At 41.4% G+C, this 144,179-nt stretch overlaps 1 protein-coding gene across 1 annotated transcript; it reads left to right on the top strand.

Annotated features, from left to right (window-relative positions):
• The first annotated feature begins 32,579 nt into the window (after nucleotides 1-32,579).
• On the top strand, nucleotides 32,580-109,378 carry LOC124551132 (gamma-interferon-inducible lysosomal thiol reductase-like). The gene is made up of 6 exons (XM_047126093.1): nucleotides 32,580-32,700; nucleotides 48,361-48,564; nucleotides 71,104-71,277; nucleotides 82,943-83,089; nucleotides 94,291-94,353; nucleotides 109,062-109,378. The coding sequence occupies exons 1-6, from the start codon at nucleotides 32,644-32,646 to the stop codon at nucleotides 109,116-109,118; spliced, it is 702 nt and encodes a 233-aa protein (XP_046982049.1). The 5' UTR covers nucleotides 32,580-32,643; the 3' UTR covers nucleotides 109,119-109,378.
• Nucleotides 109,379-144,179: the final 34,801 nt, after the last annotated feature.

The raw sequence follows: 144,179 nt of genomic DNA, 5'->3' as shown, positions 1-144,179 counted from the left end.
GGGGTGGAACAGAGGTGATATCCGGCGTTCCCCAGGGAAATATTATGGGCATTCTGCTTTTGCCAATCTATATAAACGGTTTTGGGAGAAAATCTGAGCAGATTTTCTCAGATGATAATGTTATTTACTGTATAGTAAAGACATCAGTAGATAAAAACCAATTGCAAGATGATTTAGACAAAGTATGTGTGTGGTGTCAAAAGTGACTTTCGTCTGTGTATAAGGAAAAGTACAGGGTTATCCACAAGAGTACAAAAAGCAATAGTTTAAATTTCGGTCACACGACAAATGATACAAATTTAAAGGCTGTGAATTCAACTAAATACCTAGGTATGACAATCACGAATAACTTAAATTGGAGCGATCACGTAGATAATGTTGTGAGGAAGGCAAACCAAAGACTGCGTTCTATTGCCAGAACACTTGAAGATGCAAAAGATCTACTAAAGAGACTGCCTACACTACACTTGTCCGTCCTCCTGAAATACTGCTGCGCGGTGTGTGATGCTTACCAGATAGAACTGACGGAGGACATGGAAAAGGTTCCAAGAAGGGCAGCTCGTTTTGTATTATAGCGAAATGGGGGAGAGAGTGTCACGAGATGATAAGCGAGATGGGATGGCAGTCAATAAAACAAAGGCATTTTTCGTTGCTGCGAGATCTTTTCACGAAATTTCGGTCACTTCTGAAACGATCTTCGAAACAAAATCAGAGAAATCACAGCTCGTACAGAGAGTTTTAAGTGTTCATTTTTTTCTCACGCGTTCTTACAGAACGGAACGGTAGAGAAATATTCAGGAGATGGTTCGAAGGACTCTCTACCAGGCACTTAAGTGTGAATTGCAGAGGAATCATGTCGATGTAGATACAACGGGTTACAGTTTGCGTCAGCGAAACGGGAAGAGAATAAAAACTAAAAAATTGGGAGGCATTACTTTTTAGCACGCTCTCATAGTTTCGCAGGAGGTTCGTAAATGGATTGATACCATTAGGTAAGGGCATTTATTGTGCTTGTCAGCGAATCAACACGTTCTATGACAGAACGGCCTATCATTTTATATCATCACATCTCTCCTCGCTACGACATAACGCGATGGTGTTGTTGTAATGTAACGGCATTTTTCATTCTAACGGTTCCGTACCGCAGTTGGTAAAAAAGGAAGCCTCATACATTGTAGGAGCCCATTCTTGTCCGTCTATCTATCCGTTTGTTAAGACCCTTTATCTCATGAACATATAGAGGGATCAAGTTGAAATTTGTACCAAATGCCATGATCTCCGGTCCCTTGGCGACGTAAAAAATTTAAGTTTCTAAGTCAATGCAATCAAAAGCTAGATGAACTACCTACATACATAGTCAAGTTTGTAGGGCATCCTCAGAGTGCGAATCCTTCTGCGGCTTGCCCGGTTTCTACCGTTCATGTTTCTTTTGTTGTCGAATAGGCGTCCATTTGAACACGGTATACCTTTGCGACTATTTTTGCCTCTTCTCGAAACCAAGCGCTTGCATTTGTTCTAAACGGCAATAAGTCGGAAGCGCGCCCGACAACGCATCCGATTTCACTCAGAATACTTCTTAAATGTTTGGGCCACAACATTACTCCGTGATAACACTCTAAACCTATGGTGACTCACGGGCCTGATTCACATACATTCCAGCCGTCGGCACACGCGGAGAATTAGTTGGGATGACGTGACGCTGTACGAGTTTTGTGATGTCGCTTCCTGCTGTCTCACGTTGAGGAGTCATTTCGTCACGTGTAACGCAGAATACGTTCTGCGGTATTTCGGCAGCGTGTCACGTAAAATAGAAGCAATAGGAAAGCAAGAACACTACCTACGTCACAGGCAGAAACCAAGACGCTATACCATATTTATCGTGTTCAGTTGAAGCTCATACCTACATCTACATCTACAGACATACTCCGCAATTCACCATACGGTGCGTGGCGGAGGGTACCTCGTACCACAACTAGCATCTTCTCTCCCTGTTCCACTCCCAAACAGAACGAGGGAAAAATGACTGCCTATATGCCTCTGTACGATCCCTAATCTCTCTTATCGTATCTTTGTGGTCTTTTCGCGAAATGTAAGTTGGCGGCACTAAAATTGCACTGCAGTAAGCCTCAAATGCTGGTTCTCTAAATTTACTAAGTAGTGATACTCGAATAGAACGCCTCCTTTCCTCCACAGACCCACCCGAGTTCCTCAAGCATTTCCGTAAGACTCGCGTGATGATCAAACCCACCAGTAACAAATATAGCAGACCGCCTCTGAATTGCTTCTATGTCCTCCCTCAATCCGACCTGACAGGAATCCCAAACACTTGAACAGTACTCAAGAATAGGTCGTATTAGTGTTTTATAAGCGGTCTCATTTACAGATGAACCACATCTTCCCAAAATTCTACCAATGAACCGAAGACGACTATCCGCCTTCCCCACAACTGCCATTACACGCTTGTCCCACTTCATATCGCTCTGCAATGTTACACCCAAATATTTAATCGACGTGACTGTGTCAAGCGCTACACTACTAATGGAGTATTCAAACAGGATTCTTTTTCCTATTCATCTGCATTAATTTACATTTATCTATGTTTAGAGTTAGCTGCCATTCTTTACACCAATCACAAATCCTGTCCAAGTCATCTTGTATCCTCCTACAGTCACTCAACGACGACACCTTCCCGTACACCACAGCATCATCAGCAAACAGCCTCACATTGCTGTCCACCCTATCCAAAAGATAATTTATGTAGATACAAAACAAGAGCGGACCTACCACACTTCCCTGGGGCACTCCAGATGATACCCTCACCTCCAATGAACACTCATCATCGAGGACAACGTACTGGGTTCTATTAGTTAAGAAGTCTTCGAACAACTCACATACTTGGGAACAAATCCCATATGCTCGTACCTTAGTAAGGAGTCTGCAGTGGGGTACCGAGTCAAACGCTTTCCGGGTTTTATGTTGTACTTTACAGCCTAAGGATATATTCTGTTTTTAAGCAACAGGACATTGAATGTTTCGAGAGCGAATCGCTATTGGTTGTATTTGTTGTGATAAAATAACCGGAAACGTCATGTTGGTGGTTAAAGAATTTTCGTATTTAGTTATTTTCGCGTTATCTCAGATTCAAGAGACGTAAAAACTAGCTGACAAACAATATCTGAACGAAGAAAAAGCGAGCGTAAGGAGAGCAAGGAGAGAAGCACTCAGTGACTTTGAATGTAAGGCGTTGTCAACGGACTTGAGTAAAAACCACAAGAGCTTCGGTCGTATGTAAAATCCGTAAGTGGGTCAAAATCATCTATCCATTCTCTCAGCAACCACACCTTCTCCGAAACAGAAGATAACAGAGAGAAGGGCGAAATACTGAATTAGGTCCTCCGAAGCTGTTTCGCCGCGGAAGATGGTAACACTATCCCTCCTTGCAACCGTCGTACGAAAGTCGAAGTGGCTGATGTAGAGATAACCGATCGCGGAACTGAAAAGCAGCTACAATCGTTTAGTAGTGGAAAGGCGTCAGGACCAAAGAGATACCTATAAGATTCTATAAAGATTATGCGAAAGAACTTGCTCCCCTTCTAGCAGTAATTTATCGTAGACCGCTTGAGAAACGAAAGGTACCTAACGACTGGAAAACAGCGCAGGTTATTCCCGCTTTTAAGAGAGGCCGTAAGACATATCTACACAATTATAGACCTATATCGTTAACGTCTATCTGTTGTAGAATTATGGAACATGTTTTATGGTCAAGAATTATGACGTTTTTGGAAAACGAACATCTCCTCTAAAAAAATTGAACATGGATTTCCCAAATAGAGATCCTGCGAAACTCAGCTCGCTCTGTTCCTCCATGAGATCCACAGTGCAGTGGACAACGGCTCTCAGCTTGATGCCGTGTTCCTTGATTTCAGTGAGGCATCTGACACCGCCCCGCATGGCCGTTTAATGAAAAAAATACGAGCTTACGGAGTATCGGAGCAGACTTGGGACTGGATTGAAGACTTTCTTACAGACAGAACTCAACCCGTCGCTCGTAACGGAACAAAATCGACAGATGTGAAGATAATATCCGAAGTACCACAGGGAGCTGTGATAGGACCGTTACTGTTTACAATATATATAAATGACATAGTAGCAAGCGTCGGATGCCCTTTAAGGCTATTCACAGATGATGCAGTTGTCTATACCGGAATAGCAACGCCAGAAGATAGTAAGAATTTGCAGAACGACCTGCAGGGAACTGATGAATGGTGCAGGCTCTGGCAGTTGACCCTGAACGTAAATAAATGTAACATACTGCGCATACATACGAAAATGTACAGCTACACTATTGATGACAAACAGCTGGAGACAGCTGGCGTAACTATCCAGAGCGACCGTAAGTGGAATGACCATATAAAACAGTGGGAAAAACAGACATCGGACTCAAATTCATCGGAAGAATCTTAAGGAAATGTAGCTCATCCACGAAAAAAGTGGCTTATAAGGCGCTTATGCGCCCGATTCTTGAGTATTGTTCATCAATCTGGGATCCCTATCAGGTAGGACTGATAGAGGAAATAGAGAAGATGCAACGAAGAGCGGCGCGTTTCGTCACGAGAGTGTTTAGCTGGCGAGATGGCTCAAATGGCTCTGAGCACTATGGGACTTAACATCTGAGGTCATCAGTCCTGTACAACTTAGAACTACCTAAACCTAACTAACCTAAGGACGTCACACGCATCCATGCCCGAGGCAGGATTCGAACCTGCGACGTTGCGGTCGCGCGGTTCCAGACTGAAGCGCCTAGAACCGCCGGCCGGCCTAGCTGGCGAGAGAGCGTTACGGAGATGCTAAACAAACTCTACTGGCAGACGTTACAATAGATGCGTTGTGCATCACAGAGGAGTTACTATTGAAATTTCGGAACAACGCTTTTACTGAGGAGTCCGGCAACATATTACTTCCCCCCACATACATTTCGCGTGTTGACCACGAGGAGAAAATTCGAGAAATTAGAGCCAGTACAGCAGAGGCTTACCGACAATCATTCTTCCTACACACTATTCGCGGGTGGAACGGGGTTCAAGGGATCAGATAGTGGTACCGAAAGTACCCTTCGCCACACACCATTAGGTTGCTTGATGAGTATGATGTAGATGTAGATAACTATTATTTTATGAGAGTAAAGCGTTTTAAAGCAGCGACGCATTGAAGTTTCATGAAAACGTGCCCGTCGTGTTAGGATTTGTTATAATGAAATGTCAGTTAGTAACATTTCGGTGACTACAGTCTTAAAAAGATTGTAACTAAAATATGAGGTCATTAGTAACAGAGTTTCAGGGCACTGAGGGCGGATCGGTAGAGGGCTCGCATCTTGCCATAACCAACTTTTTTTTTTTGCCATCACGTTTTCTAAAAGGTTGTGGGACTTTCCCATTAACTCAATAGAAATAATTTTGGTAATATTTGATGTTACGTAAATATAGTAGCGCTCTCTGTCAAGAATGAGATTTTTAGATATGCTGACATTTATAAGTTGGTGTCCTCACTTACTGGACATGTGTCTTTTCTTTTTGTCCTGTTACACGTTGGTGGGTATTGAAGTTTTTATTTATGTATACCACAAACAGAACAACATGGCTGGCATGTGGTCGAGAGGGAAAACGTGAGTTTTAATGGAGCTAAGTTGGAATTATACGGGTTTCCATTTTTGTAAACAAACTGTGCTTTTTGTGAGCCAAATAAAACCGGCAACTGCCGCTGGGGAGCGCAGAATGTCGTTAGCCAGCTAGTCCCGTATATTAGTTTCATCATAGCGTTACACAGCCAACAGGTTGCAAATAACTGTTTGGTACATTGACCTAGGTCTCGACACCTCACAGGGCGTCTTCATCAGAATTAATTTTTGAGCAGTGCTATAAAATAATACACAGAAAATTAAGCATGGCAGAAGGCATTGAACAACATGATAACTGTTGTGACGTACAAAGGTTACTTAAGTAAAATAGGGAGAAAGCAATGGTCGGAATAAGAGCAGATGTGCTCGTGTTCCAGCCTTTGGCACATGCGCGTAGCTGGAAACAATGTCAGACTGATCGGCCCCGTGGCTTACATTGCTGCCACGAAAACAATACGATTTGCTTTTTAATAACAAAATGGATGGGAAGAGAGTTTAACGTATTTTTGAAAGTACACAGTAGTCAAGCAGAGTAAGTATAAGCAAGAGCCATCTATTAGGCTTTACAGAAATTACTATCACTTAAAGGTCAGAATAATATAGAAAAATCATACAAACAGTTGTACAGTCGAGAAAGTATCTCCATGAATATAACTTAAGTAGCACACATCTATGGGATTCGAAGAAAATGATGTTTCGGAACCTGAGGCAGGAAAATACAGTAAAAAATAGAGGAGCCAAAATTCCAGGAATAGTGGATTAAAACCATAGAAATAATTCCTGTTTCTTAGTTGTAACTGTTCATTGAGAATGAGGCCATCGTTCTTGGAAACGTGCTTGAAAATCTCCAGCTCTACGGGTACGTCGAGCTTTCTATTCCTTCTTTTCTCTGTGTAAAATGGAATTTTGTTCAGCGCTTTTCGCTTTGTGTCATTTTTAAATGTTGCGTGTAGTAGTTGTTTAATAAGAGAGTCACACATTTCCCTAATAATATTTTCGTACAATAACACTGGGGCTTGCACGTCACAGTCGGTTGTATTCACGCAGTTTTCTGTTACCAGTACAACGTCAAGAGCAAATTCAGTGACTAGAATCCTGTTTAATGAATTTCCTTTAGAATAGGCCTCCGTTTCCAAATGATTACTAATCACAGCATACGTTAACAAATGGGACTGTACAAACAGATCGATACACATAAAAGTGACACTCTTCTTTCACTATTTTCACCCAGTACTACATTAATTTTCAGTTCCTGAATGCTGTTATATGAAAGTCTTTCTGAATACTCATTATGTCTGGCTGCACTAATCCTGGTGCTCTCCTGCAATACTGTATTCTGCACTCAGGCCATGGTTTTGAAAGTGGAACACATGGTCTTTCTTTCTGTAGCTGAAGCTTCACGGAAAATGTCGCTAGCTTTGACACACCTGAAAAATGAGAAGTGAGGTAAATTTATACTCGAGCCAAGTGATCCGGCAGATAACAATATACCATACTCTAAAACGTGCATTACTAAATTAAATTCGAAACAAAACATACCACTGAACAATTGGTAACTGCGAGATGCTGCCTTGGTATTGAGTGGAGCAATTTCTGTCTTATTACACAGTCTTTAGGAAACTTGAACGCACGAATCTTGTTTCCTGGTGTTATAATTTCCATTAAGATTTGGCGCGTAAACACTTCGTAGTCGTAATCAAGATAAAGCTGCATAAACATATATTATGTTAAACTCATACATAATACTTCGTAACACACAATGTGATTTCTGTGTACTTAAATAACAATCTCGTAACAATCACGTAGAACAAAGACGTTTTGTGCCCAACACATTGTTGATACAGACAGCTGTTGACTTTCGCTGCTCCTCGCTACCATTACAACTTCCAATTCTCGCAGTTGTTCGGCCTTTCCATGTACGAGGTGTGGATCGTGCATGACATTCATTTCCCGACACACCATGCCCACCAGTTGCGCCTCAAAACAGCCGTTTCTGAGAGTATATTCACTTTATGATCACTCTGTAGAGGTTTCCATTTATCTACGGGTCGTGAATATTCTATCTTTACCTAGGACATTTTACAGTAGCTGCGTGAGAAACTGCCGTTGCAAAATTCTGTAACGTTGTTTGTAGCGAAACAATGTTCACGGCACATAAATAAATGTAAACATCTGTAGATGAGTTGCCGGGAACTTTGAAATGTCATGACGGAAAAATAAAAGCCAAAAAAAGCAACTGGTTTCAATTAGTTCACTATAAATTATCTTCAATTTCAACTGTTGCAGTGTTCTAATAAGTCTGCAACTCTTTTATTTGATTTTTGTAATGGTCTCCTATTCTTGACATTTGTGTATGTGTGTGTTTTGTCGTGAGAACGTTCTGTCAGTGGAGAAATTCAAGTTGTGTGCTTACGTAAACGCTACCAGATCAGAAGAGTCGCCATATCAATCTGAAATTGTGTAACTGTATTCGCATTAACTATTCGTAAACATAATAAGAAAACTTAAAACTGAATACTAAGGAAGCTATAATGTGAGGCTGTATTGTGCAGCAGTCACAGTGCTAGCTAGAATGCGTAACGTCCGGCTACAACTATGTACATAACGCATTCTGTTCGGCTCTGCTGTCGCACCGAAGGCACGCTAAGTGCTTCGTACGCGTTGCATCACGTTAACGTTACAAAAGTAATATACTTAAAAGAATTTGGGTGTTCGATCTGTTGCTACTCCGGGTATCTGCTATTAATATCGACCAATTGAAAATTCAGATATAAAGGAATATTAATAAATGGAAGTTGCCTATACCTCACTCCACCAGCTAGGCCTACGTCGGATCAGCTGTTATTAACCTTTCTAATTAACCTTTCTAATTACTAAGTGAGGCTTGGGAGTGAAGGCGATGGCTGTGACAGCCAGCAAACTCGACACACTCCTCCACAGTTCTGACGATGCTCTGACGGATGTATCAGCTGCTGCGATTGCGTGGCATACCGTAGACAGCCACGCTACACAAACGAGGATCATTCTTCAGACTCGTAAAATGCATTTCTCGCCGTGTTTATGCAAAAAACGACCAACTCTGTTGTAAATGTGTAACATCTCGGTTCAGTTTACAGTGATAAAAGCTATAGAAAGAATAATTTAAAATTAAGAATAGAATTTTTAGAGGGGAAAATAGTGTAGAATCAGAGTTCGGTAATTGCAGATCAAAATTATAGTATATCAGCAAGCAGTTTAACGTCTAAATACAGCAAAGCCACAGAAGGTCCGTCATGGGGAAGGCAGTGACGTTAAACTCTTGTGATGAAAAACCTATAAAAAGGCCTGATCATCATTATTGCCGCCTTTTTTCCTCGATTGTTTCGTTAAAGGGGCGGGGAACCCGTGTCAGTCAGCGAGACAATAATTAGATTGGACTTTATCGTGTTAAGATTCACGATAAACTGTTAGAATATTACGGAGATTAAAAGTGATTTAGTGTACGATCTCTGACTGTTGGTAGCGACAGAGTATTAAGGGGGTTTTAGGACTTAAGTGCTATATTGGAACTTTATGGACATATAGACGACAGAAACTCAAATTACCTGCTGATACGAGTGAATTCAGAGGTACCGGTATTCAGATATTAACGTGTGGACTTTTAAAAATGTCGTGTGCCGTTAGTTGCGAATGTGGACGTAGAGCGCGTGCATATCGGCATTTGCGGACTATTTAGATTCCTCCAGGCTAGGAACCTTTTAAATAGGACGTCACCATCTTAATCCTTGAATCTAGAGCGAAAGTGAAATACGAGAGTGTTGTACTTATTTCATTTACCTAGTACTAATCAGTGAAGGTTTTACGGAACCAAAGCTATTAAGCAGTAAGTCAGCACCATCTAGCGGAAAGCGTAGGCATTAACTAACACGCTAACTGAAGTGAACGTTTACGTATTTTACGGACTGCTTAATCTGAACTTTTGTGACTCTTTGACGTCCCCACTCCATCCGAAAGGTGGCGTAGGCTGTCTTAATTAAAAGGGGAGAGTCTTAGCCGGGCAAATTACTAAATAAAAGCGATATGTACAAGACTCGCAGTAATAGCAAAACACAAGGCCCGCACCTCATCGGAGAGTCGTCGCTGTCACGTCGGGAAGTAAAGCCGGAAAAACTACCGACGATACGTATCTACGAGCAGACGTCGACGTGGAGTACCTAAAAAGGGAACCACAAGAGAGTTGGGGCCCACCCTCACCTACCTTGGCCTCATCATTGACCCTCACCTCACCTGGATCACTCATCTCAACTCCATCCAATCCAAAACCCACAACAGCCTCCGACTCCTCTCTGGCCGGACATGGAGGTTGCACCGCTCTACCATCCTCCACACCTACAAATCCTTAATCCTTCCCATCCTCTCTTATGCCAGTCCTGCCTGGATATCTGCCCCCCCCCCTCCAAATTCTAGAAGTCCCTCCAGATCCTCGAGCGTCATGCACTCCACCTCGCCTTACGTATACGCGGATCCTCTATGACCTCATCCCTTTCCCCAATCTGCTCCTATTCCTCAAACATATCTGCATCCTCTGCACCTCCCGCCGCCTCGATCCCTCTCACCCCCTGGTTGCTCCTCTCCTCTCCCATCCCCACCCCTGCCACACCTTTACTGTTGTGTCCCCCCTACCCTCCATCTCTACACCCTTCATCTCCTTTCCCAAGGTGGATTCCATCAACTCCCCCTCCCGGATGATGCCCTCTCTCCCTCCATCTATCCCTCCTATTAACTCTGATCCCCCCCCCTTTCTTCTGCCCTTTCCCTGGGCTCCCTCTTCGCACCATTCCATCCTGTTTTCTCCCCACCAAACCTCTCCCTACCTCCCTTCTCAACCCCCCCCCCCCCAAGTCCTTTTGTATTCCCCTCCTCTGCCTTCCCCACTCCCTGTCGAGTCCGCCCAGCACCCCCCACCCCTCTTATGGGTCCTCATCCTCCATCAGCTCTTTTCCCGCCTCCACCCTTCGCTTTTCCTCTCCTTCCCCCCTTTTTTATTTTCCCATCATATGTCCAGTTTTCCCCCACCTGCTCTCGGCTGTGGTGTCACATTTGCCAACTTTTTAGTGCAGGGTTGCAGTGACTGTTCAGTGTTGTTCGTCTTTCTCGTGTTGCGAACAGAAACCATGCTGTCGCTAGGTGTGAATTTTATGTCTTTTGCGAAGAGAAAACAGACTGTCGCCGTGTTTTTTAATTGTCTGTCTATTGTTTTACCTGTCTGATTCGTATGTATTTTATCATCCCTCTGTTCTTTGTTTTAAGTTCCACGATTTTCTTTCGCCTTGTTACTCTTTAAGTCTCCCATTTTATCGCCTGTTTTTGTTATTTATTCTCTTCATATTTTTAACAAAGTCTGTAGGCTGAAGAGCGGCATACTAAGCTGCTGCCAGCCCGCCCCCTTCGGGGGGAATTTGCGCAACGCTACGCGCTGTTCACATCCAGCTGCCGCTGCCCAACACAACAATGGCAGACAACAATGCAAACTAGCCACAGACTGCACACAGCACAGCCAGTCATTTTTCATACAGAGCGCTACGTGGCGTTACCAATAAGAAAACCTAAACAGCCTACTTACAAATTGAAATTCAGTAAAGAAAAAAAAAAAGAGTTGGGGATGCTTCACCCGTATAAGGCGAAAGGCCATAGACATTACTTTGAGCTCTTTCCCGATTCGCAGTGTCTTGAAAATGACGTGCCGTTTGCGTCACGAAACATTGGCGCTTTTCGAACACTTCGACCGGCCATATTCTCGTAAGGCGTTGGAATGCTGTGTAGACTGGGAGAAACTGAAGTCTTACTATTAGTGTTTAGCTGTCTCTTTTCGACTGTAGATGTTTTGCAGCGGTACACGGGCTGGTGAGGCGAGTTCTTCGCCCACGCAGCTTAGACGCTGTGGTGGGAAAGCTGGCGCCTGCTCTGCGTTCCCAGAGGTTGGGCGGTGCAGCAGCCAGCCCGGAGGAGGCCGCTTCGTGGAAGGCAGGGCGGCCGGAAGCGGCGAGCGGCCAGCCAGGGTGTCGCGTTCTGCAAGAGAAGAGCCGACATCAGGCAGCGCACAACAGCTCCGATCCTCCGACCGCCCACCGCTTCCAGGAAAAACATCGAACAGCCGACTGCTGACAGCGGCTCGCGGATGTGTGAAGAATGCGCCCAGTTAAATCTGCGCCCACACAAAAACGGTGTGGAACTAACGTCCGCTAATCCTGGAAACTAGCCGTTCACTAGGTGACGGCCTACCTGCACCCCCAGGCTCCTTGCCCACCGGGAACACTCCGTATTCCCGCGGTGACGTGCTGTCCGAGCCGCGTCGATGCCACCACACAAATCACAGCAGCGTCAACACAACACCTGCTGCCGGCACACCAGTGCTACGACACAGCGTCCCACCACACTGTGTTGGTTCTAGCTGTTTCTGTGGTGTCACCGCCAGACACCACACTTGCTAGGTGGTAGCCTTTAAATCGGCCGCGGTCCATTAGTATACGCCGGACCCGCGTGTCGCCACTGTCAGTGATCGCAGACCGAGCGCCGCCGCACGGCAGGTCTAGAGAGACTCCCTAGCACTCGCCCCAGTTGTACAGCCGACTTTGCTAGCGATGGTTCACTGACAAATACACTCTCATTTGCCGAGACGATAGTTAGCATAACCTTCAGCTACGTCATTTGCTACGACCTAGCAAGGCGCCATTACCAGTGTATATAAAAATGGAGATTATATCTGTACAAGAGCGATGTACACCGATTACGGATTAAAGTTAAGTATTAAAAGATTTTCGTACATTATTGCAATTGTCAAGACGTTGTCCTGTTCCAGACATCGCGCCAGCCTGCGTGAGCTTAAGCGCGTGCCTTTCGGCTTCCTCTCCTTGTGACTTGGCTGTCTTGCTAAGTCACAACAGTTTCAACGTTTAAATTTTGCCTTTCCGTCTTTAATAGTAGTCATATTATGAAAAATCATCTTATGGAATGTCCGCCCTCGGTAGCTTAGTGAACGAAGGCACAGTAGCTCAGCGTGTTCGGTCAGAGGGTTAGCTGCCCTCTGTAATAAAAAAAAAAAAAACTGAGTTAATCGATCAACAACGAACTTAAACGGGTGTCTTACGACGTCCGCCCCGAGCAGGTGCAACGAACGAAAGCGAACAAAATGAGATTTTTTTTTTTTTAAGTGGTCAGTGCGACAGATGTTAATCGTAGGGCCCGGGTTCGATTCCCGGCTGGGTCGGAGATTTTTCTCCGGTGACGGACTGGGTGTTGTGTTGTCTTAATCATCATCATTTCCTCCCCATATACGCGCAAGTCGCCGAAGTGGCGTCAAATCGAAAGACTTGCACCAGCCGAACGCTCTATCCACCGGGAGGCCGTACTCGCACGACATTCATTTATTTATCTTATGCAATGTCACTAAAATTTTGTTTTTGTTGTTACATAACTTACACTGAAGTGACAAAAGTCGCAGCGATATTCACGGATAGAGGTGGCGGTAGTGTCGCGTACCGAGCTGGAAAAGGGCAGTGTTTTGGCGGAGCCGTCATTTGTACCCAGGTCGTTCCTGTGAAAAGGTTCCGAACGTGATTATGGCCGCACAACGGGGTTTAACAGACTTTGAACACGTTATTGTGGTTCGAGATAGCCGTATGGGACACTCCCTTTCGGAAATCGTTAAGGAATTCAATATCTCAACATCCACAGTGTCAAGGATGTGCCGACAATACCAAATTTCACACATTATCTGTACTGCGTGAAGAGTTTGACAGAGCACTGAAAGACCTGAGTCGAAACAAGGTCCCGGGACTAGACAACATTCCATTAGAACTACTGACGGCCTTGGGAGAGCCAGTCCTGACAAAACTCTACCATCTGGTGAGCAAGATGTATGAGACAGGCGAAATACCCTCAGACTTCAAGAAGAATATAATAATTCCAATCCCAAAGAAAGCAGGTGCTGACAGATGTGAAAATTACCGAACAATCAGTTTAATAAGTCACGGATGCAAAATACTAACGCGAATTCTTTACAGACGAATGGAAAACTGATAGAAGCCGACCTCGGGAAAGATCAGTTTGGATTCTGTAGAAATATTGGAACACGTGAGGCAATACTGACCCTACGATTTATCTTAGAAGCTAGATTAAGGAAAGGGAAACCTACGTTTCTAGCATTTGTAGACTTAGAGAAAGCTTTCGACAATGTTGACTGGAATACTCTCTTTGAAATTCGGAAGGTGGCAGGGGTAAAATACAGAGAAGGAAAGGCTATTTACAATGGCAGTTATAAGAGTCGAGGGACATGAAAGGGAAGCAGTGGTTGGGAAGGGAGTGAGACAGGGTTGTAGCCTCTCCCCGATGTTATTCTATCTGTATATTGAGCAAGTAGTGAAGGAAACAAGAGAAAAATTCGGAGTAGGTATTAAAATCCATGGAGAAGAAAAAAAAACTTTGAGGTTCGCCGATGACATTGCAATTCTGTCAGAGACAGCAAAGGACTTGGAAGAGCAGTTTAACGGAATGGACAGAGTCTTGAAAGGAGGATATAAGATGAACATCAACAAAAGCAAAACGAGGATAATGGAATGTGGTCGAATTAAGTCGGGTGATGCTGAGGGAATTCGACTAGGAAATGAGACACTTAAAGTAGTAAAGGAGTTTTGCTATTTGGGGAGCAAAATAACTGGTGGTCGAAGTAGAGAGGATATAAAATGTAGACTGGCAATGGCAAGGAAAGCGTTTCTCAAGAAAAGAAATTTGTTAACATCGAGTATAGATTTAAGTGTCAGGAAGTCGATTCTGAAAGTAATTGTATGGAGTGTAGCCATGTATGAAAGTGAAACATGGACGATAAATAGTTTGGATAAGAAGAGAATAGAAGCTTTCGAAATGTGGTGCTACAGAAGAATGCTGAAGATTAGATGGGTAGATCATATAACTAATGAGGAGGTATTGAATAGGACTGGGGAGATGAGAAGTTTGTGGCACAACTTGACTAGAAGAAGGGATCGGTTGGTAGGACATGTTGTGAGGCATCAAGGGATCACCAATTTAGTATTGGAGGGCAGCGTGGAGGGTAAAAATCGTAGAGGGAGACCAAGAGATGAATACACTAAACAGATTCAGAAGGATGTTGGTTGCAGTAGGTACTGGGAGATGAAGAAGCTTGCACAGGATAGAGCAGCATGGAGAGGTGCATCAAACCAGTCTCAGGACTGAAGACCACAACAACAACAACATCTCTCACCACGGAGAATGGAGTGGCCGGCGGCCTTCGTGTAACGGCCGAGAGCAGCGGCGTATTGTAGAGTTGTCAGTGCCAGCAGACAAGCAACCATGCGTGAGGTAACCGCGTAAATCAATGTGGGATGCACGACTAACTTATTGTTAGAACAGTGAGACGAAATATGGCGTTAGGGAGCAGAGGACCTCGCGAGTGCCTTTGCTAACAGCACGTCGCCAGCGCCTCTCCCGGGCTTGTCACGATATCGGATGGGTCCTAGAAGGCTGGAAAACAGTGGTCTCGACAGATGAGTCACGACTTTAGTTGGTTAGAGTTGCTGGTAGAATACGAGTGTGGCGCAGACCCCACGAAGACATGCACCCAAGTTGCCAACAAGGCACTGTGCAAGCTGACGGAGGCTCCATAATGGTGTGGGCTGTGTGTACAATGAATAGATTGGGCCATCTGGATGTACAGCTACTTGGAGACCATTTGCATCCATTCGCGGGAGTCGTGTTCCCGAAAAACGATGGAGTTTCTACGGATGACAGTTCGTCATGTCACTGGGCCACAGTTGCTCGCGATTTGTTTGAAGCAGATTCTGGACGATTAGAGCGAATGATTTGGCCTCACAGATCGCAAGACATAATCGAGAAGTCAGTTTGTGCTGGAAATCCTGCACCGGCAACACCTTCGCAATTATGGACGGCTATAGAGTCAGAATGGCTCAGTACTATACTCAACGAATCGGTGAGTCCCTACCGCATCCATTTGCTGCACTACACCAGGCAAAAAGAAGTCCGACGCGATATTAGGAGATATCCCACGTCTTTTGTCATCTCAATAAATAAGTGTAAAGAAAATTGTTTTCATGTTTTTAAGTCACACACAGAGGGCGCCCTCATGCAACACTACGAGTAGGAGGAAAAGCTATATGCCGCTTATGTCACCTTTATATTTGCTAAATTCTGGCATTTTAATTAGTATGACAACGCAGCATAGATACTAGCCTAAATTAAGTGTATCACATACTGATTCAGGCATGGAACTCCGGCGGATACGCCAACTTAGGACGACGTGGCGATTTCAATTTCTTATTCGTTTTTCGTCGTATTTTCTCCCAGTACTCTTTTCATCTGTTCCCCATGTTTTTTCTTGCTTCCTTCCGCCAATTTTGGCCAGTTTTCTTCACTCTCCTACCTCCAAATCCTTCCATAATCAATACTTTTTTCCTAAACACTTCTCTGTCAGTTATTTCTTCAGCTTTTCTATTTTTTTCGAAATTCTTTTTCATTTCGTGGATACAAATTGTTGTGGACTCCTTATCCCACGAATACTGGAAATCAGTTTTGGTTAATGTACTTTCGAGCATTCGATATAAATATCCAATCCTATTTTTCTCATTATTCCTGATATGTTCTTCATGTTTCGATGAATTTCGCCATTACAGAGTCATTTTCGACCTTCCATAGTGTCTCGTGGCCCAAATATTTTTTGATAATTCGCCTTTCTAGTTTTTCTAATTTGTCTGAATAATAGTTTAATGCTAGACATTTGGTTGCATATACACATTCTGTCTTCAGTACTATACTGTAATGCCTTATTTTTGAATTTTTAGACAAACATTTTTTTTGTTGTGGATGCCTTTAGTTATACCATGCACTCTTCCCATTTTGTCTATCCTTTCCTCTACATCAGTGTTTTTCCAAACCATTTTCTTGGATCACCTCTCCAAGAGATTTAAATTTTTTAACCTTCTCAATTTGGCCAATATCTGTTGTCAGAAATGTTGACACTTTTTTGAAGTTTGTAAAAAGTTTAATTTTTCTGCAGAAATTCTTAATCCGACCCTACTCTCTATTTATTCTAAAATATTGACTTGTTACAGCAGATCTCACATTTACAGAAATTGAAGCAAAATCATCTGCAAATGCGAGACAGTTTATTCCAATCTTTTTGTTTACTCTCCTGAACTTTACTGATAAAATCTTACATTTATTCAGTTTTTCGTTTCAATTTCTCACTTCTTTTTTTTCTAGAAGACTATCCAAGGTGCCACTCCAGGCGGGTGTAAAATGAATGTGCGCAACGGAAAATAATAAACGCTAAAATGAAGATTTGGCCCTGTCTCACTACCCCTGAAGCAGATCTTAGGATTTCTTAATGCTCTTTAACATAGGAATTTCAACCAAAACAGAAATGAATGATTAAGGGAACTAATTATACTAAATGATAAACGTTGTTGCTGCTTATACATTGATTGTACATTAAAAACAATCTTTATTACAAATGTTTATATTTCCTGACTGACATCGTCAATGTACCAAATGCAAGAAGACACTACTTTTAAAGATGATCTACGATGGAGTGGAAATAAATCCTACGTGATCACAGCTGTTTAGCCTTATAGCCCCTAATAAGCCAAAGCAATTAGCAATATCACCGTATGTACCGCATCCGGTGTGTCGGAGTGATGTTTCTCGTACACGTCTGCTACAATGGAAGAACTCCAGTCATAAAATAAAACTCTTTCGAACACTAGGACGGCAGAAGGCGGTCCTCTAATATGCGCTAATACTGTCTTCTCCTCTCTGTGTTCTACAGACGAGAAACGCGAACTTCCCGCCACAAAGACCTAGTTCAGAAACGTCTCAACGTAAGTATAGGCAGAGGAAGTGCTCTCAATCACTGAACGCTGCGTACTCAATGACGACTTCCAACCAGGAGGTGAAGTCCAGAATCGTATAAGTTCACAACAGTACAGTGCCTAACCGCTCTAGCTACAAAATCTCGTGAGAGAAAAGACAGCAAGTCCGGCCGTACCAACAAGAAGCTCATATCGAGCGACCGTCACACACGGGAGCTCAAAACGGAAGACTGCGTCTCTCCAGCACTGGCTTCCCACCAAGGCTTGGCCCCCCACCCTCGTAATTCCGAAAACGAATCATATTCCAGAAACCACGGAATATTCTCCCTCCCTACAGATTCTTCCAAACGCCGACCAACCATATTCTAGTCTTTTATCGCCCAGCGCGGGAAGTTTGAGAGGAAAAACCTATACTCGTACAATGGTATGCTTCTGGGTAAAACTCTTTGGAAATAACCCAGCCTGCGTGGTTTCCGAGGTGCTGCTTGCTGCTTCTTCGTTCCTCTCACCTGCGTCCAAGATTTTCAGCGTTTCCGAAATATAATCCTTCCGGTTCTGCTCCAACCGGCCGATCGCGACTCCATTGTGCACCAGCGCTTAGGTGCTAGGACGTCCGTCTTGCTATTTCCTGTGTTTACGCAGGACCAACACACCTGTGTGGGCCTCCCACCCAGGGCTTCAGTTCCACCAGCCGTTTCATTTCCACTGGCGTTCCAACCTCTACTAGTGTAGGCAATAATTCATTACGCCGTTTTTATAATAAAAACACTCCGTCACCTTTCATGCAATGAGCGTTAACATTTATTTGCAAGACGTACGTGATAATGTCAGTCTCCTTTATATATTCATATATACGATGTACAACCTGTCACATGATGGCTCTGAGCACTATGGGACTTAACAGGTGTGGTCATCAGTCCCCTAGAACTTAGAACTACTTAAACCTAACTAACCTAAGGACATCACACACATCCATGCCCGAGGCAGGATTCGAACCTGCGACCGTAGCAGTCGCGCGGTTCCGGACTGCGCGTCTAGAACCGGCGAGACCACCGCGGCCGGCTGTCACATGATACCTAATTGTTCTTAGATCACGGCAAAGTATGTGGATGAGTGCATGTAAGATGGGAAATTATAGCCACCTTACAACTATTAAAAAGTATTTGCGGCACGCCCTGACCTTGCCTTACATCTGTGTTTATTTAGAATGGTTAAGAGTTTTCTCTCACAAATTTCACCTTAGATACTCTGTCTGCAAGTATTTTACGTATTGTATTTGCTAGTTTAAAGTTTAGGCCGCGTCCTACGTAAGGGACAGAAGAGACCGACAGCGCGCGACAGCTTCAGGCGACAAAACACAACAGCAGGTACAGTTACGGAAGTGTCCTACGTGAGCGACATGTGTGTCGCTGCCTGTCTCCCGATGCAACTGGCGACGTTTGAATTCAAACGTGTTTGAACCTTGTCGCTGCAACTCGCGCGACGGAGAGCGACGGCCACGTGTCTCCTCGGCAAAGCAGTGGAGCGGACGCGACGGCAGCTATGAAATACTTATCATGCGATTTTAAGAAAAGTATTCGGTGAACAAATTTGACTCTTACGCATCTTATAGCTTGATATCTTTAAACGATACAGGTCTGAATTTATTTTCTTTATTCTTCATAGTTACTGTGCTGCACGAAATTGAATACATGGCTGCACGAAATTTTTAACAATTAGCAGAGATAACAATGACATTGCGTGGACTTTCCGTATAGTTCATTTAAGGCCATTCATTATTACGTATGAAATGTAACCAGTATATCTAAATTGTATATAAACTTGAGATCTGAATGATATCTCTTTTCATTCTTCAGATATTGGTTGTTATATCCGCTGACGAGTAGCTCGCGGCGCGTCCGTACCTTTCTTGCGCTTCGGGAATGGTCGTAAAACAAGACTCCCTGTAAATTACACTACGAGGTTTTGTCCGAAGTTTCATGGCCAAACAAAGAGAGAGAAACGGTTAACGTAAAGTGACCAACGTGAGATACAGTTTTGGATATGAAATGATTTCTATAAAAGAAATAAGCAGATCAGGGAAACGTTCCACGTTCCTTTGAATGATGCTCGAAATCATGAACAGAAAATGAAGTGCATCATACGATTCCCAAATAATTTTTTATTTCATACTTTTAGACAAATCATTACACAAAACGATTTCTTTTCAAAAATTTTGTATGAGTTAGTTTTAGAGACTGTTTAGATTAATTCAAACGCTGAAACTGCTGATGGATTACGTTCGCAACATCAAATATCTGTAAAATTTCATGGTTCATCGTAATTTATTAGGAATTATAAAGTGTGTGATATACTGGAATAGGTGTGTATACACTTAAAGGTCAAGTTCTTTGGCAAGAGCTTAAAAATATACTTAGAGATGCAGTGTAAACAATATACATAAAGCATAAGACGAACTTGACATCGAACCCAGGACCTTTTCGCAAAATACATAGATGGATGTAACGCTACCACTACACCACAGGAACGTATTCTCACACAATCTATATATCCTATAGTCATTCTTCCGCATTTATTGGCTGTTAAAAGTTCTTGATAATGTAAAAAACATTCATATTTAATGTATTGATGAGATAGTCGAATGCTCCTCTGCTCATTCACGTGTATTCAAAGAAATTGTCTGGTGATCTTCGTAGTTAATGATATTTACGAAATTCTCCGTGGAGATTCCTCCCTTTCTAAATTTCATGCACAGCATTCCTTTTCGCTTTATTTTCTTTAAAAAGTCTAATTTTGTAGCCTCACTCTCCAGCTACAATATTCTACAGTTAAGGGGCGCCGTTTTATAGAAACAACTGGTTGGCTCTAAGCAGCCATCTTGTAGCGCGACATGGCCGCTCGCACGCAGGACACTCGAGCTTTCCGCTTGATGCTGCTGCCCGTCGCTGGAGTGTCGCGTTTCCAGAAGTCGCTCGCTGTCGGTCGCTTCTGTCACTCACGACCTTATGCCAAATTTTTGGATTCCCTTATCTATAGTTTGCCTGTAGGCGGAATGAAAAGGCTCCCGAAATCAGCGCACCACTACAATATCTTTTCATTTCAGCAGTCAGCTGCCCTACAGAGGTAAATAAATAATAAAAGAGTAAAGAAAGGTCGATACGTCGGTTGCTTCAGGTCACCGAAGTTTATCATCGTCGCCAGTCCGTCCGGGTACGCAGCACGCCCTTGATAATGTTCCCGTTCCCGTCATGGAAGAGGGGAGAGTAGGGCTTGTGGCGTAACATACCTCAGCACCAGTCTTTGCACCAATGTCCTGATGTACGAGGTGCATTCAAGTTCTAAGGCCTCCGATTTTTTTTCTAATTAACTACTCACCCGAAATCGATGAAACTGGCGTTACTACTCGACGTAATCGCCCTGCAGACGTACACATTTTTCACAACGCTGACGCCATCATTCCATGGCAGCGGCGAAAGCTTCTTTAGGAGTCTGTTTTGACCACTGGAAAATCGCTGAGGCAATAGCAGCACGGCTGGTGAATGGGCGGCCACGGAGAGTGTCTTTCATAGTTGAAGAAAGCCAAAAGTTACTAGGAGCCAGGTCAGGTGAGTAGGGAGCATGAGGAATCACTTCAAAGTTGTTATCACGAAGAAACTGTTGCGTAACGTTAGCTCGATGTGCGGGTGCGTTGTCTTGGTGAAACAGCACACGTGCAGCCCTTCCCGGACGTTTTTGTTGCAGTGCAGGAAGGAATTTGTTCTTCAAAACATTTTCGTAGGATTCACCTGTTACCGCAGTGCCCTTTGGAACGCAATGGGTAAGAATTACGCCCTCGCTGTCCCAGAACATGGACACCATCATTTTTTCAGCACTGGCAGTTACCCAAAATTTTTTTGGTGGCGGTGAATCTGTGTGCTTCCATTGAGCTGACTGGCGCTTTGTTTCTGGATTGAAAAATGGCATCCACGTCTCATCCATTGTCACAACCGACGGAAAGAAAGTCCCATTCATGCTGTCGTTGCGTGTCAACATTGCTTGGCAACGTGCCACACGGGCAGCCATGTGGTCGTCCGTCAGCATTCGTGGCACCCACCTGGATGACACTTTTCGCATTTTCAGGTCGTCATGCAGGATTGTGTGCACAGAACCCACAGAAATGCCAACTCTGGACGCGATCTGGTGAACAGACATTCGGCGATCCCCCAAAACAATTTTCTCCACTTTCTCGATCATGTCGTCAGACCGGCTTGTGCGAGCCCGAGGTTGTTTCGGTTTGTTGTCACACGATGTTCTGCCTTCATTAAACTGTCGCACCCACGAACGCACTTTCAACACATCCATAACTCCATCACCACGTGTCTCCTTCAACTGTCGATTAATTTCAATTTGTTTCACACCATGCAAATTCAGAAAACGAATGATTGCACGCTGTTCAAGTAAGGAAAATGTCGCCATTTTAAGTATTTAAAACAGTTCTCATTCTCGCTGCTGGCGGTAATTTTCCATCTGCCGTACAGTGCTTCCATCTCTGGGGCGTATTGACAATGAACGCGGCCTCATTTTAAAACAATGCGCATGTTTCTATCTCTTTCGAGTCCGGAGAAAAAAAATCGGAGGCCTTAGAACTTGAATGCACCTCGTAAATCGCAAATCTCTCCGCAGTTTCCGTAAGGGGCATGCGCACTCTTGCCGTCGCATGGGGACGTTAATGTGCACTTCGACAGAGCATTATCAAGTGGTTCCGCGTGCCCACGTGAAATACCGTCAGTAATGCAGTGCGGTGTTATTCACTACGATGAGTATCCGTGGAGGTGGAAAACAAAGGAAGATGTCGTGAAAATGGTGATACCCTCGTTAAAAAGAGCTTATACTCAAGTTGTACAACTTTGCCAGGAAGAAAATCAGGGAAAGATACCTGTACAGAAAGCAATCTTGTGAATGATGAAAATGCAAGGAAATTGAAATACCACCCTGTTTAGTAAAGTCTCGGAAAATATTTTATATACAACTAGTAGGAAAAAAAAATTCTCTTTAGTTGTCACCTCATGTATATTGCCTTCCTTATGTAGAGGATGTATCAACGTAACCTTCAACTCTCCTGTGTTTCTTTCTGCTTTCCAAATGACTTCACGGATTAATTTTAGCTCATTTTTAGGTTTTTGATTCCGCTGTAATAGAGCCTTCTCGGATAGATTTAGTGTTTCTTTAGATTTTAATTAATTTTCAATTAGTAGCCACGATTTCTATAAGAGTTTCCTTATGGATTAGTTCTGAACAATTTTATTTTATACTAGTGTAAGCCACTGTTTCGCTCGCGAAGACTGCATCGTTTGCGCAGATTCTTTTTCTTTAATTGAATTTATATGTTGTTTACTAATTGCAACACACTCTAAACGTTTCACGCTAATTAATGACAAAGAAGCACGGTCTTTTCCGAATGTACTTCTGATCAAAAAGCAGTTTTGGGAGCTGCAGTCGAAGTATCCAGTTAATCATGCATTTTGCGTCCTTGTGGTGATTTTTCCACACGAACATCCCTCCCCTGACGCTTATTTCTGTATATATCTAACGCAGAAGTGAAATACCAATTTCCATAGATTTGACTTTAAAAAAATTTTAATATAACGAAATATTTTCTTAAAAGTTTTCGTCCCCTTTTCGACCCTCTTAGTGGTGCAATTTCCAAAAATGCTGAAACATGTACTTTTTTATTTCTGACAGAAACCAAATACCAGTTTTCGTAGTTCTGGCTTCAAAATTTCCTTAATGCCGACATATTTTCAAAAAGCCTTTCCTCCCCCCCGCACTCGCATTCGGGAGGACGACGGTTCAACCCCGCGTCCGGCCATCCTGATTTAGGTTTTCTGTGATTTCCCTAAAATCGCTCCAGGCAAATGCCGGGATCTACATCTACATCTACATCTATACTCCGCGAGCCACCTTACGGTGTGTGGCGGAGGGTACTTATTGTACCACTATCTGATCCCCCCTTCCCTGTTCCATTCACGAATTGTGCGTGGGAAGAACGACTGCTTGTAAGTCTCCGTATTTGCTCTAATTTCTCGGATCTTTTCGTTGTGATCATTACGCGAGATATATGTGGGCGGTAGTAATATGTTGCCCATCTCTTCCCGGAATGTGCTCTCTCGTAATTTCGATAATAAACCTCTCCGTATTGCGTAACGCCTTTCTTGAAGTGTCCGCCACTGGAGCTTGTTCAGCATCTCCGTAACGCTCTCGCGCTGACTAAATGTCCCCATGACGAATCCCGCTGCTTTTCGCTGGATCATGTCTATCTCTTCTATTAATCCAACCTGGTAAGGGTCCCATACTGATGAGCAATACTCAAGAATCGGACGAACAAGCGTTTTGTAAGCTACTTCTTTCGTCGATGAGTCACATTTTCTTAGAATTCTTCCTACGAATCTCAACCTGGCGCCTGCTTTTCCCACTATTTGTTTTATGTGATCATTCCACTTCAGATCGCTCCGGATAGTAACTCCTAAGTATTTTACGGTCGTTACCGCTTCCAATGATTTACCACCTATGGCATAATCGCACTGGAATGGATTTCTGCCCCTATGTATGCGCATTATATTACATTTATCTACGTTTAGGGAAAGCTGCCAGCTGTCGCACCATGCATTAATCCTCTGCAGGTCCTCCTGGAGTACGTACGAGTCTTCTGATGTTGCTACTTTCTTGTAGACAACCGTGTCATCTGCAAATAGCCTCACGGAGCTACCGATGTTGTCAACTAAGTCATTTATTTATATTGTAAACAATAAAGGTCCTATCACGCTTCCCTGCGGTACTCCCGAAATTACCTCTACATCTGTAGATTTTGAACCGTTAAGAATGACATGTTGTGTTCTTTCTTCTAGGAAATCCTGAATCCAATCACAAACCTGGTCCGATATTCCGTAAGCTCGTATTTTTTTCACTAAACGTAAGTGCGGAACCGTATCAAATGCCTTCCTGAAGTCCAGGAATACGGCATCAATCTGCTCGCCAGTGTCTACGGATAGTTCCTTTGAAAGGGCACGGCTGACTTCCTTCCCCGTCCTTCCCTAATCCTATGAGACCGATGGCCTCGCTGTTTGGTCTTCTCCCCCAAACAACCTAACCTAACCTAACCTCCCCCCCTCCCTGCACACCCCCCCTGCACCCCCCTCCCCCCGTCCCTTAGGAGTGGAATTTCGAACAGCCCCTTCTTAAAGGACACCTACAGAAAAAGATCCACATCCACTCCGCATTTCAAGTTTCTGTCCTTAGTGCACCTATTTTACCCCCTTAGGGGTTGAATTTCTAAAAACAGTGAGATACTTTTTTTAATTTCTAAACAAGAAACTAAACATCAATTTTCAAAGATTTACTTTTAAAAAAGCTGTCTAATGAAATATTTTCATAAAACATTTCACCCCTATCGCACCACCGAATGGGTTGAATTTCCAAAAGGAGTAACGTGCTTTTTTTTTTAATTTGTAGCCAAGAAGCCAAATTCATATCATAATAGATTTAACTTTAAAAATGCATTCATCCTGAAAAACTTCCACAAAATATTTCATCCCCTACTTCACGCCCTTATGGGTTGAATACCCAAAAACACTGAAACACGTGTTTTTAATTGTAACCGAGAAATGAAATAGCAATTTTCACAGATGTATCTTTAAAAATACATTAGTAGGTCTTTAATAATGATTTATTTTAAAAAAAAACTTTCGCCCACGATTTCACCCCCATAGAGGTTAAATTTCCTGAAACGATGAAACACACATTTTCTATTACTGACTGAGAAACCAAATACCAGTTTTCCTAGGTCTAGCTTCAAAATTGCCTTAATAGTGAGATATTTTCAAAAGACCTTTCAGCCCCTGTTTTACCCCTTCGTAGTGGAATTTCGAAGAGTCCCTTCTGAAAAAACGGTTCAAATGAGTCTGAGCACTATGGGACTTAACTTATGAGGTCATCAGTCACCTAGAACTTAGTACTACTTAAACCTAACTAGCCTAAGGACATCACACACATCCATTTCCGAGGCAGGATTCGAACCTGCGACCGTAGTAGTCATGCGGTTCCGGACGGAAGCGCCTAGAACCGCTCGGCCACCGTCGCCGGCTCCCTTCTTAAATCACGCCTTCAATATAAGATCAACACCCTCTCCCAATTTCAAGTTGGTACCGTCAGCGGTTTTGGTTTGTCATTGATGAGACATTGAGTCACTCAATCGGGACATTGCATCGTGTGTACAAAGATTTATTTTAAAGTATTCCAAATTCCATGTTCATCATTCTGTTTTTATGTTTTCCATTGTAGTTTCTTAGGATCCCGTCCTAAGTAAATGTGTTGCAATTCCATCTGACAGAAAACTAATAAAAATAATAATCACTTCCGGTTGTAAAAATTTTGGCATTACAGTTCTTGTTTGAGAGCCTCCAGTCCTCTTCAACAATACACCACGTGGGGACCTCGGTTCTGTCCCTGGGCGCAGTTTCACAGTACACCTGAGACTGTCTCCTCTCCGTAAAACGGCGTTACGCTAGCACTGCGACATTTTATTTTTATTTTGTGTGTATACAGTGCGCTTCAGGACCAGCAGTAAGTATTTTAGGAAGTGGTACTACAGACCAATTACAATAATAGGACATGTCAAATTTCAGTTCTTGGAAGGTTATCCAAACTCACACTCACCGAAGGTATTAAAAGAAGCCAAATGATTAAATTCATTGGTGATTTTCATAAATTCCACCTCCGACTTTAGGCACTTTCGGATTCGCTTACAACACCACCTGCAGTTCTCCCGGAGCCATCCTGACGTTCTTTTACGAGCGCAGCACTGTTCACAATCCCAGCGATCAGTTCGTTTCTTGTGTTTACTTTTTCCTTGTAGGCTTCGTGTTTCAGTTATCCCCATAGATGGAAATCTATAGGGGTAGGTTCCGGGAACCTTGGTGGCTAAGAAACGTCACTGTTTCAAAAATTACTTGCGATATGTGGCCTGTATTTTATATCGGACAAATCCGTGGAGCTTTTAACATAATATATAAGGAACACTTTCTAGGGAAGAAGAGTACTAATGTTCATAATTCTACTTTCGCGGAGGATTTATTAATATCGGACACAATCCAAAAGGATTAGATGGAGTGACGATTCTACATAGAGAGAGGGAAACGTGGGAACTTGATGTCGTGGAAGAACTTGAGGTCTTTAGATTTATAGTGAAGTAATGATGGCCTCATTTCAAACGAGCAAGTACAGGTTAGAAACAAAAACCTTTAAGCCATTGCTCGCGAATATTCATGTTTCCATCCAATTCCATTCCATAAACGTTGTTCCACGCTTTTCTTTGTGGAATTTGTATTTTCTTACTGAGCAATAAGACAGTCGGCACTGTATGCCATGATCTGTTTGCAGATTTGATGCAAAGCATATTTCGCCCGCATCTCGTGGTCGTGCGGTAGCGTTCTCGCTTCCCACGCCCGGGTTCCCGGGTTCGATTCCCGGCGGGGTCAGGGATTTTCTCTGCCTCGTGATGGCTGGGTGTTGTGTGCTGTCCTTAGGTTAGTTAGGTTTAAGTAGTTCTAAGTTCTAGGGGACTGATGACCATAGCTGTTAAGTCCCATAGTGCTCAGAGCCAATTAGCAATTAGCCAAAGCATATTTCCCCCTTTACTTCCCCCTGTTTGCTAATGGTAACACATTGATAAAATCTGCTACAGTACGTTCTTTATTATCATAACGTATTTGAAATTAACGACGTTATTCATTTTATACACTGTATTGTACTGTCACTTTTTTAAAAAAAATATTTTATTCCTTTTGTATCTTTCATACATGCTTTCTTTTCTACTACATACAATTTACTTTGTTTAAAACATCTGAATGTGTAAATGTGTTATTGTAACAATTGCGTGCTTCCACGATTAAGCGTTTATCACGCTTCTATTCCAAGTTAAGTGACGCGCTTTGCACCATGTTTAGCTGGCATCGCACGCTGCTGCCATACGTTCACTCCAGTGTCTGCTCTTTTAATAATTTTTGCTGTTTTCTTGGAGTACTTCCTTCCACATTTTCTACTGTTCTGCTTGAGCGCCTTCGCTCATCATGTAAGTTTACAATTTTAACGTCATTTAGATTATGTAAGTCCAGTTTTATTCCGCTTACTCCATTTCAATGTTGTAAAGTATAAAGTATTTTAGACGTTTATTTTATAATGTGTTTGTAATATTATGGGTGAGTTTTCTTATACAGATGATACCCTTTCTGGTACTGAACCTTAGTCAAGGTTTTTACAATAAACTGTATAATTTATATATTGAAAGAAAAAGACAAATGTTTATCTCAAAAAAAAATATTTTTCCGGTAAATGACAATATATTCTTCCAAAGCAAGTAATTAACTCACCAAACAACTAAACAAATTGTATAAAATGTGCTTTCTGTTCACACCACCTCAGCGTTTACCGAAATAGAATTATGTAAATAAGAAAGTAATTGTTCATGTATTTAAACGTAAATGTATAATGTACCACCAGTAGTCAACATTTTAACACCGATCAAAAACCCATATTTATTGCAACAAGTACAACAAAAATCGTATTTAAGCAAGTAAATACATGCAACTTCCAAGAAAAATTCGATTTTAGAAATATGCTATTTATTCGTCTCTCCTTGAATTAAGATACGTCATTCGTATCCAAGAACAGTTTGCAACACTACTCACGGTTCATGTATGACCGAAAAGCATGTAAATTAAATCACTCGAACCCGGATTCTGGGTGAAAACATTCATGCAGTATAACTGCAATAACTGTCAGAGACCTACGTCATTCTGATGTCTCACATTAAGTGGAATCACTCAAACCCGGACAGTGGGTGAAAATACTGTTAACAGCTGACGAAGCGTCAGAGACGTTTTTCAATCGACAGAAAAAAAAAGTCTGCACGAAGAAACAGTTGACTCCCCAGTTGATAGTTAAAACGAATGGGTTGTCTCATCTCTTGCCGACTGATTTCCGAGAATGTTGCCTGTCGATGCCGCAGATTCGATAGATATCGAACGTGAGATTCTAAATCGACCGCGACACTGTTGAGTCGGGAGTTGTGAGCAGCGCTTACAATGATCACTAAAGCGACGACGAAAGAACAACGTTGACTAAAATCGACATAAAAGTTTTCTGGCTTTGGTACCAAACCCAGAAAAATTTAATGTCGACTGACTCTGGCCGCGGAAGCCTACGCAGTTACGTTGACTAAAATACTTGTAATTACAAAGGAAATGACTTACGTAACTCGTCATTGACGTTGTCCTCACCAAAAAGTCCATTTGATGTGTGTGCCACGGAAGCATTGCGTTTTTTGCCGTAAAATGGGTAGACTCTGCCTACGTCACGTGAAAATATGGGCAGAGCGAAACATGCGTCAACTTTTCCTTGTAAGTCAGTTTCTGATGCTGTCGCGTGTGTACTCTCTAATCCAATTATGCTCGTCTGGATCGATATTTTTGAGCAGTCAAACCATGTATTTTTCCTGATAGTCGTTATTGCACCACTGTTTTCACAATGTTATTGTAAAGGCATTTCACTATCAGAACTCTTCTTACGAACTTTCATAAACTTCGCCCCCACCGTAAACTACACAATCTCTGCTTTCGCCATCCGGTATTAGTTCATATTTCCGGCAAAAATTGAGACAATTCTCTACATTACTTAAACTTGGAATTAGACGTCAGACAGTCGGCCGAAGAAACGTCTACGATAACACGCATGCCAGCTCACTACCAATATACACTGAGCAGACAAAGAAACTGATAAATCTGCCTAATGTGGTGTAGGCTCCCCCTCGAACGCGCAGAAGTGCCGTCACACGACATGGCATGGGCTCGACTGATGTCTGAGGTAGTGCTGGAAAGAATTGATTCCATGAATCCTGCAGGGCTGTCCGTAAGAATACGAGCGTGTTGAGATCTCCTTTGAACGGCACGTTCCAAGGCATCCCAAACATGCTTTGGGAGTTTGGTGGCCAGCGGAAGTGTTTCAACTCAGAAGAGTATTCCTGGACCCAATCTGTTGTACTTCTGTCACGTTCCACGATTCTCTTCACTCGCCGTTGGTCCCATTCTTGCAGCAATGTCGGAGATGTGATGTTTTACCCGAGTCCTGATATTCGCGGTACACTCGTGAGATGGTTGTACGGTAAAATCTCCACTTCACCACTACCTCAGAGATGCTGTGTCCCATCGCTCGTGCACCGACTATAACACTACGTTCAAACTCACTTAAATCTTGATAACGTGCCATTGTGGCAGGAGTAACCGATCTAACAACTGCGCCAGATACTTTTGTCGACCGCAGCGTCGTATTCTACCTGTGTACATATCTTTGTATCTGAATACGCGTACCCATACCAGTTTCTTTCGCGCGTCTGTATAAATCCTATGGGTTTCCGTAACAACGCACAGACAATTTATCATAACTCCCACCACCGCAGTTGCCTGATCGATTTACAATGGCACGTTCGATATCTATGGTTTGGGAGCTATAACGTCGCAGACTGGCTAACTAGCGGTAGAGCTGTATATATTGACGTTATATAAAAAATCCATTTGCCTGCGCTGAAATTCCACCGAGTGCGTATTATTTGTCTCGATCACGTCAAGCAATTAAGTGCTGCTCGGCGTATTTAAACACAGCTACACGTAGGGACACATCAGTTCCTATTCCGGTATTAATCATAGCTTCAGTACATACACAACACTAATATCTCCACTAAAGATTTTCAGTTTACTAGAGCCTAATAGTTCGTAACAGAGCGATAATTTGTTAACGCGGCAGAGAGTACTAATGTACGTCGCGTTCCTTGGACAATCAATGTCGTCGCACAGATAATTATTTATTGAATACACAATATTGAATGGACTGAAAGAAGTTATTAACGCAATAATAACATTGGGTGCTGGTTTATTGCACTATTTTCACATCCTAACATTGCCGTAAGGAAGTAGCTTTTCCTATCTAGGTGGAATTAATGACGTATACTTCAGTCCAAGGTATTATGCAATTTCCAGAGTCCATTAACTAATTTTACAAAAGTTAATTCTTTTCTCACAATTCAGTTTCAAAGTTTAGTCCCTATATTGGTCCATCATTAATTGTTTCTAACTTTTGGTAATGTCCAGTCTTTACTGAAAATATTCGATTTAAGACAATTTCGAATCTTTCACTGTCTGTATTCTACGTGATATCCTATTTGAAGTTACTGATTTACTTCTTGCAAGTTCAGTGCGTCGTTGTAGTTCGCAAATCTTTAGCGTTAAAAAAACAATCTCGTCGCGCTCACGCATACGAGCACACGCTGATGTACGACTTGCTCCGGCAAACTCTCGTAACACAGTAACAGTGCAGGGCTCTTTCTTAGGTATTACACACGATTCTCAAAGAGTAATCATAAGGAGTATTTTTAAAAATCGTTCGTCCTACTCCGTGATTTCTAATTATGGTACTTTCCGATCTACTATGATTTTATTTTGAAACTAATGGGATTCTATCTTTTTTATTTCATTCTTTCCTATCTACGTGCTATTATTCAAGCAACATTATTCCAAAAGGGGCTTTGTTTTTTTTCTTTTTTTTATGAAATTTGGAACTTGATTTTTGGGACTTTTGGGCTTTGGGTACTATTTTTATATTCTTCATTTTTCGTCCGAAGGAAGCGGCGTTATAGAGCGTGAGCTTCGCCCTATACACGTCTCACGTAATAACCATGTGGAGAAAATTCGAGAAATTAGAGCCAATAGCGAAGCTTTCCGGCAGTCTTTCTTCCAAACGTGCCATTCGTGAGTGGAACATAGTCGGAGCTCTCAGTTAGTGGCACAATAAGTACCCTCCACCACACACCAGTAGGTGGCGTGTGGAGTATGATGTAGATGTAGGCAAACATCCCTGGAAAGGACCAGTAGCTGAAATACCGCGGTAGCTGAGGCTACGGAAAAATCGCTCCTTTCGGAGTATAGCGTCCCCAGCGAAATAATACGAAAATATTAAAAAAAACAGTATTTATAAAGAAGAGACATTTAAAAATTGAATAATATGTATTTTTATCATTTCTCTGTGTAAGTTTCGAGGGCAAAGAAATATAACAAAATGATCTAAAGAGACGACAAGATACGCTCTTTTGTTAATTTTTCAGTCGTCTTCACTTCTTCTCTTGTCTTGATTGCGTGTAGACGGACATCTTGCGAGTGCTGGCAAATGTAAGTATATTTGTATGAATTAAGCAGATAATATATTGATTTAATATTATTGTGCACTTTTAATTTGTAAGAGGTGATCCCGATTTCATGCCCGCCTTCCTTGAATTAACCTGCATTCGAGTAATTTACAATTCAACAATCGCAGCGGCCGATGCAGCTAACGACGCCATTACGTGGCGATATTAACTTATAAAAATTTAGCGGAAGCGAAAAACTCGCCCACTATTAACATAATATTCATTTTTCTCCACAGCCGCCCGACGTTGCAGAAAATACGTAGCTTTAAGGTACTTATTTTCAGTACCACAGCCGAGAGCCAGAGCCAGGACTCCGACTACAATGCAATGGTTAACGGAGGTAAGAAAAAAAATTCTCGCGCATGTGTGGGCCGCAGTTGTAATTAATAACTAAAGATCTTTTGCTTTAAAGTGAGCTGACTAGCCGAGGAAATTAATATGAAAAGTTTATTACATTGTTCAGCTTATATGCTCATGTTTTAAGATTCAGTGAGTCTAACGTTCATTAACGTAACAAATAATTTGAGATTAATATTGTTAAAAAGGAGAACTTCGGGAAAACATTTAATCGTAAATCAAAATTGAATGAAATATCATTTTTATTAAGGCCCACCACGTAAGTCGGCAACAAACAAAATAATAATAACAATATATTAAATTACGACGGGCGACGGACGCGGGAGGAGCCAGTGCCGGCTGCTTGGCGTGTTATCGCAGGCCCGGGTCACTGAGGTGATGTAAACACACACAAGGCGGGGATCTGGACCGCACGCGCCGCGCCAGTGTCTTCTGCGGACGGACGGGCAGCAGAAGCCGGAGCCGCCATGTTGGCTCCCTGGCTGCTGGTTTCCGCGTGTCTGGTGCGGCTGCTCAGCGCCCAGGTAGGCCTCAGTTGCTTTGTCGCAGCTGCTGCTTCTGTCCCAGAGGGGAGGCGGCTGACCGGCTCTTTCCGCACCGTCACGTCCCACTAGGGAATCTAGCACAGTGCAACTCTGCGCCAGTGCTACAACTCTCCGATTTAATTCTTTGCACAGAAGCGTACGGAGAGTGGAAATGCTCTAAACGGCTTTCCAGTTCTGGATTTGCTCTAAAGGCGTAAAACCGTAGAGAAAAATGTTTCAAACATTCAATTCTAGCGTCCGATACCACCCTTCAGCTTTGACCACTGACGTCCTGTGTAACGTAATTTTCCGATGCGAAGGATGTAAGTGGCCTCTTATTAAATGCTATCTGTGGTTGTGTTAGTAACTGGCGGAAATTATGTTGTTTATTACAGATACGTCTCGTTATTTCAGTGACAGCGGTTAGGCACGAATCTGAGAGGACAGATAAATTTGCTCCGACCGTAACGATTAACAATCGTATTTATAATCTTCGTCCTAAAAAATATTTGGCTACTTACTTCCAAATGTGGCATAATTTTCGAAGGTGAAGTTGATAGGAACCTAAGAGAACAGCTTACATAGCTCCGAGAGCAACGATCTACAATCGTAATCTATGTTCCCACAAATATTTCTTTTTTCTTTTCGAATGTGGCACGAGTTCCAACGATGAGGTGGGATAGGAACCTAAGAAGACAGCTGTGTAGGTCGATTGTAGTTCTCCATCCCACGGTTCGTTATTTTTGGTGACTTTTCATTATGTGTGTATTCTTCTTACTTTGAGGACTGTACGAGGTGCATTCAAGTTCTAAGGCCTCCGATTTTTTTTCTAATTAACTACTCACCCGAAATCGATGAAGCTGGCGTTACTTCTCGACGTAATCGCCCTACAGACGTACACATTTTTCACAACGCTGACGCCATGAATCCATGGCAGCGGCGAAGGCTTCTTTAGGAGTCTGTTTTGACCACTGGAAAATCGCTGAGGCAATAGCAGCACGGCTGGTGAATGTGCGGCCATTGTTGGAAAAAGCCGAAAGTCACTAGGAGCCAGGTCAGGTGAGTAGGGAGCATGAGGAATCACTTCAAAGTTGTTATCACGAAGAAACTGTTGCGTAACATTAGCTCGATGTGCGGGTGCGTTGTCTTGGTGAAACAGCACATGCGCAGCCCTTCCCGGACGTTTTTGTTGCAGTGCAGGAAGGAATTTGTTCTTCAAAACATTTTTGTAGGATGCACCTGTTACCGTAGTGCCCTTTGGAACGCAATGGGTAAGTATTACGCCCTCGCTGTCCCAGAACATGGACACCATCATTTTTTCAGCACTGGCAGTTACCCGAAATTTTTTTGGTGGCGGTGAATCTGTGTGCTTCCATTGAGCTGACTGGCGCTTTGTTTCTGGATTGAAAAATGGCATCCACGTCTCATCCATTGTCACAACCGATGAAAAGAAAGTCCCATTCATGCTGTCGTTGCGCGTCAACATTGCTTGGCAACATGCCACACGGGCAGCCATGTGGTCATCCGTCAGCATTCGTGGCACCCACCTGGATGACACTTTTCGCATTTTCAGGTCGTCATGCAGGATTGTGTGCACAGAACCCACAGAAATGCCAACTCTGGAGGCGATCTTTTCAACAGTCATTCGGCGATCCCCCAAAACAATTCTCTCCACTTTCTCGATCGTGTCGTCAGACCGGCTTGTGTGAGCCCGAGGTTGTTTCAGTTTGTTGTCACACGATGTTCTGCCTTCATTAAACTGTCGCACCCGCGAACGCACTTTCGACACATCCATAACTCCATCACCACATGTCTCCTTCAACTGTCGATTAATTTCAATTGGTTTCACACCACGCAAATTCAGAAAACGAATGATTGCACGCTGTTCAAGTAAGGAAAACGTCGTCACTTTAAGTATTTAAAACAGTTCTCATTCTCGACGCTGGCGGTAAAATTCCATCTGCCGTACGGTGCTGCCATCTCTGGGACGTATTGACAATGAACGCGGCCTCATTTTAAAACAATGCGCATGTTTCTATCTCTTTCGAGTCCGGAGAAAAAAAATCGGAGGCATTAGAACTTGAATGCACCTCGTAGTTCCTTCTCTTAATTGTCGCACAGATGACAAAATGGTAGATGACAGAGGGACAGAAAAACAATTAAAATCGCTCAAAAGAGGAAAGGTCGCTGGACCTGATGGGACACCAGTTCGATTTTACACAGAGTACGCGAAGGAACTTGCCCCCCTTCTTGCAGTGGCGTACCGTAGGTCTCTAGAAGACCGTAGCGTTCCAAAAGATTGGAAAAGGGCACAGGTCATCCCCGTTTCTGAGAAGGAACGTCGAACAGATGTGCAGAACTACAGGCCTATATCTCTAACGTCGATCAGTTGTAGAATTTTGGAACACGTATTATTTCGAGCATAATGACTTTTCTGGGGACTAGAAATCTGCAGGAATCAGCATGGGTTTCGAAAAATACGATCGTGTGGAACCCAGCTCGCGCTATTCCTCCACGAGACTCAGAGGGCCGTAGACACGGGTTCCCAGGGAGATGCCGTGTTTCTTGACTTCCGCAAGGCGTTTGATACAGTTCCCCCACAGTCGTTTAATGTACAAAGTAAGAACATATGGACTGTCAGACCAATTGTGTGATAGGATTGAAGAGTTCCTAGATAACAGAACGCAGTATGATATTCTCAATGGAGAGAAGTCTTCCGAAGTAAGAGTGATTTCAGGTGTGCCGCATGGGAATGTCGTAGGACCGTTGCTATTCACAATATATATAAATGACCTAGTGGATGACATCGGGAGTTCACTGAGGCTTTTTGCGGGTGATGCTGTAGTATATCGAGAGGTTGTAACAATGGAAAATTGTACTGAAATGGAGGAGGATCTGCAACGAATTGACGCATGGTGCAGGGGATGGCAATTGAATCTCAGTGTAGACAAGTGTAATGTGCTGCGAATACGTAGAAAGAAAGATCCTTTATCATTTAGCTACAATATAGCAGCTCAGCAACTGGAAGCAGTTAATCCCATAAATTATCTGGGAGTAGGCATTAGGAGTGATTTAAAATGGAATGACCAAATAAAATTAATCGTTGGTAAAGCAGATGCCATACTGAGATTCATTGGAAGAATCCTAAGTAAATGCAGTCCCAAAACAAAGGAAGTAGGTTACAGTACACTTGTTCGCCCACTGATTGAATATTGCTCAGCAGTGTGGGATTATTACCAGATAGGGTTGATAGAAGAGATAGAGAAGATCCAACGGAGAGCAGCGCGCTTCGTTACAGGATCATTTATTAATCGGGAAAACGTTTCGGAGATGATAGATAAACTCCAGTGGAAGACTCTGCATGAGAGACGCTCAGTAGCTCGGTACGGGCTTTTGTTGAAGTTTCGAGAACATATCTTCACGGAGGAGTAATGCAGTACATTGCTCCCTCCTACGTATATCTCTCGAAGAGACCATGAGGATAAAATCAGAGAGATTAGAGCCCACACAGAGGCATACCGACAATCCTTCTTCCCGCGAACAATACGAGACTGGAATAGAAGGGAGAACCGATAGAGGCACTCAAGGTACCCTCCGTCACACACCGTTAGGTGGCTTGCGGAGTATGGATGTAGATGTAGATGTAGATTTTGTTGATTCTCGTCCCTGTACTTATGCTACATGAGTCATCTGTAGTTGTCGATTCCAACGTTTGTTATTTTCGCGTTTTTGGAGTAGCATAGAGAGTGATACGAAAGAGTTAAATCGCTAACGAAACAATTGAAAGCCAGTAAAAATCACCAGAAATAACGAAACGTGAAATCGACGGTTACATTGAGACGGTGCATGACAATACTTACAGAACGCACACTATGCACCAACTGACAAGGGAACCTCCCCATCGCACCCCCGTCAGATTTAGTTATAAGTTGGCACAGTGGGTAGGCCTTGAAAAACTGAACACAGATCAATCGAGAAAACAGGAAGAAGTTGTGTGGAACTGTGAAGAAAATTAGTAAAATATACAAACTGAGCAGTCCATGCGAAGGTAAGCAACATCAAGGTGGATGTTAGCTTCGGAGCGCCGTGGTCCCGTGGTTAGCGTGAGTAAATGCGGAACGAGAAGTCCTTGGTTCAAGTCTTCCCTCCGCTGAAAACTTTACTTTCTTTATTTTCGCAAAGTTATGATCTGTCCGTTTGTTCATTGATGTCTCTGTTCACTGTAATAAGTTTAGTGTCTGTGTTTTGCGACCGCACCGCAAAACCGTGCGATTAGTAGACGAAAGGACGTGCCTCTCCAATGGGAACCGAAAACATTTGATCGCAAGGTCATAGGTCAACCGATTCATCCACAGGAAAACACGTCTGATATATTCTATACGACACTGGTGACGGCATGTGCATCACATGACAGAAATATGTTGTCGACCCAGCTAACTTGTACACTTAGCGAATGGGTAAAAAGATTCTTCTACCTTGTCCGATTTAAGTTTTCTTGTGGATGTGATAATCACTCCCAAAAAAATGATGTAAACATAAGAGTTTGTCACATAAACTGAAAACAAAAAATTAAACTTTTCACTCGAGGGAAGACTTGAACCTAGGACCTCTCGTTCCGTAGCTGCTCTCGCTAACCACGGGACCACGGCACTCCTTGACACGCGTTCTCCTTGATGTTGCATATCTTCGCATGGACTACTCAGTTTGTATATTTTACTAATTTTTTTCATAGTTCCGTACAACTTCTTCCTGTTTTCTCGATTGATCTGTGTTCAGTTTTTCAAGGCCTATCCACTGTGCCAACTGATAACTAAATCTGAGGGGGGTGCGATGGGGAGGTTCCCTTGTGAGTAGTACAAAAAGTGGCACCAGGAATACAAATATTGTAACAAACCATTGCACACACCTACAGCCAAAACGTGAAAAACAATGGACCATGAAGTAGGTAACTGGAATTGATATATACAGGGTGCTGTAAAATTCCACTTCCAAGTTTGTAGGACGGGAACGAACCGTTTCCTTGCTGCAGCCGTTTGAAAACTTGTTTGCTAGTTAGGTATGCAACAGGGTTGCCTTGGTGGAGGGGTGCTTACATCAGATCGGCCGATGTCATTTGACGTCTGTCCTGCCTCTCTCGCCTGGTTCGAGCCTCACTGAGGTGTCTGAGTGTTAGAGCAACACGGTAGAGTACATGTTTGCAGAATACACCGACACGATACTTATGTATGGGCGAAGCTCGCGGTAATGGAATAGCTGCTCGTCGCCTTTATCAAGATCGTTATCCACAACGTTCGACTCCATCGCATACGCTTTTCGCCACAGTTACCCAACAGCTTCAAGAAAGGGGCTCCTTCGCCGTAACCATGCGTGGCCATGGTGCTCCAAAGAGACGCCGCACACCCGAATGGGAAGGGGCCGTACTGCCTCACGTTGAAGAGAACCCGTCAAGGGTACACGAGTGATTGCGCACCCAATGGATGTTGGTCCCAGCGCCGGCTAATATGTTCTGCAAGACCAGCAACTACATCCATACCGCCTCGAAAGGGTACAGTCACTGATGCCAGCCGATTATGCATCATTCGTTCTGTACGCAGTTTCTGCACCGCTGCATCAACGAGCCCCTAGCATTTCCGCGGCGCATTCTCTTCGCAGATGAATGTAAATTGACTAGCGATTGTATTCTCAATTCTCTAAACAACCATGTTTGGGCAGACGAAAACCCACATGCCACGCTTGGCTCTGAGCACTATGGGACCTAACATCTGAGGTCATCAGTCGCCTAGAACTTAAAACAACTTAACCTAACTAACCTAAGGACATCACACACTTCCATGCCCGAGGCAGGACTCGAACCTGCGACTGTAACAGTCGGGCGGTTCCGGACTGAAGCACCTAGAACCGCTCGGCCACCACAGACGCATGCCACGCTTGTCCATGGATACCAACACGGGTTTTGTATCAGTGTGTGGGCAGGTATTCTGGATGGTAATGTTATAGAATCACACACGCTTCCACCCAAGCTCTCGAGCCCCGTCTACTTAACATTCCTACAGCAAGTGTTTCTGTTTGCTGTGGCATTGAACATCCGTCAAGATATGTGATTTCAGCACGCCGGCGTATCCGCTCATTTTTCAGGCCATGTTTGGGAACATATGGACCAAAGATTCGGACACAGATGGATGGGCCGAAGTGGTCCAATCGTGTGGCCTCCGCGATCGCCGGATTTGACTACACTGGACTTTCTCCTCTGCGGCAGGATGCGGGATTTTGTTTCGAGACTCCTGTAGAGACAGAAGAAGATCTCGGGGCGCGAGTTGTGGTCGGTGCGGCACGCACTGCAGACGCACCGGGCGTGCCAGAGCGTGTGTACCACATCGTCATTTGTAGGTACAATTCGTGGCACCGAACTTGGTGGTAGCCGCATCGAACCTTACTTGTGGTAGGTCGCAATGCTCACCCTCCTTTGTAAAGCACAAAAACGTTTTAACTGGAAACAACAGTGTTTGTGGAAACCGATTAAGTTCCATTTTTGTTTCTTTGTTTGTTAATGAGTGCAATTGTAAAACAAGTGATGTACTAAGTCGCACCTAATAAATTACTTTTAAAAGTGGTTGCGTTACCAACATGTTTTCAAGTTGTTGTAGCACGGAAACGATACGTTTTTGGACATGGTTCCAGTTCAAAATATTATCTACTCACTGTCCTCTGCAAGTCCTAGAAGTTCGTAAGGGGCATTTTAGAGCACCATGTGTACTTAAATTCTAGTCATAGATTCCAGGGTCTGTTATTTGTCGCAATAGTACAGAAAGCTGCAGAGAAACAGAAATTATATTGAAAATAATTGCATATATCTACTGCAAAAACAGAAAATGTTTTTATTTCTCGAAGTAGTGCAGAGTGCAAAAGCAAAAACCAATACACAAACCTACTGTGCACTGTTTTGGAATTTTAATATGTGGTATCGTTCTGATTTTCATTTTCACGTAACTTCATTATGTTATGTTCATTAAGTTGTTAATTTCGTAATTGTATTGTAACGCTTCCTCTACTGCTGCAAAAATGTTGTAAATAATAAACCTTGGAACCAGTTCGAAGGTTTCTTGTTTATCGCTTTAGTGCAGAAAGCAAAACCAAAAATAGAAATCCTGTAACAAAGAACTGTACACAATACTGGAAAAAAAAGATAAAAATTATGAATTTTGGAATCGATAACTACAAATGACGTATAGAGCTCAATTTCAGTTACCGTGCCCAATATCTGGTATTTACTCGTGGACTTTCGATACTTGTGTAGCGCATTTTATTTCACGAATTCTGTGTTGCTTTTCCCTTATTTTCTGCTTATGTCTTTCTTATGTTTCCTTTCATTACTATTTATTTCATTTTGTTGTTACTGCGTCAAATTTTATTTCGTCCCCACCCAAAATCTTCACTTTCCCGCTTAGCCCCTTAGAATCAGTACTTATTACTAAGAATAAATGCAGTCCGTGGTATTTCGATTTTACTATGCGTGATATTGTAGTGCACTTTAAAGGTCGCTTGTGGTTCTTTCACTTACTCGCGTAAAATATGATAATTTATTTCAAGGATGTATGTTTCATTTTTTTCTGTTGTTACTTTCTTTTACGATACCTCAGTTTCATTGCGATATAACTCGGGGCTATGTAATCAATCGCGTGAACTGCGATGGTATTTTGTCGTATGTATGTGTACTACCTTCTTTTTGTGACAAATTCCATTGTTTACAAATAAGCCTCGTTGTCTTCAGACGTCGCCTCTATGTAGCAAGTTTGGCATAGGTATGAGGTCATTGCTCAAATCAGATGCTAGAATACATCTTCATTTTTTCCAGAAACACGTTTCCACTTCTAGACTTGTTCCACGTGTAAAATCGTAGAGAAAATATTTCAAACTTTCATTACTATTAGGTGCATGATCTTTGTGCCAAGCCTGGAGTTCCATCGTCTAAAGCTATGAACCCGTTTCATGTAATTCCAATGGATTCAAGTGATTTCTTTGATTTTTAAAGATGCTGCTGAAACATTGTTGTCAATGCAGGCTTGTAAGTTGTCCAAATGCAGTGTGATCACATACCCATTCATCTCAAATTCCTATTATAAATTCTCACTCTGACACACAGCTATGGAAAAAGTCAATGTATTCAACAGAGGAAAGATCGTGGCAGATGTATACCATGCCGTACTTCTGAAAGATCAGCCATGTTTATCAGTTGCAAAACGGCACACAGAGTCTTACAGTAAGGTTCGCAACGCCTGATACCGACAATGGAGTTACGTAAGAAACAGAAGACAATATTGAAAGATTTAATTTCGTTACTCTCCCATAAAAAATGTAAAAGAAATGAGACATACTTTTGTTGGCAAAGTTCTACTATAGTTAAAATATTTGTGCTGCGCTGGTATTTCCGTGCTTGTATTGCCAGAAAACATACTGCCTCTATTTTACTGACAGCCGTGACAAAAACTTTCTTATTGGCGTTTGGAGCCAGTGACTTACAACGTCCTGAATAAATTATTTATTTTCTAATTTGTCTCATTATATTTGGAGTGATGAGGTGTACAGCATAATTCTGTGCTATCTTCTCAATTTTTTTGGATGCAACTCAGTAATGTAGAAAAAGGCATGCATTGTGTTTTTTTTATTCTCCTGATAAATGTGAGATTTGACGCTCAGAACGTTTCTGACTGCCACTTTCCTTATCACGACAAGTAATGTGTTCTTCTCTACGTAATTGATCCTCTTACGTCATGTCTCGTTCAGGGTACTGCAGGATACGGGAAAAGTCAGTTGAGAAAAGTACAACCGCTGAATGTTCTTGGTCATAGTACGCTTAACCCTACATATTTTATGGTTAAATAACATGAAACAGAAATATGTATCAGTATGTAATATAAGCTGCACGTGACTTGACAGCTTGGTCCCGGCGGAGGTTCGAGTCCTCCCTCGGGCATGGGTGTGTGTGTTTGTCCATAGGATAATTTAGGTTAAGTAGTGTGTAAGCTTAGGGACTGATGGCCTTAGCAGTTAAGTCCCATAAGATTTCACACACATTTGAACATTTTAAAAAAAACTTGACAGCTGCATGACGCATCGACTTTGGTGACACCACGTTGGAAAACAATACACAGTCGCCTCTGACGAACGCACGCAGCTGTTTGCCACTGCTTTCTGTAGTGCGACAGGGAGCACTAGCAGTTAGACATGCATTTAATGAACAGGGTGCGGCAGCAAGCAGAAGACTGAACGTAAAGAGAAGAGTTTCGCAGCAGCCAGCATCCGAATGGGGAGAAATTCGACCGCACGTAGAGAGGCTGTGGAACGTTATTCAGTTTCTACATAATTGTGTTATGTAACTACACTGTGTTTATATCAATATATTTATTTACTTGTTTCATCTATTTGATATTCCGAGAATTTAATGACGACAGAAAATATTGACAAAGTCTTGCACCTACTTTGTAATCTGTCCGAAACCTCAGGAGCATAAGATAGTAAGTTTTTGTTGCGACAGAAAACTTAATTGCTGGGTAGAAGGTAAGGTGAATTACGTCTTTTTTATTGAGTATTATAAACTATGCGATTCAGTTTTATTACAGTTGCAATATGCGTTACTCAAATAATTCTTTTCATTGCTCTCTGAAAGTTTCAAGCTTTCACAGAAGAATATATGGATCACAGAGAGTAATCTCTGTAATTTCCTGTGAGTAGATACTTATTTGTTCTGAATTATAACTTCAAATTACAATAGGAATCATTTGTGTACAAAATAAACAGTGGATATTACTCTATGAAATACCCATGTTATCGTTTTGTACATACGTAGTCATTTTGCAAACTTTGGAGCTGTATAATTACCGGATGATAACCTAAGTCAGGAGAAAGGTAGGTAGCATTTCAAGTATTAATTTGATAACAACTTAGCGATATGTTTTACTGGCTGGGTGTGTACGTCGTAATGTACCTGATCCATGAGTCGGAGTTTCCGTTTAATTATTTCAGATTTAACAGTAAGCTACGTAAAATTTATGAAAATGCAACTTTTCATCTCTTAAATCAGTTCTTCGAAATTTGTAGGTAACATGTATCTCCAACTGATGTTGGAATATTTCTGCATCGGATCGTCTTATGTTCAGTAATGGGTGTATTAAACTACGTGAAGACTGGTCCTAAACTGAGTTTTCTAGACCACGCCTTCTTATTTCGAATGTGACGAAATAGACTGTGTGGGACTCTTTTGACGGTACAAAACGTTTCGGACTGCTGCCCAGTTTGGTCCACTCCCACGGCAATGTGGTACTTTCCGTCTCTTTGGTCACTGTGAGCAGAAACTTCCGAGACACCGACTCGTTTAAGCCACGGATAGCTGGCCAGTACTCTCGACAAAGAATTGTTCGCACAGTAGAGTTTGATGAGGTGGTGTTGCATCGTCTGGGAGAAGATTCGTCAGTAACCACCCGTCAGCTTGCCCGTGAAACGCTCGTCTGGAAGAAAAGTATGTGAAGAGTAATGCTGGAGTGAAGTCACACCCTGCCATACACAATGTCTGCTAGCACTGCAGACGAATGGTTTACAACGTGGAGTTCAGTTCTGCCAACACTGCACTGGCGCCTTGCCCGTTTGCTTAAATTTCGGCATCTTCGGACGACGTTCGTTTTATGATTTTCACGCCGTTTTGTAGGGCTCTCAATATTATTCGGAAGTTACCTGGACCTATAAGTGTGGCAAAAGCAGCGAGAACGCCTTTGGAATTCTGGAATTGCCTTACAGATGACGAAATTTCGTCTATTATAATTTTGTGTTCAAATCAGTATATTGAGAGCGTCAAACCTTCATTCCAACGTGAGAGAGACGTAAAACAAATAGGCATTATTAAATTGAAAGCCTGCATCGGTCTCTTATTTTTAGCTGGTGTAAACAAAAGTAACAGACGAAGCATCTGTGGGGAGCTGATGGGGACGCGTGGAGAAATTTCGCCTCGTAATGACCACAAACGTTTCAGATTCACTATGTGGTGATTTGACTATTGTGCAACTCGCGATGAAAGGAAACGATTACACAAGATAACAGCGATCCGGGAAATATTTTCTATATCTGTAGAGAACGGCCAGAAATCCTATACCCTCGGAGAAACTGTTACAGTAGATGAGAAACTGGAAGGATTCTGTGAAAGGTGCAGTTTTCGACAGTATATACCTAGTAAACCAAACAATTATGGGATTAAGATATATGCTCTTGTGGATTCCCAAGTATTTTACCCATATAATTTGGAAATATACGCTGGGTTGCAACCAGAAAGATTAAATCACGTAATCAATAAACCTTCCGATGTTTTTCTATTCAGTCAGATCGAAATGTGACTGCAGACAACTGGTTTACTAGTATTGGCTTGATAGAAGAGTTACAAAGGAAAAATGTTTCTTTTGTTGCAACTATGAAGAAAGACAAGCGTGAGGTTCCTCAGGAGTTTGCTACCTGTAAAAGCAGGGCTTCCAACAGTTCACGTTTTGGCTTCAAGAAAGGTTGTATTTTAAATTCCTATGTTCCTAGAAAGGGGAAGTGTGTGATCCTAGCATCAAGTTTACATGATAATTCAGTAGATTCTGACAATGGAGATAAACTAAAATCATCGATTGTAACATTCTATAATAGCATCAAAGGTGAAGTCGATACTACGGATAAGTTGACCTCTTCGTACAATGTTGCAAGAAGCGTGAGCCGTTGGCCCATGGTTATATTTTTTGCAGTGATCAATATGAGTGGAATCAGTGCACAAGTAATCTTTGTGGGAACAATGAGAATTGTATCAGAAGAAAAGTATTTCTGAAACGACTATCTCGTACATTAATTCTACCTCACTTGGTTCGAAGAAGTTAAGACATGACAAGGAGTTCACAGGAATCTTCAACTGAGGCTGCAACATTATAGGCCAACGTGTGAAGATGAAGCAGAGACGAAAGCAGAAAAGGAGAAAAAACAACTGAAAGCAAGAGTAATAGGTGTAATACCTGCACAGTAAATAAAAAACTGACAAAATATTGTTGCAAAATGTGTCAAAAGCCAATCTGTTTGATGCACATTGAACCATTTTGTTCTGACTGTGGTAAAATTCCTCATATCGTACCGCAGTCCAAAAGTGACGATGATACAACTGAATAAGTAATGTTACCATTGTTATTGTGCTATAATATCATCTTTGCGTTTCTGTAAAGATATTTGTCATTTATAATGAGTTTAATTAGTGAAATGTAATAAAGAAGCAAGTGAAAAAAAGGCGATGTTATCATTTGTTACCACAATCCAACACTGAGGAAAAGAAATCTGAATGAATGATATTTCTATTGCTGTTGTGCTCTTATGTCTTGTTTGTCTTTCTTTAAAGATATTTTTTAATTTATTGTAGGTTTTGTCAATGAAATTTAAAAAGTAATCACGTGAATAAGAGATATGATCAATTTGATACACCGCCCTCGATCTCTTTGAAAGTCGCCAGCTCTATCTTCTTATCTCGTGTTTTCTTTCTACTGAAAATCTCGTGCTTGTACTCTTGTTAGCTTTACTATTACAGAGATCGCCTAAACTTTTTTTTTTTTAATTGGTCCTGTGCGCAACAAATAACTTACTTGGTCTTTCTGCTGCCACTGCTTGCTCTGCTCCATTCCATTATTTAACAAAAACATACAAAAACCTATTATTCGTGCTGAGTGCAATGCATGTTGTGTATGGCGGCTCCTGCTGTTGCTGCGGCTGCTGCTGCTTACTACAACTACATGTAATTCAAGAGAAAGTGTTTGGTCAAATCTAAACCCGATAAATGATAACCCAAACAAGTAATTCCTTTTTTCAAAAACTATATTCTGAAAGCGATTATTTCTCATTCACTTAACAAAACGCTAGAAGCTCTTTGAGCAATCGCTTCGTATGTAAATCTGTGCCGGCCGAAGTGGCCGTGCGGTTAAAGGCGCTGCAGTCTGGAACCGCAAGACCGCTACGGTCGCAGGTTCGAATCCTGCCTCGGGCATGGATGTGTGTGATGTCCTTAGGTTAGTTAGGTTTAAGTAGTTCTAAGTTCTAGGGGACTAATGACCTCAGCAGTTGAGTCCCATAGTGCTCAGAGCCATTTGAACCATTTTTGTAAATCTGCCTCCAGTGGCATTAAAGCAATATTACAAATTAATCAAACTCTTGAGATTAATTGAAAAGTATTTCAGTCTAATACATAGTGAAACAATTGCCTGGCAATTACAAAAGAAATCAATGAAAAAAATCAATACTTAATCTATTCGCCTAACAATGGTTTCCCTTAAGAATTCAACTCCTATCATTATCAAAATTACCGTCTGCTGCTACGCACATACACAAACATTTTCTGTAAATTAATAAGCGCACTGCAGATTATAAAAAATAGCAACTGAATACCAAATCCTGTGTGGCTGCTGGCGGACACAGCAGTACGGCAGCTCGGCGACGACCCCTCGCCCAACACACGTGCGCACCACAGCAGGCGGGCTCCTACACTGGCCTCCAAACTGCCACTAGTTAATCCGTGCGCTGCGAAGCGCGACAACAATATCTTATATTCCAGAGCTTGTATATGCGCACTGTAGCCAACCTTTAAATCCTGAGAGTATTGCCAACTCTCATCTTTGCGAAAAACGTCGCGCCCGACAGAAGGTTAAAGAATGAAACTCCCCTGTAGAAAACAAATACGAACATGTTATTAGAGCTGTATTAATGTGTTAAGTATTTGACTTTAAGCGTGTAAGAGAGAAAAGATTTCAACTTCGTTCGAAATCGCTGAGTGATGTCATTACCAAATACTGGATGAGGAAAATCTACGCCTTGTTTTAAGCAAAAGCTAGTTTCTCACACTTCTCAGTATTTATGATGTCACATCTCCTCAATTGTGTGCCGTACAATGATGTAATTTTGCACATACACTCTGTGCTACATGCGCGCACTGTACGGGAAATGTCGCGAAGAGAGCTAGTAGCAAAGAAGTCATTAATTAAAATGTTATACCTTATGCGGTAGTTTTACTGCAAGAACAGCAAAAAACGTAGCAAGCGATAAACCTTTTAACTTTCTTCTTTTGCGGGTGATGTCAGCGAGAAGAAATTTCATAAAGGCTTGAAATTATGTATAAAATTTGTCGGAAGTTGCTGACAGTTGTCATTCTCAAATACTGGATGAGTATAGTTGGATATTTGCTCGCCGTCAGTTACGCCGCTTGAAGACATGTCACAGTTTCTAACTGTAATATGCGGCGTCTCAGAAGATACGGCGCAATTTTGTTATAGCGTCTAAACCAGTTAAGATACTCACATCATGTTTGGCTTGTACAAAATATATCTCAAAAAGTTTTTATGCCATTCAGTCAATTTCCACATATGCGCCTTTGGTGGCCCGCACGACATCCAGTTTGTGTTCGAGCTCTATCTAGACTCGGCGCACCATATCCGCATCAGCTGTGCCAATGCGAGCAACGATTCAGTTCATTAAAGTATTGATGTGATTGACAGCAGTTCGGTAACCTTTGTCCTTGACGTACCCCCTTAAAAATAAATCCATGGGTGTAACACCAGGCGATCTAGAAGGCCAGGGAATTATACCGCTCCTACCAATCCAGCGATCTGAAAACACCTGATCTAGAACATTTCACAGTCTTGAGTCCGATGTGGCAGTTCACCATCCTGGTGGAAGACGACAGTGTCTTGGCGGTCAGCCAGTTCTGGTAACACAAACAACACCAGCATATCAAGGTAACTGTTAGAATTAACTGTTTGTTTCCTGAGAAAAAAAAAAGTTCCCACAATGCGATCAGGCATCGAATACCACCAGACATTTACTTTCGTATGGTGCGTATGAGGTAGAGAGATTGTGTGGTCAATTTGGTGCATGAGATTTTATTCACATTTATTTGTTTTAATGAGTGTTACAGCATTGATAACCTTGCCATTGAGTACCCATAAAGTCCAACAACCCCCCCCCCCCCCCCACTCACACACACACACGCCCCATGCTTGTCTACGTGGAGGTGTCATTCAAACATGGAATGTATTTCTCTGTAAGAGCTGAGCAGTGAAGTTTCATGCAAACTTAAAAGTAATATTAATACTTGAAGTAACAGTATTCAGAGAAATAAAGTTTGCTGAAAACTGAAGTATTTGTCACTTTTGGGCATATATCAAATCATAGGTGCTGTATAGTGTTGTTATTATTATTATTACTGGTACTCTTGTAAATGGTACATTATCACATTTTTGTTCCTTTAGAGTCAGCTATGGGTGTCGAGAACCCATTCTGAAGCCTGTAAATAATCCTACAAATGTTTCTGTGAACATGAGGATATGTTTTGTAACGATATTACAAATAGTGTGCATTAAGACTAGTGAATTTACGTAATTCACGTTGTGTAATGCATCATTGAATATTTGATTGTCGGTTACATTAGCCTTTGGTTTGACAATACCAGTCAGTTCTTCAAAATAAACCTTTGGCTTACTTACGGTTTAGGTTAATTTGACAACTGCTGTCTGTATGACACGTACATTGTGATTGTCACTTGATACATAATGTGAATTGCTCACCTCTGGAGCTGTAAGCTTATAAGCCAATAAGAAATGATGTCATTTGTTTTAGGAACCTGAAAATCCTCAGCGAATCACAGAAAGTCATGAAAGTATTCTCCCTGTGGTGGCAAACTTCACCCCAGTGGATGTTGCTGTCTACTACGAAACTTTGTGCTCAGATTCACGTAACTTTATCATCCAGCAGCTACTTCCATCTTACTTAAATGGACCTCAGCTGCTCAACGTTACTCTGATTCCTTACGGAAAAGCACAGGTGAGTGACAGACCAAACTCAGAGAGAGAGAGAGAGAGAGAGAGAGAGAGAGAGAGAGAGAGAGAGAGAGAAGAAGTGTCAACAAAGTTAAAAGATCCAACTGAGCTGAGATAATTGGATTTTTGGCTTGCTGTTCTGATACGTAACAAGTTCAGTTGTGAGGACACATGGAGCTTTAGCAACACAGGAACTCATAAATGCACATATGGCAGCCTGCTACCAGTAGCAATGCACTACATAAACCATTATGGTCCTCATAGGCAATTAAATAACAAACTGTGAATTATTGATTAAATAAGTAAATAAATGGTTGTAACCGGTTTATTGGTACCAGATCTGTAATCTTCTTTAAGCGTTTCATTCTCCAAGAACACTAGCAATCACTAGCATATCTCTGCTGTTCTTCCATGGCTTTTCTGAACAGTGATTTAGTGCTCACTCCAAACCATAGATTCCAGTTCTTTAGCCAGGATAATGTTCTATGTTCTGGACTACATCTGCCATCAATCTTTCCTAGAAGTATTAATTGCAACAGGTGATTTTTGTTGTTGTGTATTATATAGCCAAAGTATTCAAGTTTTCTCTCCTGCTGGTATTGAGAATTTCTAAATCTTTGCTTGTAAGCCACTTTTGTGACTTCATCTGTCATGTTATCATTGATATACTTCAATTTGCCCACATTTCAGATGCCTCCATTTCTTACCTAATACTCATACCGTGGCATGTGTCCACGACTCAGTTTCGTAGAGTAGAATACTGAAAACATAGCATTTAAGTACTTAAGGGTGAAATATAATGGGAATTTGTTGAGAGAAGTTGCAGTCATAGTTGATTTGAAACCCCCAATATTTGTATGGTGGAATCCTTTGGATCTTATCATAACGAGTGCAAGAGTGGCCTGAATTTCATCTCTGTTCCTTTCTACAATCATCCGCTTTTGTCTTCTTGACATTTAAACCTAACCCCCCTGTCAGTGCTGTCATCAGTAACAGTGTTTAGTAGTTGTTACAGGGCTTCCAGCCTTGTGAAAGTAAGATGGTGTCATCAGCATATGAGTGTTATTCATGATAACTCCATTAATCATCACTCCTTGACACTTTTCATCGATACCATCTCAGAAAATGTTTTCAGGATAGATACTGAAAAGCAATGGGGAGATTAAGCAGCCCTGCAAACTCCTTTCACAGTTGATATTACTCACATTGCTGGTCTGAATTTAACAAGTGGAGCTGTGAGGACACATGGAGCATGTCAGCTGACTGTCAACATGCATCTGTCGGCAAGAAGAAGTAGAGATTGTACAGTAGTTGCACACTACAAAAACTACTCAAAACTATGGAGAAAGATTATTAAAAAATCAAGAAACGAACATATAATGTCAGAAATCAGTAATTCCAACAGCAGACATAAGGTTAGTGGAATGTAGTGAAACAAGAGGCAGGACGACCAGCCACAGAATATGACAGGGTTGACAACATATGGAAGTTTGGGTCTGGCTGTGAGTCGTGCACGGATAACCGAATGGTAAGGTGGCTGCTCGTGATGAGTGGGAAATCTGGGTTCGCATCCTCAACTGGCACAAATTTACAAATTTTGATTGTTGTCATTCCATTCTACAGCTAATAGTTGTCATTATTCGCAATTGCGAATACATCTAATGTAAGCCACAGAATAGGATAACATCTATTGAACTGAATGAAAGGGCTATAAATGATGAGTCACAGGTAACAAATTCATTTAATAATCATTTCATAAATATAGTAGAAAGCATAGAGAAAATAGGTTCAAGAGCAAAATCGCAGCAGTATGCTGAAAAACTGGCATAAAATTCAGTCATTTGAAGGTATCACTGACTTCTCCTTCTGGAATTAAGAAAATTATACATTCACTCAAAGATAAAAGCTCATCTGGTTTTGAAGGTGTTTCAATTAGTGTACTAAATATTTGTTCCCATATAATAAGTCCAGTCTTATCTGAAATATGTAATGCATTACGAATTCACAGAATTTTTCAGAGACACTGAAATATGCTTTGTTGCACCTCTCTTGTTTGTGGAGGTCTTTCAGCGCCATGATCAGCCTTGGGTAAAAACCGCTGTAGGGTGTGTTAACACTGAGCTGAACGGGATGCTCCAGACACCGGCAAAGTCTAACATGAGTGTTGTTCCAGTTGATGCTATTGGTAGGTGGGGTTACACTACACATGGCCTGCACCTTAATAGGAAGGGGAAAGATAAGTTAGCTTCTCTATTAGCAGATACTGTAAGGGGGGCCACAGTCACACAATAGGAGATACCTGTTGTTATTGGGACCAGGCAGACAGGCTTTTTTGTAGGTTAAAGACAAATTCCAGACAGACAACAACCAAGGAAAATAGAAGAAAAGAAACTTCATACACAGCAAATAGGGATAAAGCTAAGGGTGGTATCAACTTAGTTCACCAAAATATCAGGGGAATAAAAAATAAAGTAGATGAGCTGGTAATGTGTTTAGATGGTCTCAGAAATTAGAACGAGACTGATATACTTTGACTGTCTGAGCACCATGTAACTGTAGGGATGGAAAATGTCAGTATAAATGGGTATAATTTAGCATCTTACGCTTGTAGATCTAGAATGGATAAAGGAGGAGTTGCCGTTTTCATAAAACAAGGATATAAATACAGAACTGTTGAAGTAAGCATATTTTGTGTTGATAAGCACTTTGAGGTTTGTGCATGTGAACTTCAACTAGATAATGTTGTGTTGATATTAGCAACAGTGTATAGGTCACCACTAGGAGATTGGGAGCTATTCATAAAAAAGTTTGACTCCCTATTATGCTGCCTTTCAGACAAAAAGAAGTAGTTATTAATCTGTGATGATTTCAATGTTAACTTTCTAAGCAATTCTGATAGGAAAAGTGAACTAGAAGTCTTGTTAACAACATATAACTTAGAATCAGTGATCAATTTCCCTACATGTGTAGCTCAGCACAGTAGTACTCTAATAGATAATGTATTTGCACAGCAAGAGGATGTAGAACAGGCACATGCTTTCCCTGTGGTAAATGGATTATCTGACCATGATGCACACCTGATTAACTTACAAAACCTGACAGGGTGCACGCTTCAGAAACCATGAAGTAAAAGTGTGAGGGTGCTCAACCCGATATCTATAGATCACTTCAGAGAAAGTTTAGGAAACGTAAACTGGGAAGATGTATATAATGAGCCAAATGCTAATGATAAATTCAGCATATTTCTTGCTAAATTTATATCCCTTTTTGAACATAGTTTTCCAAAGAAAATTACCAAATGTAACATCACAAACTTTTCAAAGGAATCTTGGATTACTACAGGCATTAAAGTGTCTTCAGAAAGAAAAAGAAAACTGTATGAGACAGCAAGAACTAGTAAAGATCCAGAAGTAGTTTTACACTATAAAAATTATTGTAGCATGCTGAGAAAAGTTGTAAGGAAATCAAGAAATATATATGTTAGAGAAGAAACTAACAACTCCATCAATAAAATCAAATAAATATGGAATGTTGTTAGAAGGGAGAGAAGAAAAGTAACCACTGAGGTAGGTAGTATTACTGTTGAAGAGAATGAGACCATCTTAACTAACAGTACATAGGTAGCCAATGTATTTAACAATCACTTCTTAAGTGTAGGAGAAAAAAATGGTGATAATAGTTCAAAAGAAAAAGCCAGGCACTACATGGAAGAGTCTGTTTTGAAAAAATTTAGTCAGATTAAGTTTCATCTAACAATCTCTTGCGAAATAAGGAAAATTATTACATCTCTGAAAAATAAATGTTCTGTTGGAGTAGATGCCATATCTAACAAGTTATTAAAACAATGTGGAGCAATTACGGCTGATGTTTTGAGTCACATATGTAATGAATCCCTGACTCAGGGTATTTTTCCAGAAAGGTTAAAATATGCCATTGTCAGGCCTCTCTACAAAAAGGGGGAAACCTCAGATGTCAATTACCGGCCAGTATACTTGCTTACAGCATTTTCAAAAATTTTCGAGAAAGTAATGTACTCAAGAGTGGTTAGCCATCTCAACAGTAATGGGATACTTAGTAAATCACAGTTCGGATTTCAGAAACGCTGTTCCACTGAGACAGCAATATACAGTTTGACTGTTCACGTAATAGAGTCTTTAAATAGTAAAATGTCACCAGGAGTAATATTCTGTGACTTACTCAAAGCATTTGATTGTGTGAACCATGACATTATGTTAGAGAAATTACAATTCTATGGTATAAATGGAACAGCATATGAGTGGTTTAAGTCATATCTACAGAACAGGAAGCAAAAAGTCTCTCTATATGGTTCAAGTGATTCAAAGGAGTTTGCCACTTCATCTAACTGGGGTGAAATTACATTAGGTATTCCACAAGGTTCGATCATGGGTCCCCTCCTAAATAATATATCTCTTTTTTCCAACAAACAGCTCAGTTCATACATACAATACCAGGAACAAAAATGATCTGCACAAGTACTTAAAAGCTCTTACTTTAGTTCAAAAAGGGGTCCACTACTCAGGAACACTTATCTTCAATAATTTGCCAGCAAACATAAAAAATTTAGTTACAAATAAAGATCAGTTTAAAAGGAGCCTGAAAGACTTACTAGTGGCCAACTCTTTCTACTCCATTCATGAATTTTTTAATAGAAACAAATGATGTACTGTATATATTCATACTATTAGTACTATTATTTCAGCTTAAAAAAAAAAGAAAGGAAAAAAAAATTGATGTGTTCCAGATCTACGAGGATCTCATCAGCACGGATCTATGGAATGAAAAACTAATCTAATCTAATCTTGAGAGATGTGAATGACCTGCCTTCTTATGTGAAACAAGATGCTGAACTGACACTGTTTGCTGATGATACAAGCATAATTATTAATCCCGTAAGAGTAAGTCCGATAGGAAGTGATACAAATAAGGTCTTTTGGAAAGTTATTAATTGGTTTGCTGCAAATGGGGTTGCTCTGAACTTTGAAAAACGCAGTACATCCAATTTTCTGCTGGAAAAAGTACAATTCCTTCAATAAATATAACACATCAAAAGAAGTCAGTAGACAGGGTGGAGCATACTAAGTTTTTGGGTGTACATATAGATGAGAATCTTAATTGGAAAAGTCATATTTTGGATCTCCTAAAGCGACTAGGTTCAGCAACTTTTGCCATCAGAATAATTGCCAATTTTGAGGATGTAGAAATTAGTAAGCTAACATACTTTGCATACTTCCACACTCTGATGTCATACGGAGTAATATTATGGGGCAACTCTACACTTCAAAAGGTATTCACTGGTCAAAAGAAAGTAGTTGGAATAATGTGTGGGGTTCATAGTTGCACATCTTGTAGGCATCTGTTCAAAGGGTTAGGAATTCTTAAAACTGCTTCACAGTACATTTACTCAGTAATGAATTTTTTTCTCAACAACATGGACCAGTTTAAAATCAACAGCGACATTCATGATTACAATACCAGAAAAAAGAAAGACCTACACTATCCTTTACTTAACCTATCTTTCGCACAGAAAGGGGTAAAATATGCTGCTATAAAACTTTTTGATAAATTACCAGATGAAATAAAATGTCTGACAGAGATCAGTAATAGTTTCAAAAACAAATTGAAATCATACCTCCTTGACAACTCCTTCTATACCGTAGATGAATTCTTGAATATGAGTAAATAAATCTGGAGATATAATATATGCATTTTGTGCCATTTAAGAGAATGGAATAGATAATAGAAATATTTGGGTATAACACTACAATGAAAAAAAAAAAAAAAAACTAGTTTCCTGTGCGCATTTCTTGTGCATTTGACATGCTCCACATCATAACAGTTTTCCATGCTATTGATCAATGCAACATGAAACTAACTTTAAGAGGTGATCAGAGACATGTCAATAACTCCTGACCTGTTTCATTGCAGACATCATTTTTCAAAATTTTTGAGAAGGTAGCATATTCTGGAATAGTACCTCACATTAGCGACATTAACATCCTCAACAAATCATAGTTTGGGTTTCAGAAGGGGTGGCTCTACTGAGAATGCCGTTTATGTGTTCACTCACCAAATTTTACAAGCATTGTATAATAAAATAACACAAGCTGGAATTTTTTATGACCTCTCTAAGACATTTGACTGTGTGAATCACAGCATTCTCCTAGATGAATTGAACGTTTATACGATTGATGATATAGTCAACCAGTAGACAATGTCACATATAACCAAAAGAAAGCAGGAGGTTGTACTTAGAAATTCAACCAATATAGTCTTCCCCTTCTTCTTCTTCTTCTTCTTTCTGGAATGTTTGTGCCTGTGCAGGTCAATGCCTCTTCCAAGCTTCTCTTTCCTCCCACAGTCTAGAATTTAGCATCTCCTTCCTTTGCAGTCCTCTTTGATTCACATCATCCTGCATGTGGTATCTCTGTGCAGAACGACAGTGAGTTTGAGTGGTCGCGCTAAAAGTAGAGACGTCCATCGCAGTGGAGTAGGACTGCACACGGAACCCCTTTGGTTCCGTGATTATTCTTATTTTTTGTAATTGACCGCTTCATGTTGGTTTCTGGAATTATTTTATGAGTTTCCGTGTGATTGCTAATTTGATTGTGTTTTGTGGATGAAGTCAAACAATAAAAGCTAAGTAACATTCTCAAGAAGTTCTGCGATATTTCAGCAATATATACTAGTAACTTCAGTGGTGACCCCGATATTACGAACACGAAAATTAGGTCACAAGAAAAAGTGACCACAAGAATGGAAGGGACTCGATCACGTACAGAACTTGGACGGCAGGAAGCCGAAAGCAGCGGAGTTCAAGCAACTCCAATTGAAAATTAATCCGCGCCGTTTCGTAACAGCGGCGAATCTGATACAGGTTTAATCTCGCGGGTGGCTTTACGTTTACCGCCGATTTGGCCACTGGGCCCGAAAATTTGGTTTGCACAGGCAGAAGCGAATTCCGTGTGTAGTGGAATAACAAACGAGAAAACGAAGTTCGCCTATGTGGTAAACCAGTTGGACCAAAACTACACATCTATGGTGGAAGATGTAATTGTCAGCCCATCATCTGAAAACTGTTACCAACACCTGAAGTCAGCGTTAATACAACTGGTTTCCAAGTCGGTTGAGCAACAAATCCTACATTTATTGCATCATGAAGAGGTGGGAGTCAAGACGCCTTTGCAATTTCTCCGACACCTGAGAAGCCTCGAAGGCGGACACGGAAATGCCAGACTCTGTTCAAAATGGTTCAAATGGCTCTGAGCACTATGGGACTTAACATGTATGGTCATCAGTCCCCTAGAACTTAGAACTACTTAAACCTAACTAACCTAAGGACATCACACAACACCCAGTCATCACGAGGCAGAGAAAATCCCTGACCCCGCCGGGAATCCAGACTCTGTGCTGCGAGTGCTGTTGACAAGTCGCCTACCTGTATCAATGCAAACCATCGTACTTTCACGTGTGGAATTGAATTTAGATAAGCTGGCAGAGATGGCTGATCGAGTACAGGAAACAATTTCACTTCCGCTGCCACCAATCGCAGAGCCTCCACGACACTATACAGCAGCGTCAACAGAGATGGCCGCAGCAACACAGCGGAAGTACCATACAGATGTACAGGGCAGGTTTCAGCAGTGCAGCATGAGCAGACGGAAGTTGACGATAAAGAGAAAAATATTCAGAGGCATCGGAAAACGTTTTCTCAATCACTAGCTAGGAGCAACAGCCTGAGCCCACATCAACGTCAGTTTTGTTGGTATCACGAGCGTTTTGGTGAACGTGCAACACGATTCTCACCACCGTTCAATTACCCAGACTTCTCAGGCAGCAGGCAATAGGCGCAGCTGGCCGTGAGTTACTTACAGCTCCAACAAAACAATTCATTCTCGCACAGACTCTCTGTGGCAAACTTTTCGCGGTGCAAGTTCCTCATAGACAGAGGGTCGGATGCTTCCTTACACCCGCACAAGATGTTACGTGTTCGTGTGCAGCCTATGCCCTTACAGCTTTCTGCAGCAAACGATTCAGTGATTAAGACATTTGGTGAAATAACTCTGCCATTAGATTTCGGACTGGGGAAGAGAAATCTGTGGCAGTTTATTGCAGCTAATGTAGCAGAACCGATAATAGGAGCAGACTTCCTGGCGAATTTCAGCTTGCTGCCTGATGTCAGGAATGGCTGTCTAATCGCCAATACTTCTGGTTGCAATACAAGAGGCACCAAGGCACCTCATCCCATGAAACAAGTGCGAGAAGCATTCGTCACAAATGAGTTTACGCAGCTGTTTCAACACTTTTCCCACAATACGAGAAGAAAGACGTGAAACATAATACGCAACATTTCATCAAACCCGCACCAGTCCATGTGTCTGCACGGCCACAGATATTACCACCTGACTGCCTTGTAACAGCAAAACAAGAATTTTAGAAATTGTTGAAGGACAACATTATCCGTCCATCTGACAGCCTGTTGGCTTTGCCATTACATTTAGTTCCCAAGAAAGATTAAACGTGGAGACCTTTTGGCGATTTCCGGGCACTAAGTGCAAGGACAATACCAGATAAGTACCGGGTTCTGAGTTTACAGGAGTTTAACAATTTGCTAGCAGGATCACATGTGTTCAGTGTAGTGGATTGTGCGAGATCTTATATGCAAATTCCAGTGACGGCAGAAGACGTCCCAAAGACAGCTGTAACTCCCCCGTTTGGCCTTTTCGAACACGTGTATGCCTTTTGGACTTAAAAATGCCGCCCAGAAATGGCAAAGGCTTATCGACGAGGTTATGCGATGCCTTCATTTTTGTTTCGCTTACATTGACGACATTCTAGTATTTTCTAAAACTACAACCGAGAATAAGGATCACCTGACACAGGTTTTTCAGCGTCTCAGTGATTATGGTGTGACCATTAAAATCAAGAAGTGTGTCCTAAGACAAAACCAAGTGACTTTTTAGGGTATTTAATTAAGGCCGCAGGAATTACTCCAACGCCGGAGAAGGTGCAAGCGTTACAGCAAGTATTACCCCCGACCACATACCAAGAATTACAATGATTCCTTGCACTGGTAAATTTCTACAGGCACACTTACCAGGGACGGCGGAGAAACAGGAGCCGTTGACAGCAGCACTCGCATGTACCAAGGCTAAAGGTAAGCGCAGAATTCAGTGGTGTGTGGAAATGCAACGCTCGTTCGAGGCAGTGAAACCAAGTGTAGTTGACGCAATGCTTCTAGCACACCCTGATCCGACCGCACCTTTGGCAATTGTCGATGCAAGTCAGGCAACCATACGCACAGTCCTGCAACAATATCTTACTTTCGCATGGCAGCCTTTGCCACTTTTTTTCCAAAAAATTAAATGTGCGGCGAAGAAATTGGAGCGCATATGATCGTGAGTTGCTGGCGGTCTTTGAGGCAGTAAAATATTTCAGAACGTCAGTAGAGGCCAAAGACTTCACCGTTTTCATGGACCACAAACCCTTAAAGTTTATTTTCAAACAGCCAGGCAAACACAGTTCTCTGACGCAACACAGACAGGTTGAATTTGTAGCTCAATTCATAACCGACGTACAGCATATAGCAGGAGCAGGCAATTTTGCTGCAGATTATTTTTCCCTATTAAATTGCATATCCCAACCTTTCATGAGTTGGCAGTGGCACAAGAGAAGGATGCAGAGTTGCAGCATTTCCTCTTGAACGTGAATACGGGTGTCCATCTAGTGCAAATTAGATTACCGAGGTCGAGTCTCAAAGTTTGGTGCGACGTCTCTTCAGGTAGAAAGCGCCCATTTATGCCAACAAATTATAGCAGACGAGCATTTCATAGTGTTCACGATCTGGCCCATCGTGGCATCAGGAGCACGGTCTGCCTGGTGACAGAACGTTTCGTATGGCTTGGGATGAGCAAAGAATGCAGGAGAGGGGCGCAAGAAGGTTTGGCCTGCCAAAGAAGCAAAGTGGGTCGTCATGCCTATCCTCCGTTATGGACTTCTCTTGACAGTTGCGAAAGATTCGCTCATGTCCATTTTGACTTGATAGAACCATTACTGCCCTCAGATGGCTTCCGCTACCTTCTTAGGGTAATTGATCGATATACCTGTTGGGCGGAAGCCGTGCCGATAGCGGACACTTCAGCAGACATGACAGCAAAGACCTTCATGGGCATTTGGAAAGCGCGTTTTGGATGTCCTGTACATGTTAACACGGATAGAGGGGGACAGTTTGAGTCAACTTTGTTTCAACAGTTAGCCAAGCTGTGTGGAACAAACCACCACAAGACTACCAGTTATCATCCCAAGAGTAACGGTATGGTTGAAAGATGGCATTGGACTTTAAAAGCGGCTTTTATGTGTCGTGAAGATATATAGACACAGGCTCTGCCTATGGTATTACTTGGTTTGTGTTCTGCTTACAAGCCTGACAGGCATGTCTACCGCAGAAATGGAGTATGGCCAGAATATCCACGTCCCAGTGGACTTCATTGAAGACAGGAGTCCTATGGCAGGAGAATTTGATACATCACCTACATTCATAGCACAGCTATGACAACAAGTGTCGCGTCTGGGCACAATTCCAGGCACTAGGCATCGGCATCAACCAACTTTCGTGCACAAAGACTTGAGCAATTGTACCCACATTATGTTGAGATCAGACATCATAAAACCACCATTGCAACAACTGTATTCGGGGCCTTATGACGTTTTGCGCCGAAACACGCATACGATGGAAATCTCCTACAGTGGGAAGTCAACAGTGGTGTCAATAGAAATAGTCAAGCCAGCTTACATGCCTGCTAATGGTAACGAAGAACCTCACCCGGCAAACAAACTAGCACCGAGGATATTGGAGAAAACAATCTCTCTTGTGCCTCCACTGTCCAGACAGCAGACATCACCCAAGAAAGTACTGCATAGACATACACGAGCAGGTCAGTGGTTACGCTTCAAGTACCCATATGTCCCGGGTGCTTCACACTTACAGCAGGGAGGCTTTGGGGCGAACAACAGTGATTTTGAGTGGTTGCGCTGAAAGCAGAGACATCCAACGTAGACAAGTATGACTGCACATGGATCCCCTTTGGTTCCTCTATTATTTTTAGTTTTTGTATTTGACCACTTCATATTGGTTTCTGGAATTATTTTGTCAGTTTTTGTGTGATGGCTAATTTAATTGTGTTTTGTGGGTGCAGTCAAACAATAAAAGCCAAGTAACACTCTCAAGAAGTTCTGCATTATTTCAGCAATTTATTAGTAACTTCATCTCCACTTTGTTCATGGGAAATCTTTCTGGTCCCATTCTTTTAATGTGGCCAAACCATTTAAGCCTACTACCCCCCATAGTTTCTTAAGGTTCTTGACATTCAGTGTGTTTCATATTGCTTCATTCCTTATCCTGTTCCTTCTTGTCTTACTGAGGTTCCCTTGTAGAGAGTGTGTCTCTGTTGCTTGTACCCTGCTTGTACTCTGCTTGTACTCTGTTGCTTGTACTTCTTTGTCAAAGTCCAACAATCTGATTCATTGTCCAAAATTAGCGGATAATATGACATATACATATTCGTCTTTGCTTTGGTAGTTATTTTCCAATTTCTGAGTATGTCTAATACGTGATAATTAAATTTTGAGAAATTTTCTATTCTCTCAGAAATTTCATCCTTAATGTTTCTTTTCTTGGTTAATTTACTTGCTAGCAACTTGAAAGCATCTATTTCTTTGATAATTTTTCCTTTACAAGTTACATCCTTCATTTTTTAAAATTTTTCCTACTGATTTTCATTATTTCACTTTTTGTTAAGCTTGTTTCCATGCTTGTTTCTTCTATTATTCTCTGCAGGTGTTTAGTTGTCCTTCCAATTTCTGCTCATTTTCTTCACTAGTCATCACATCATTTTCATATCCTATGGTTTTTATATTGTCTGCTGTTGACCTTTCGTAAACTTTCCTTGTGACGTTGTCCTTGACTATATTAAAAAGCCCTGATGAGAGCACACTTCCCTGCTAGACCCCTCTGTCTGTTATAAACAATTCTGATTTTTTGCCTTCTATTATAATATAATTCAAACATTTTTGTAGGCTATATGTTTACTATTCTCAGCTGCATTCCTTTCCATGGTTCCAGTGTATTCAAATCTTGATATATCTCTTCCTTTCTAAGAGTGTCATTCATATCTATGAATGCAACTACAATGTCTTTCCCAAATTCCCATTTCTTTCCTGCAACTGTCTGACTGTAAATGTGGCATCTATAGTCGACCTTGCAAATTGAAATCCTTGTTGTTCCTCCCTTAGTTAATTAATTATATTTACTTAATTATCTTTTCATAAATATTAATGCAGTGGTGCAGTAGTGCTATTCCTCTGTAACTCTCACAGAGTGCCTTGACACTTTTCTTAAAGATAGGTCCAGTAATTGCCTTTGTCCAGTCACCAGGAATCTTTCCATATGTCCATACTGTCCTCATTATTCTGTACAGCCACTGAATTCCAATAGGACCTGTGGCTTTGATCATTTTCACTGTGACATCATCTATTCCAGGAGCTTTGCCATTTATCATTTCTAACACAGCTTTCTCCACATCCAACATCTGCAGGTCTTCTCTTTCTATTTCCACTGTAACGGTGATATCTTTCATCATGGGTATTTGTTTCATCCTGCCCTTCATGTAGTTTGTGGAAGTGTTCTTGCCATGCTTTCAAAACTTCTTTTAGCCCCATAGAGGTTTTCTGGCAATTACACATTAAAAACTGTGATTTCACTCCAACACACCACTAGTGTGAAATTACAAATGTTCGGGAAAAACAATACATGAATACTGAGTAATGCCTCCAAAGTCCTGAAACCACTCCTGAATCCAAATTGAGAGGCTCCAATGCTGTCTTCACAGTTACAGTATATTCTCAGATGCTATATTTTAAAGAACAATTTGAGGACACATTAAATGGCCATTCTGAAGCCACTGTAGCACTTTGCATTGGGCCCTTTGAGAAGTGGTACAAATGCTTATTAGAGACAGTCATATGGAATGATTCTGCTTTGATAGATATGTTAAAGTAAACAAGCAAGACAGAGATCATTCAACATTAAGCAGCTTTAGTACTGCAATGTGCATTTTGTCAGGACCTGGAGCCTTCTCACTCTTTGACACTGTTATGACATGCTCTGGTTGCTCTTGTCGTATCCAAACCATCACTTCTTTTGTCTCTGAAGTGATTTTCAACAAATTCCTCACTCAGTTTCTCTTCACTGGTGGGTCCTGCCTCCCTCATTTATGAGGAGCAGTGGCAGTAGCCATTTAAAAAGTTTTGTCCTGTTGCTTCTCTTTGGTGCTTCTGTATCAAGTACTAAATTCTACAGCTTTCTTAATGCATAACCCATGTCTGTATTAAATTTATCAATGCAGTTTATAATTTGCAAATCTTTCTTGATGTCTGAGCACCACCCAATAAAAAACACAATGAGGACCACTAACTGCAAATGTTGGCTAAATCCATTGCTCAAAGCACACCCATTAGCAACTGAACTTGAGACATACATGTAATACTTCCAAATTCATAACTGCACTGACCTGCATGTGGGACTGGTAGCGTATCATCTGTGACAAAATATTCTGGGAAAATGTGTAGAGTTCATAACCAGATGCCTTGCAAAAGCTTCTTTTGTGATATTAAATCTACATATCATTATATGTGCCTCCTAATGGTATTTAGGTTGGTAGTAAGAGTGAAGTCAGGATGAAGTACGAAATTCACAAAGACAATACTAAAGGTAGGAACAATTTCCGTGCAATCTGTGCCCATGTACGATTCAATAAGAATTTTTATATTCTGCTGCAAAATATTCAAAGCCAAAGTAAGATTACCAGTCCCTTATTACCCACCCCTAGTGCAGCTTATCAGAGTATCTGGGTTCAGGGATGTAAATTCCAATTAATACTAATGTTGACATTAAACAGTCTATAAATTACCAGCGCACAGACAACAGATTGTATTCTATGTAAAGTTACATTTATATTGAGTCAATGTGTAGCTTAATTCAGCTTTTACCATCCTATGGTTTTATTTTGTTAGTGTAAAGTACACTACATTATGTCACAATACAGTAAACAATAACAGGACTGACACACTGCTCAGTAATATGATCACAATCATCATTAGTGACTGCTTGCCAGTTTTCAGGTAGCAGTCCTATGCCTCTCCCGTGGAATTTTTACGGTTTTGAGTTGAAGAAATCTGTTAGCCATTTGCTGGAGGAGAGCTTCACCATGAAATACTTCTCCCTAAATGTTGCTAGAGAGAGACCAGAAAAGATAATGAGAAGGGACTAAGTCTGGTGAATATGGAAGTGGTTCCCAGCAAAGTTCAGCACTTGCATATGTGGTGATTCTTGCTGTATGCATTATCATAGACTGACAAGACTGTTCCACCAGGTGTTTTGTTTTCAATAGATACAAGGAATCATCTTAGCTGTTCAGTATATGCGGCAGCCATTGTCATTTCATTCCTGGGTATCCATGCATGGTGAAGAATGCCGGTTTGGTTCCACCAAAGAAACCACATGATTTTTTAAAGATTTTGCTTTTTTTGATGGGCTGAATCACACACACAACATTTCTTGTCACATTTAACAATGTTCCAAAGGAATGGCTTGTTCCTGGAACAAGCCTTTTCCATCCTGCTCTGCAAGTGTAGAAAACAGTTTACAATCATTTGGTTGGATGGCAGTGCAAATACTGGCAGAATGAAACGGGCGGTTCCTGAGGTCACTGACAGTAGAGTTCAGATAGTGAATGGATAACCTGAATGTGTCTAGAGTGTAGCAAAGTGGTCTCAAGCATATACAATGGTCCAAGGAATGATCCATATCACAAACATAAATCAGTTAAAAGTCTGTTATTCTATGAGGTGTAACTAAAAGCTTCAGAGACTATTGAGAGACTGGCTAGCCGAGCTGGGCCTCAGTATTTAGCAGCTCACACTCGTCAGATGGCGGCACCACCTAATGTGTTCACAGTGGTGGATGCTCCATGTGTGGGCACCATATGCAGCAGTAGGCTGGAGCCCGAGTATCTCTCATGTGTTTTGCACATCAGTTCTCAGGCAAGTGGGGAATCTGAATTGCTGCTGGATACTAAAAAGCCAAAAGTAATGGTCCAGCAAAGATGAGCACAAAGTAATTCACTGGCTTTTGTTAGTGTGACTTATCATGTGGTACCCATGTGCCCAATTTTAGCTTTTTATCCAGTGAACGCACAAGAGGAACAAAGGTAATGCGATGGCATTCCGTAATTTGTGCCAATTCTGATGATGTCTGTTGAGAGCTATTGTGAAACAATTGCTGTAGGGGAATTTCGTCAAAAAGAGAACATCTTCCAGAATGTGGTTCATCACACAACTTGAATTTTCCTTCTCATAAATGAGAAAACAATTTCTGTGCCATCCTTTCAGCAAATGCTTCCCTTTGGTATACACTAGCAATTCTGCTTGTAGCTGCTTCAGTGCTGGATTATTGAAACACTCAAAGAGTTACACAGCTTGGAGGAGTTCTACTTGAAATTCCTGACTTATTAGGTCTGTAAATGGCCAAATGAGCTGTTAACAAAATACAAGCTCCTGTTTGCAGCAGTCAAACTCCAAACTGAAGCAAAGCAGTTGAATATAAAAAAAAAATACATAGGCTTCACCATGCAGTGGTGCTACCCTTATGAAGAATAGCACAGACATATGCATTGACCCAGTACTTACTGTTGGTATGAGTTTAAAAAAAAGAGGTTCTGATACCATCCAGGGGATGTTTAGACTTCTTAAAACATCACTTTCACACTTTTCTGAGCCAAAAGTCTTTTATTACATGCAAGCAATGTCTTAAGTAACTTTGGACCAAGTGCGTGTGTCAACTATACAGGCTGAATTGATCAAAACAGTTCCTCCTGCAGTCTTGCACCGCCAGTTCCTTGCTCTCCTAGGCACCTACCATGCCTCGGAGGTTATCTGTACCGATGGCTCGATGGTTGATGGCCGTGTGGGGTACGCTTATGCTCATGCGGACTATGTCGACCAGCGCTCTTTGCCGGATGGCTGCAGTGTTTACACCGCCGAACTGACAGCCCTTTTTCGTGCCCTTGAGCATATTCATACCCGCACTGGAGAGTCCTTTGTCATTTGCAGTGACTCGCTCAGTAGTCTGCAGGCTCTTGACCAGTGCTACCCACGCCATCCCATTGTTGTTGCCATCCAGGAGTCCGTTCACGCTCTTGACCAGCGTGTACGTTCAGTGGTGTTCATATGGACCCCGGGACATGTTGGGATAGCGGGAAACGAACACGCCGACAAGTTAGCTAAAGAAGCCACCCGCAAACTGCCGTTGGAGATCGGCCTCCCGGCAACTGATCTCCGATCGGTGTTACGCCGTCGGGTCTTTGGGATGTGGGCAGACGAATGGCGCACTCTGTCTGTACCCAACAAGCTGCGGCGTGTAAAGGAGACCACGACCGTATGGGGTTCCTCCATGCGGGCCTCTCGCAGGGATTCTGTTATTCTCTGTAGGCTCCGCATTGGTCACTCTTGGCTGACCCATGGTCATCTGCTGCATCGAGAGGACCCCCCTCATTGTCGCTGTGGAGCAACCATGACGGTGGCCCATCTGTTGTTGGAATGCCCTCTTTTAACTGCTCTCAGGCGTGCTTTTAATCTCCAGGGTGATTTATCATCTCTTTTAGATGACAATGTCTCTATGGCAGATCGGGTTTTAAGTTTTATTCGCGCAACCGGCTTTTATAGGTCCATTTAATTTTATTACATCACCCTCTTTTGAGCTGTATCTTTTACTTAGTTTTGTGTTTTAATTCAACTTCCTCCTATTCTTTTAGGATGGAGGTTTTAACGTGTTGCAGAGTGGCTGGCTCATCCTATTATTTTCGTGATCAGCCAGCCACGATCCTCTGCTGTACAGTTTTAATTCTTTCTGCCTTTCTTCTCTTTGTTGTTTTTATTGCTGTGCTCCGTTTTCCATGTTTCTTTATTATTGACCTTGGGGATTTTCTTCCCCTAGAATTTTTATCTTGTGCTTCGAATGACTGATGGATGGTTTCACAGTGCTCTGTGTGTTTATGAAACAAGGGACCGATGACCTATGCAGTTTGGTCCCTTTAATTCTCAAACCAACCAACCAACCAGCGTCTTCCCCCTCTCAACATTCTCTTTTCAGTCACTCGTGAAAGGTTGTTTTAAAAGTCAGCAGGAGTAATTGGCAGTTCCTTAGTTCATCCAGAAAAAGTACAGTCTAGTCTCATACCAAGAGACTTAGTTTTACATGGCTTCAACCAAAGCAAAAGTTCTATCATGCTGCATCTCAAAATCTGCATTTCTGATGTGTATATCAGAGGTGATACCATTGTGAATGATCACAAATCAAACATTGTTACTGTGTAGTTGACATTTAGTTACATATATAATTAGTATATATTACATTTATAAAACTCCTTGTATGTATGTGCAATGTACAGTCCATGTCTCCTAAATCACTGAATCAATTTCAACCAATCTTGGTGTGGTATCACTTACTATCTGGAAGAATCACTGTGAGTGTAGGAACCAACTATCTTCCATAATGATGAGGGTTGAAGAGCAATAACATGGAAGAATAACTCGGGAATGCTTGGAGCAATTTCACCCAAACTTTATATTCACATGAATCATTATCTGCAAAAAAATACTGTGGGAGTGATACACTCCTACTATCCATAGTGGTAGGGATAGGAATGAGGAGAGTTGACGCGAAAAGCTTTAAAGTAACTTCTTGGTATTTCATTGCCGTCTTTAGTTGTCTTGGAATACTTTAAAAATATGAAGTACATTTTGTCTCTCATTCATGTTTGTCAATATGTCAACCAGATTGCAAAAATGAGCACAGCAGCATTTTCTCAGGGTTTCAGATTAAAAGCTCATAAGTGTGAGGTTTGTGTGACTTGTGTATGCAGGAGAACATGCAGACAAAAAGCTAGTACCTGTATTGACTGCAAAAATATCAACTGAGAAGTATAAGAGAAAGAGCAGTAATTTTTTCAAAGTAGCTATTTTTCTGTTCATTCATACTTCTGTACCCATACTAATATTATAAATGTGAAAGAGTGTTTGTCTGCTACTTTTTCATGACTAAACCACTGAACTGATTTTGATGAAGTTTGGTACTGAGATATACTTTAGAAAGTGTGTAGTACAAGATGTTTGTTGATTTTAACAATATTACATGAATTATAGAAAAATATTTACCCTCTTAAAAAGCTATTTACTGTTTGACTTTTGAAATTTATCATATGTGTTAAAATTCTTTTATTGGTTGATGTTTTACATAACGTTAAAATTATTAAATTTGTTGCATAGTGTACACACTGTACAATTTATGGCTACTCGAATAGTTTGACACACTGATGCACCCTCCTGCCAGCGTCCCTCCACACACACAGCTCGGCAGTGACACTGCACGAGCTGCCCTGTCGTGTGCTGGAGCAGTTGGGTGTGCGCAGGGGCACATCTCACTGTGTACTCACCCAGTCAGTCACACACGTGAGGACAGCTATGTTATCACATGTACAACAGCTTACTTCCTCACAATCAACTATCACAACAAAACTACTGCTATGTGAGCACAGCCATGTGTAACAGCTAGTATTCACTATAAAGTTATTTTCAAACTGTGCACATAGAGGTAAATTATAAGTGTCAGTTGATTAGCACATTATCTTATTTACATGTACAGTTACAATTACTTAATTCGTTAGACAATAATTAATTACTGCATCCTTTCAAATGCATTTCACAGTGTAGATCAGTGTTCTTTTAAGTAAACAGCAGTATTATGGTGTAACATGAAATGCTGCAAAACAGTTCAAATCCTACCTCTCAGAAAGGAAAGAATGGATGGCAGTAGGAAAGAGTCCCGTATTAAGCTATAGCATATCATTCAACATGTAACTAAGTACATGTCATGTCCCAAAAGGTTCCATCTTTGGGCCCTTACTTTTTCTTGTGTGTATGTGTGTGTCTGTGTGTGTCCATGACCTTTTGTGGGTAATGTTACAACATGCCAACTACTCCCCCCCCCCCTCTCCCCCGCACACACACTGGTATATACATTGCAATAAATCCATACGTATATAAGAATATGTGCAGTGAGGTGCGAGAAAAACTTGCCTCATCATGCATAGTGTTTAAATTTATTACTTCTGTGCTACTAACACCATTTGCAATAAATTTGACTGACAGTATCCACATATTTTGCTAAATGAACCTAAAAAATTACATTACAAGGTAAAATATAGTCAAGGAGATACGATGTCACAAACACTGTGATGCTTGAAGAGCTTCCGCATTGTGTATGACATCTAAATTTGTCATTTCTTTGCTACTAACTCTGTTCAATGGGATCAGTGTATTCACTATATAGTAAAGACTCTGAGTCGCTGACAGGCACAACAAAAAACTTGCTAAAGAAGTAAGCTTTCAGCCAAAAGACCTCTTTCCGAATTAGGAAAAACACACACACACACACACACACACACACACACACACACACACACACACACACACACACACACACACATAATTATATATATATAAAGTCTTTCCACTCCCGGGATTGGAATGACTCCTTACCCTCTCCCTTAGAACCCACATCCTTTCATCTTTCCCTCTCCTTCCCTCTTTCCTGATGAAGCAACCTTAGGTTGCAAAAGCTTGAAATTTTGTGTGTGTGTTTTTTTTTTTATTGTGTCTATCTACTAGTGCTTTCCCGTTTGGTAATTCATGGAATCTTTGTTTTTAATGTATATATATGTACATACCGGGTGATCAAAAAGCCAGTATAAATTTGAAAACTGAATAAATCACAGAATAATGTAGATAGAGAGGTACAAATTGACACACATGCTTGGAAAGACATGGGGTTTTATTAGAACCAAAAAAATAAAATGTTCAAATAATGTCTGACAGATGGCGCTTCATCTGATCAGAATAGCAATAATTAGCGTAACAAAGTAAGACAAAGCAAAGATGATGTTCTTTACGGGAAATGCTCAATATATCCACCATCATTCCTCAACAATAGCTGTGGTCAAGGAATAATGTTGTGAACAGCACTGTAAAGCATGTCCGGAGTTATGGTGAGGCATTGGCGTTGGATGTTGTCTTTCAGCATCCCTAGACATCTCGGTCGATCACGATACACTTGCGACTTCAGGTAACCCCAAAGCCAATAATCGCACAGACTGAGGTCTGAGGACCTGGGAGGCCAAGCATGATGAAAGTTGCGGCTGAGCACATGATCATCACCAAACGACGTGGGCAATAGATCTTTCACGTATCTACCAATATGGTTTTTTTTTGTTTTGTTTTAATAAAACCCCATGTCATTCCAAGCATGTGTGTCAATTTTTACCTCTCTATATACATTATTCCATGGTTTATTAAGTTTTCAAATTTCTACTGATTTTTTGATCACCCGGTATATATATATATATATATATATATATATATATATATATATATATATATATAAAAAACAAAGATGATGTGACTTACCAAATGAAAGTGCTGGCAGGTCAACAGACACACAAAATTCAAGCTTTCGCAACAAACTGTTGCCTCATCAGGAAAGAGGGAAGGAGAGGGAAAGATGAAAGGATGTGGGTTTTAAGGGAGAGGGTAAGGAGTCATTCCAAACCCGGGAGCGGAAAGGACGGGTATACACTCGCACACACACACATATCCATCCACACATATACAGACACAAGCAGACATATTATATTATATTATATTTATGTATTATTTATATATTATATTATATTATATTTATGTATTATATATTGGTCTTCCAATATGTCTGCTTGTGTCTGTATATGTGTGGATGGATATGTGTGTGTGTGCGAGTGTATACCCGTCCTTTTTCCCCCCTAAGGTAAGTCTTTCCGCTCCCGGGATTGGAATGACTCCTTACCCTCTCCCTTGAAACCCACATCCTTTCGTCTTTCCCTCTCCTTCCCTCTTTCCTGATGAGGCAACAGTTTGTTGCAAAAGCTTGAATTTTGTGTGTATGTTTGTGTTTGTTTGTGTGTCTGTCGACCTGTCAGCACTTTCATTTGGTAAGTCACATCATCTTTGTTTTTAGATATAGAAAATGAAGATGCTGTAACTTACCAAACGAGAAAGCGCTGGTAGATAGACACAAAAAAAACACACACACACACAAATTTCAAGCTTTCGCAACCTAAGGTTGCTTCATCAGGAAAGAGGGAAGGAGAGGGAAAAACGAAAGGATGTGGGTTTTAAGGGAGAGGGTAAGGAGTCATTCCAATCCCGGGAGTGGAAAGGCTCACCTTAGGGGGAAAAAAGGACAGGTATACACTCGCGCGCGCGCCCACACACACACACACACACACACACACACACACACACACACACACACACACACACACACACACACACACACATATATATATACAGACACAGGCAGACATATGTAAATTCAAAGATTCAAAGAGGTTGGGCAGAGATGCCAGTCGAGGCGGAAGTACAGAGGCAAAGATGTTGTTGAGTGACAAGTGATGTACGAGGGGTGGCAACTTGAAATTAGCGGAGGTTGAGGCCTGGTGGGTAACAGGAAGAGAGGATATATTGAAGGGCAAGTTACCATCTCCGGATTTCTGATAGGTTGGTGTCAATGGGAAGTATCCAGATAACCCGGACGGTGTAACACTGTGCCAAGATGTGCTGGCTGTGCACCAAGGCATGTTTAACCACAGGGTGATCCTCATTACCAACCAACACTGTCTGCCTGTGTCTGTTGATGTGAATGGACAGTTTGTTGCTGGTCATTCCTACATAGTAGGCTTCACAGTGTAGGCAGGTCAGTTGGTAAATCACGTGGGTGCTGTCACACGTGGCTCTGCCTTTGATCGTGTACACCTTCCAGGTTACAGGACTGGAGTAGGTGGTGGTGGGAGGGTGCATGGGACAGGTTTTACACCGGGGGCAGTTACAAGGGTAGGAGCCAGAGGGTAGGGAAGGTGGTTTGGGGATTTCATAGGGATGAACTAAGAGGTTATGAAGGTTAGGTGGACAGCGGAAAGACACTCTTAGTGGAGTGAGGAGGATTTCATGAAGTATGGATCTCATTTCAGGGCAGGATTTGAGGAAGTTGTGTACCTGCTGGAGAGCCACATTTAGAGTCTGATCCAGTCCCGGAAAGTATGCTGTCACAAGTGGGGCACTTTCGGGGTTCTTCTGAGGGAGGTTCTGGGTTTGAGGGAATGAGGAAGTGGCTCTGGTTATTTGCTTCTGTACCAGGTCTGAGTGCATTACTTTGTAGCTCAAGCCTATAATCCCTTTTTCAGAATAGAAATTTCTCTGATGCATCTTTATTCTTCCAAACAGATATTCTCATATCGTGCAGATCAGTCAGCCACAGTGTGGAATGGTGTCCCAAAATCTTGCTCCTCAACATTGTGATGTTTTCTTTTACTGTTTGCAGACTCGGCTGACACCATGGGGTTATGTGTTTACCTGCCAGCATGGACCGACTGAATGTCAAGGAAACAAGATCCATGCATGTGCAGCTGTGATAGTTCAGGACAAAGAGCAGCAGCTTAGGTTTGTGGAGTGTATGATCAGAAATGACACAGTTCCAGAGGCAGCTGGACAAGAAGTGAGTCAATACAAAGATCTTAAAACTCATGGAGGCTGATGTTATGCCTAAAAAGAAGTCACTTTCTGAATCAATAATACTATGAAAAGGAAAGTTGCCACTCACGATATAGTGGAGATGCTGAGACACAGATGGGCACAACAAAAAGACTGTCACAAAAGGGGCAGTCTTTTTGTTGTGCCTACCTTTTTTTGTGCCTGTCTGCAACTCAGCATTGCCACTATATGGTGAGTAGCAACTTTCCTTTTCATAATATTGTCACATTCCGCTCGACAGTACTACACATTTTGCCTCCTGAAGGACATTGACACTATGATATAAGTTCTGTCTCATATATTATTAGTTTTTGCAACTGAATTTTTCCATGATACACAATGTGATAATAAACTTTAAATGATCAGTGCATAGTATTATTGTTGAAAAGCAGTTTAACTTGTTACCCAGTTGAGTCACAAGGAAATTTTTAAATTCTTATTTCATTCAGCACTTTACTGTCTACTTCAGGTGCTTTTTCTGTTTGTTTGAAATTGCATGATATGTTTTTATGAGGTTAAGACTTAAACTGTTTGCTATAAAGCAGCCATATGTCTGTTCAGGTTTCATTTGGATTGTGTTATGTATGGTTGTTTTGACCCTCAATTAGTGTACTTGTCGTCAGCAAGTATTACATTTATTGAACAGTATGTTAAAGTGATTGAGATGTAATTATGTAGTCTGGGAACAGGAAGAGAGCCAGTATCAAATCTTGTGGAATTACATATCCTGAGTTTGAGTATTTTAACTCTTTGTAGTGTGCTGTCAGTGTGGCCTTTCGCTTACCGTTGTGTTCCATTCTGAGTCCATACAAGAGGAATCCCAGTAATACAATATCATTTTAGATACCCAAGTAGTCTTTGGCAGCATCCAAAATATAAAAATGATAGTTTTGGCTGTTTAGCGGTTGTATGACTATGTTTTCAAGCTGATGTGTGGTTGCTTTGAGGAGAATGTTTTATAAAAGCCAAACTGACAAACAGTTGAGCAGTGATGTTGTGGAAAATAAACCAGTGCTGTACAATGAATGAAAGAATCTCCTTAGCTGTATACTTTAACTTTCCTTGCTGCCAATTTCTGTGTTATGTGAGCTTGTATTCTCTGATCTTCTTTGTCTCTGTCTAACTGAGCACATTCACAACTTCTCTCTGATTAAACAATATCTACTGTTACCTCCAAAGATTTGAGGTCTTAGTTGAGTGACTTACCTGATCCATGAACATCCCTGAACAGTCCTGTTTTCCCCTGTGCCCCCCAATTTATTTTCTATTTCCACATGAAGGTACATCAGCTACCGAAATCAAGTATTTGCACAAATATTTTATCTGATTTTTGACTGCTGTCTGTTAGCAAGAAAATCTTCATAGTGAGTTTGATCTTTCCTGATGAACTTTCAGGGGCTAATCAGGGTTATTTGTCTATTGATCTGATTTGATTTTTATTTGGATTTATGGGGTACATTGTGCTCTGGGTATGCTCTAGGATTGAAGGATTGAAACAATAAACAAAAACAAAGATGGGACACCACTCTCGTATAGATGATTGCATAAACACACACACACACACACACACACACACACACACACACACACACACACCAATATTAGGACCACATTTGTTCTTTGTATAAATAAATGACTTCCCTGAAAATACTGATGTAAAGACATGTGCAAATGGTACAACTTCTCTTTTTCAGATCACTGTATCAAAGGACATTATAAACAATATGAATTTGGTGAAAGAGAGTCCAGTATCTTAGTTTGATGCAAATGGTTTGCTGTTAAACACGAAAAGACCTGTAATATATGGTTCAGTGTAGCAAAGATTGCCAATATGGACAAAGTAAATGTAAAATATTGTGGAACTATACATGATAAGAAACTAACTTCGAACTCTCAAGTTGGCAGAGTGAGATCTGCTGAAGAGACAGATGGCCTGTGAAACTTAACAAGGAATAATACAATATTAGGCATTTTTAAATTTGTTTAAAGTGTCGATTATTACACTGGGGGGAGGGGGGGGGGGGGGCAGAGAGCAAAAGAGTAGATGACATTTTTGTAATGCAGGAAAAGGTAAACAGAATAATGCCAGGGGTACATAAGACAACAAATTGCAAGCCTTTGTTCATTAAATATAGGAGCTTAACAGAAATAAATTTAAATGTTGTTGAGAGTATTAATCACATACTATCTGAACTACCTAATACAATCAAAGTAATACTAGAACTTGAAGAACATCTCTGGTATTATAATGTAACAAAGTAGAGGAAACTCATAATAGCCATGTTTATGGGGAAATCAAAGTGTATACCAAATGTTCTAAACACACTCAAAATGTGCCAGTCAAACTGCTTAAGAAAAAGCTGAATGACATACGATCAGTCAATGGAAGAATCCTTACAAATGCCCAATGTGAACATTACTCTGTAAAAATGTGTTTTTCTTTTTAGTTTCACATCGCAAGTAATTAAAAAGTATACTGATAAAGTCTATTGCTTGTACTGATGTCAAATGATGGGTAAAGAATCTGAATCATTTATGATCACAATGACATTTGCAAAGTCAGAAAATACAACTTGACATGTATATTTTTGAATATGAAATATCTTACATGTCCTTATATTCTGTGTGAAGTAGTTGGAATGTCAGTTTATAGCTTAATTACTGGTACAAAGAATCAATATTGTACGAAAAAATTATGTAAATGATTTAGGTCAGTAAGGCAGTTAAACGCCCTCGTGCCTCCTCAACCTGACACTTGGGCTGTGTGGCCCTACTTGTCCTCTGCTCAGCTAGTGGCAGGCCCCTCCTCTCACTGTGTTGAGCCAAAAACTAGGCTGATAGATTAGCTTATTGTGCACATTTTCACTGCCTGTTGTCATAAGGAATTATCATCTAGGGCAGGACACCTAAAGCACATCAAATATTTATTCAGTGGAAGTCAGCAAGAAGAAATTTTATGAAGTAGATTGTCATCTTGCAGAGATCTCTTTAATGGTCTCTGAATTCTTACTCAATTTCCTCTACCTTTTCGCCTTAATTGTTTTTGTTTCTGATAATAAAATTCAGTTCAGCTGAATTATTGTTTGTACAAGTGCAATGCAAGGTCCAAAAATAATGTTCAAAAAATATAGAATCTGTGATGGAAAAACACTATGAATGATGATATATTGCTACTCACCATGTAGCCACACATAAAAGTAGACAGGTGGATAAGCTGTTATACAAAGTTCCTCAGCAGATGGAGAAAAACCACACACACACACACACACACACACACACACACACACACACACACACACACACACACTTACAACCTCCTTCCTAGTCACTGTAACCAACTGTACCGTCACCCCTAATTACTTCTCTTTTGAAACCATCATCTACAAAAATATCTGTGGAACAGGCACAGGCACCCACATGGCACTAACAAGAATAAATAAATAAAACACTATGCTAGCCTATTTGTGGCATCCTTCCTAGCTGCCCAGGATCCCAAATCCTCACCTTGTTCAGATTCATTGATAACCTCTTCGTGGTCTGGATCAAGGTGAGTACACCCACCCTATCCACATTCCCCCAGAACCTCAACACCTTCTCTCACATTCACTTCAGCTGGTCCACCTCAGCCCAGCGAGCCACCTTCCTTGATGCCAACATCAACCTCACACATGGCTACATCTGAAGCCACTGTCCACATCAAACCTACCAACCACCCAAAATACCTCCACTTTGTCAGTTGCCCCCATTTCACACTGGAAAGTCCTCTAGCTACCTGTGGTCATCGCATCTTCAGGGACTAGCAGTCCCCTCTGAATCTGCCTTCACAGGCAGAAATTACCCTCCTCACCTTGTCCGGAAACTGATCTCCTGCGCCTGGTCTCCCCAGTCCCCTACCATCACCTACATATCCACTGACCCGTAACAAATCATTACCCCTTTCATGAGTCACTACCATCCAGGATTGTAGCAACAAAATCATGTTTCATGACAGAATTTTGACTACATCTCATTGTGCTTGAGGATGTGAGGAATATCCTACCCACTAACCTCCCCTCCTCCTCCCCACTGCCACTCCTATAGTTGTATTCTGCTGTCCACCCAACTTATACAATATCATTGTCTGTCCCTACTTCACTCTTCCCCATGGCTTATATCAATGTATTTGTTTAGCATATACCAATACAGATGAAATACAATCAAGAATACATAAAAGTACATAAATGGACATAAACACAGATAATACATTAAAAACAGATGTTCTATCCTAATCTCCAGTCTCCTTTCACAATCAAGGCTTGTTGGTGTTCACTATCAAAGATTTTGATGAAAAGTGTGTATCATACATCCCAGCACCATCACATACTACAGTCATCTCACAGGCATCTTCTACCCCATCAAAAGCAGAGCCACCTGCGTAAGCAGCCACGGGTCTACCGACTCAACAGTAACCACTGTGGAGCATCCTATGTAGGCATTACCACTGACATCTGTCTCTCCGCGTGAATGACCACAACCAAACTGTGACTGAGAGATAACTGCACCGTCCAGTTGCCAAGTATGCCACCTGAAATGGTATGATGACTTCTATGACTGCTTCACAGCCCATGCCATTAGGATTCTTCCTAGCAACACCAGATTTTCTGAATTATGCAAGTGGAATTTCTCCTTGCAACATATCCTTCATTCCCATAAGCCACCTTCCATCAGCCTCAACCTTTTCTAGTCCCCCTCCTCCATGTGTCTTCTACCCCTTCCCTACTACCACTCCACCCTCACACATGCTGGCTACCCTCTACCCCCCCCTCCCCCCCCCCCCCCTCCGCCCTCCTTTCTGCCACCAGTGCGCCTGCATAGTCCCTTCCACTTCTCTGCTTCCCTCCTCTCCCCCATTTCCACCCTCAGCACAGCCTCCCAACTCTGCACCTAACAGCCCATCATCCCTCTCCCACCACATCCCTGCACACTCCCGTGGGTACCACTCAGCATCTTCCCCCACCCCTAATGTGCTATCAATCCTCCCTCTCACTCTCTGTCTGACAACTCTCTGGTAGCACCATTACCTGCCTCAGCCCCCAGCAAAGAATGCTGCTTGCCCAAGCACCTGAAGACAACAATGGCTGCGTGTGTGTGTTTTTTCCTTCATCTGACAAAAGACCTTGATAGCTTATCCAGAAGTCTACTTTTTAATGTGGCTGTCCACTGCTCAAAAATAATGTTCTATAGACTTTACCTCATTATCTAGGATTCAGATTCCAGTTATGTCTTCACCCAAATTAATATACATGGTAAATCATCTAAAATTTGCACCACAGATATCATGGGAATGGAAGTTACTATTGATGTGCAGTTTTCACAGAATGGATTTGTAGTCAAGGGCTCGTATCGTTAGCCAATAAACAGATTGTAGAAATACTTTGCTTTTGTGCAGACATACAAAAGTAGGGTGGAACCGAACGATGAAAAATGCATGGTGGAATAATGGAAGTTTTATGAAAAGGATAAATTGCTACTTACCATAGTGCAGAGATGTTGAGTCACAGACAAGCACTACAGAAAGACTACTAAACATGTAAGCTTTTGGCCAAAATGCCTTCTTCTGAAATAGATAACATTCACACAAATGCAGCTCATGCGCATTTCAGCACGATCTCTGGCTACCAAGGCCATACTGTAAACAGCTGCACTTGGTGGGAGAACCAGTCTGATTGTGGGGCAAGGAGTGGGAGAGAGCAGAGTACAGGTGGGGGACATTAAAGTGCAGCTCTTTAGAGCATGTAGTGATGTTTGTGATAGCTAGATGCAGTTGGATAGTTAAACACTGGATTGTGGGAGGGTGGGGGGGGGGGGGGGGGGGATGAGAAAAGTAAAGAGGTGGGTGTAGGACAGTGACTAATGAAGGCTGAGGCCAGGAAGCATATGGGAACATAGGATGTATTGTGAGGAGAGTTCCCACCTGTGCTATTCAGAAAAGCTGACATTGATAGGAAGGATTCAGATGTCACACCCTGTTGTGAACCAGTCATTAAAATGAAGAATATTGTGTTGGACAGTGGGCTCAGCAACAGGGTGGTCCAGCTGTTTCTTGGGCACAGTTTGTCGGTGGCCATTCGTACAGACAGACAGCTTGTTGGTTGTCATGTTCACATGGAATGCAGCACAGTGGTTGCAGGTTAGCTTGAAGATCACATGGCTGGTTTCACAGGTAGCCCTGCCTTTGTTGGGATAGGTGATGCTTATGAGTGGAGTGTAGTAGGTGGTGGTGGTCGGAGGATGTGTGGAACAGGTGTTGCATCTAGGTCTATTACATGGATACAAGCCATGAGGTAAGGGATTGGAAGCAAGGGTAGTGAAGGAATGGAAAAGGATATTGTGAACATTTGGTGGGTGGTGGAATACCTCTGTGTGAGAGATGGGGAGGTTAATGTGTAGGGCATTCCTCACTTCGGGCCATGACAAGAGGCAGTCGAAACCCTGGCAGAGAATGTGATTCAGTTACTCTGGTCCTGGGTGGTACAGATTCATGAGGATGATGGTACTTTGGGAGGTAATGGGAGACTGAAGGGACAAGGAAGAGGAGGTCTGTTTCTGTACAAATTGAGAGTTTAATTATGGTCTACGAAGGCCTGTGTGAGACCCTTGGTATATTTCAAGAGGGCCTGCTCATTACTTCAGATGCAATGGCCGTGGCTGGCTATACTGTATGGAAGGGACTTCTTGGTGAGAAATGGGTGGCAGCTGTTGATGTGGAGGTATTGCTGGTGGTTGGTAGGTTTGATATGCATGGAGGTACTGATGTAGCCATCTTTGACGTGAATACCAACATTCAGAAAGGTGGCTTGTTAGGTTGAGGTGGTTCATGTGAAGCGAATGGAGGAGAAGGTATTGAGGTTCTGGAGGAATATTGGCGGATAGGGTGTACTCACCCTAAGTCCAGATCATGAAGATGTACTCAGTGAATCTGAACCAGGTGGGAGTTTGCAATTCTGGGTGGTTAGGAAGTATTACTCTACATGGCCTATGAATAGGTTGGCAAAGGATGGTGTCATGCTGGTGCCCATTGCCATACCCGAGATTTGTTTGTAGGTGATGACTTCAAAGGAGAAGTAATTGTGGGTAGTTTGTTGTGATGACCGAAGGTTGTAGGTTTGGAATCTGTTGGGCATTGGGAATGATAGTTTCCAACAGCAGCTAGGCCATGGGCAACAGGGATGTTTATATAAATGGAGGTGGCATCAATTGTGATGAGCAGGGCACCGTGTGGTAAAGGAACAGGAGTTGCAAAGAGTCAGTGGAGAAGACAGTGTATTTTATGAGGGTAATCCCAAAGGTAAGGTCTTCTATTTTTTATAAATACATAGACATGTTTATTTTTACAATGGTTTACATCAGTTTACAGGTTGAACATTTAGCTATTTTTCGACATAATCACTACTTCTGTCGATGCATTTTTGTAGACGCTGTGGCAGTTTTTGTATGCTCATGTCGTACCAGCTTGCCGTCATGCTGTTCAAAAAGATATGAACCTCTTCTTTCACCTCATCATCAGAGCTGAATCACTTTCTGGCCAAATGTTCTTTTAACCGAGGAAACTGGGTGCCAAGTCAGGGTTATAGGGTGCACCCACCCTATGTTCCACTGAAACTGTTTCAGGAGAGCAACTGTTTGCCAAGCGATGTGTGGCAAGGGTTGTCATGGAGAATGTGTACGCCCTTGCTCAACATTCCTCTTCTCTGGTTCTGAATTGCCTGTTTGAGTTTTTTGAGAGTTTCACAGTACCTGTCAGCATTAATTGTGGTCCCAGTGATTCAGCTCCGACGACGAGGTGAAAGAAGAGGTTCATAACTTTCTGAACAGCGTGGTGGTGAGCTGGTATTACATGGGCATACAAAAAATGCCACAGCGTCTACAAAAATGCATTGACAGAAATTGTGATTGTGTCGAAAAATAGCTAAGTGTTCAAGCTGTAAACTGGTGTAAACCATTGTAGAAATAAACAGGTCCATGTACTTATAAATAGGTGACCTTACTATTGGGATTACCCTTGTATGTAGGACAGTCTACGGGGGTAGAGATCCTTTCAGTAGGGACACAGTAACCAGGCACAATGGGGAATCCTGGGTGGTTGGGTTTATGGACTTTAGGAAGCATGTAGACGGTAGGAGAGCAAGGAGTGGTAGAGGTGAGGAGAGAGATAGTCTCTGGGGTGAGGTTCTGGTATGGATCTATGGATTTGAGGAGAGACTGGAGATCCTGCTGGATTTCTGGAATGGGGTCACTATGGCAGGATTTGTAGGTGGATGACCCTCACAGCTGGTGGAGTCCTTCTGCCAGGCAATCCTTGTGGTTCAAAACATCAGTGGTGATAATAAGCTCGGGATCAGAGTTTAGGTGGTGGATTGCGGTTCTTTCTGCAGATGTAAAATTACCTCGCACATTGAGGGATTTGGGGAATTATGGTGAGGCAAGGTTTGAGGTTAAGAAATCCTGGAAAGTTAAGTACAGTAGCGTAAATAGAGTGTTAGTGGTGTTTTCTGAAGGACTGTAGTGCAAGTCATTTATGAGATATTGTGTTTGGAAAAGTTCACACAGTGACACTTGTACAAAATCTGCAGTAGCTCACAGCAAAGAACTGCACAATTGCATCCCTTGGTTCTGTGAATTCTGACCAGAAACGAGACAATTCACCATCATAGGTTGTGTCCAAAACAACCATCGGCAGTGGCAACTCGTGCCGGTACAGAAAGACTGCTGCACACCCCGTAGCATTACGGCGTAGATGTCTGAGCAAGCTGCAGTAATACGTCATCGCACATCGTCGGGTGTAGTCGGCATGTCCTCGTAGACAGTGTCTTTCGACTTTTCCCACAGAAAAAAAGTCTACTGGCATTAAATCTGGTGAATGGGCTGGCCAAGGAGCAGGTCCTCTGTGTCCAATCCAACAATTTGGAAACAATTCGTGAAGACACTGCTAGTTCTTTGCTTTGTGTACTAGGTACCGGACGGCCGTCATGTTCGTACCACAGCTCCCTCCTAGTCTGCAGAGGAATGACTTCTAGCATCTGTGGAAAATGGTCCGTTAGGACACTGCGATACTTTTGTCAGTTCAGTGTTCCGTCTATGAAAAACAGGCCTGTGAGTTGATGGTACACTATCCCACACCAGACATTTAGACTCTGTGGGTGCTGACATTACACATGGCAAAGCCAACGGGTATTTTAAGCAGACTAATAGTGCATATTTTGGTGGTTTACCAGCCTGTAATTGATAAATGTGGCTTTCTCACTAACCAAAGCAAGTGATACATCTGGAGTATATGTCTTAATGCCAATGTGCAGAAGTTAACATGATTCTCATAATCCTTTCCATGCAGCTCTTTATGCAGAGAGATGTGGTAAGGCTGGACCCTATGTCGCTGGAGAATTCATAGGATCCTTGCCTGACTCATGCCACTTCCTTGTGCTATTGCACAGGAGCTAACATGTGGGTTAACTGCAACAGCAGGAAGAATAGTAATTTTTGCTTCTTCTATCACCACTTGTTTCCTTCTGTTATGTTGTCTAGGTGTTACACTACCATTTCTATCACATACCTGGTTGAAGAGATCAATAAATAATTGCTGAGATGGGTGATGTCTAGTGGTATATCTTGCCGCTTACATGTACGAGAATGAACTGAATTCTTCCTAGACTCTCCATACACTGTGAGTAAGTTGGCCTTATCTGCATCGGTAAATCCTGTTGTCCACTCGTGACGTACTGCTTGGACTGTCATACACTAACTGTCTGTTAAATCATAATCCACTCAAGGAACACACAAGCACACTGTAAGCAAACGTAACAACATTGAACCGAGCAAGTAGGTGCGTTGAATGGCACAAGCAAGTGTTGGTGTGAAAACTTTAAAAAAATAGGATATCTCGTTAATGAGTCACACTAGAATCCTCCAAAAAACACCACTGACATTTTAATTTACCGTACCTTTAGTTTTTTGTTAATGCCAACAGGCATTTTTCCATTTAAAAAATTGCAGAAAAAATACACTCTCTCAGTGTTATTAAAATCTGTTGATTTGTTAACAATATGAGTCCCTGACTACGAAACCGTTCTATAAAAACTGCACATCAATAGCTCTTTCCAATTCCACAATATCTGCAATGCAAGTTTTAGGTGATTCAGCCCATATACCCTGCATACCACCATGAAGTGCATGGCAGGGAGTACATCCTAAAGTACCAGTTAGTAGGGTTTCTTCCTGTTCCGTTCATGTATGGAGTGCAGGAAGAATGACTGTTTATATGTTTCTGTGCATGCTGTAGTGAATCTAATCTTGTCTTCATGATCCCTATGTGAGTGACATGTAGGAGATAGCAGTATTTCCTACAGTCATCGTTGAAAGCCACTACTTGAAACTTTGTAAGCAGGCCTTCTCAGGGCAGTTTACATCTATCTTCAAGGGTTACATACTCAGTGCAAATGTCTTCAACCAGTTCCCATCTAGCACAAAGCAAGATATTGCTGGCAGGAAAAAAAAGAAACTTCAGCAGCCACTACAGCACTACTACAAATTATCTTTTACATATATTTGCAGACTAAAATTATTGTTAACTACATGCAATGAAGCATTGTGCATTGCAAAACTTCATGATGACTTAGTTCTATTTTGTAAATAGGCCCCAGATGAAGGTTACACTTTTGTTTAAAAATGGCCAGTGTGTGTGTGTAAACGTTAAGGAAAATAACTGAGGAACCAGAAGTTTTTTCTTAGTAGCGGCTTTCATACTAATTTAATAGGCTACATTTAGCCAGCAAAATCATAAATAATATGAATTGGTGCAATGGCAGATTATTGTCAGTGTAATGAACAGATGAAGTTTATACAAGTTTCTTGTAATTTCTCAATGTTCATCTTGACTAGTTCCATATCTCTGAAGCCTCTTCATCTACATATGATCTATGGAACATCATGAATGAATGACCAAAGTTGACTTTCTGTTCCTAAATTAAGATGCTGGATATTTTGAAGGGGAAAAAGACCCATATGCCACTGACTATAGTTCAATTGTTCAACTACAAAATCTAAATTCTGGTTTACTTCTTCACGTCAAAATATTCGGCAAATGATTTTGATCACTCTCTGAACCTCCGTTGGCAAAGTTTTGTCTTCCCCTGTATATTTGGTTGCAGTCTATTTTTATTTTGAAATTATATTTTTCTAGGTACTAAACACCAAGAAAGTAGAAGTATGAAAAATTGTACAGTAAAACATCATAAAATAAATGTGTAAACCAAACACAACAAAACTAATGTTAAAGAAACTGGCACACCAAAGGAGACAAAGAAACTATAATGGTAATGCTAGAGTAATCAGCTGGAAAATATTTTACAGCTCGTCTTATTCAATGTTTGGACTTGATGTATGCTTCACTGTGTTGCAGAACTGACAGATGCATTTCCATGTCTCTGAAACCATGAAATGCTATGTCAAACATGGCAAATATTGCGGATGTTCAAATGTATCTCTTTTAAGTTTTTAAAGCAAGGTCTTTTGAATCTGTTTAGTTGCTAATTCTACTTTTCATGCTCAGATAATCTTCTCTCCTCACTGTGAGATTATATCGGTACTTGTTTCAGTGTGCCAGTAAGCTCAACATTACATGGAGACCAATCCTGCAGTGTTCTAGAGGACTGGAAGGAACAGGGCTGCTGAAAAGATGTGGAGATGCTACCCATTCATTGGATCCTAGTTTAACATTCGTACCAACAGTGACATTAAATGGGGTATGTATTTTAAGACTTAGATACATGAACACACTGTAAATATTACTATTATTTAAGATGAAATGCTGTAAACTCAGTTATGTTCACACAGCGAAAGATCAATTGGACACATTTTTGTGGGAGACAATCTTGCACTCAGTTTAGTTTTTACTTGAGCTGTATATTGTGACATATCACTTTGTTAAAGTGATGTGTTGCACAGTGTATTTAGCACTGATGAGTGATGGTCATTGACTGCTGAAGAAAATTTATTTAATGTAGATTGGAATGTGGAGAATGTGCATCGAGCATGGGGTTTCTCGGAATGTGCGCATTGATTGAATAGTAATGGAGACAATGTTGTTACTGAACAGGCCAATGCTGGCAGCAGCTAATGTTTGGTGATATTTGTTCTTAGTGTTTCCTTCAGCTAACGGGTCATCAGAGTTGCACTGGCCTCTGTGGAGGAAGATGGCTATGACATTGCATAAGGAAGTCACGGAACAAAAATAAGTTCGACATAAGAGGGTCTGCTGTGAATTGTGACCCTGTTTATTGTGAATGTATTTGAACTATACTTGTCAAACAGACAGGGTACTGTGTGAAGTTGTTTTCTGAGTGTAAAAAGTTTTTTATGTGGTTTACAAAAGAAGAGAAACATGTCATTTAGTAGCGTGCAGAGAAAGAGTATGTTGTCAGGTTTTCAGCAATCAGCAGCTTGCTGAAAAGCATAAGAAGTCAACGATTTGAGGCATGCATGGTATAGGTGGATACTGATTTGGGGAGAAAGAGAGAGGAAGAGAAATAGAGAGAGGAGGAGGGGGGGGGGGGGGGGGAGGGGAGAGAGAGAGAGAGAGAGAGAGAGAGAGAGAGAGAGAGAGAGAGAGAGAGAGATATAGATTTTCAACTTAAGACATAGGTAACAACAAAGAGGCATTTTGACATTAGCAGCTGAAGCATCCCCAACTCTCTTGTGGTTCCCTTTTTAGGTACTCCACGTCGACGTCTGCTCGTAGATACATATCATCAGTAGGTTTTCTGGCTTTACTTCCTGGCGTGACAGTGATGACTCTCCGATGAGGTGCGGGCCTTGTGTTTTGCTATTACTGTGAGTCTTGTAAATACCGCTTTTATTTAGTAATTTGCCCGGCCAAAACTCTCCCCTCTTATGATTAAGACAGCCTGTGCCACCTTTCAGAGGGAGTGGGGACGTCAGAGAGTCACAAAAGTTCATATTAAGCAGTCTGTAGAACACATAAATGTTCACTACAGTTAGTGTGTTAGTTAATGCCTGCGCTTTCCGCTAGATGGTGGTGACTTACTGCTGAATAGCTTTGGTTCCGTAAAACCTTCACTGATTAGTACTAGGTAAATGAAATAAGTACAACACTCTCGTATTTCACTTTCACTCTATATTCAAGGATTAAGATGGTGATGAATGATGGTCTATTTAAAAGGTTCCTAGCCTGGAGGAATCTAAATAGTCTGCAAATGCCAATATGCACGTGCTCTACGTCCAGATTCGCAACTAATGGCACACGACACTTTCACATGTTAATATCTGAATACCGGTACCTCTGAATTCACTTGTATCAGCAGATAATTTGAGTTTCTGTCATCTATATGTCCGTAAAGTTCCAATCTAGCACTAAAGTCCTAAAATCCCCTTAATACTCCGTTGCTACCAACAGTCAGAGATCGTACACTACATCACTTTTAATCTCCATAATATTCTAACAGTTTATCGTGAATCTTAACACGATAAAGTCCAATCTAATTATTGTCTCGCTGACTGACATGGGTTCCCCACCCTTTAATGAAACAATCAAGGAAAAAAGGCGGCAATAATGACGATCACGCCTTTTTATAGGTTTTTCGTCACAAGAGTTTAACGTCACTGCCTTCTCCATGACGGAGCTTCTGTGGCTTTGCTGTACTTAGATGTTAAACCACTTGCTGATATACTATAATTTTGATCTGCAATTACCAAACTCTGATTCTACACTATTTTCCCCTCTAAAAATTGTATTCTTAATTTTAAATTATTCTTTCTATAGCTTTTATCACTGTAAACTGAACCGAGGTGTTACATTCCTACCTTCCAGCTAATGTATTGCATTACTCGGCCAAAAACTGTCAAAGAGATATCCAGGAAACATTTCAGTTGGTGACTTATTACAGGGTTATTACAAATGATTGAAGCGATTTCACAGCTCTACAATAACTTTATTATTTGAGATATTTTCACAATGCTTTGCGCACACATACAAAAACTCAAAAAGTTTTTTTAGGCATTCACAAATGTTCGATATGTGCCCCTTTAGTGATTTGGCAGACATCAAGCCGATAATCAAGTTCCTCCCACACTCGGCGCAGCATGTCCCCATCAATGAGTTCGAAAGCATCGTTGATGCGAGCTCGCAGTTCTGGCACGTTTCTTGGTAGAGGAGGTTTAAACACTGAATCTTTCACATAACCCCACAGAAAGAAATCGCATGGGGTTAAGTTGGGAGAGCATGGAGGCCATGACATAAATTGCTGATCATGATCTCCACCACGACCGATCCATCGGTTTTCTAATCTCGTGTTTAAGAAATGCCGAACATCATGTTGAAAGATGAAGTCGGCGCTGTCGGTCTCCAGTTGTGGCATGAGCCAATTTTCCAGCATGTCCAGATACATGTGTCCTGTAAAAATTTTTATGCAGAAGAAAAAGGGGCCGTAAACTTTAAACCGTGAGATTACACAAAACACGTTAACTTTTGGTGAATTGCGAATTTGCTGCACGAATGCGTGAGGATTCTCTACCGCCCAGATTCGCACATTGTTTCTGTTCACTTCACCATTAAGAAAAAATGTTGCTTCATCACTGAAAACAAGTTTCTCACTGAATGCATCCTCTTCCATGAGCTGTTGTAACCACGCCGAAAATCCAAATCATTTGACTTTGTCATCGGGTGTCAGGGCTTCTAGCAATTGTAAACGGTAAGGCTTCTGCTTTAGCCTTTTCCATAAGATTTTCCAAACCGTCAGCTGTGGTACGTTTAGCTCCCTGCTTGCTTTATTCGTCAATTTCCGTGGGCTACGCGTGAAACTTGCCCGCACGCGTTCAACCGTTTCTTCGCTCACTGCAGGACGACCCGTTGATTTCCCCTTACAGAGGCATCCAGAAGCTTTAAACTGCCCATACCATCGCCGAATGGCATTAGCAGTTGGTGGATCTTTGTTGAACTTCATCCTGAAGTGTCGTTGCACTGTTATGACTGACTGATGTGATTGCATTTCAAGCACAACATACGCTTTCTCGACTCCTGTCTCCATTTTGTCTCACTGCACTCTCGAGCGCTCTGGCGACAGAAACCTGAAGTGCGGCTTCAGCCGAACAAAACTTTATGAGTTTTTCTACGTATCTGTAGTGTGTCGTGACCATATGTCAATGAATGGAGCTACAGTGAATTTATGAAATCGCTTCAATCATTTGTAATAGCCCTGTACATTAATTGGACTACTACTTCCATACTTTCAGCATATCACATTTTAAATTTTCCTTGGACTCTAGGCTTGTTATGCATCAATAAGAGAGATGATAAAACATACTTATAGCATTCTCCAAGGACCCTAATAGTTTTAGTGTGAACAATTTCATCAGTGGTTGCTAGAACTAATGCTTTCTTCCCAATGCACTGCAATTTGTTATGCAAACAGTGGAAAGTCCTGGATGGAAAAAGGCAATATTATTAAAATGGTAGATTGCTTCTCTTGGAACATGACAATAAAACATAAGGAAGAAGAAAAGGAATACTGTTTCATAGATCTGTAGTGATCACCAGTTACTGTTGGCTGCTGTGTTTATGTAAGCTGTTTAAGAGTTCTCACTCCAGCTGCCAGAGGTACTGGGTTTTGGTTTGTTCTCTGTGTGCAGCGCAGTGTTCCATGACTGTTACAAAGGACACTAGTTTCTTCGCTGTGGTAAACAGCTCCTGTCAGACTCTTCTATAACACTAACTAGTCTCAAATATTATCATGTACCTTCTGTGTTTATTGGTGAATAAGTTTTATTCATTCCTGGAATACTGGAGGATCATGTTTCATACAGCTGGGAGTATGTTGAACACAAAATTATAGTTGTTCAGACAGCTCGTACCTACTTGGACCAACATTGGTGACCCTGATGTGATCAACCTGCATGTTCAGTCTATGTAACCATAAGGAGCAAGACTAACTTTCAAAAACCAATACAGTATTTTCATGAAATGTAACACATACCAGCTGCTGAAGTACCCTCATTATTGTGACTCACTGTGGGACTGCCTCCATGCTGGCCTCGTAATCCTGCATTGTGGTTCAGATATGCAGAAGTGTGCTTTCAATTCACTGGAATAACTGGAATTTGCCTAAATTTGCCTTAGCGGTGATCCAGCTGGATTATCATTATGTGGCTAAAGTCGAATATGTAATAGCTGCACCTCCTGAGTGACATTCCTAAGACAAACTCAAGGCCGAATTACTTTGGAGTGGTTTCTGCCTAAGAAGAAGAGTGCATGCGGCATGTCATACCATGAGAAGATATATGTGACAGAAAAGCAGCACAATATCATAGGTACTTGCACAGAAAAGTCAATGCAGACACTGTAGCTGATACCATGCTGTGTACTGTGTGGTGTAGCCAACTTCCAGCCCACCTAAATGAACATTTGTACACATGCCGGTTGATATGAGTCTCCCTACTGGATTAATTTGTTACTGAGTTGTATTTATTTATTTTTTTAATAGAAATTTTAGGATCAGAAAAAGTGAAATTTAATACATTTTGTTAAGTGCACACATTAGGATCATGTTCATGAATATAGTAGAAAACATAACAGCAAACCTACATGTAATATCATCATTATTATTAATGAAATAATGCAATGGTGCTGAAAGTGTAATATTGGTTTACGTCTTTGCAAATTCCAAATTAATACCAATGCTCCGGATATTTACAGCAAATTTTAAAACTCCCCATTTCTCCAGAGGGACAGGAGCACTTAGTTTTCTTTCTATTTGACCATTGTTCATGTCATTCCATACTTTTTTGCAAAATTTCTAGCTGTAATGGATTTGACTTTATATCTTCAATAACTGTAGCAAAAGGTGGGTATTTAGGAGAGATGTCCATCACCTACTGCACTACGAGCAGACTGACAATGAAAATAAAGAAAGCACAGCAAGGCAGCAGTGGTTTTCGTAGCAGAATGAAATCGCACCATAACCATTGCAGCTGTTGTGCCTTGTCAGATGCCTTGTCATCTCCGTAATTGAATACTATTTCAGCTTGCGACGTGTTTCAGTGACTTGAAAAAAATATTTTTGTTGTAATATTTTGTTAGAATGGAAATCATGATTATAGAAATACTGTTATTTTATATTACAGCACAGCTTAAAAGGGCTAAGACACAAAGGAATTACAGATATTGGTTACAAGTGAGCACTGATTACATGGAAGGAGAAAGTTGAACAGGGCCGGAATTGAAACCATTGATTCAATCAGTACCTGGTCGCAGCCAATGTCTGTAATTCCTATGTGTCTTAATTCGTAGTGGCTGCTGCATCAAAACAATGTCTGTTCTTTTGGACATGTCAGAAAGTACAAACACCACATATATTTAAAAGGGTTAAATTGATAAAGGGCTTCTGGCGTAGGAAGTCTCCCTCATTCTGCCAACGGCCTCATCAAAGAGGGCGCGGGAGCAGACAGAGGTTCAGGTACTCTCTCATCTTTGGGGTGGGGAAACTGCCCCTAAAGATTGAAGAAACAACAATGATTAATGGCATGAGGATTCAGAAGGCAATGGAAAATACCCATAATGTGTATCCACAGTACATATGACCTGTAACTGAAAAAGTGACATGATGATCTCTCCATTGGCAAAAGAGTCAGAAATACTGCCCCATTTCTGGGAGATCTCTGGGAGGGGAGTGTCAAGGGGAGATGACCATAAGAAAAAGATTGAATAACCAATGAAAGTATAACATTCTATGGGTCGGGGCATGGCATGTCAGAAGTTTGAACGTGGTAGGGAAGCTAGAAAATCTGCAAAGGAAAACATAAAGCCTCATTCTAAAAATAGTAGGGGTCATTGAAGTGAAATGGAAAGAAGACATGGAAAGAAGATAAGGATTCCTGATCAAATGGTTATACCATAATATCAACAGCAGCAGAGAATTGTATAACAGGAGTAGGATTTGTTATGAATAGGAAGGTAGGACAGAGAGCGTGTTTTCGTGAGCTGTTCAGTGACAGGGGTTATTCTTATCAGAATTGACAGCAACCAACACAGACAATGATAGTTGAAATACATGTCAATGTAGCAAGCTGAAGATGAAGCGATAGAGCAAGTATATGAGGATATTGAAAGGGTTATACAGTATGTAAAGGGAGATGAAAACGAAATAGTCATGGGGGATGGAATGAAGTTGTAGGGAGAAAAGTAGAAGAAAAGGTATAGGAGAATATGGGCTTGGGACAAGGAAGGAGAGAGAAGAGAGACTGATTGAGTTCTCCAATAAATTTCAGGTAGTAATAGTGAATACCCTGTTCAAGAATCACGAGAGGAGGAGGTATACTTGAAAAAGGGTGGGTGATACAGGAATATTTCTGTTACATTACATCATGATCAGACAGAGATTCCGAAATCAGATACTGGATTGTAAAGCATACCCAGGAGCAGATATAGACTCAGATCATGATGTAGTAGTGATGAAGAGTAGACTGAAGTTTAAGAGATTAGTCGGGAAGAATCAATATGCAAAGAAGTGGGATACAGAAGTACTAAGGAATGATGAGGTATGCTTGAAGTTCTCTGTGGCTATATATTCAGCAATAAGGAACAGCACAGTAGGCAGTACAATTGAGGAGGGATGGACATCTCTAAGAATGACAACCATAGAAGTTGGAAAGAAAAACATGGGTACAGGGGAGGTAACTGGAAAGAAACCATTGGTAGCAAAAGAAATACGAAAGAAGGAAGTACAAAAATGATCAGGGACACTAAGGAATAGAGACATACAAGTCATTAAGCCGTGTTGAGTGGCTGTGCGGTTAGAGGCGTCACGTCACGAATTGCGCGGCCCCTCCTGCCGGAGGTTAGAGTCCTCCCTCGGGGATGGGTGTGTGTATTGTCCTTAGCATAAGTTAGTTTAAGTAGGGCCTGATGACCTTAGCAGTTTGGTGCCTTAGGAATTCACACACATTTGAACATTTGAACAAGTCATTTAGGAATGAAATAAACAGGAGGTGCATGGAAGCTAAAGTGAAATTGCTGCATGTAAAATGTGAACAAAATAAAAAGAAGTGATTGTCAGAAGGACAAGCAACGGTGGTAACATTAAGAGTGCAATGGGAATTCCACTGTTAAATGAAGTGGAGAGAGTGGATAGGTGGGAAGAGTACGTTGAAGGCCTCTATGAGGGGGAACATTTGTCTGATGTGATGGAAGAAGGAGGAGTCCGTTTAGAAGAGAAAGAGGATCAAGTATTAGAATCAGAATTTAAAAGAGCTTTATGGAGGACTTAAGATCAAATATGGCAGAAGGGATAGCTAACATTCCATCAGAATTTTTAAAATCATTGGGGAAAGTGGCAACAAAACTACTATTAATGTTGGTATGTAGAATGTATGAGTCTGGCAACATACCATCTGCTTTCAGAGAAAAATGTCATTCACACAGTTCCAATGGCTGCAAGAGCTGACAAGTGTAAGAATTATCACATGATGAGCTTAACAGCTCATGCGTCCAAGTTACTGAAAAGAATAATACACAGAAGAATGGAAAAGAAAACTGAGGATGTGTTAGATGTCGATCAGTTTGGCTTTAGGAAAGCTAAAGTCACCAGAGAGGGAATTCTGCCATTGCAATTGATAATAGAAGCAAGACTAAAGAAAAATCAGGACACCTTCATAGGATTTGTCCAACTGGAAAAAGCATTTGATAATGTAAAATGGTGCAAAATGTTTTAAATTCTGAGGAAAATAGTGGTAAGTTATAGGGAGAGATGGTTAATATTCAGTACTTAGAAGAGCCAAGAGGGAATAACAAGAGTGGACAACCAAGAATGAAGCCCTCAGATTAAAAATGGCTGTAAGACGGGGATGTAGTCTTTTACCCCTACTGTTCAATCTATACATTGAAGAAGCAATGATGGAAACAAAAGAAAGTTTCAGGAATGGGATTAAAATTCAAGGTGAAAGGATATCACTGATACAATTCACTGATGACATTGCTACCCTGTGTGAAAATGAAAAAGGATTATAAGATCTGCTGAATCAAATGAACAATCTAATGAGTACAGAATATGGATTGAGAGTAAAATGAAGAAAGACAAAAGTAGTGAGAAGTAGCAAAAATGAGAACAGCAAGGAACTTAACATTAGGATTGATGGTCACAAAGTAGACATAGTTAAGGAACTCTACTACCTAGGTTTCAAAATAACCAGTGACAGATGGAGCGAGGAGGATATCAAAAGCAGACTAGGAAAAAGGGCATGCCTGGTCGAGAAGTTTAGTAGTAACAAACATAGGCCTTAATTTGAGGAAGAAATTTCTGAGAATATATGTTTGGAGCACAGAATAGCATTGTATTGTAGTGAAACATGGACTGGGGAAATCAGAACAGAAGAGAATTGAAGCATTTGAGATGTGGTGCTACAGAAGAATGTTGAAAATTTGGTGAACTGATATGAGGAGTTTCCGCGCAGGATTGGAGAGAAACTGTGGAGGACAACAGAGTTTGGAATACATTCAGCAAATAATTGAAGATGTAGGTTGCAAGTGCTACTCTGAGATGAAAAGGTTGGCATAGGGGAGGGATTTGCAGCAGGCTGCATCAAACCAGTCAGAAGACTGATGAATCAAAAGAAAAAAAAAAGTTTAACACATTATTTCTTTTACTACTTCTGCTGTTGGCAACAACAACTCATAGATTGTTTCGCATACCCTTGTGAGGTCAACGTAGAAAGTTTATCAGTCGGCTAGAAGCCAGCAGAGATGTCTAGTAACTAATTACATTGGCATAAACACACACATTTAGAAAGTGTCCATAGTGATTGAATCGAGACCCCCAGATCAGCCTAGATGATTCTAAAGTAATGGAAAAGTTAAAATCTGCTTCATATGACCATCTGTGTTAACTGAAATTTACATACGTTAGATATATTCTGATATATTGTAATTGTAGCTAATTAAGCATGTGGATTATGTAACTTTCATAATAAGTACTCCAACTACCTTTGTTGTTCAAAAAATAATATTGAAACCCTCTTAGTAGTTTGTAAAAGAACTGAAAATGATCTATAAGAGAAGTATGAGTACAGAAATGCTCTTCCCTCACATCCTGATGATTTTGTGCACATATGGGTACCGAAGCTGTTATGTAAATAGGATAGTAAATTTTAGTGGTGTCAAGAGCTTTAAATATTTCTCTGTGGCAGTCAGTTTGCTCTCAGGATTTTTACCATTTGTGTATACAAAAAACTTAATATCTAAGTTACTGCTTGAGAGATGCCACATTTTAAGGTTATGACATACAGAATGAAGGTATCACTGTATCTTTAAAGCTAGTCAAACTGTGGAAAATCCATGATAAAATCACAGTATGAATGTTAGTGAAACTAATAAATATTTGAAATTATAATATAATTGGATAGACAGGAAATCGAGAGAAAACAGATATAAAAGATATAGAAATGCAAAAATCAAACGATGGAAACTCCAGGTAGCAATTTCCACAATATTAGGAAATGGATAGATTGCTACTTACTGTAAATATGAGACTTTCAGTTGCAGCTACACACAATGAAATGGCTTGAGCCACGTGACCAGCATCACTGCTGGTCATGTGGGTATGAGGCATGATTGTTTCTGTGAATGTGTGTGTGTGTGTGTGTGTGTGTGTGTGTGTGTGTGTGTGTGTGTGTGTGTGTTTTCTTTTCTAAAGAAGGTTTATGCCAAAAGTTAAATGTGTAACAATCTTTCCATTGTGCCTGTCTGCAACTGAACACATTGCCTATTATGAGGAGCAATCTGTCCTTTTCCTAATATAGTAGATATGGAAATGTGCTAGCCTCCAGAGTCAGTGGCTCCTTCTTCTCACCTAAGGGTTGAAGGGAAAGAAACAGGGATGAAAGCAAAGGACTGATGAGGTTTAGGAAATGGCGAGACTTACGGAAGAGTCACACAGCACCTCGGGCGACCAAAACTTACCAGATGGGATGAGATGGAAAGACATTGATACATGCACAACGTAAATGCACGCATGGCCACTGTGGTCGCACTGGGGGAGAGTAGTAACCGTGCTTGGGGTGGTTGTTGGGGTTACAGAAGAGGTGTGGAAGACAGGTAGGGGTGGAGGAAGGTAGTGCTGCCTGTCAGAATGTGGAGGGTCACTGCAGGGTGGGACGGTGATCTACTAGGTGCTGCGTCAGGAAGCTACGGTGGAGGTAAAGGGGAGAGGAGAGAAGCATTAGGGAGTGTGGAGGTGTGCTGGGGGGACAGGAGGCATGTGTGAGGCTGGAGTGGGAGCAGGGCAAATGATAGGATGGGGACTGGTGAAGGCTGAGGCTAGGAGGGTTGAGGGAATGAATCGCGTCATGCAGAACTGGTCTACATCTGACAGTAAATTTCACTTGTTAGCTCCGTGAGCAACACTGTTTGTCCACCATATGTCTGGGCCTGGTGACTAGCAGGTTTGGTAGGGGTCTGTTGCAGTACAGTGGAGAAGCCTCTCTAGCAGTATGTCCAGCAAGCTAGCAGGAGCATCTCTGCATCTAATAGCAAAAGTAAAAGGATCCCCAAAAAGCCCTGTAGCATTCCTCCTAATCATCCTTCAGGTTGAGGACACCTTTACCCTTTCACCTTACTGGAGAGTATCAACTGGCTTGGAAGCTGAGAGTAGTGAACAGTAACACACTGAGATATTAGTAAGGTAGTACACAGCTCATAGATAGTATGTGATAGTTATTTCATTTGACAATTTACAGAGCCTGATTATATATTATCCTTCCCTATATGCTCCCCCCCCCCCCCCCCCCTCATTTCCTGGCCCAAATCCTGTCCCCTCCCCCCATCCCCAGCTCCTTACGTGTGTGTGTGTGTGTGTGTGTGTGTGTGTGTGTGTGTGTGTGTGTGTGTATCTCCTTAAGTGTTGTTTCTTAAAGAAAAATGATGATATATGTTGTCTTCCAGAGCCAAGGTAACCAGACCGCCATACTTAATGATTTTTGGAGGGAAGTCTGTGGAATTTTTCCAGTAAGTATAATGTTTGTTGTTAATTATGTTTATTATAAAATCTTTTTTCATACTTTTGCCTTTACTCAGTGAAAGACAAACTATGTCAGAATTACAGCCTCACTGGAAACTAAGCTTTTAGGCATTTTACTGCAGATGAAAAGCATACAAGAGATTTAAAAAAAAAAAAAAAAACCTCACAACTCTTTCAAAAGATGTTGTTCATCTCACTCCTCTGCAGTTATATATTTATATATTACCAGCAGAAATTTGAAAACATGAAAGCACTTAAATAAAAAACATGATGTCCTTGTATATAATACAAGATATAAAGTGAAGAAATTTTGTACAGCCTGTATGGACATGAATATTTTAAAAAATGTGTACTACAACTTGTCCTATGGAGATATCCAAACCATCTACAAAAAATGTGATTTCTGCACCTTGATCATTTGTTAACAATATAAATTCATTCTAATTAGCTTATTACTTCTACTCAAACTCAGAATTTTAATAGCATTTAAAATACAAGCCACTCAGAAAGCATAAAGTTAAAAAAAACTACTACCACTGCAATTAGAGTGTAATATATTGTATTTTATTTATTTCTTTAGTTAAATATCAGTCATCAGTACTTTATTTCTCAGGTAACTTGAAGAGGGCTCTCTCTCTCTCTCTCTCTCTCTCTCTCTCTCTCTCTCTCTCTCTCTGTGTGTGTGTGTGTGTGTGTGTGTGTGTGTGTGTGTGTGTGTGTGTGGGTGCGCGCGTGCAGAATTTTTAAAGATATTTTGAGTGTTGTGCTGAAATACTTGACATAGAAGGATACAAATTGCTGGTGCTCATTTTCATTCAATCACCTCCAGAGATATGCATGAGTAGAGGTATGCATTAAAAAATTAAAACGCATCAAAAGAAAGCAAGTCACAGAAATCTAATCTGGACACAGTATTGTAAATGAACTACCACTACACTCACTGAATGTAACTTATTAAAATTACACTCCTGGAAATGGAAAAAAGAACACATTGACACCGGTGTGTCAGACCCACCATACTTGCTCCGGACACTGCGAGAGGGCTGTACAAGCAATGATCACACGCACGGCACAGCGGACACACCAGGAACCGCGGTGTTGGCCGTCGAATGGCGCTAGCTGCGCAGCATTTGTGCACCGCCGCCGTCAGTGTCAGCCAGTTTGCCGTGGCATACGGAGCTCCATCGCAGTCTTTAACACTGGTAGCATGCCGCGACAGCATGGACGTGAACCGTATGTGCAGTTGACGGACTTTGAGCGAGGGCGTATAGTGGGCATGCGGGAGGCCGGGTGGACGTACCGCCGAATTGCTCAACACGTGGGGTGTGAGGTCTCCACAGTACATCGATGTTGTCGCCTGTGGTCAGCGGAAGGTGCACATGCCCGTCGACCTGGGACCGGACCGCAGCGACGCACGGATGCACGCCAAGACCGTAGGATCCTACGCAGTGCTGTAGGGGACCGCACCGCCATTTCCCAGCAAATTAGGGACACTGTTGCTCCTGGGGTATCGGCGAGGACCATTCGCAACCGTCTCCATGAAGCTGGGCTACGGTCCCGCACACTGTTAGGCCGTCTTCCGCTCACGCCCCAACATCGTGCAGCCCGCCTCCAGTGGTGTCGCTACAGGCGTGAATGGAGGGACGAATGGAGACGTGTCGTCTTCAGCGATGAGAGTCGCTTCTGCCTTGGTGCCAATGATGGTCGTATGCGTGTTTGGTGCCGTGCAGGTGAGCGCCACAATCAGGACTGCATACGACCGAGGCACACAGGGCCAACACCCGGCATCATGGTGTGGGGAGCGATCTCCTACACTGGTCGTACACCACTGGTGATCGTCGAGGGGACACTGAATAGTGCACGGTACATCCAAACTGTCATCGAACTCATCGTTCTACCATTCCTAGACCGGCAAGGGAACTTGCTGTTCCAACAGGACAATGCACGTCCGCATGTATCCCGTGCCACCCAACGTGCTCTAGAAGGTGTAAGTCAACTACCCTGGCCAGCAAGATCTCCGGATCTGTCCCCCATTGAGCATGTTTGGGACTGGATGAAGCGTCGTCTCACGCGGTCTGCACGTCCAGCACGAACGCTGGTCCAACTGAGGCGCCAGGTTCAAATGGCATGGCAAGCCATTCCACAGGACTTCATCCAGCATCTCTACGATCGTCTCCATGGGAGAATAGCAGCCTGCATTGCTGCGAAAGGTGGATATACACTGTACTAGTGCCGACATTGTGCATGCTCTGTTGCCTGTGTCTATGTGCCTGTGGTTCTGTCAGTGTGATCATGTGATGTATCTGACCCCAGGAATGTGTCAATAAAGTTTCCCCTTCCTGGGACAATGAATTCACGGTGTTCTTATTTCAATTTCCAGGAGTGTAGTTGCACTTTACTATGACTGTAACCTACATTGAATGATACAAGTTAACTGTTACCAGTCACTGTTCATTTATTTTGACAATGTGTTTCAAAGGTTTGAAATGCCATCTTGAGGTGGTTTTACATTGATAGTAAAAGGAAATTTAGAGGGTGAGATGTGTTTTCTGCAGCGACACTTGCGCACGGACACTCTGTATGTGTTAAACAGTTGATGCAGGTGGTGTTTGATGAAGGTTGATGTAGAGCTGATTAGTGAGACATTTCATGTGGTATGGCAACATGTCTGCAAGACATCATTTCAGTGTGTGATCGTGGATGAGCAGTTGGATGGCTTGAAGCCAGTGAAGTTGTCACTACTATGGCCACAGTAAAGGATGTGTCTAAAAGTGTCATCTTGCAATTAAAAAATGCTGCAGAAGGTGGAAATACTATGTGAAAGCATATTGTTTGTCATAAATGGACCACCACACTGCAAGAGGATCAATAAGTAGCCCAAGTGGCAAAGAGAAACAGATATCTCACTTCTAGGCAGATCGCTGGAGACCTCGCATCTGCTACCAGTACATTTGTCTCTGCCAGAACTGTTTCAAAGTTATAAAATCAGGCTGCTTTTATGCTCAGAAGCCTGTTGAATTCATCCAACTTCAACCACATCATTGTCAAGAAAGAATTTATTGGCACAGAGACATGTTGGTTGGGGTCAGCAACAGTGGTCCAGAGTGACGTTCTCCAGTGAATGCCACCTCACTTTAGGGTAGGAAGGACAAAAAGAAATCAAGTTTTAAGAGAGGTTAGGATTGAAACAAACCTTCAGTTTGAGAAAAAAACAAAAAACACATAATTCTAGCTTATTACATCAGCAGAAACAGCTGTTGGTTAAGAATTTTAAAATCAGCAGAAATTTCAACTATACCCAATTTTAAAGCACTTATGTGAAATGTCAGCTATCATTATTGCATCAAAATATTCGAGGACTGACAAATAAAATTAATCAATTAATTATCTGCATAGATTAATTAGAATCCTCAAACCCAGCTGACATAATCTGCCTCTCTGAACCTCACGTGACCACTGGTATAGAACTTTTAAGTGTTACAGGACTTAGGTTGGCATCTCACTTTTGTAGAGCAGAAATAGAGAAGTTGCCACATTCATCAGGAACTGTCATAAATTTAAGAAGATAGACATTCATAAATTTTGCCTAGAACAGCATATGGAAGCATGTGCAACAAAAGTAGAATTTCACAAAAAATCCTTCATAATATTAAGTGTATATTGAGTACCTGCAGGTAACTTTAATCTGTTCATCAACCATGTTGAAGCTGTACTGGCCCATTTAACAACCAAAAACAAAAAAAATAGTAGTTGCTGATGACTTCAATGTAGATTTCCTTAAAGACTCTCCCAATAAGAACTTATTTGAGTTAGTAACACTATCACTCAACTTAATTCCCACTGTAAAGTTCCCCACTAGGATAGCCACTTGCTCACAAACAGCCATTGATAACATCTTATAGAAAAGTCCAATGAACAAAATTATATTACAAAATCAATAGTCAATGGCCTCTCAGACCATCACATGCAGTTCCTTCCGTTAAATGTTAATACTGAACAGGATATAAAATCTGTTAAATCTAAGCTCAAGAGGGTAATCAATAAGCCAAAAATTGATTATTTTAGGACACTCCTCCGAGAAATTCACTGGAGTGATGTTTACAGTGCTCATGGTATGAATGAAAAATATAACACTTTTGCCAATAAAGTGCTTACCTTATTTGACCACTGTTTGACCCTACAACTAACCAAGGTTACAGCAAAGTCTGCAATGAAACTATGGATTACTCAACGAATAGGGGTAACTTGTAAAACAAAAAGAAAACTGTATCTGTGAGTCCAAAACAGTTTTGGTGTTGATGCTATAGCACGTTACAAGAAATACTGCAAAATATTAAAGACTGGAATACGAACATCAAAGCAAATATATTACAAGGAAAGATAGTCATATCAGATAACAAAATAAAGACAATGTGGGATATAGTGAAGGAGGAGACCAGTAGAACCAGAAATCAAGAGGGGAAAATAGCATTAAGAGTAAATGATACATTGGTAACAGATGTATATAGTGTTGCAGAACTTTTTAACAAACATTTTATAACTGTTGCTGAAAAGATAGGATTGTCAGGTTCTGTAGATGCTGCTATGGAATACCTCAGACCAGACATTTCAAGTGACTTCAATAATATGAATTTGACCCTCACTACCCTAGCAGAAATATTGTCCATCATAAAATCTCTGGCCGCGCGGTTAGAGATGCCATGTCACTGACTGCACAGCCCGTCCTGCCACAGGTTTGAGTCGTCCCTCGGGCATGGGTGTGTGTGTGTATGTGTTGTTCTCAGTATAAGTTAGTTTAAATAATGTGTAAGTTTAGGGACCAATAATCTCAGCAGTTTGGTCCCTTAGAAATTCACACACATTTGAACATTTTGAACATAAAATCTTCAAAATCAAAAACATCTAGTGGGTATGATGAAATATCAACAAAGTCAATTAAAGAATGTGATTCTGAGTTAAGTAACATATTAAGCTATCTGTGTAACCAATCGTTTATTAGAGGAATATTTCCTGAATGGTTGAAATATGCTGAAGTTGGGCCACTGTTTAAGAAGGGAGATAAAGAAATAGTATCAAATTTCTGTCCAATTTCACTCTTGCCAGAATTCTCAAAAATTTTATGACAGGTAATGTACAGTCGGCTTTACAACCATCATATCACAAATAACATACTGTCAAAGTGGCAGTTCGAATTTCTAAAGGGTTCTGATATTGAGAAGGCTGTCTACACTTACAGTGAAAATTTACTTAACTCATTAGACAAAAAATTGCTGGCATCTGGCATATTTTGTGATCTGTCAAAGGTATTAGACTGTCCAAATCACAATAACTTTTTAAGTAAGTTAGAATATTATGGTGTAACAGGAAATGTTGCAAAATGGTTCAAATCTTATATCTCTGGCAGGAAACAAAGGGTGTTACTAGGAAAGAGACATGTATCAAGCTATCACGCATCATCCAACTGGGAACTAATAACTTGTGGGGCCCCACAACGTTCCATTTTGGCCCGCCCCTTACTTTTTCTCATGTTTATCAATGACCTTTCATCAGTAACATTACCAGATGCCCAGTTTGTTTTGTTTGTCAATGATACAAACATTGCAATAAATAGCAAATCAAGTGTAGTCTTAGAAAGATCTGTTAATAAAATATTTGTGGACATTAATAACTGATTCCTAGCCAATTCTTTGTCACTAAACTTTGGAAAAACATACTACGTGCAGTTCAGAACTTGTAAGGGGTGTCTCACGAGCAGTGTGCGATTTGCAGGGGGGGATGGGGGGGATTTCCCCCCCTCTGCATCAGACCATCCCCTCCTCTGTTTTTAGTTTATGCATCCCAACCTGGGATGTTTATTTCCCAAGCACTGGAGTAAAACTTTACATATAATTTAAAGTTGTGGATCCGAACACTGAAAGTTTTTAATACATCTTACTATTAACACTATTAATATGTTTGAGTTTTCCATCATCAAAATAAGTACAGCTTTCCACAAATGTGCCTCTACTTTTTGAATTCCCCTTGTATATCTGTATGTAGAGGATTTTGTAAATAAGCTTTACCTATAATGTACTTTTAAAGATATAACAAGTGATGGCTTTTCTGATAGTGCATACGCGTGAATAGTGAGTTTCGGCATTAACATCTATTTATAAATAGCTGTTTAACCATGCATAACGCCACGGTCCAAGCTAGTAACATATATAATTCTAATAACCCCGAAGACATCCCCCCCACTGGTAAAAGCACAAATCGCACCCTGCTCACAAGTATATGCCTAACATACCATGACAAGCAGATAGAAGAAGTGGACAGTGTTAAATTCTTGGGATTATAGCCTGATAATAAATTCAACTGGTAGGAGCACATCACAGAACTGCTGAAGCATCTTAACAAATCTCTATTTGCAATGCAAATTGTGTCAGACATAGGGGATATAAAAGTGAAAAAGCTGGTATACTATGCTTACTTTCATTCCTTAATGTCATAGGGGATTATTTTTTGGGGTAATTCATCAAGCCAAGCTAAAGTTTCCCAGGCACAAAAACATGCAATAAGAATTATATGTGGTGCAAATTCAAATACATCCTGCAGAAGCCTGTTTAGAGAACTAGGGATACTAACTACTACTTCCAATATATTTATTCCTTAATGAAATTTGTCATTAAAAATATATCACTTATTCAAACTAACAGCTCAATTCATGGAATCAGTACTAGAAATAAGAATAATCTTAAAGGATTTAAAGTCACTTACTCTAGTACAAAAAGATGTGCATTATTCAGCAACACACATTTTTAATAACTTGGCAGCAGCCATAAAAAGCTTAACACCCAATGAAATTCAGATGGAATCCGGGTACTGCTGTGCAAGACTCACAGTCCCCCCTTGGCTGTCGAACTTACTTGGAGTTGCTTATATATGTTGTTCTTGTTGTGGTCTTTAGTCCTGAGACTGGTTTGATGCAGCTCTCCATGCTACTCTATCCTGTGCAAGCTTCTTCATCTCCCAGTACTTACTGCAACCTACATCCTTCTGAATCTGCTTAGTGTATTCATCTCTTGGTCTCCCTTTAGTATTCACCTCTTGGTCTCCCTCTACGATTTTTACCCTCCACGCTGCCCTCCAGTACTAAATTGGTGATCCCTTGATGCCTCAGAACATGTCCTACCAACCGATCCCTTCTTCTGGTCAAGCTGTGCCACAAACTCCTCTTCTCCCCAATTCTATTCAATACCTCCTCATTAGTTATGTGATCTACCCATCTAATCTTTGGCATTCTTCTGTAGCACCACATTTCGAAAGCTTCTATTCTCTTCTTGTCCAAACTATTTATCGTCCATGTTCCATTTCCATAAATGGCTACACTCCATACAAAGACTTTCAGAAACGACTTCCTGACACTTAAATCTATACTCGATGTTAACAAATTTCTCTTCTTCAGAAACGCTTTCCTTGCCATTGCCAGTCTACATTTTGTATCCTCTCTACTTCGGCCATAATCAGTTATTTTGCTCCCCAAATAGCAAAACTCCTTTACTACTTTAAGTGTCTCATTTCCTAATCTAATTCCCTCAGCATCACCCACCTTAATTCGACTACATTCCGTTACCCTCATTTTGCTTTTGTTGATGTTCATCTTATATCCTTCTTTCAAGACACTGTCCATTCTGTTCAACTGCTCTTCCAAGTCCTTTGCTGTCTCTGACAGAATTACATTGTCATCGGTGAACCTCCCAAAGTTTTTATTTCTTCTCCATGGATTTTAATACCTACTCCAAATTTTTCTTTTGTTTCCTTTACTGCTTGCTAAATATACAGATTGAATAACATCAGGGAGAGACTACAACCCTGTCTCACTCCCTTCCCAACCACTGCTTCGCTTTCACGCCCCTCGATTCTTATGACTGCCATCTGGTTTCTGTACAAATTGTAAATAGCTATTCACTCCCTGTATTTTGCCCCTGCCACCTTCAGAATTTGAAAGAGAGTATTCTAGTCAACATTGTCAAAAGCTTTCTCTAAGTCTACAAACACTGGAAACGTAGGTTTGCCTTTCCTTAATCTATGTTCTAAGATAAGTCGTAGGGTCAGTATTGCCTCACGTGTTCCAATATTTCTACAGAATCCAAACTGATCTTCCCCGAGGTCAGCTTCTACCAGTTTTTCCATTAGTCTGTAAAGAATTTGCATTAGTATTTTGCAGCCATGACTTATTAAACTGATAGTTCAGTAATTTTCACATTTGTCAATGCCTGCTTTCTTTGGGATTGGAATTATATTCTTCTTGAAGTCTGAGGGTATTTTGCCTGTTTCATACGTCTTGCTCACCAGATGGTAGAGTTTTCAAACTCTTCACGCAGTATCATATCTCCCATTTTATCTTCATCTACATCCTCTTCCATTTCCATAATATTGTCCTCAAGTACATCGTCCTTTCATAAACCCTTTATATACTCCTTCCACCTTTCTGCTTTCACTTATTTGCTTAGAACTGGGTTTCCATCTGAGCTCTTGATATTCATACAAGTGTTTCTCTTTTCTCCAAAGGTCTCTTTAATTTTCCTGTAGGCAGTATCTATCTTACCCCTAGTGAGATAAACCTCTACATCCTTACATTTGTCCTCTAGCCATCCCTGTTTAACCATTTTGCACTTCCTGTCAATCTCATTCTTGAGACGTTTGTATTCCTTTTTGCCTGCTTCATTTACTGCATTTTTATATTTTCTCCTTTCATCAATTAAATTCAATATTTCTCCTGTTACCCAAGGATTTGTACTAGCCCTCGTCTTTTTACCTACTTGATCCTCTGCTGCCTTCACTACTTCATCCCTCAGAGCTAACCATTCTTCTTCTACTGTACTTCTTTCCCCCATTCCTGTCAATTGTTCCCTTATGCTCTCCCTGAAACTCTGTACAACCTTTGTTTCTTTCAGTTTATCCAGGTCCCATCTCCTTAAATTCCCACCTTTTTGCAGTTTCTTCAGTTTTAATCTACAGTTCATAACCAATAAATTGTGGTCAGAGTCCACATCTGCTCCTGGAAACGTCTTACAATTTAAAACCTGGTTCCTAAATCTTTGTCTTACCATTATATAATCTGTCTGAGATCTCACAGTATCTCCAGGCTTCTTCCATGTATACAACCTTCTTTCATGATTCTTGAACCAAGTGTTAGCTATGATTAAATTATGCTCTGAGCAAAACTCTACCAGGCGGCTACCTCTTTCATTTCTTAGCCCCACTCCATATTCACCTACTATGTTTCCTTCTCTCCCTTTTCCTACTCTCGAATTCCAGTCACCCATGACTATTAAATTTTTGTCTCCCTTCACTACCTGAATAATTTCTTTTTATCTCATCGTACATTTCATCAATTTCTTCATCATCTGCAGAGCTAGTTGGCATATAAACTTGGACTACTGTAGTAGGCATGGGCTTCGTGTCTATCTTGGCCACAACAATGTGTTCACTGCCATCTGTAGTAGCTTACCCGCACTCCTATTTTTTTTTATTCATTGTTAAACCTACTCCTGCATTACCCCTATTTAATTTTGTATTTATAACCCAGTATTCACCTGACCAAAAGTCTTGTTGCTCCTGCCACCGAACTTCATTAATTCCCACTATATCTAACTTTAACCTATCCATTTCCCTTTTTAAATTTTTCTAACCTACCTGCCCGATTAAGGGATCAGACATTCCACGCTCCGCTCCATAGAACGCCAGTTTTCATTCTCCTGATAACGACGTCCTCTTGACTAGAGCCTGCCCGGAGATCCACATGGGGGACTATTTTACCTCCGGAATATTTTACCCAAGAGGACACCATCATCATTTAACCATACAGTAAAGCTGCATGCCCTCGGGAAAAATTATGGCTGTAGTTTCCCCTTGCTTTCAACCATTCACAGTACCAGCACAGCAAGGCCGTTTTGGTTAGTTAGAAGGCCAGATCAGTCAATCATCCAGACTGTTGCCCCTGAAACTACTGAAAAGGCTGCTGCCCCTCTTCAGGAACCACACATTTCTCTGGCCTCTCAACAGATACCCCTCTGTTGCGGTTGCACCTATGGTATGGCCATCTGTATCGCTGAGGCACGCAAGCCTCCCCACCAACGGCAAGGTCCATGGTTCATGGGATGGAGGAATATACTACAACCTCCTAAATGTCACTCACACAGGGGTCATAAAGATCAGATGCACAGAGACATTCAGTCATTCTTCTCACACTCCATATGTGAATGAATTGGGAAGAAACCCTAATGACTGGTGCAATTAGTCATACCCTCTGCCAAGCCCTTCATGTTGGTTTGGTGAGCATTGATGTAGTTGTAGTTGTAGATGTGGACATAGATGTGGTTGTAGCTGTAGGTGGTATATGAGGCCTGTCTAAAAAATATCCAACCTTTGATTTTCCCATGCAAAATAGAGACGATAGCACAGCGCCACTGTACACAGTAAAGGAAGAGACCTTTATGTGCATATGTGAATTTTGTCCCCTCCTTCCAGCATGCCAGTCACTGCCTGTCAGTCTGAGTAAGGTGCTACACAACATGCTTGTCGGATTATTTATTCTCTCAAGATGACTGAATGTGTTGAGTGAAGATACTGCATCAAATTTTGTCAGCAGTTTGGCGATTCTCAGAGTGAAACAATTCATAAGATAACAGCAGATGTTTGGAGAAGACGCAATGTGTGTAACACAAATTACGAAGTGGTTCAACCAATTCAGAAATGGCCACTCATCAGTGGAGAGTGACCAGCATTCTGGCAGGCCCCAATATGCTCAGAGTGCAGCTGTTGTTGAGAGGGTGCAAAATTTGGTGACGGCAGATCGTCATTTGACTGTGTGGGAGATTGCCCAACAGGTTGGAGTGAGTAACGATTCTGCGCATTCAGTTTTGTGTGACGATTTGAACACGCACTGAGTGGCTGCGAAATTCGTGCCCGAGTTGTTGTCGCCGGAACAAAAAGACCTCTGTTTTGATGTTGCACAGGATCTTCTGGACACCACCGACACTGATCATGAGTTTCTGAACACCATGATAACTGGATATGAGTCATGGGTGTACAGGTATGACCCAGAAACAAAAAGACAGTCGTCGCAATGGAAGTATCCCTAGTCTCCAAGGCCAAAGAAAGTGTGACACGTGTGGAGCAAAGTCAAGATGGTGCTGACTGTCTTCTTTGATGTCCATGGAATTGTGCATCATGAATACACACTGGAAGGGCAAACAGTGACAAAGGAGTACTATCAAGATGTTCTCCGGTGACTCTGTGCTGCAGTTCGGTGCAAAAGATCAGACGTGGGGACAGCAAAAAACTGACAACTGCATCATGACAATGCCCCCACACATTCATCCCACTTGACCCAAAATTTCTAGGCCAAACATGGATATGCAGCCGTTCACCAACCTCCTTACTCACCAGACATGGCTCCTTGCAACTTCTGGTTGTTTAGGATCCTGTTTTGAGAGTAGAGAAGAGATAATGTGGAACAGGATGACAGAGCTGAACACCATGCCAAAATAAGGCTTCCAGAGGTGTTTCCAGCAGTGGAAGGACTGGTTGGCTAAGTTTTCGCAAGCACAAGGGGCATACTTTGAAGGGGATTAGGGTCCCAATCCTGTCAGATACTCAAAATATATTTTCTGGCCAAAGGTCAGATACTTTTTAGACAGGCCTCATATGTGATTTAACGGGATAAGGAAAGGATGCTGCGACTGCTGGAAACAGCACCACAGTTTACCCCACACCTCATAGCACAACACATGCACTCCATATTAATCCACATATATCCACGTGATGGAAGTTTAAACATTTAAAACGTATTGTGGAAATAAATAAGCTGTGACTGGCAACAGTAAACTTATTGTTTCTATAATGCATAACACTGGCTATTCTGTATTCACTTCTAGGTAACTTTATTCCTTTACCTGATTAAAAATCATTGTTTTTGAGTGGTAATGGTGATATTAGATTAGATTTAGTTTTCATTCCAGTTGATCCGTAGTGAAGAGATCTTCTAGGATGTAGTATGTATCCGAAAAACAAGAATAGGGAATAAATATTTTCAGTGAAAAACAAATGTGCTAATCCCACTCCCAGTGGGAATGGTCAGCATGGATTTCAAATGAATCCAAATAATTGTAACATATTTTCATTTTTGAAGTAATAAACACTAAATAGAAAAATCATTTTACAACACTTATTTACAACTGTCACATTACTGCACTGAATTTGTACAGAAGTAAGATTGTACCAATTGAGTAGAATGACTTGACCACCTATAAATCCTTTAGGCTCCACATAAACTGAACATTATTGCTAGTTAAACTTTTTATGGCTGATGGCAAATTATTGAAAATATGTGTTCCTGAGTAATGGACACCTTTTTGGATCAAAGTAAGGGACTTTAAATCTTTGTGAAGATCATCCTTCTTTGTAGTATTGATTCCATGAAGTGAGTCGTTGGTTTGGAAAAGAGATATATTTTATTGAGCATATTTCTACATCTGAAAGCTGACGTGTATTCATATTTCATGCCAGTCACATAAGAGTGGAACTAGTAGCACCACTATGAGGATGCAGATCAGGTTTGCTTCAAATACACACTGTAACGATTGTGAGCATTAGTTACCTTTGAGATTGGATGTGATGTGATGATGTTAGTAGAGAACTCCTTTAAGGTGACAAAGACTCCTTTATCAGCACTTCAAGGAGTTTGAACAATGTCGTGTAATAGGGCTACTCGAAGCTGGATGTTCCTTCTGTGATATTGCAGAAAAACTTGGCAGCAATTTAGGTCCTGTAGATGATTGCTGGAAGCAGTGGTCATGAGAATGTACGGTCACGAGAAGACCGGGCTCTGGACGGGCACACGGCAATAGCGAGAGAGATGACCGTCACGTTCGGCGTGGGGCTCTGGTGCACCGTACTGCATCTGCAGCAGCAATCTGAGCAGCACTTGGCATCACAGTGACACAGCAAACCGTTACAAATTGGTTACTTCGAGGACAGGTCTGAGCCAGATGCCCTGTAGTGTGAACTGCACTGAGGTCACACCACCAGCATTTGTGACTTCAGTGGTGTCGAGTGAGATCTTGTTGGTAGGCGGGGTGGAGGTCTGTCTGTGTTCTCTGATGAAAGCTGGTTTTCCCTCAGTTCCAGGGATGGTTGTATGTTGGTTGGAAGGAGGCCAGTTTGGGCCTGCAACCAACCTGTCTGTGTGCTAGACACACTGGACCTACACCGAGAGTGATGGCCCCAGGTGAGATTTCGTATGATAGGAGCAGCACATCTGTGGTTATCCCATGCACCCTGACTACAATTTCTGTGGATGCAACCTGTTGTGCTGCTGTTCATAAACAACATTCCACAGGGTGTTTTCCAACAGGATACTGATCAATATACACAGTGTACATAATCAGTGTGTATTGGGAAGCTGTAGTTAACATCCCTAGTTCTCTAAACACACTTCTGAAGGATGTTTTGAGTTCAAACCACAAATAATTCTTATTACACATTTGTGGACCCAGAAAATTTCAGCTCGGTTTGATGAATAACTCAAAAAAGTCCCACAAGACATTATGGAATGAAACGAAGCATAGTATGCCAGCTTTTTAATTTTTATCTCCTCTGTGTCTGACATCACCCACATTGAAAATAGAAATTTGTATAGGTGTGTCAGCAGTTCTGTGGTGTGCTCCTCCCAGATGCATTTATTATCAAATTGTGATCCCGAGAATTTAACGCTGTTTAATTTTCCACCCGTTTGTCATCATATTTTGGGGGTACACTGGTGTGAAACCTCTTAAATATTCTGAACTGCATGTAGTGTATTTTTCCAAAGTTTGTTGACAAAGAATTGGCTGGGAACCATTTGTTAATGTCCATGAAAATTTCGTTAACTCATCTTCCTACAAGAACAATTGATTTGCTATTTATTGCAATGTTTCTATCAGCTACAAACAAAACAAACTTTATATTTGGTAATGTTACTGATGAGAGGTCATAGAGATACACAAGAAAAGTAATGGCTCTAAGATGGAACCTTGGTACACCATATGTAATTAGTTCACAGTTGGATGATATCTGATAGTTTAATAAATATCTCTTTCCTAATGACAACATTTGTTTCCTGTCAGTGATACGGGATTTCAACCACTTTGCATTCATTTATTGTACATCACAGAGCCTATCAAAAAGAAGAACCCCCAGAGATGGAGAGCAAGTTAAGGTAACATTAACAAAGGAGAAGCTTATCTTAAAAACTTCCCCTGTTTCTTTTGGTAACAATAAACTTCACTATACTGCTTGAAACTATTTGTCCTTATGTTAGCTGAATAAATTTGTCGAGATGGATTAGTAGTTCTATTTCTCTGAACAATATTTTGACTTTCTGAATGATGTAGAGATCTTAGTCAAGCACTCTGGATGATTAGCTTAGAATTGCTTTCTCTCTCTCTCTCTCTCTCTCTCTCTCTCTCTCTCTCTCTCTCTCTCTCTCTCTCTCTCTCTCTCTCTCTTTATGTTCTACAGTCATTCTGGATAGACAAGAGTAGACTTTTCATTCCAGCTAGGCACCTGGAAGCATTAGTAGTTACTAATAAATTTTTTCCAAATAATATTATTCAGATTCCCTAACATTAAAATTTTCAGTTATCATTAGAAAATAATGTGTGCTTCACAGGAACCCAAGCCAACAGAGTGTACAAATGGAAGGGAGAGTACTGATGCAATGAGGTGAATAAGAAGCAACATGCAGTTAACTGACACGTGACACTGTATCGACACTCCAGTGGAAACAGAGAAGACCCATCTCTGCAGTCTGCAGTTTGCAGTGACAGCTGAGAGCATCGGGAACTGAGGTTTGAAATTGTAGACCTAAGTATTGTTCTGATGGACAGAAAAATGGAAAAATAAAAAGGTTTGTAAGATATAAAACCAGACCCACAAAGAGAACTATCTGATAATAAAATAATCAAAATATTATTTTCAATTGAAAAATTTGAGTTTTGCAGTGTGAGAGAAAATTTTGAAGGAAATATTGTAAGTTGCTGTTGCAGGTACAGGTATATTTTGAAATGCTGAAGCATTTACTAATAAATTGATGCAGAATTTCTGATCAGCACTTAACCTTTAGGACATAAAATGTGTAGTACTGCTGATAGAACTGCATCAGAGTAAAAATTGATGACATTGGCCTAGCCTTCACAACTAATAGTTCCTTCTTCAGTAAGGAGAGGGGTGTGGGTAGGGGCAGGTTAAAAAGGAGGCCAGGTCACTGAAAGCCCAGAGTTTGCCTCTGTATATGTCTGCTTGTGTCTGTATATGTGTGGATGGATATGTGTGTGTGTGTGCGAGTGTATACCCGTCCTTTTTTCCCCCTAAGGTAAGTCTTTCTGCTCCCGGGATTGGAATGACTCCTTACCCTCTCCCTTAAAACCCAAATCCTTTCGTCTTTCCCTCTCCTTCCCTCTTTCCTGATGAAGCAACCGTTGGTTGCGAAAGCTAGTATTTTGTGTATATGTTTGTGTTTGTTTGTGTGTCTATCGACGTGCCAGCGCTTTTGTTTGATTACAAGATATGATACATAATCACAATAAATTGTATTCATAATGTCATTTGTGTTCTAATTAAATAAAAAGCACACTGTTTCTTGTGCACTGACATAGTTCCATTACACATCACTGAGTGACATGTTACATTTCGGAGCTCTGTTGTGGCAGAGGGTTGGAAACTGCATCAGTGGGGCAGGAAAGTTAACCAATTAATGTGCATGACACGTAATACATCGACCAATATTGAGGATGGAATAAAAGATCCAGAGGTATTACTTTTAAGGATACCCTGATACAATTCCCAGCCACAGACTTCCTTATCAAGAACTTTCCACGAGTGAAAATTTCATTCTGGAAATTCCATATATCTTGTCTCCAACAACAACTGATTTTGTTCCCCATCCTGATTTATTGTAACTTCTGGTGCCTATCATGTGAATTAAACCTTACTGATTTTGTTCACTGTTTAACTGATTTGTCCCTTAAGTTAAATGTGTCGTATGACAATATTTCACTGGTGAAATTTCCCCCAGCCTGAAAAAGATCCCCTGAGTTACAGTGCGCATTGCCGAATGTCAGTATGAGCATGACAATCAAACTAAAAGTTTAACCCCTGGATTCCACAGTACCGTACCCTTCACCATTATTAGACCCACCGTGTGCAACGAACTGTGTCTGTTTTGTAAACAGCCCGCAACATGTGTCAGCAATGTGCAATGTCTGTCACTCCATGAGACAGTGACCTTGTGCTTGTGCTACTGTAACCCTCTAACTCTCGGGCTCACACTCCTCCAAAGAATCAGCCTGTCACCCTGATCATTAACCTTACAAATGCACTTCCACTTTTTCTCTCAGCCCCATCCCTCGCTTCTGAAGAGGTGGTACTGTCATGGGTACTCCCAAATCTGCATTCTTTGGAAATAAATGTTTTTGTACCACTTCTTTATTCTCAATAGCTGTAACACAGTCAGCTTTAGTGATAGCTTCCCGTGCATCCTCCATAATATCTACAGCAAAATTGCTGTCTGCAGTTCCAAACTCCATTAAACAAAACTCTTCAGCACTTGTAATTCTACGTGCATCTGGCCGAGGCTTGACAGTCCCTTAAAGGACACCTGCTATCAGCCAATAGGGTAGAAACTACTGCACTTAAACCACCTGTGTTGCTATATACATCCTTATTTTCTGTTTTCAGCACTACAGATAATTCAGACTTGCATTTTCACAAGATATTGGGGCTCATACATCCATGTTACTCTCCTTACCTTTTATAATGTTACTACTTTCTGCATCTGTGCAAGCACTATCCTTTTTTCTTCATTCCAACTTCTCCAGATTCATCACATTCCTTTCTCCTGGAAGTCTGTTTGTAACCCACCAATAGTAAAACCTTTTCTACCTTTTCTCCATGTATTCTAGAGTAACTCTTCTGTGGAAAGATCAGTTCCTTTCATCTGCCTTTATTTCCTGAACACACACACACTTTCAGTGCTTGCAACTGAGCTACTTCAGCTGCTGTAATTCACAACATTTCTGTCAGTGTAGCCCCCTGTGGCATTGACAGTGACACGATTAACTCTTTACCGACTACGCAAATGCAACAAATGATGAGAACAAAACAGAACAACAACAAGATCACTTAAATGTAGTAATACCTTAAAACAACAACTTAATTTTTCTCCTAAATGGCTGCTCATAATCACTACTAACATGCTCAAACATAATGAACCATATTCCTTGCTCAGAACAAAATACATCACCCAATTGAAATGGCACAAACTAATGCACATTTGCTACAAGTCTCAGACACTGGCGTGTCGCAACTCTTTTCAGTAAATACAACAAAACAGCAACTACAGAAAAGCAAAATCAAATGATGGCATGGAAACTTAAATGCAGGACTATCAGAATACTTGTCAATGAAACTCAGCTTCTCTTCCTGATTAACTATACGTGGTTAACACCTGACACACTTCTGGACAATGGCCCACAGCCCCTGTTTATGAGAAGATGTATTGCCTGTATTAAGCAGAAAAAACTAACATTTGCATTTACAAACCCCAGAACACTGAGTTATCGGTCATGTACTGAACCTACAAATACAACTTCACCTCTGGCAAAATCCTGGATGGAATGATGACAATGTTGTGAAAGGAAGTCAAACACAAAAAATAAGAGAAACAAAGGAGGATGGACACTGAATACAGTAATGCATTAGAAATAGTAACAGAGGAAAAAATGCACTGGGTTACAGGATGGAAGGGAAGCCTTTAGGCACACTCAAACAATGGATAATCTGGGATGAAATAATGACAGTATTACAGAAATGTTTTTTGTCATGAACTCCTTTAATAGTTGGTTATTTTATTTCACGTCAAACTGCATCACTCATAGCAATGCTCCATCATGGCAGTGCCCCATCAGTTGGTGCCAAAGATACTAGGTGCAGAGGGTTAACAATGCAAGCACATGGTGAGCAGCCTGCTGTGCCACCAGTGACCGGGCCGGAGTGCCGAGTGCAGAGTCTGCTGCAGTGCACGTGTCATACATCAACTTGAGATGGAGCCCACTTCCAGTTGCAGAAACCTGTCTAGATTCTTGTAGAGGACGTAGGCCCTCAGCAGAGGCCTACAGTATTGGTAACCCTGCATTGGCATAGGTGGTTGAGCAGCTGCACTGCCTGATCCTGAGAAGTTGCCCCTCGCGGCAGAAGACTGGCTGCAGCTGGAGTAAGCCCAAAGGTGGCCCACTGACTAGAAAGTGCTAAGTCCATACTGGTGGACTTCAAACCAGCAGTACACTCATCATTGGTGGGGTTAGAGTCTTGTGGTGTCTCCTTACAGAACCATTTTACCTAGCATAGACCTCACCCTGTAGATGGTGCTGCCAGACTGAAAAACCTTGGTGGTATTTATACACATTCATTGACTCCTTATTTTGATGAAGCATCAATTCCAACCATGTGCAACGAAACAAGCTGTAGTTTGGAGGTGTTTGCCAGTGCCACAGTCATCCTTTCCTTCTGCTGTATCAATATTATTGTGTTGCTGGCCTCTAGCTCAGCTCATTATGGGGAAACTGACCAGTGGCATTGTTGTATCAGACATAATGATGCTTCAGTCAGCTCTCCAGTCACAGGCTACCATGAACTTTTGCGACAATTGAGGCAGCATCACTGTTTAACTCGTATGGTGGATGCTTCTGTAATTGAGGTAGCCCAGGTGTCCGGTGTTTCAAGAGGCACCATACCAAAGATTTGTATCAGATGCGTGGAAAGTGCAAAACATCATCCGCTATGCCACTATGCAGACATAAGTGTTTGTTGAGTGACCAAGTAGTGATGGTGCTAGAATTAAGATATACCTGTTAAAATGCCTACCACACAAAATCATCCACATAAAGAGCATTAATGCCTTTAAATACGAACTCAGGAAAGTATTTAAAAAATACATTTTATTCCTTAACAGAATTTTTTGATTATTGGAAGATAAATCCAAAAGTACAGATTACGCAAAAACCTTAGGGAATTAATCATCAATTGTAAAGAAGAACTTAGTAAGCTGAAAAGGCATTTGTTTATTATGCTGAAATCTGTTCTAGATGTACACCAGGTGTTACAATACACCATGTAAAAATTGTAGAGTGAAAATGTCAATGCCTATAAGTAATGCTACAACATATATCAATAGCAATGTTTTAAATGTCTGAATAAATGAGTAACTTGAATTGTTCTATATTTCTGAATGATTTCCTTCATGATGAGACTTACAGAACATGATGAATGGCTGAGCCAATGAATGAATGAATAAATCATGCGGTCTTTCTCTGTTCATAGGATGTGACTCCATTCATCCAGGGGTGATGCCACAGTCTTTAATTTACACAGTGTAATTTTATAATCTAAACACTAACAGATCTTAGCATAATCAAAGAAAACTCTGGTGTGCTAAACTTTCTTCTTTAGTTCTGTAAGAACCTTGTTTCTGGTAACATATTTTTCTGCAGCTACAGAGAATCATCCAAGGAAAATAAATTGAGTAGTTGTTGAAAGATTATTGTACAAAAAGTGGCCCACTATTCTATTATAAGTAGACGTCACAAAATTACAAGCCCGTGTGTAGTATTCACCTGGTACCATTAATAAAACAGTTTTCAAGATCCTTCCCAAGTTTGTGAGAAGAAAAAGAGGAGTTACTGTGTCACTGAGTACTTTGAAGGAACAAGTGAATGGAAAGCGTATCAGAGCTGTAGAACAGTGAAATAAAAGGTATTTGAAAAGGTTGTGTTGTGGCAGACAGTGGGCAGTGAATTATTGAAGAGACAGATAGGGGCAAAGAGATAACAGAGAATTTTCTTCCATGGTTATCTTTAGCAGTCACAAAAAATAGTTCATGGCTCCACCAGAGATACTGTTCCATTAAATAGAAACAATTAACACAATAGAAAATGCTTTGCGTAAATAGGACAGGGAGTAATGAACTTATATTTGTTATGGAGGTTATTGAGTATTAACTATGCAAACAGAAACAAAATGACAAATCTGTAATGCCTCAGGATGTACCAACTAATTTCTTTCAGTGCAACCATTGTTTTGAATGTGGGGTGGTTATTATATTTCTATGACAGTAGTTTGACTGTGTTGAAATTTTGAAGCTTTCAGAGACAGTGGCTCTTTCTTCTGGCAGAAGGGTGGTAGGGAAAGGAAAACTGGTGAAGGTAAAGGTATGGTAAGGTTTAGGAAATGGGGGGAGTTCAGTAAAGTCACCCATAACCCCAGGTCAGGAGAGACTTATTGGACTGACCCGGGGTTTTGGGTAAGTTTTCTAAACCATCCTCATTTCCTAAACTTCACTAGTCCTTCCCTTTCATTCCTCTTCATTCACCTTCAACCCCTCTTCCAGAAGAAGGAGCCACTGGCTCCAACTGCTTTTAAACTTCAATACCTTTAATGTGTTTTCTCGTGCCACTGCTTCTGAATTTTTTTGACCCTCTTCTTATGTGTTTGGTGCTGTGTCAGAACACTCACATTTGATCTGTCACCCTATACATCATGTGTTAATTTATCTTTAATGTAACTCAGTTGCCATTAATTTCTTCTTTACGCAGATGTCCTGCAAAGCAGTGTCTCTGTAGAACTGTTTGTAGCTCTGGAAAGACTTGAATGCTTCTCCTTTGTAGCCACTATTGGTGGAAGAAAAAAACCATTTCTACTCTAATTATAAAATAACATTAAGATTTCACAATCAGTTGTCTTGTATTTGTTTCCATGAGTGTACACATCACAATTGCTTCACAACTTGGAGCTGATACAATTTAATTCAGACATAACACCTCCCTCAAAGGCTCAACATTTCATTTTAGAAGCTTCCTTTGTTCATTACTGTTTACATTCTTTGACATGGTGTCTGCTCCTTGACAGTCAAGATGCTGCCAAGCTGTGATGTCAAAACATGAAAGGCCCCACCTACAGCAGGTGAAGACATTTACTTGCCATTGCATCTTGCCAATTATTCAAACCACACCCCTCTCTGTTCAACTCTGCCCAAACTTGAAAAAAATCAACCATGCACAGTATGTGTTCCACAACATATTCCCTATTTAATAATACTTTATTCTTTTGTCATGATCATCTTTCCTTGTCATTGACAGGGAGTGGGAAATGTTCTTTGCCTAAATGCCATGTAACACTTCAGAGTCCCCCACTTAAAGAAAAGATTATGCTGGGTAACTCTTTACTCTGCTAGTTACAAATGAATTCTCATAACATAAAACTATAAACGACATCATTACTTCATACTTATTGAACTTTTATTAAGGAAAAAAAAAACTCAATCTTTAATAACAAGGCACTAGTCTTGTATAGTCCGATTCATTACCAGTTCTGAATGCTATTTTTAATTTTGTGCTTTCAGTTGTAACCTTTTAGGAAAATGATAAGTCTTTTTTGTAGTTAGAGGCAGATTCTGCTATGCAGTGTTACCTGATGAGTATTCATCTCATATACTTCACATTTTCTTTATCTAATGCAGTAAATTGTTATGTAATGAGCAGTCTTCCTACAAAGATTGATATATAATTTTAATATGATTTAAAAACAACAATTCTTAAAACTTTCTCATGTGGTTTCTGTATTTATACTGTTAGCTACTGTCTTGTCTTTAATCTACTACACGATTTAGATTTCTTTTCATTTATCTATTACTTGAGAATTGTATTCTTATTTTATTTGAAATAAGTATGTGTACATATATCAATATGTGAGTTTGAACATATTTTCCAACTCTCCCTTACACTGTTGTTACCTCAGGAGTGGCGTATCAGGTATGTGTCCATTATATGATCTCTAGAGTCAAATCTCCGTACATGCTCTTTGTCAACTTGTGTGGAACATCTCAGCTTGAAACCATCCTTTGTCTTGGGTATCAGGTAAGTCTATTCTATTTTATAAGTAATTTGGAGGAAACTTCCATACTGTGACCGTCAGTCACTATACAACTTCATACTTACGTATTAACTTTACTTACACTTGTTCTAAGGACAGACACTGTGTCAGACCGCTATACTCTTACAGATTTGGGTGTCCTTCTTTTTTCCGGGTTCACCTATCCTTACAGTTCTCCTTCCTACATAAATCGGTGTAGCTGTTCCTCTCACAGATTCACTTGACCAAGGAGTATGCCACTCCTCCTACGGATCCACGTATCCTTTTCTTTCAGACACCTATTTTGTGATTTTTGGGCCTGCCCCATCTTAACTTCATCAGTAAACACAGCTACTACACCTACTAGCCCTTTTCTACAGTCTTTGTTCACTTTAAATGAGGAATTTCTGCATAATCATTTTACACTGACTTTACCTGTTTACTCTACCTCAGCATTTTAGCTCCTCTTTTTTTCTTCTTTTCAATATACTAGGAAAATGTTAGCATGACCTTTTCTCATATCTTGTTCTGTAAAATCCTCCATTGTGATCATATATTACATTCTAATGCCTGTCCAACATAACATACTTCTTGTTGAGAATAAGTTAACATGCCATCTCAATAGCTTCTTGGCTCTTTAGCATACTCTCTCTTTTTCTGTTATGCATGTTAGCACGTCATCAATTTTCCTAGCCTTCTGTGTCCTCCATGGACTCTCATCCCCTACAACAGGTGGCATGACTAGCATGCATCATCTGATCGACACTCCACAAAATTCTGTCATCGTCATATGTGAAATACTCTCCAGTGGAATCCTACTGTTGTAGGTTGTGATGTCAGTTATGTGGATTGCAAAGGGAAGGGATCAGACAAGTATGTTACAACTGAAGGGAAAAAAAGACAGTACCCCATAGATAGATTCCCTTATGACCCACCACTCCAAGGATCCTATCTGCTAAGGTACTGCACCACAGTGTTTCAGGGAGGAGATGTTCAGCATTTCCTACAGAATGGCTTTGACATGCTTTCACCATCACAGAAAACCTGAAAATTGACTCCAATAAACTCCTGTGAAATACAATAGAAAAGGAATTATTTTCATATAAGATATCTTCAACATGTCGCTATAATCATTAAAGTTGGCCTGTTTGTCTTCAATACTCTACAGAGATGATATCTCACTACCCATGACTCATATTGCCTTAAAAAAAAACACATGTAAAACCAACCATACTTTTCTTCTGTATTCACTTTTATTCAGTTTTATAAAATGTTATTGTTGTTGTGCTCGTCAGTCCTGAGACTGGTTTGGTGCAGCTCTCCATGCTACCCTATCCTGTGCAAGTTTCTTCATCTCCCAGTACTTACTGCAATCCACATCCCTCTGAATGTGCTTAGTGTATTCATCTCTTGGTCTCCCTCTACAATTTTTACCCTCCACGCTGCCCTCCAATGCTAAATTTGTGATCCCTTGATGCCTCAGAACATGTCCTACTAACCGGTCTCTTCTATTTGTCAAGTTGTACCACATACTCCTCCCGAATTCTATTCAATACTTCATCATTAGTTATGTGATCTACCCACCTAATCTTCAGCATTCTTCTGTAGCACCACATTTCGAAAGCTTCTATTCTCTTCTTGTCCAAACTATTTATCATCCATGTTTCACTTCCATACATGGCTACACTCCTTACAAATAATTTCAGAAATGACACTTAAATCTATACTCAATGTTAACAAATTTCTCTTCTTCAGAAACGCTTTCCTTGCCATTGCCAGTCTACATTTTATATCCTATCTACTTCGACCATCATCAGTTATTTTGCTACCCAAATAGCAAAACTCCTTTACTACTTTAAGTGTCTCATTTCCTAATCTAATTCCCTCAGCATCACCCGACTTAATTCGACTACATTTCATTATACTCGTTTTGCTTTTGTTGATGTTCATTTTATATCCTACCTTCGAGACACTGTCCATTCCGTTCAACTGCTCTTCCAAGTCCTTTGCTGTCTCTGATAGAATTACAATGTCATCGGCGAACCTCAAAGTTTTTATTTCTTCTCCATGGATTTCAATACCTACTCCGAATTTTTCTTTTGTTTCCTTTACTGCTTGCTCAATATACAGATTGAATAACATCAGGGAGAGGCTACAATCCTGTCTCACTCCCTTCCCAACCACTGCTTCCCTGCCATCTGGTTTCTGTACAAATTGTAAATAGCCTTTCGCTCCCTGTATTTTACCCCTGCCACCTTTAGAATTTGAAAGAGAGTATTCCAGTCAACATTGTCAAAAGCATTCTCTAAGTCTACAAATGCTAGAAATGTAGGTTTTCCTTTCCTTAATCTTTCTTCTAAGATAAATCATAAGGTCTGTATTGCCTTACGTGTTCCAATATTTCTACAGAATCCAAACTGATCTTCCCTGAGGTCGGCATCTACCAGTTTTTCCATTTGTCTGTAAAAAATTCGCGTTAGTATTTTGCAGCTGTGACTTATTAAACTGATAGTTTGGTAATTTTCACATCTGTCAACACCTGCTTTCTTTGGGATTGGAATTATTATATTCTTCTTGAAGTCTGATGGTATTTCGCCTGTCTCATACATCTTGCTCACCAGATGGTAGAGTTTTGTCAGGACTGGCTCTCCCAAGGCCGTCAGTAGTTGTAATGGAATGTTGTCTACTCCCGGGGCCTTGTTTCGACTCAGGTCTTTCAGTGCTCTGTCAAACTCTTCACGCAGTATTGTATCTCCCATTTCATCTTCATCTACATCCTCTTCCATTTCCATTATATTTTCCTCAAGTACATCGTCCTTGTATAGACCCTCTATATACTCCTTCCACCTTTCTGCTTTCCCTTCTTTGCTTAGAACTGGGTTTCCATCTGAACTCTTGATATTCATACAAGTGGTTCTCTTTTCTCCAAAGGTCTCTTCAGTTTTCCAGTAGGCAGTATCTATCTTACCCCTAGTGAGATAAGCCTCTACATCCTTAAATTTGTCCTCTAGCCATCCCTGCTTAGCCATTTTGCACTTCCTGTCGATCTCATTTTTGAGACGTCTGTATTGCTTTTTGCCTGCTTCATTTACTGCAATTTTATATTTTCTCCTTTCATCAATTAAATTCAACATTTCTTCTGTTACCCAAGGAGTTCTACTAGCCCTCGTCTATTTACCTACTTGATCCTCTGCTGCTTTCACTACTTCATCCCTCAGAGCTACCCATTCTTCTTGTACTGTACTTCTTTCCCCCATTCCTGTCAATTGTTCCCTTATGCTCTGCCTGAAACTCTGTACAATGTCTGGTTCTTTCAGTTTCTCCAGATCCCATCTCCTTAAATTTCCACCTTTTTGCAGTTTCTTCAGTTTTAATCTACATTTCATAACCAACAGATTGTGGTCAGAGTCCACATCTGCCCCTGGAAATGTCTTACAATTTAAAACCTGGTTCCTAAATCTCTGTCTTACCATTATATAATCTATCTGATACCTTCTAGTATCTCCAGGATTCTTCCAGGTATACAACCTTCTTTCATGATTCTTGAACCAAGTGTTAGCTATGATTGTTATGCTCTGTGCAAAACTCTACCAGGCGGCTTCCTCTTCCATTTCTTAGCCCCAATCTATATTTCCTTCTCTCCGTTTTCCTACTCTCAAATTCCAGTCACCCATGATTATAAAATTTTCGCCTCCCTTCACTAACTGAATAATTTCTTTTTATCTCATAATACATTTCTTCAATTTCTTCATCATCTGCAGAGCTAGTTGGCATATAAACTTGTACTACTGTAGTAGGCATGGGCTTCATGTCTATCTTGGCCACTATAATACGTTCACTACGCTGTTTGTAGTAGCTTACTGCACTCCTACTTTTTTATTCATTATTAAGCCTACTCCTGCATTAGCGCTATTTGATGTTGTTTTTATAACCCTGTATTCACCTGACCAAAAGTCTTGTTCCTCCTGCCACCGAACTCCACTAATTCCCACTATATCTAACTTTAACATATCCATTTACCTTTTTAAATTTTCTAATCTACCTGCCTGGTTAAGGGATCTGACATTCCACGCTCCAATCCGTAGCACGCCAGTTTTCTTTTTCCTGATAACGACGTCCTCTAGAGTAGTCCCCGCCCGGAAATCTGAATGGGGGACTATTTTACCTCCGGAATATTTTACCCAAGAGGATGCCAGCATCATTTAACCACACAGTAAAGCTGCATGCCCTCGGGAAAAATTACGGCTGTAGTTTCCCCTTGCTTTCAACCATTCACAGTACCAGCACAGCAAGGCCGTTTTGGTTATTGTTGCAAGGCCAGATCAGTCAATCATCCAGACTGTTGCTCCTGCAACTACTGAGAAGGCTGCTGCCCCTCTTCAGGATCCACACGTTTGTCTGGCCTCTCAACAGATACCCCTCCGTTGTGGTTGCACCTATGGTATGGCCATCTGTATCGCTGAGGCACGCAAGCCTCCCCACCAACGGCAAGGTCCATGGTTCATGGGGAAGGTTATAAAATGTATAAAACTGATAATATTTTACCCATAATTCCGAATAGTCTTTTTACTACATTCATAATTCATTGAAAGCACATTTTCATTTCTATTTCATTTTTCTATACATTTTATAGTGCTATATATGCTTCCAACTGCTAATTCTATGAAATGAGAATAAATCTAAAATGTTTCTTATTCTTAGTTTTTTGTGTAACAAATATACATTGTAACATGCAACTAAATAAATGGCATGGAAAAATTAACTGTCATATATTCATGATAAATGAAATCTATTTTACAGTTAAGTTTATGGGCTAATTTATTGTCTATTATCTTAACACTGTGGTTCAATAGTCACAAAACAAGCATTAGATGCTACCTGTCCAGCTGTTGTTGATGCATCTGACTGTTTTTACATCAGGCTCAATCCCTTAACTGAAATAGCCGGTGGTCATCAATTCACCGAGTTCACAAAGGATGTGAACTCCCCTCAGGCCCTGAAACTTTTAAGTGTATCTATATTGTTCAGTATTTTATTTTTCCCTGTGTCAGGGTCTACTAAGTGTACTGCTTTTGGATGTGGTATGTGTCGCACTTTCAGCGGTCCCCTGTAATGAGGAAAAAATTTTATTTGTCTCCACCTTTAAGTCAGAACAATGACAAAAATCATGGACAAATACCAGATTGTGTATTTGGAAGCAAAGGACAGCTGTATTATTAAAGATTATTTCTGTGCCTGTGTATGCAGATTGTCCTACACCTTCTCTTGCAATTTTTCAAAGACACTCTCAGATGATAATGGCCAGGTAAACATTTTTAACAGGGCTTCTCTTAAAACTGTTTTATTCATTTATCTCTACCATAGCTAATCTCGTTGACATATGTGGTAGTTCATTTAGGATTAACTAAAATTCTGGAACTACTTGTGCCCAGGTATGTTTCATGGAACACAGTCCTACACAATCATCCTAATTCCTTATGTTGTTCTGCAACATCTTTCTTGAAATGAGTGCTAAAGTTAGTTAATTCTACTTTCTGTTGTGCTGCATGATTACAAATTTGTGTAACTATTCCTCAAAATTAGATAATACCTTGGGTGTCCTAATTATTCCTGCTGGTCTTTTTACATTTTTCTAATGCTGTAACATGTTATTTTGTCTCTGAGATATGATCCTTAACCTGTTTGAATTCTTCAACAGCAAACTGACCTACATTGTTCATCTTGCCATGTAATTCTGAAAACTGCTCTTTGACTTCCTCTCAAATTAAATAAATCTCATTGATTATCTGTTTCATCCTTCAACTCCTTCAGTAACTCAGTCAAAGTGTTTTCTGAATTCATTAATGTAGTTTCTATTTTATTAGTTAATTTCTCCTTTGTAGACTCTAACTTGGTGTTTTGGTCCTTAAGATGCTGCATCAAGGTTTGTAGCCTGTTGGGAGTCTCTGCAGCCATGGTCCTGTGAGTACTTGTGTATAACGTAAATATATTCTGTTCTTTTGTTCACCTTCTGCTAAGCTAAGTAATGTGTGACCTCACACATTTTACAAGAACACAATAACTCAAAAATAATGTCACAACATCTCCACAATATGCTTTACAGATTTGAATTTTAACAGCTCACCGTTTCTGTCAAACTACACCCTCGGGTTGCGCAGCCGATGCAACAGCATGTACAGATGCACTCACGGCATTGCTGAGCTACTACTGCATCATTGCCACTGTCAGGATTCGAAGTTTTCTTGTCTGGACTTGCCGAGAATTGTTTACATCGTAGTTTAAAAAATGGTTTTATACATGTGTCAACATTATTTTCAGAACATTTGAATTTTATTTCAGTTGATGTATTTGTTCGTCAACAGCTGTAGAACTGAGGATTGTCGTCAGATTTCTGTACTTATCCAGAATATATCAGTTCACTTTCTTCACACTGTTCCATAAGTAGCTTTCGGCAATATGGCGATACACGTCCACTTATATCTTCTTAGGCTGTTTCTTTCCTGTTGCTCTGGGCATCTCTTTAATATATCACTTATTAATCTTCAGACTCCAAGTTTAAACTTCACACCCTCCTCATCTTCTTCCTTCTCACCAATGTTCTGTGTCCTGTCACAGCTGCCAAAATGAGGTGTTTTTGACCCTCTTCTTATTGTGTTTAAAGCTGAGTCAGAACACTCGCTTTTGATCTGTCACCCAATGTCTCATGTGTTAATTTACCTTTAATTTGATGTAACTAAGTTGCCATTAATTATCTTCTTTATGTAGAGGTCCTGCAAAGCAGTATCTCTGTAGAAATGTGCATAGCCCTGGAAAGACATGAATTCTTCTCCTTCACAGCCATCATTGGTGGAAGGTAAAAACCAAATGTACTCTAACAATGAAGTGACATCAATGTTTCACCATTGAATATCTTGCATTTATTTCAGTGGGTTTACAGATCACAATAGCTTTGTAACTTGGAGCTGATAGAATTTAATACAAACATGACATCTACCTCGAAGGCTCGACAAGAAGGTGATTGTAAGTAAGTGATATTTTTTTTAGAGCTTCCCTTGTTTATTACTGTTTACATTCTTGGAGAGGGTATCTGCTCCTGATGGTCAGGACACCACCAAGCTGCAATGTTAAAACATAAGAGTCCAACCACAGCGGGTGAAGACGATTACTCGCTAGCGCGCTTTGCCGGTTACTTGAAACGCACCTCTATCTGTTCAACTGTGCACAAGTGTGAAGCAAAAGGACCTTGTACAGTATTTGTTTCATGACTTATTCCCTGCCTAATACTACTTTAATATTTTGTCATGATCATCTTTCCTTATCATAAATAGAGAGTAGGTGAACGTGATGTAACATTACATTTGTGGGGGTAGATTCTTTATCTATACAATTACAAATTATCATCGAAAATTGATTATTTGTTGATATACTCATAGTAGTTTGACTATGTACTTTTCATGTTGGTTCTTGTGAACTTCTTCACTGAGGCTATAATAATTACTTTAAGTTCAAAAATATAATGTCTTCTACACCACATTTTGTGAAAATATTGTCTGAACTCTTTGTGACTTAATATGTAATATATTTTCCTATACGTTAGCTACATTAAGACTTCATACTAATCAGATATGTTAATACTTCCATATACAAAATCAATATTTCACTCCAGTGGTCAAACAATGGAAACTCCTATGTCGGAATATCAACAATTTAGGACAAGATAGACTGCTACTTACCACAAAGATGACATGTTAAGTTGCAGACGGGCGCATTAAAAGGCATTTACACATAAGCTTTTGCCCACAACCAGTATGTGGTAAGTAGCTGAAGGATAGCGAAGGCACAAGTTGGCAACAAAGTGTAGGATGTACTCACCTCATCAACTTCGTTTTATTGCCTCACTTGTACATAGAGTAATACTTCTTCACCTTATAAATGTTCAAACAAGGTCTTTTGGCTTACAAATGTAGTTCCTTGTTTCTTACGGTTTTATAATTTCATCTGTGAACAACTAACGACAGCTTCCGATCGGTGTAAGTGCCCACTGTACTCGGCGGTAAAAGTGGCCGAGTTGTTTGCACCAGTGACAGTTCCTTACTTCCATGTATCTTGCACAATAGTACACATTGGATAGGCTTCTTAACCCCCTTTATACTGCACAAAGCTGTCATCCGCCATTCTATGTGACGATTTTAAATTGTAATATGTGATATTTAAAACCCTCTGTGTTCTGCTATGTTTGGCCTTATACAAAAATCTGACCGAAAATCTGCTGTATCCGTTTGGCATTGTTTTACATAATATGTCTTCAAGAGGCCTCGAAAGTATACTCGGAAATCAGAACAAAAAACGTGGGACCTTGTTGCGGTGGCAATGATCACATAACTCCCATAGGTAGGGAAAAATAGTTACTGTGTCAACTTCCAGAACAGTGTCTACAGTTCGGTGTGATACATGTAGAGTAAAAATGTTTAGGCGAGAAGCTTTTATGAATAACCATGTTTTGAAGAAAACTCATTGTCTCTTAGCGTGGTCGCTTTGCCCATCTGCCGCTACCTTCCCACGTAATACTTACTTCGATAGGCTCGAGTGCATTAGTGCAATCTTCGTAACTAATTGTTGTAAACTATGTGTTTTTGGCGACCGTTGGCTTCAGTAGCCTTTGGTATTACGCTGTGCACTTACAGTCTGATGGTTGTAGTAAGCTAATTAGGATAATTAACATGTAAATGAAAGAAATATATTAATCTTTCTAACTCTTTCCATTTCCTTGAGGAGCGTATCACCTAGAGCTGTGGAAGGAACGTTAGTGTATCAGTTCTTTTGTGGATTGTTATACGTATTTTTATATTTCTGCCGTGTTTCACATAGTTGCGGGTGTCATTGTAGGTCTACGGAATGATCACTGTACCCTATCTGCTCCAGGACGCTTGATGTAACTGCGCTCTGTCGCTGTAATTTAGAACGGGTAAATGACTTGAACACCTGTGTCCCGCTACCAGCTCGTCTGACAGCAAAAAACAACCGCAATTAAAAAATATATAAAACAGAAACAAAAAACCATGCTGCGCATTTCACATCTCGCTGACATCAGATCCGAATTGTCACGTGATTACAGCATAATGTTATTTGTTTATATCTTGCACTAACATTAAAACTTCAGTATTATATTTACTTGTCCTGTTTTCGTACATTTATTAGCAGGTATGAGCAGCGTTGAACAATTTTTGCTGCTACAAATGCAGAATTAAATATGTCAAAGGAGGAAATGTTACTGTTCGAAGATAAGTACCTGAACCACAATTGTGTTAAAGTTATCATGCTAGTGCAACACACTTTATGTGTTGAAAAATATAAAGACAGTGTAATAAAGAGCTAATATCTGAGGCCTAATGGATGTGACTGTTTTGCCACGAAATTACGGGACAAGTGCTACATAAATTCTTTAGTTGCTTCCAGTCAGTCGATTGATTATATACAGTTTTCTCCTGCAGATAAGACTCGTATATCGTAGAATGATTCATTATCTCCAGATTATAAAAAATCGAGCTTGTTTTAAAATGGTTCCAAAAAAAATGGTTCAAATGGCTCTGAGCACTATGCGACTTAACTTCTGAGGTCATCAGTCGCCTAGAACTTAGAACTAATTAAACCTAACTAACCTAAGTACATCACACACATCCATGCCCGAGGCAGGATTCGAACCTACGACCGTAGCGGTCACGCGGTTCCAGACTGAAGCGCCTTTAACCGCACGGCCACACCGGCCGGCAAAATGGTTCCAATAGCAAACAGTAGTTGCAGTACCTATCATGTGAGGAACGAATATGTGCGATTCTTTCTATCAAGACAAATGAAGAAGATGAAACGTACGGCTCCAAAAGACAAAAACGAGTGACCTTAGTTCCTAAATACAGGGTGATTATAATTAAAGTTAAGCTCTCAAACCACTGTAGAAACAACAACACCGGTCAGAATGATGTCAAATTGCAACGGAATATTATCAGAGAGGGGGAAAAAAGTATGCCAGAAGAAAAATAAATAGTTACAAAATGTAGCAATAGATGGTGCTGCAAGCATCATAATTTAATAGTGGTCGACTACAAATGACAAATGAATCATACAATGCCTAAGGTGTACGCTTTATGTCAAACAAAGTGTACTACTCAATGTGCATGGGTGTACAGGTGTGATGCTGTTAGTTACGTAAGCCCATCCACCACAGCAAAGTCATATCACATCGGATGGGAAAATCGGTTTTTAATTGTCTTGAGGCTAAAAACCACATAAAAAAGTAACAGTCACATCGGTTTTTAATTGAAGTGGATAAAAAGCATCAGTCAAAATCAAATCGGATTATTAATTTGCGTGTGACTGGCGCAAAACATGTTGAATATCCTGTCCACCGTTTTCTGCAACAAGTTGAAATCGAGAAACAGCATGTTCCACAACTGATCGAAGTGTTTCCCGGGTCACGTTCGGGAAGTGTTCGCAATGCGTGCCTGAAATGGGGCTTAGTTTGCAATCGAAACACCGAACACGACATCTTTCACCTAGCTGCACAGCCAGAAGTCACACGGATTAAGATCAGGTGAGCGGAACAGCCCGGCTGTAGGGAAATGGTGTCTGATAATTCTAGCATTTCCGAAATAACGCTTCAGCAGCTGTTTAACTGGATTTGCAATGTGCAGAGGTGCGCCATCTTGCATAAAAATGATCCCATTCACACACCCACGCTGTTGGAGAGCTGGAATGACGTGATGCGCAAAAGACACTCGTAGTGCTTACCAGTGACGATGCAGGTAACAGGACCGGAAGCACCTGTCTCTTCGAGAAAAAGGGGGCCTATAACAAATGATGCCGTAAACCTGCACCAGACAGTGACCTTTTCATGATGAAGTGGTCCTGGTTGATTTGCGTGTGGATTTTCCGTTGCCCATATTCGACAGTTCTGTGTATTGACATACCCTGTCAGATGAAAGTGGGCTTTGTCTGTCCACAAAATCTTCCACGGCCAATCACTGGCCACTTACATGCGAGCAAGAAATTGGTAACAGCAGTAAACAGAAACAAGACTAAAATGCACTTGCTGGCCATTCTAGGCATCACAGAGCAGTGCGACTCCAAACCATATACGTGGCCACCGGTAGTGTGTACGTGTTTGAAGTTACTTTGACATCTGACCGTGTCTTCTCGGTGCTTCACATTTTCTCAGGCGGTATATAGGTCTACAACTGCCTGCACATTAGGTTATTCCTTCTATTAAAATGGTAGTGCGTCTGTTCATTGACTGTGCAGTATAGCACACAATAACAAACTGACGTCAGCATTAGATGGTTCAAATGGCTCTGAGCACTATGGGACTCAACTGCTGAGGTCATTAGTCCCCTAGAACTTAGAACTAGTTAAACCTAACTAACCTAAGGACATCACAAACATCCATGCCCGAGGCAGGATTAGAACCCGCGACCGGAGCGGTCTTGCGGTTCCAGACTGCAGCGCCTTTAACCGCACGGCCACTTCGGCCGGCACGTCAGCATTAGACATTGCATCATAGCACAGCACGTATTGTAATGTTAATCAGTCTACACGTGGGAATAATAAAAGAAAGATTACGGTGTCTGGAGAAGTCTGGAAAGAGCTATTCCTGTTTTGCTCCGTACACGAATGAAATGCCCCGGAAAGCCACTAATTGGGTGTAAAGTACCCTCCGCCACTTACTGTACGCTGGGTTGCGGTATATATATGTAGTAGTACAGCTACGAAGACGTACGGTTTCACAAAATCGAGTAGTGTCAAAAGTTCGAGACAGGACGATTGTAGATGAACGGAGAAACGTTTTATTACTTCATCTCGTGATTTTATTTGTGTGAAAAGAACCCTGCTTCACTGGTGTTTGCAGAGATAGGATGCGCTGGACCATTAGGAAATGGTGAAAGTATTCTTCCTGCTAGATCACTAACGGTTAAGGAATCGCTTTCTTCTTCTCAATTAAGCACATTTCAGGTTTACAGAGATGTCCTGCGTTTCCTGTACGTGATGGTTACGTTTGTTGACGCAACTGGAACACGTGTTTCGCTTTCCTCCTAGACGCTGCCACGGTGCTATGCTGGACAATCGTCAGCACGACCTGTCCGCGCGATTCACGCGATAAACCCGATCTGAGCTTGCTTTATCTGGCAGACACTATCGCTATCGCTAATCCAAGCAGCTACTTGAAAATATTCGCAAGTCATGAGGCTTGGAAAGTAGTCGCTTTCAGATCGGATGTGGGATTTTGTAGTGGTTTTGCCTGCTTTCTCATGCTTGATCGTTGCTGATACCGAGATGGCGACCAAGTGCGGTGTATGTACTCGTACGTACACCACTACCACCATTATCACCACCACCGCACTCTAGAGAAGTGACTGAGGCAGCGTCGGTAGCAGCCACCCACATCTGAGTCAACGGTAGTACAGGGTGCTCCGTACAGATGGAGACATTCTTCTAAAACAAAAACAGGCGGATAAAGAAAAATTTAAACAGAATAGTTCTTGACCGTGTACGACACATTTTTAGACGATAGTCTACCAACCATTCGGACGGATACAGGCTACATATTTCTTAAACAATGCGCAAGTTTTCTATTAAAACGGACACTGCGAGAAAGAAAAGGCTGTGCTGTGCCGAGAAGATGTGCCGTCCCGTTGTCTTTCACCCAGTCGATTTTAACTACTATAGCAGGGCATTTAAGCCATCAGACAAAATGTTTTCGTATGCATATTCTTTCTCCGTATATATAATTTCAAACAAAAATTATGTAGGCATAATTGTGCTCTATTGCTTTCTTCCTCGCAGTCGATTTTAACAGAAAACCTACGTATTACAAAAGTTGTAATTATGGCTTATCGGATATTGATTAGAATACTATTATATAAAATGAGTGGTTTGATACTTTGTAATTCTACGCGTTCGCAGTTTAAAAATGTGCGCCGTAATACTTACAGGTCCAGGTGTCAGCAGTGTAAAAATATCCTACGTAATGTCATTGAAGCCATAATATTTACAGGTCCAGCAGCTAGCGAGTTCTGTTACACGGGGTATACTAACGATCCCAACCTACTTACCCATTCAATTAAAGAAAGTAAGTTTCCTTTGCCGTAACAGTAAAGGAAAGGTCACGGTAGGACATTCAAATATACTGGAATTTATTTAAGATCATAGTGATTTTACCATGGTCAGCTATATGCGCCCTTTCACTGGTAGTTTAGGAAACCATTTCACACGCATACCACACAGTACCTAAAAAACGAAAAATGTTGTACATTCTGGAATTTCGTAATTTTGTTGTGTACAAACAATTAAAAAAGACATTAAATACGAGGGTTCCAGAAAGAAATGCACCGCATTGTTTTCTTCAACAAATCGTTATTGAACATAATCAGAATTACACACACGAAAGAATGGTGTTTTATCTACACACCCTCTTTTTCCACGTCATGTCCATCCCGTTCTATGACCTTCCTCCGGCGCGAAACAAGAGCGTTTGTGCCCTGTCGGTACCATCCTTGTCCTGGTGGCGGAGCCAGTGCTTCACAGGGCGAATCACCTCCTCATCGTCCTCAAAATGTCTTCCACGAATGGCATTCTTTAATGGCGAATGACAACATCAGCTCGCTGCAACATGCCAGGAGTGACAGCCGTGGTCTCCCCGACCGCTCCAAATCGTGGAGCTCCACCGAACCGCCTTCTGATGACCTCATCCTCCGTGCCCAGCGACTAACTGTACATCTGTCGTCAGCAGATGTTCCATAGACTTTGCACAAGCGTTTCTGAATGTTCCCCGCAGTTTCTTTCTCTGCAGTGAGAAATTCAGTATCGGCACTTTGCTTGCAACGAGTATCACCTACAGAAACCATTTTGCAACTGTCCTCCAGCTACGCTATCTGTAGGAAGCGACGGAAACTTGGGGCTCTCATTCAGAAGGCTTCAAATAATTCATACGTAACGTTCGCGTTCGTACCATTGTCTTCGGCTGAGAAAAAAAATGCGGTGCATTACTTTCTTGGCAACTCTCTTACAATATAAATCAAAATCGAAAACAAAATGGTCTCTTTCATTCACATTCTGTGTGATTTATCATAATTTCAAGTTCCATTCTTTCAAATTAGGCAAAGTCGCAACGAGGAGCCAAAAGCCGGCCGGTGTAGCCAAGCCGTTCTAGTCGCTAGTCTGGAACCGCACTTCCGCTACGGTCTGAGATTCGAATCCTGCCTCGGGCATGGATGTGTGTGATATCCTTAGGTTAGTTAGGTTTAAGTAGTTCTAAGTTCTAGGGGACTGATGACCTCAGAAGTTGAGTCCCATAGTGCTCAGAGCCATTTGAACCATTTGAAGGAGTCGAAATCTGCGTCTTTAAGCAATTCCCAGGGGTACCCCACATTCGGAAGTATTTCCAGATCTCATACATTGCAACTGCAAAGCATTTTCGGGTTCGTTAATAAAATACAAATGACAATAGTTACAGGCGCATATCAAGGAATATCTTTTGCATAATAATATAAAAATTCGGAGTAGGTATTAAAATCCATGGAGAAGAAATAAAAACTTTGAGGTTCGCCGATGACATTGTAATTCTGTCAGCGACAGCAAAGGACTTGGAAGAGCAGTTGAACGGAATGGACAGTGTCATGAAAGGTGGGTATAAGATGAACATCAACAAAAGCAAAACGAGGACAATGGAATGTAGTCGAATTAAGTCAGGTGATGCTGAGGGAATTAGATTAGGAAATGAGACACTTAAAGTAGTAAAGGAGTTTTGCTATTTGCGGAGCAAAATAACTGATGATGGTCGAAGTAGAGAGGATATAAAATGTAGACTGGCAATGGCAAGGAAAGCGTTCCTGAAGAAGAGAAATTTGTTAACATCGAGTATAGATATAAGTGTCAGGAAGTCGTTTCTGAAAGTATTTGTATGGAGCGTATGGAAGTGAAACATGGACGATAACTAGTTTGGACAAGAAGAGGATAGAAGCTTTCGAAATGTGGTGCTACAGAAGAATGCTGAAGATTAAATGGGTAGATAATATAACTAATGAAGAGGTATTGAATAGGATTGGGGAGAAGAGAAGTTTGTGGCACAACTTGACTTGAAGAAGGGATCGGTTGGCAGGGCATGTTTTGAGGCATCAAGGGATCACCAATTTAGTATTGGAGAGCAGCGTGGAGGGTAAAAGCCGTAGAGGGAGACCAAGAGATGAATACGCTAAACAGATTCAGAAGGATGTAGGTTGCAGTAGGCACTGCGAGATGAAGAAGCTTGCACAGGATTGAGTAGCATGGAGAGATGCATCAAACCAGTCTCAGGACTGAAGACCACAACAACATCACTCCACACGTTGCTGTCAGAAAATTTTTGAAAGGATCCTTCACGGCTCGTGCAGGACATGTTACTGCAACACGAGCAACGGCCTGCCTTTCCGCACCACAGTCACAAGACGGTGATGGAGATTCCTCCCCATGTCTGGAGAACGTCTGCACGTCTTCCACGACCTGTTCGGACGCGGTTGAGGGTAGTCTAAATTGCTCGAGGATGGTCAAAACCAGGGGCTTAATCCTGGATGCTGGGCAGTTTCAGGCACTGTGGAGGAGATTTTTGGGCCAACGGCGTTTCCAATCATCGATGGCACTTAAGTCCATGTTTAGCAAAAATCCTGGCCGTGGTAATAGCGGGACTCATGATCTAAGGCTTTTCCGCTCGACAGAGAATACTTCATTCAATGTTCTTGTGGTATTCTCGCAGTAGCGTACTTTTGTGTCTGATATCCGGAGGTGGAAGGTCGCCCAAGATGGGTATCTAGTAGGCTGGAATAGATCTTGTTGACCCGCTAACAGTGTGCATGGATTCTTTAAATATTAATACCTGTCTTTTTCATATATGGACTACTTAGCTAGTACTCTGCTGTTGAAGACAGTAATGCAAGTGCCGATACTCGAAGAGTGTCTGCTGATAATCCCAAGCTGGTGTCAAAGAGCTTATGAAAGATGTTTTGAGATTAGCAGCTGAGGCCGCAGGTGCGTAGCGCACTGGAGCGCATCAGCTGGCACCGAGCGAGGTGGCGCAGTGGTTAGACACTGGACTCGCATTCGGGAGGATGACGGTTCAATCCCGCGTCCGGCCATCCTGATTTAGGTTTTCCGTGATTTCCCTAAATCACTCCAGGCAAATGCCGGGATGGTTCCTCTGAAAGGGCACGGCCGACTTCTTTCCCCATCCTTCCCTACTCCGATGAGACCGATGACCACGCTGTCTGGTCTCCTTCCCCAAACAACCAACCAACCATCAGCTGACGCTGGAAAGCTGGAAGACAACGCCACGTCACGCCTGGTTTTCCACTCGCCGATTTCCACCAATCACAAGCAGTAAGGCAAACACCAATCAAAACGTCGGATTTCCATCAACGAAAAGAAATACTAAAAACACCAATAAAGAACTTATCACACCTCTCCCCTTCATCCTGAACAGCTTGGCAGAATTAGATACCCGCCATGTCTGCAGGTATACATGGTGGTCTATTGACCGTGACCGGGCCAAATATCTCACGAAATAAGCATCAAACGAAAAAGCTACAGACAACGAAACTTGTCTAGCTTGAAGGGGGAAACCAGATGGCGCTATGGTTGGCCCGCTAGATGGCGCTGCCATAGGTCAAACGGATGTCAAATGCGTTTTTTTAAAAATAGGAACCCCCTTTTTTATTACATATTCTTGTAGTACGTAAAGAATCTGAGTGTTTTAGTTGGACCACTTTTTTCGCTTTGTGATAGATGGCGCTGTAATAGTCACAAACGTATAAGTACGTGGTATTACGTAACATTCCGCCAGTGCGGACGGTATTTGCTTCGTGATACATTACCCGTGTTAAAATGGACCGTTTCCCATTTGCGGAAAAGGTCGATACCGTGTTGATGTATGGGTATTGTGATCAAAATGCCCAACGGGCGTGTGCTATGTATGCTGCTCGGTATCCTGGACGACATCATCCAAGTGTCGGAACCGTTCGCCGGATAGTTACGTTATTTAAGGAAACAGAAAGTGTTCAGCAACATGTGAAACGTCAACCACGACCTGCAACAAATGATGATGCCCAAGTAGGTGTTTTAGCTGCTGTCGCCGACCGGAGTGGCCGTGCGGTTCTAGGCGCTGCAGTCTGGAGCCGAGCGACCGCTACGGTCGCAGGTTCGAATCCTGCCTCGGGCATGGATGCGTGTGATGTCCTTAGGTTAGTTAGGTTTTATTAGTTCTAAGTTCCAGGCGATTGATGACCTCAGATTACGTCGCATAGTGCTCAGAGCCATAAAGAACCATTTTTTTTAGCTGCTGTCGCGGCTAATCCGCACATCAGTAGCAGACAAACTGCGCGAGAATCGGGAATCTCAAAAACGTCGGTGTTGAGAATGCTACAGCAACATCGATTGCACCCGTACCATATTTCTATGCACCAGGAATTGCATGGCGACGACTTTGAACGTCGTGTACAGTTCTGCCACTGGGCACAAGAGAAATTACGGGACGATGACAGATTTTTTGCACGCGTACTATTTAGCGACGAAGCGTCATTCACCAACAGCGGTAACGTAAACCGGCATAATATGCACTATTGGCCAACGGAAAATCCACGGTAGCTGAGACAAGTGGAACATCAGCGACCTTGGCGAGTTAATGTATGGTGCGGCATTATGGGAGGAAGGATAATTGGCCCCCATTTTATCGATGGCAATCTAAATGGTGCAATGTATGCTGATTTCCTGCGTTATGTTCTACTGATGTTATTAGAAGATGTTTCACTGCATGACAGAATGGCGATGTACTTCCAACATGGTGGATGTCCGGCACATAGCTCGCGTGCGGTTGAAGCGATATTGAATAGCATATTTCATGACAGGTGGATTGGTCGTCGAAGCACCATACCACGGCCCTCACGTTCACCGGATCTGACGTCCCCGGATTTCTTTCTGTGGGGAAAGTTGAAGGATGTTTCCTATCGTGATCCACCGGCAACGCCCGACAACATGCGTCAGCGCGTTGTCCACGCATGTGGGAACATAACGGAAGGCGAACTACTCGCTGTTGAGAGGAATGTCGTCACACGTATTGCCAAATGCATTGAGGTTGACGGTCATCATTTTGAGCATTTATTGCATTAATGTGGTATTTACAGGTAATCACGCTGTAACAGCATGCGTTGTCAGAAATGATAAGTTCACAAAGGTACATGTATCACATTGGAACAACCGAAATAAAATGTTCAAACATACCTACGTTCTGTATTTTAATTTAAAAAACCTACCTGTTACCAACTGTTCGTCTAACATTGTGAGTCATACGTTTCTGACTATTACAGCGTCATCTATCACAAAGGAAAAAAAGTGGTCCAACTAAGACATTCGTATTTCTTTACGTACTAAACGAATATGTAACAAAAATGGAGGTTCCTATTTTTTTAAAAAACGCAGTTGATATCCGTTTGATGTATGGCACCGCCATCTAGCGGGCGAACCATAGCACCATCTGGTTTCCCCTTCAAGTTAGACGAGTTTCGTTCTTTGTAGTTTTTTCGTTTGACGCTTATTTCGTGAGATATGTAGCCCGGTCACGATCAATGGACCACCCTGTATAAGAAATAAAGTTTTCTCATTCAGCAGTAAACTAAAACACCCTGAAGAAGGTCTCTTGCAACAGGGAACGAAACGTCGGTAGTTTTACATATCGACAATGTGGTCTCAAACACACAAAAATTTTACTGACTGTGACAATGGGCGCGGAAGCCTACGTTTGTGTAGAGTACAGTCCAGGTATTTGGGGACTGTGAGTTACGTTGTCATATACAGTTTCCAAGTGTAGTGATTGTCTTACTGTGTGAAGCTCGAACGTCCAATTAATTGGTGGATTATGACAGCATTTAATTTTTTAAATTCCGTCATTATTTATGTGAAATACTGAAAATCGAATTCTTGTTGCGTCTGGACGCCATTAGACAGGCAACCTGCAGCTAGAACAGGTTAACCGTTCAGTGGAGCAGAAGTTGTTGTGCCCAGCAATAAATCGTTTAGGCTCCTTCTACATTGTATTTAATTAGTAGATAAAGTTTCGATGATTTGGAGCTATCTATCGAAGTTGTGTGACTCTTTTGTGGACCACAGCGAGTCTTAATGAAATCCATTCTGATTCCAGGAACTGAGCTGTTAGTTTGAGATAGAGACAGTTTACCTGTGAAATTTTTTTTTTGAGGAATAAACATACTGGGAAGCAATGGCTGGCATTGGCAGTCCCCTGTCCAGTGAACCGGAGTGCGCACACCAGCTGTCGATCTTCAGCACCGATCATCTGCCAGCTGGGGCGTTGGCCACGGTGCAAGTGACGCGTATGCCTACACAGTGGACGCCCGCAAACTCCTAGTGATGAAATTTCCTCAGTACAAGACGGAACATCAGCCAAGATTTCTGTTTCCTCATTAGCCAGCAACAGAAATTCGACTCAAGTGTTTTCCACTAAAGAAGCACTTCAGTGCCTGGTAAACTCCACTGAGAGCTAGAGAATCGTCGCTAGAGTAAACAGAATACCAACTCTGTCAAGAAGAAACGACTTCACACTTCCCGTGTGTCGAAAGCAACAGATTCTCGACTGTCGTTCTTGCCAGCGGAGTTTCTAGCTCGATCCCTGGAGGGAACGGTCCTCAATCTGTACCCACAGGGATGTGTCTCAATCGAGTTTTGGAGGGTAATTCTTTCTCACATCCTATTCCGAGGGAAATCCTTCCTCAAGCCGTGCCCCATTCCTACCTAAATGGGCGGCATGTATATTTGCGCTCGAGTAACGAAATCCAGCGGTCATTACCAAAATATTACCTCCCACCATATGGATCACGAATCTGCCTGCCAGCGACCTGAAGCTCATACTCCATTCAGAAAATTTTCTGGAAGGTTTGAAACGTCCCCTTAGAAAAATTTATGAATGAATGTGCTGATAAACCTCTTACATTATTTGCTTTTCAAACAGCTGAGCAAAACTGAACGTACTCAGACATTACCCTCTTTACTTATTCTGATCAACACTAAACTGACACACAATATTTTTAGCGCAACGCAATCTGACTTTTAATAATCCCTACAAAAGAATGGCCTTGACTAACAATAACCTATACCTTTCGTGAATCCCTTACCTCACAAAAATCTTCGTTATCCAAACTACTGCAATACAGCGAGCGCCAATACTGCCAGCTAAATAATAGATTCTAACTACTGAAGCCACTAACTACTGATAGGCATAGTTAGCAAATGAAAGATTTTGATAAAGAACAAACAATGTATTTACCTCAACAGTGTTCAAAAGTCATAATATATATAGCAGTTCATGGCATCCAGTCTTACAAATTTACTGTCTCCAGTGGACACACGTCCAGATCATCCGCTCTCAAAACTTTGCCATGTCTGTCCCCACATCCACCACTGCTGGCGGCTCACCTCCAACTTCGCAACGCTACGCGCTGTTCACATCCAACTGCCCAACACTACAATAGCGAATATTCCAACAATGCTAACCGGCCACAGACTGTACACAGCACAGCCAATGATTTTCATACAGAGCGCTACGTGGCGTTACCAATATAAAAACCTAAACAGCCTACTTACAGGTTCCATTTCTCCTCCTACATCCTTAGCACTCTGCTAATCAGAAACACGTCTCAGCTTTGTCAGTGGGATCCGCACCCTGCCACCTGCCGTCAGAAAATTCCTTCGAAGTCAGCTCACGAAGCGGTCTGAGGCGCTGCAGTCATGGACTGTGCGGCTGGTCCCGGCGGAGGTTCGAGTCCTCCCTCGGGCATGGTTGTGTGTGTTTGTCCGTAGGATAATTTAGGTTAAGTAGTGTGTAAGCTTAGGGACTGATGACCTTAGCAGTTAAGTCCCATAAGATTTCACACACATTTGAACATTTTCAGCTCGCGACCACCGTTTGTGAGTCCGCGCCTTCTGCCACCCTGACGCTCTGTCTCCAGGTACGCTACTCCGAAATTTTTTTTTTTCGTCCCACCAGAGAGGAACCTCCTAGTCTCTCTGTTCGCGCCTACAGGTATCATGCCGCCTGCAGCATAGTAAACCGCTGGCACCACAATCTGCTCCCTCTCAGGACAATAAATGTCTACCCCTGCAGCACACGACAAGCCTCTTCGCGGCTCCTCCTCAGCCCATAATGTTCTCTGAGGAACACGTGTCTCACTTAGCCTCTTCTGTCTGTGTTCATCCCTAATTCACTCCCAGACATGCAATAGTACAGAAACTGTCAGTAACTGGTGCTAGACAGTATCAGCCAATGAAATGGTTAATAATCCGGTTGCACATAGTAAACAGTGATCTAATGTTAATGTAAATATATGTCTATAAGAAAATTACACTGAAGCGCGAAAGAAATTCGTATAGGCATGCGTATTCAAGTACAGAAGAGATATGTAAACAGACAGAATACGGGGCTGCCTACATAAGACAAGTGTCTAGGCACTGCAGTCTGGAACCGAGCGACCGCTACGGTCGCAGGTCCGAATCCTGCCTCGGGCATGGATGTGTGTGATGTCCTTAGGTTAGTTAGGTTTAAAGTAGTTCCAAGTCCTAGGCGACTGATTACCTCAGAAGTTAAGTCGCATAGTGCTCAGAGCCATTTGAACCAACAAGTGTCTGGCACAGTTGTTAGATCGGTCACTGCTGATACAATGGCAGGTTATCAAGATTTAAGTGAGTTTGAACATGGTATTATAGTCGGCGGACGAGCAACGGGACACAGCATCTCCGAGGTAGCGATGAACTGGGAAATTTTCCGTACGGCCATCTCACGAGTGTGCCGTGAATATCAAAAAAATGTTCAAATGTGTGTGAAATCTTATGGGACTTAACTGCTAAGGTCATCAGTCCCTAAGCTTACACACTACTTAACCTAAATTATCCTAAGGACAAACACACACACCCATGCCCGAGGGAGGACTCGAACCTCCGCCGGGACCAGCCGTACAGTCTATGACTGCAGCGCCTAAGACCGCTCGGCTAGCCGTGAATATCAGTAATCCGGTAAAACATCAGATTTCCGACATCGCTGCGGCCGAAAAAAGATCTCGCAAAACGGGACCAACGACGACTGACGAGAATCGTTAAACGTAACAGAAGTGCACCCCTTCCGCAATTTGCTGCAGATTTCAATGCTGGGCCATCAACAAATGTCAGCATGCGAACCGTTCAACGAGATATCATTGACATGGGCTTTCGGAACGGAAGGTCCATTCGTGCGCCTTGATGACTGCACGACACCAAGCTTTACGCCTCACCTGGGGCCGTTGTGACGGTACGTCACATAAATGGACATTTGGAGAAAGGCAAATTAAGTTTTTGTTATGAGACGTGTGTATTATAAATTATTTCAAAACTATGTACGTATGCGCGATGTATAACAAATAGTAAAGAACGTAAGTTATTATTATCAAAACACAAATATCGATGTAATTAACAAAACACAGTTTTCTTTTTGGTATAATCTCTGTGTAACATAGGCCACGAAGATCAGAGACAATGCTTCGATTAAACTATCTGTCCTGTTTTGTTTCGTCTAGCGGTAGGCCGCCATTGTTGTGCTGTCTGATAATTAACGTAAAGTTTTATCTGTATTTTGAAAAATATAATAGAAATTGTTATTAGAAACTGTGTATTATTGACTTAGTTGTCACCTCTCATGATCGCAACCATTAATTATAATTAACCAAGTTTTTACAGGACTTCGTACCGCAGGGAACTCATCTCGCCTACCAGGATTTAGTCAGCCATTTCGCTGATGATTTATTTTATTAAATCTAAATGCGAGAGATTTCTCAATTTTGCTCTTTCATTAATTTCGAAGTTATAATTAATTTCAGTTACCAAAATTCATAGCACTGAATGAGTTCAGTATGTTTCATTTTGGCCGCCCAACGGCAGACGAGATTCTCTCCAGTTTTGCCTTGCAAAAAAATGGTTCAAATGGCTCTGAGCACTATGGGACTTGACATCTTAGGTCATCAGTCCCCTAGAACTTAGAACTACTTAAACCTAACTAACCTAAGGACATCACACACATCCATGCCCGAGGCAGGATTCGAACCCGCGACCGTAGCGGTCCTGCGGTTCCAGACTGCAGCGCCTTTAACCGCACGGCCACTTCGGCCGGCGAGCAGGTGCTGAATAGGATTGGGGAGAAGAGAAATTTGTGGCAGAACTTGACTAGAAGAAGGGATCGGTTGGTAGGACATGTTCTGAGGCATCAGGGGGTCACCAATTTAGTATTGGAGGGCAGCGTAGAGGGTAAAAATCGTAGAGGGAGACCAAGAGATGAACACACCAAGCAGATTCAGAAGGATGTAGGTTGCAGTAGGTACTGGGAGATGAAGAAGCTTGTACAGGATAGAGTAGCATGGAGAGCTGCATCAAACCAGTCTCAGGACTGAAGACCACAACAACAACAACAACAACAACAACAAGTACCGTGATACCGTTAAACCCGCATTGCACTGTTGATGACTGGAAACATATTGCCTAGTCGGACGAGTCTCGTTTCAAATTATATCGTGCGGATGGACGCCTACAAGTATGGGGACAACCTCATCAATCCATGAACTCTGCATGTCAGCAGGCCATTGTTCGAGCTGGTGGAGGGACTGTGTTGGTATGTGGTGTATGCAGTTGGAGTGGTATGGGACCGCTGATACGTCTAGATACGGCTCTGACACGTGACACGAACGTAAGCGTCCTGTCTGGCCACATGCATCCGTTCGTGTCCATTGTGCAATCCGACGGATTTGGGCACTTCCAGCAGGACAACGCGCCAACCCACACGTCCAGAATTGCTACAGAGTGGTTCCGGGAACACTCTTCTGATTTTAAACAGTTCCGCTGACCAGCAAACTGCCCAGACTTGAACATTATTGAGGATATGTGGGATGCCTTGAAACGCGCTGTTCACAAGAGGTCTGCACCCCCTCGCACTCTTACGGGTTTATGAACAGCCCTGCAGGATTCAAGGTGTCAGTTCCGTCCAGCACTACTTCAGACATTAGTCGAGTCCATGCCACGTCGGTACTTCTGCGTGCTCGCGCGGGCACAACACGATATTACGCAGGTGTAACACTTTCTTTGGCGTTTCTCTGTATTACGAAACACTATTTTGGTTGGTTCTTTTCCCAACGATTACTCGTAAAATCTACGGAGCCGGCCTGAACTGACTTTTTTCTGTTTCGTGCAGATCGTTGGAGAGAAGTGTGCTTTTCTCTGGGAGCGTGATAATCTTCGAGTTCCGAGTACGCCTTTGGACCCTGTGGTGTAGATACTGGTCGTACCTGTGGCCGCTCTGCTCTGCTTTCCCTATCTACACGCGTTGGAGTGGCACTCGACAGGTGAGAGGGACAAGGCTGGCCTGCCGGGTCACCGTGACGGTGACAAAGCAGCCATCTTTACAACGGGGGGCCTCTAACTTCACGTACCGATTTAGCTGCTATCAGTTATCGCTGTCTGGTGTTGACAACAACCTTTGAATTCTATCTCAGCACGTGGTAAGCTGGAAATTCACACTTGTCCGCGACTCTCATCAGTCTCGAATTTAAAAATGCTGAGTGGTTAGAAACTGTTGCACAATTTTTGGATCCACATCTTCAGTATTACTGTTTCAATGTGCAAGACTCTTATATGGACTCTTATATGTTTGCCGTGTTACTGCCAGAGAGGTGCATTGAACACGTAAAGTTTTCTGTAATCAAAGTGATTAGGTGCTCTGAAAGATTTGAAGCTAGTATTTGAGTGCAGTAAAGTTAATTGTTCGAAAAGAGAATGTTGGAATCGCTCCGTTAAGTCTGTACTCTGCAAGTACCAGCGGCTCCATCTCAGTGTCACAGCGGTGTTAGTGCACGATGTAGTCGAATCTTGCCAGTTGAAATATTTACAAAAACGAATTTCCTGATAAATCGAAGAAATCCTGTAGGTTGTGGTACAATCGAAATCGAAGCGGTTCTCGTGGCATAACGCACCGCATATTATAATTGCAAGTCAGGGGCCATTTAATGCTCGATAATTGGAATTTCCAGAATGAGATTTTCACTCTGCAGCGGCGTGTGCGCTGATATGAAACTTCCTGGCAGATTAAAACTGTGTGCCGGACCGAGACTCGAACTCGGGACCTTTGCCTTTCGCGGGCAAGTGCTCTACCGACTGAGCAACCCAAGCACGACTCACGCCCCGTCCTCACAGCTTTACTTCTGCCAGTTCGAGTCTCGGTCCGGCACACAGTTTTAATCCCTCAGGAAGTTTCAACTGGAATTTGCTTCGTCACTTGTTCAGGTAATTCTTTCGACATCTATCTCTTCACGAAAGTCTGCTATTTTTTTTAATAACACATAGCATACCGTACTGCATAAATCAGTTGCACAAATGGATACAAAGAAGTGTCAGACTTAAAAAAAAAATTATTCACCGTTAGCATGAACGTTGACGGGTTCGCCGCAAGTGAGGAGTGTGGAGCAGTTTTAGAAAAAGACATCGTTTTTAAGATGACTCGTGGAGAAAAGCGTTGATAACGAAGTTTGTTCATGGTAGAAAAGCGATTGAAATTGAAGTTTCCTTATGCATTTTCAGAAATGTGTGTGTGCGCCTCTCTTTTGAAGTATTGAAGTAAATAAAAATACTGACTGCTTGTCTTAGTAAAGAAATACGTATCATATTCTAGCAAGAGTACAATTTTTTAAACGTGTGTCGTTATGTTGACTTTTTTATCTGATTTCATCTACTCACGTTAAATGGAACTCTGAATTGTAGCAACTTTTTGTTAGGCCCCTCGAAAATGGATTGTGTATGGACATGACGTGTTGGATAACAAGAGACAGCTGTATCAATCACTGGAAGTCTGTAGCGAGATTGGGGGGGGGGGGGGGGGATCTGCGGTGGATGAACGCTAGCTGCAGGGGCTGAGGGTGGTGCAGGCGGAAAGACTCGTCACTGTTCCGTAACAGTGTTGCCGTTAAATCACTGGAAGCCACCGTGACCGTGTAACATTTTGGAGAAAGGCCGATGTCGGCAACGCGTGCCTTTGCCGTGCAACTCGGTTCGAATCCCGGTGACGGAAGGAACATTCATCACCAGTAGTTGGCAGGTGGCGGGGTGAAGCTCCCGATCACCAGCCTTACCTCTCCAGTCTCGAAACCTCTCGCGCAGTGTCTCATGATGTTAGGTCGTGTGACACTGTTGCTGGTGATCCGTCCGTTGGGTGGGGACGCTAAGGCTTCGTTCACAGTGGCTGCGATATCGGTGGATTCCGCCGACGACCGACATCGGCCGGGAGACGGCCGAATTTTTCGAACCAGTACGCCACTACGTGCTCGGCCACACTACAGCCGATCCTGTCTCCCGAACGTACAGACTTCGGACGACAGTCGGTGAAATTCAGATCAGTTCGTTTTCTCCGGTCAAATCGACCGACGTTCTCGGACACGAAATATGGAGAGGAGAAAGCAACAAGTTTACTCCAAGAAACAGTGAGTTTGTTGCATAATCGGTCCATAGTTCGGAATCTAGGGACTGGAATCTCAGGTTTATTCGAAAATCTTTATTGGAAAAATTTAGGCATAGATTATAACCTCAAAAATTAATTCGTTCGCGTGAAGAGGGTGGTGTATCTCCTAAGCTTATAGCTACTGTACTCGACCTTTTTTGTGATAGGTTGTCATTAGTTGTCTACTTATTATTATTACTGCTTATTGGCGTTTTATGTCAGTAGGGGAGTGATACTGTTGATATGTAGTGGTTTGCAAATGTGTGTACGGTATGTATTTCCAATTTTGGGAGCTTTAGGTTTTCAGGGTACCTTATGCTACGCTTTATGATTGTCTTTCACTCGTGTGCTAAATGACAGTCACTGAAGGTCAATTGACGCACGTCTGCACAACTTTAGATAGATACAGCGAAACAGAGTATTTGTCTTGCATTTCAAGGCCACCACGAACTATCTCGAGTATCTAACAGAACGTTTCTCCCATCATCTGATATATTCGCAAAACTTGTCTGGTTATTCCGAGAACTAAGGACAGAATGTATAGTACTCGCCAGTTATTTACGAGACAGGAAACCTCTTTTAGGTGTGAGATTATAATCTGGAAAAATAATTTCTTCATGTGACAAGGACGGCTTATCTTTCGCTTAAAGTTATTGTAATGGACCTTTTGAGTTGTGACAGGTCGACATCAGCTGTCTACAAATTATTATTACTGTTTACTGGCTTTGTTTTTATGGCTGTAGGGTGGTGACTCTGTTACGTCATGTGGTATGCAAATGTGGTGAACGTATGTGTTGCCACTTTTCACTGCTTTGGGTGTTCAGAGTACCTTACATTGAACTATATGTTTGTCTTCACACGTGTACTTAATGACAGCAATTGGAGGCTATTTGACGTATGCCTGCACAACGTTAAATGAATTCAGAGAAACGGATTCGAGTGGGCCCCTACTTGTACACGTGTCATTCGAGGTCTATTAAAATCTCCAATTCTCGCATTAAAGATGCAGTTCTGGTTCAAATAAAACCAGAAGTGGCTCTCTCATACTTGACATGTGTTGATTACATCTTTCTAGTAATTAGGCCCATACGACGTTCTGAAAAGTACAGTTTCAAAGTCTTTGTGTGATATGTTAGGTGTCTATACCCTAATTTAAGATCTCATATTTTCACTCTTGCAACTCAAATACGTATTCTACAAAATTTCTCAGTTGTTTCTAAACCGAATTTTGAAGTTGTGCAA

This window comes from Schistocerca americana, chromosome 9 (assembly GCF_021461395.2).
Source record: "Schistocerca americana isolate TAMUIC-IGC-003095 chromosome 9, iqSchAmer2.1, whole genome shotgun sequence".
Taxonomy (NCBI): domain Eukaryota; kingdom Metazoa; phylum Arthropoda; class Insecta; order Orthoptera; family Acrididae; genus Schistocerca; species Schistocerca americana.
Note: the sequence above shows the minus strand (reverse complement) of the source record. Positions and strands in the feature narration are given on the sequence as shown.

What these genes read in the sequence shown, in the direction of transcription:
- LOC124551132 (XM_047126093.1), top strand. Translation starts at nt 32,644, where the DNA reads ATGTTGGCTCCCTGGCTGCTGGTTTCCGCGTGTCTGGTGCGGCTGCTC. An exon ending in TGCGGCTGCTCAGCGCCCAG is followed by an intron (nt 32,701 to 48,360) that starts GTAGGCCTCAGT and finishes CATTTGTTTTAG; the next exon opens with GAACCTGAAAATCCTCAGCG. An exon ending in TTCCTTACGGAAAAGCACAG is followed by an intron (nt 48,565 to 71,103) that starts GTGAGTGACAGA and finishes TACTGTTTGCAG; the next exon opens with ACTCGGCTGACACCATGGGG.